The 144,179-nt window shown below is 38.1% G+C and overlaps 5 protein-coding genes across 7 annotated transcripts; 3 read left to right on the top strand and 2 right to left on the bottom strand.

Annotated features, from left to right (window-relative positions):
* The first annotated feature begins 9,899 nt into the window (after positions 1-9,899).
* Positions 9,900-53,338, top strand: LOC127619530 (endonuclease/exonuclease/phosphatase family domain-containing protein 1-like). Its single transcript, XM_052092373.1, has 7 exons — positions 9,900-11,015; positions 24,556-24,607; positions 43,839-43,949; positions 48,297-48,425; positions 48,667-48,805; positions 52,209-52,403; positions 52,862-53,338. The coding sequence occupies exons 1-7, from the start codon at positions 10,183-10,185 to the stop codon at positions 53,056-53,058; spliced, it is 1,656 nt and encodes a 551-aa protein (XP_051948333.1). The 5' UTR covers positions 9,900-10,182; the 3' UTR covers positions 53,059-53,338.
* Positions 53,339-63,387: 10,049 nt separating this feature from the next.
* LOC127620007 (putative tyrosine carboxypeptidase MATCAP2) lies at positions 63,388-77,740 on the bottom strand. Its single transcript, XM_052093059.1, has 7 exons — positions 77,716-77,740; positions 72,633-73,315; positions 71,209-71,352; positions 69,137-69,269; positions 67,669-67,974; positions 67,476-67,573; positions 63,388-63,801 (listed from the first exon to the last, which is right to left on the bottom strand). Exons 1-7 carry the CDS (start codon positions 77,738-77,740, stop codon positions 63,643-63,645), a joined length of 1,548 nt encoding a protein of 515 aa, XP_051949019.1. The 3' UTR covers positions 63,388-63,642.
* Positions 77,741-84,747: 7,007 nt separating this feature from the next.
* Positions 84,748-103,617, bottom strand: LOC127620008 (chromatin target of PRMT1 protein-like). 3 transcript variants are annotated; one of them, XM_052093062.1, is made up of 6 exons: positions 103,389-103,617; positions 102,054-102,145; positions 100,835-100,985; positions 98,975-99,152; positions 93,875-94,009; positions 84,748-86,967 (listed from the first exon to the last, which is right to left on the bottom strand). In XM_052093062.1, exons 2-6 carry the CDS (start codon positions 102,116-102,118, stop codon positions 86,768-86,770), a joined length of 729 nt encoding a protein of 242 aa, XP_051949022.1. In that variant the 5' UTR covers positions 102,119-102,145; positions 103,389-103,617; the 3' UTR covers positions 84,748-86,767. The 3 variants fall into 3 exon arrangements, with proteins under 3 accessions (XP_051949022.1, XP_051949023.1, XP_051949020.1); XM_052093063.1 differs by having other exon boundaries at positions 85,619-86,967; positions 93,869-94,009; positions 101,163-102,145; XM_052093060.1 differs by having other exon boundaries at positions 85,621-86,967; positions 93,869-94,009.
* Positions 103,618-105,449: 1,832 nt separating this feature from the next.
* Positions 105,450-111,487, top strand: LOC127620041 (SNARE-associated protein Snapin-like). The gene is made up of 4 exons (XM_052093115.1): positions 105,450-105,598; positions 105,882-105,928; positions 108,443-108,561; positions 108,653-111,487. Exons 1-4 carry the CDS (start codon positions 105,483-105,485, stop codon positions 108,758-108,760), a joined length of 390 nt encoding a protein of 129 aa, XP_051949075.1. The 5' UTR covers positions 105,450-105,482; the 3' UTR covers positions 108,761-111,487.
* A 4,556-nt stretch (positions 111,488-116,043) lies between these two features.
* LOC127619888 (mothers against decapentaplegic homolog 4-like) lies at positions 116,044-137,066 on the top strand. The gene is made up of 11 exons (XM_052092915.1): positions 116,044-116,344; positions 123,829-124,003; positions 124,166-124,189; positions 125,936-126,154; positions 126,330-126,533; positions 126,639-126,734; positions 126,844-126,897; positions 127,390-127,573; positions 130,897-131,065; positions 133,567-133,705; positions 136,796-137,066. Exons 1-11 carry the CDS (start codon positions 116,069-116,071, stop codon positions 137,005-137,007), a joined length of 1,752 nt encoding a protein of 583 aa, XP_051948875.1. The 5' UTR covers positions 116,044-116,068; the 3' UTR covers positions 137,008-137,066.
* Positions 137,067-144,179: the final 7,113 nt, after the last annotated feature.

Below are 144,179 nucleotides of genomic sequence, written 5' to 3'. Positions count from 1 at the left end.
CAGGTTGAGAGAACAGCTGTGTACGTTTTGATATTTTGTTTTTCAAAAAATGTCATGAGTAGAAAATAGACACATATTTGATTTGCACATGTGGGTGGGCATGAAACACCTTTCCACTAATTGGTCAACCTGTGTCATCATCAGTTCCTCAATGCCATGCAACAGAATAATTATCCACCGCTGCTCAACTTTTAATGTTTTTTAATGTCTCTCATTAAGCAACCGGACTAAGGAATGCCTGTGACACAAACTGTACTAATTAGGGACCATTGTAGTGAAGCACAGACCAGTGTGTTTACAAAAAGATTGCAGATATGTTGTCCAGGTTATTACATAACTCAGATGCTTGATTTTTATTTTTTGCCTCATTTCATTTATTTGTCCATGGCTGGGGTTCCTGAGGCACTAAGAGGAGCATTAGTATCACAAAATTAGTACTTAATCTCTATGGTGCATTTCCCAAAAATAGTATATCAGAAAATAAGGAATTTTTAATAACTTGTATTGATGGGCCTGGATAGCTCAGCAAGTAAAGACGCTGATTACAACCCTTGGAGTCGCAAGTTCGCAAGTTCCAGGATGTGCTGAGAGACTCCAGCCAGGAGTCCTAAGCAAACAAATTGGCCCAGTTGCTAGGGAGGGTAGAGTTAAATGGGGTGCTCGTGGTCATTATAATGTGGTTCACTCTTGGTGGGGCTCATGGTGAGTTGTGCGTGGATGCCATGGAGAATAGCACGAAGCCTCCACACACGCTATGTCTCCACGGTAACATGCTCAACAAGCCACGTGATAAGATGCGTGGGTTGACGTCTCAGACACAGAGGCAGCTGGGATTCGTCCTCCACCACCCGGATTGAGGCGAGTCACTACGCCACCACATGGACTTGGAGCGAATTGGCCATTGGACATTCCAAATTGGGGAGAAAAAGAGGAGAAAATCGAACAGAAAATAAAAATAATAATAACTTGTATTGATATCTTTGGATCATTGGACCAAAAAAACAGTGGCAACATTAGAGACCCTTATTATTATTCAAATTGTGTGCGTTCACAAACATGCATTTTTATCATTAATCTCTATAAAGTTGAACATCAATCTGAAACCCCATCTTACCAAAGTCATCATAATTTACCTAATTAAATGCGTCATTAACTTTTGACATCTAAGGTTACATATCATTTCCATGCTTGTCAGTTTTTCCACATAATTGTCATGTTGAGAAGACAAACTCCTGGACATTCTGGCCAAGCTTTCAGCGTTGGACCTGACAGCTCCCATAACAAATGTAATTAATTCATAATTAAAAAAAAATACATACATTAATTTATTCCCACTTATCCTATGTAAGGTCATGAAGGTACTGGAGCCTATCCCATGAACATGGTTTTTATTTATTTATTTATCTAACATTAGAAAAGCTGAAAACTGAGATTTGACTTTTACAAATGAAGATAGGCAGATACGTCTCTACTAGAAATGAATATACTACTAGCCTAGATAAGTTTGAATGTTTATTACATGTTTATGTCTGTTAATTATATTAACAAACAAATAATTACAAATGCAAATAAATAAATAAACAAGGCTCAGTATTCACCATGGTACAGGGTTAAATACAAAAATATATATGCATTGTATTATCAGTGCTTGCACTTAAAATATTTTGTCTGAGTGGGAGCGCTCATGGTGCACAGTGCGTACAGCCGTACACCTGCAGGCGCCACTTTTGATCATATTAAACAAAGGCATGCATGCTTTTCCGATAACTGTGGGTCTTAGCTCTAAAGAGGCAGACCTATTTCATGTGCACAATAGGGTGGTGGAAGCACTAACAAAGGGTAAATGTTCAAACATTAACTGATTAAGCAGAGATCTGCGCTTTGCACCCAAACTGATCATCAATGAATAACAATGTGCACGTGACAGTGCCCTTCGCTGTCAGAGAGGAATGTGGTAAGACACACCAAGATAGACAATTTCCAGTATATATTCAATACAGTATAACATTGACATGATTCCTTCTGATGTTAATACTATATCATGCGGCCACTTTGTACCAACTCATGCACACAAGTATGCCTATTGTTTATCATTTTTCTTAATTATTATTTTTTTGTAATATATTAATATATTTAATTTGATCAATTTCTTGTTTCTGCTCATATATTTTCAAATTGAAAAACAAACTATCAAAAAAGTCTAGCACCGAATAGCACCAGGTTGAGATTGTGCATCGGTACTCTGCTTCTTTTCCTGCAGTTTCTGGATGTGGAAGGTTGAATTTCCAACCCAATTTGAACCACTGAATTTGAGGAAGTGAATTTTGTTAAGGAAATTAATTGGCTGAATTTTAAATGAATGTTGAAATGTTTCCAAATGAAATATTCAATGCTTAAAAATATTTTAAATGCAAGCACTGATAATACAATGCATTTATTGTTTTGATTTGAACAATTCAACATGCTTTTACGCTCCAAAGACTTTAGTCATGAATTTAGCTCCATACAGTTGGCTGCTCTCAGAGGCCTTAATATATGAGAGGCTGTGAGAGCTCTCAGTATTATGTAGCCCTCTGGCTGTACACGTCCTGATCAGAGGCCACTGTTATGCAACTAACACAAAGCTCTTAATTTCATGCCAGGGGCCTCTGGCATCTCCTGCCAAATTATTGTGAAAAAAAACCCCACTTACCATGACCTCTTATTGAGGAGGAACAATGGCTTGTGGCAGCTGCTGTAGCCTGGCCAATCTCTCCATCCACTTTAATGGTGACCTCATTCCCATCAGGCTCTGCTCATGGAATGGGACAACATGACTCTGCATCTTGGCAGACAAATGTGCAGACTTATCAGACAATTAATGATATGTACTTATTTTCTACAGAACTCACAAACCTCCTGATCTGTCCGGATGCCAACAGTCTCTATGTACAGTAACTAATGAGGGTGGCAAGTAAACACACAGTTCTGCATAAGGTCATTATTTGCATATTAAACAGTTCATGCAAAAATTAACAGTCTGTCATCATTTACTCAACCTCATGGTGTTCTAAACCTGTAGGACTTTCTTCTGTGAAACACAAAAAGAGATGTTAGGCAGAATGACAGACTCAGTCACCATCCACTTTATTGGATCTCTTTCCATGCATTGAAAGTGAATGGTGACAAAAGATGTCCTTCTGTTAAATTAAAATATATGTTCATTGTCTTGACAGGATTGACAGAACAAAATTAGAGGAATATGTCTAAGCAGGTAAGGAAAAAGCATGCTATATCAAGGAATAAATAAGCATAATTAGTAAAAAATGAATCATGTAATATTTTTTAATTACGATAAATGTATCTTCCAATTCAAATTCCAATTGAACTTCCTGTGGGGCGTGGCCAATTCATGTCGAATTCTAATGCAACTTCCTGTGGACATGGCAAACTAAATTCTAATTCCAATATAACTTCCTGTGGGACATGTATAATTCAGTTCTAATTCCAATTCAACTTCCTGTGGGGTGGGGCCAATTCATTTCAAATTAGACTTTGTGTTGCACATGGCTAATTATATTCAAATTCCAATTTAACTTCCTGTGAGGTGTGGTTAATTCAGTTGAAATTCCATTTCAACTCTCTTTGGGACATGGCTGAATTAGTTCAAATTTGAATTAAACATCCTGTGGCGTATAGTTAATTCAAATTACTATGGGGCGTGGTTAATTCTAGGGCTGCACCCTGATAGTCGACCAATCGTTAGTCGTTGAGTCTTTGTCGACCAAGTTTTGATTGGTCGGTTGGTCACAGAGAAAACTCAGCAAGAAAATTACGAACCGGTATTACCGCTGGTTGGATTCTAGGTGGTACTATGGGGTAATTTTCATTAAGCAGGGTTAGGGTTAAGCCTACACAATAAAGCAAGACACCTTGATTGCAAACTTTGTACTTTATTTTGTATTTATTTTAACAAAAAATCCAACTAAAACTGGAAAACATTAAGTGCAATTAAAATGTGTTGTTCAACATTTTGAAAGATGGTTGACAGTTGTGAAGGGCAACATCTCTCTGGCAAAGAACCTTCTTCAACTGTGCATTCTCTACCCGTCGGGTATTTCGTTATCCAGGAAAATACATCATGTGTGTGAATACATTTGTTTTGTTCCCTCCTTCACGATATATATATATACACACACTCACCTAAAGGATTATTAGGAACACCATACATATACTGTGTTTGACCCCCTTTCGCCTTCAGAACTGCCTTAATTCTACGTGGCATTGATTCAACAAGGTGCTGAAAGCATTCTTTAGAAATGTTGGCCCATATTGATAGGATAGCATCTTGCAGTTGATGGAGATTTGTGGGATGCACATCCAGGGCACAAAGCTCCCGTTCCACCACATCCCAAAGATGCTCTATTGGGTTGAGATCTGGTGACTGTGGGGGCCATTTTAGTACAGTGAACTCATTGTCATGTTCAAGAAACCAATTTGAAATGATTCAAGCTTTGTGACATGGTGCATTATCCTGCTGGAAGTAGCCATCAGAGGATGGGTACATGGTGGCCATAAAGGGATGGACATGGTCAGAAACAATGCTCAGGTAGGCCGTGGCATTTAAACGATGCCCAATTGGCACTAAGGGGCCTAAAGTGTGCCAAGAAAACATCCCCCACACCATTACACCACCACCACCAGCCTGCACAGTGGTAACAAGGCATGATGGATCCATGTTCTCATTCTGTTTACACCAAATTCTGACTCTACCATCTGAATGTCTCAACAGAAATCGAGACTCATCAGACCAGGCAACATTTTTCCAGTCTTCAACTGTCCAATTTTGGTGAGCTCTTGCAAATTGTAGCCTCTTTTTCCTATTTGTAGTGGAGATGAGTGGTACCCGGTGGGGTCTTCTGCTGTTGTAGCCCATCCGCCTCAAGGTTGTGCGTGTTGTGGCTTCACAAATGCTTTGCTGCATACCTCGGTTGTAACGAGTGGTTATTTCAGGCAAAGTTGCTCTTCTATCAGCTTGAATCAGTCGGCCCATTCTCCTCTGACCTCTAGCATCAACAAGGCATTTTCACCCACAGGACTGCAGCATACTGGATGTTTTTCCTTTTCACACCATTCTTTGTAAACCCTAGAAATGGTTGTGCGTGAAAATCCCAGTAACTGAGCAGATTGTGAAATACTCAGACCGGCCCGTCTGGCACCAACAACTATGCCACGCTCAAAATTGCTTAAATCACCTTTCTTTCCCATTCTGACATTCAGTTTGGAGTTCAGGAGATTGTCTTGACCAGGACCACACCCCTAAATGCATTGAAGCAACTGCCATGTGATTGGTTGATTAGATAATTGCATTAATGAGAAATTGAACAGGTGTTCCTAATAATCCTTTAGGTGAGTGTATATAAAGCCTCGCAATATCCAATTACATCAGAAACCTCGGGGCTGAGTAATCTGTGAGTATTCTTGCTTTGGTGATTTTGCATTGAAAATGAAATGTATTTATTTAAAAATGAAAAACTTAAATCAAATAAATTTCTAAATGCAAATTGCACTCCAAATGAAACGAAAAAGCAAATAAAATAATGAAGTGATAAAAGAATAATATATGTACAGTATCTCACAAAAGTGAGTACACCCCTCTCATATTTGTAAATATTTGATTATATCTTTTCATGTGACAACACTGAAGAAATGACACTTTGCTACAATGTAAAGTAGTGAGTGTACAGCTTGTATAACAGTGTAAATTTGCTGTCCCCTCAAAATAACTCAACACACAGCCATTAATGTCTAAACCGCTGGCAACAAAAGTGAGTACACCCCTAAGTGAAAATGTCCAAATTGGGCCAAAAGTGTCAATATTTTGTGTGGCCACCATTATTTTCAAGCACTGCTTTAACCCTCTTGGGCATGGAGTTCACCAGAGCTTCACATGTGAGATACTGTATATATATATATATATATATATATATATATATATATATATATATATATACACGTAACCACCTTTCCATTTACCGTCAGGCAAGTATCCATCTAAACATGCAGGCAGAAAATTACTTATACAAATGAAGACATAAAACAATTATAAATGTAAAAATAATAATTATAATGATGATAATAATCACTGAAATATAAATGATGGTTCAAGGTGAACGTGCTTTCGTATTATTTTTTATAGTTTGTGTTATTTTACAGGCTGCAGAGTTGGTCACAATGAACTGATCTGTGGAAATAAAGTGAACTGAACTCAAAGCACCTCCTGAGCTGAGATGTCTGAGATAATTTGCAGCACTTGTATACAATACTGTTCTTGCAACAAAAAACAAAACAAAAATTCAGAAGACAGAAACAAAGAAAGAGTGAGAACCTTTTAGAAGCGTATGCTCCATGAGACTGCACACCTCTGTACAAACAGCGTGTCATACATGCGCATAGACGCTTTTCTGTCATCTGTTCTTAATAATATAATAAAAAGTGTTTCTTCAAGCACGTGTCTGTGTGTCTACGGAGGAAATTATTTGTAATATTAATTTAATAACCTAATAATAATAATAATTTAATACATGGGAAAACGAGCCAAAAATCGTCTTAACATCAAAGGCATTAGTTGTTGGCAATCACTCTGACCATCGTTCATCCCTGAGATCATCGTCTGTCGGCACGAACCCTAATGTGCATTTCTCTCTATAAATTAACTAAATGTTCAGACAGTGTCCTTGCTGGTTTTTCTGACACATTCAGAATCATTACCACTATTGCCGGTGTCACTGCTGCTCACTTCGTGCGTGCGCTTGTAAAATTTATATTTTAAAGGCTCATTATTGCGGTTTAGTATTTCTCTGTAACGTAGAACAGTGTTAGCAATGACATGGCTAATTAAATAAAAATTCCAAATAAACTTCCTGTGGAGCATGGTTAATTCAGTTGAAATTCCATTTCAACGTTCTATGGGACATTACTAAATACATTTGAATTCAACTTGGAGTATGGCTAATTCTATTCAAATTCCACATCAATTTACTGTGACATGGGGCCAGTTCAATTCAAATTCCATTTATATTCTCTATGGGACATGGCTACATTTTTTCTAATACATCTTCCTGTGGGCGTGGCCAATTCAATTCAAATTCCATTTCAACTTTCTATGGGGCATGGCTAAATTCATTCTCATTCCAATTCAACTTCCTGTGGGCAGTGCCAATTCAAATTCAACTTTCAATGGGGCGTGGACAATTCAAATTCCATGAATTGAAAGGGAGGCAATTTTTGAATTCTGCATTCTGCCCAGCCCTGGTGAGGTCATTCTTCTCTTTCTAAATCAAGCGGCACCACCTGTAGTCTCTTTCCATGTATACAGTCCTTTTGTTGTCATTATTACATCCCAGAGTTGCCTTACCTTTATTTCACTTTGTTAGAATTACACCATGTTTATACGATGAAACTAGAACGCTCCTATTGTAAACAATAAAACTGTCTACATTGCAAGCATTAGGAAACCAGAGTGTAATGGATTTTAAAGAAATATCCTGAACACAAATAAGATGTACAAACTTCAGATTTTGTTGCAACATGTGGTCTGCTCCCACACAGACTCAGAACTTCAAGTAGACTTGGCAGTCTGTAGACAAGGGGTTACTAGCAATCACTGGTTCGTGGGCACAAAGCCATGCAGTGGATTTGCCTATATTTATTTAGTTCCTGGTTGGCTAAATCACTATTGCATCTCTTGCATTCATCGCTATCTCTCCACCAGTGCCAATTAACCTTTATGACTTAATCTCCAAGATAAATATCAAATATAATGGAATCATGTTTTTAAGATTAAATTATATAAGAAAGAACTGATGTATTCTGAAATGTAGTAGACATTTTGTATTGATATGTGGATAAATTAAAATCTGTTTTGATGGCTGTTTTTATTGTTTTGGCAGTATTGAAATGAGATTAATATGTCAAGCCAATTGAGAAAAATGTTTCATTTACACACCCAGGCTTAAGCGTATGATCTGTTGTGGCTTTGATGATGACAGATTTCAGAGGATGGTTTGGCAAAACAAAAGACTGTTATTGTGCAAACCTAGATTGCCATGGTCTTTCTTTTGAAGCCTTGCTAGTTAAATGGATGTTCATCATTTACTCACCCTCATGTTATCCCAGATGTGTATGACTTTCATTCTTCTGCTGAACACTCTTGTAGGTTCATCAGATGCAAGTGAATGGTGACCAACATTTTGACACTCCAAACTGCACATAAAGGCAGCATAAATGTAATCCATATGACCCAAATGGTTAAATCCATGTCTTCAGAAGTTATATGATAGATGTGGGTGAGAAACAAATCAAGATTTAAGTACTTTATTTGACTAAATTGTCCTCCCTGGCCAGTAGGTGTGATTTGACACCTATCAAATCACTTCTGAAGACATGGATTTAACCATTTGAGTCTTATGGATTACTTTTATGCTGCCTTTATGTGGATGAACCAACACCAGAAACAGCAACCAAAACACAACATAATCTTTTCAACAGGGCTATTAACATCCATTTGGCCAACTTTACTTTAAAAGAACAGGTAAAAGCCTTACCAACCACCTCACTGTACTAATTATGAAGAACTATGGTGGGAGGAAGTGGTGCATGCTATGTTATCGTCACAGTCAATGGTATTTGGAGAGTGTCAGATGTGTCAACTCAGGACATTAATAAAAAAAAAATGTTTTTTTTTAAATATAAAACACACCTTGTTCCAGAAATACCTGACATGGGAACATTTCAAACACAATAACAAGCAAGTCTGTTTGTTGGAATGCATAGTAATATGTTTTATATTCATACTTAATGATTATGATGTTAATAGTTGCCTATAAAAGAACTACTCTCATAAACAATTGAGATTAGTTGGGTTATTGGTTACAACAATTTATTCTTGGTTTAATTAGAAAAGCCTCTATAAAAATTGCAGGCCTCTTTATCTGCAAGTTTTAAAGAGAAAGCTTGATGTAAACATTTAAAAAAGGTTTTCAATGTGACGCTTGACAATCTAAACAGTCACAAACAATTTTTTAATTCAACTTTAAAACGCAGTTCCGATTTGCTCGGATTTGCTGTAAACTACACCCCTATTACTGGACATCACAAAACATCTGAACAAAATGTTCACAAGGGAGGATTTGAATCAAATAATGAGAGTAGCTCTGTCTCTATCAGGTTTCAGTGGTGTTTATACACGAGAGACATAGAGATCAGTCCGACTAATGACACGCCCCCCTGGCAGAATGCCACTTTTCATTGATTCATTTGAGCGAATCGGTTCGTGTGGCCGAACAAGTCGTATAAATGAACCGATTCGTTTGAGTCACTTTTTTCTTTTCTTTTGCAACTGAATTACTATTTGACTTCACGAATGTCATCCTATTATGTATGTAGGCCTATTAGTTGTATTTAGCACCAACTTGTTTATATAGGCCCATAATTCGAATTGAGACCCTTTGAAAAATGTTGTCAGATACATTGTCTTACCTTTCTATCTAGCCTACTTGGAAAAAACAATCATGAAACGTGCAGAACAAATGTGTGTCTAAATGTATTCTTACGTGGCCCAACTAAAGCTATTTACGCAAGAATCATTTTACTAACGATTTCACACAAATGTGTTCCTCTCGTGATTCATGAATAAGGCTCTTTTTGTAAAATGTTTTGTTTTGATTGTTATATATCATATCACCTAATTCACAGTTTTACTCTAAAAAGAGTTATTCTCACTTGGAGGAGGCCATAATTCACGAACGCTTTGCGAATCGACTCTATCAAACCGACTCAAAAGAACGATTCGCTAGCGATTCGGATAACACAACATTGAACCCGCACTAAAGAATACTTCAGTCCGTCTTGAAGCGGCGATGAAACATAGTTACAACAAATCCTTAAAAACCGATAAAACGCTAAGTAGTCTGGAAGAACTGACAGAAAGAATAGAGGAACAGCGATATAAGCTGTGACATAATATCTAGCGGGAGGTCGTCGATGAATTTATTGACATAACTTCAACGTTGATAGATTAGTCTCGCGCCGGGCATCTGAGCCACGGGAACCTTAACGCCCAGGTATTGTGTAAACGCCCGAAACTAGCGGTCCGGACGGGTTTTAGAGTTAAGTAATTGTTCCGTGGACTGAATCAGACACATGGGTGGGAACCTCGGGTGCCACCGGTCCATTCCCAAGGACCCCACGGACCTTTGCCAGGGCAAGCGCAAGTTCAGCGCGGCGTGCAACTTCAGCCACATCCTGGTGAACCAGGAGCGGCTGAACATCAACACGGCCACCGAGGAAGAGCTCATGACCTTACCGGGCGTGAACCGCGGGGTGGCTCAAAACATCGTGGAGTACCGGGAATGCATCGGGGGATTCAAGAAAGTTGAAGACCTGGCTTTGGTTAGCGGGGTCGGTGCCACTAAATTAGAGGCTATTAAATTAGAAATTTGTGTTTCGAGCAAAAACGGCTCGTCTAATCACTCGCCATCGTCTTTGCGCAAAGAGCACGAGCACCTGCCGTGCACCGGCGTGAACATAAACACTGCCACGCCGGCGCAGCTCTTGAGCGTCCGCGGCATCACCCAGAAAATCGCCAAGAACATCGTGGAATTCCGTTCCGTCCACGGCCCCTTCAAGAGCATCGAAGATCTGGTCAAAGTGCCGAGCATCAATTCGTCCCTGTTGGGCAGGATCCGTTTTCAGGTGTTCGCGGAGAGCTCCAGAACAGCGTCAACGAACACGAACGGAGGATTCACGCATCCGAGCCCCACGTCATTCAGTGTCCGCAGTGATGAGCTGGATTTTCCTCCAGGAGGACCGGCGCTCATCACCTCTGTCCGGCCATGCGTGGAGCCTCCTGCGGGCACGCGTGACGGGAAGCCCGTGGTGCGAGTGGGCACCTGGAACCTGCAGCGCTGCTCCAGTGAGAAAGCCAACAACCCCGGGGTCAAAGAGGTCGTCTGTATGACCTTACTAGAAAACAAGTAAGTAAACTCTGTTACTACCAAAACCGCACCAAAGTACTGCTATGTTTGTCTGGAAATGGTAATATGGGAATGCCATGCTTTTTGAATTGTATCATGGTAGCACCATGTTATTCTTTGAAGGACCTTGTAAATAACATGGTACATGAAAATGTCCACCATTGATCATCTGATTTTTGTAAGGAAATGCTTTCCTCGATGTGTTTGTCCAGCAGTGCCGCTTTATAGGGTTAGTTCACCCAAGATTCTTTCTCATCATTTACTCACCCTCATGCCATCCCAGATGTGGATGATTTTCTTTCTTCTGCTGAACACAAATGAAGATTTTAGAAGAATATTTCACCTCTTTAGGTCAAAACAATACAAGTGAATGGTGACCAGACCTTTGAAGCTCCAAAATGAGATAAAGTCAGCATTAAAGTAATCCAATAGACTCCAGTGGTTTAATAAATGTCATCTGAAGTGATCCAGTTGGTTATGGTTGGGGTCAGACCAAAATGTAACTCATTTTTCACTGTACATCTTACCATTGCAGTCTCTTGGCACGATCGTGATTTCAAGATTGATTACACTTACTAGTGCTTGACGTCCGCCCTAGAAGGCACTATAAGAAGGGAATCCACAGAGAATTAAATATATATTTTTATTTTTTCAGAATTTGTTTATCCAGTAAGATCTTATTTTATTCCTAGAGGATTCCTGTTGATCCAATTTGATCCCTGAATTAGGGACATAATCCTAATTTAGGATTTTATTTTCCAAGGATATCATTGTAAGGGTGGTTGCCACACTTGAAGTTTTACAAATAACGTAGAGTTCCATCCTGAAGATCAGGGCATTTTAGAATTGTTATTTCCAGGCCTGGAAATTAACAAAATACTAAACATCATGGAAAGTACAGTGAAATGTACATGCCCCACCAAGAGCGAGAACCACACATTATAGTGACCATGAGGAGGTTATCCCATGTGACTGTACTCTCCCTTGCAACTGGGCCAATTTGGTTGCTTAGGAGACCTGGCTGGAGTCACTCAACACTCCAGGGGTGGTAGTCAGTGTCTTTACTTGCTGAGATACCCAGGCCCCCTGTGAATCCAATCTCTTGAAAATGATAATTTTTTGGAAATCCAATAGACTTGTGTTGAATTGATGGATCATAGTTTTGATGTGTGGTGAGCGGTTTTTATTGGAGGTTACATTTTATAGCCCATCCTACCCCCTGTTATTATCAGACTTCAGCAGAATCCCTGCTGTCGTTTCACTGAGTGTGTGGATTGATTGTAAAAGATAATAGAAGATAATTGTTTGCACTGGTGGTGGTTTTATGGTTCCAAGGGCACAGGCACACACACACACACACACACACACACACACACACACACACACACAGGTTTATATAACACACCTCCCTGAGTCGTGACCGGAATGAGGGCACATAGTTAAGCATACCCTCTCTATGTGTGTGTGTGTGTGTGTGTGTGTGTGTGTGTGTGTGTGTGCACACACGAAAGGGGGCTGAAACATAAGTAATATGGATCTTCTTATTGACATTGACTGTAACCACCATTGGCTGGGGGATGTATTCCCTCCAATATTCAGATCAGTGGTCAATTAATATGGGTTTTTCAATTACTGATTCTTCACATTTTACCTTTGGCCTGCCAATCTTGAATACCTGCTAACAGGTTTGGTAGATAATGTTGTGAATTGCTTGCATCAGAGTTGAAAGCTGCACACATGTATGTAACTGTCATGTACTGCATGTAACTGTCCCTATAAAACATCTGATCCTGCACAAGGTCATTTGCAAATATATAGCCACAAAATTTTCATTTTGGCAAACAAGCATATTGTTACATTTGAAAAAGCTGTTTGTCAGCTTACAAAAACAAAATCAAGGCCAGTTTTCCTCTGATGATTGGCTCAAGTGTTGTATAACTACATATCTTTGGAAACAATTAAGCATATATATAAATCTTGTCACAAATAATCATTGATTTGTTCTGAAAATATGCTATATTTTCTTGATGCAATATATATTTTGTCATTTGTTTTTTCTTTTGCTATAAATATGACCTGGACTGGTGCATGACAAGCCTCGAGAAACTCAAGAGAATCAAGACATCTCTTACGCTTTGTTCTTTTGACTAGATAACCATTAAAAAACCCTACTTTAGTGATCGATTGCATTCAAGGAAGGGTTTTCTATAGAGGCAAGTCAGATCTTAAGGTCTACAGGGATCTCAATGGTTTCCTCGTTCATGCAAATTAGTCTGACAAATATTATAATTTTCTACTATGTGATCTACAATTGTCAAATGTTCTTGACATTGATATGCTAATACATCAGCATTGCCGTAATTATAGAGTCCAAAGTAGTCCTTGTCATAACAAAGGTTATTTCGAACAGGACACTAAGAAAAAACATGTTTTTTTGGACATGTACCGTGGTTATATACCATGGCATTCTTTCAAGAACCTTGGAATACCATGTAAATTAGGGATGAGTATTTTGAATAATTTTGTACTCGAGTACTTAAACTCATAAAAAAAAAAAAAACGAGTAATCGATTCCATGACATTCGACTTTTAAACCTGCTTTTGTTATAAAAAAAATGTACCACTATGCTTAAACAACAAGATCAAGATTCAAAAATTAAAACAAACAAACATTTGCTCTTTCAAATAGAATGTCTTCTGAAGTGATACGATCACTTTTAATAATGGCAGAATTATAATTTTTTTTTTTGGCAGTTAATGGCAAGATTAAGGTGAGAGAAGCAGTTTCAATGTTGACCATGGCAGGCAAAGGCACACAGGAAAATCTAATTGAATTAAAAACAACTTGATCTGCAAAATTAAAAAAAAATTAAACAGCTTTCCGAATATGCCCCCTGTCTGCTGTTGATTGAACAAACAGATAGTCCCGCCCACTTGAGTCAGTGTTGTTGATTTGGGCAGGACGGGTCGCTCAAAACAAACACAGCAATTTCTATAGTTCCAAAGAGACACCGTGTTTACAGTTTTAACCTATGAATGGCTTACTCTGCTTATGTCTCTGCATATTAAAATGGGATAGGACAAAGTATTTTTACTCCAATAAAAGTTACACACTTAAGCTTTAACTGTTGGCATGGAACATCGTAACGTGGTACATTAATATAGAATTTGCTATTTTACAACAACTTTGAACGCTGGAGTCAGAAATATCTGTCTTATAAATAAAAGTACTATAGTAGTGCCTATTCACACTGTCTTATCTTCATATCTATACCATGTTATGACCATATTACTTTTCAGTAAGATTACTAGTAGAGTATAATCATGTATTCCAGCTCTCTGGCTTTCCTCCAGTCATGCTGTCTGGGAGTCACTCTAGGTCATTCAAACCCTGTAGTATCCCGTCATCACAATTGAGTCAGCTGCCAGCATGGTTACCGCTGCTGTGTAACACAACACAGCCATTTAGCTACTGATTTCAACTCAGTCTTGGGGATTTCCTCAAAGTAAGCAATATCTGGGTGACATCTGAACTGTTGTCAGTGTAAAGTACACATGATAATCCACAGTGCATGAGATGATTGGTGAAAGTGGAAGTGAGTCTCATTTTATAAAAGTGCAAAGTTGGAGGAAGTCGCCAAAAGGCCTGATCAGAAGTTACTGTAGTTCACTCGGGAGAAAAGCAGAAACGTACACACATATGACCTGTAGTTACCTCACTGAGCATGCACACACCAAGTCAAACAGTGGGAGTAATTTCTATATCTTTTAACTCCTGTGTACAACTGTTTGACTAGGATGACTCATGTCCAAAAAGACAAGTTTCAGATTGAAAGTTTTTTTTTTCAGAGTTTCAATTTTCAGTCTTTTTTGTTTTGTCTGTAATATCATTTCAGATTAAAGTGTATAATTCTTTGTTGTTAAAATACTCTTCTGACCCAGTTTAATATGCAGAAGTAAACCATTTGAAGGTGGATTTCCCTAAAGGTGTAAACAGTGGCTCTGTGCTATCAAACATTGCTGTATTTGTTTGAGCATCCCAACCAGCCCAACACAGCAACATTGACTCAACCAATGGTGTGAGTTAAAGGTGGGACTATCTGTTTGCCCGACCAATGCAAGACAGCGGGTGTGTACGGGAAACCTGTTTGGAAACAATAATTATTTTAGAAATTTTGTTTGGAGAGGCTAGATGGCCCAAACTTGCACAACTCTCCTTTAAAATTTCAAAAGAAAATATTAGTAGTGTTTGCCAATGCAAAAGTCACCACTAATGCTGAGTGTTGTGGGTGGGTAGTTGCCAAGCTGTTGCGATGCAATTGCAAAGGGGTTCTGAGTGTAATTTTAGCATGTTGTTACATGGTTGCCAGTGTGTTGTGTTGTATCCAAACACCCTAGGTGTTTTTAGGGGTGTTCTGGGTTGATACTGTGGTGTTTTGGGTTGTAGATAGAGACACTTGTATATAAAAATAAATAAATAAATAGTGATCAACTGTCTGATGCAATCAAAACAACCTGGAGTTGAACATGCTTAAAACAGTGGAGAGGATATTGGACTTTAGGAGGAACACCCCAACATTGACCCCGCTCACCATTCTGAACAGCACTGTGGCAGAAGTAGAGACTTTCAGGTTCCTGGGCACTACCATCTCACAGGACCTGAAGTGGGAGACCCACATTGACAAAGGCCCAGCAGAGGTTGTTCGTCCTCCACCAGTTGAGTAAGTTCAACTTGCCACAGGTGCTGCTGATACAATTGTACTCGGCAGTCTTTGAATCGTTCCTCTGCACTTAAATTGCTGTCTGATTTGGTTCAGCTACAAAATTAGATAAGAACAGTTTGGACTGCTGAGCGGATTATTGGATGCTTCCTGCCCTCCCTTCAAGAACTGTACACTTCCAGAGTGAGGAAAAAGGTTGGAAAAATAAATTTGGACCCCACTCACCCTGCCCACTACCTTTTTGAACTGTTTTCTTCTGGCCGGCAGTACTGAGCACCAGAACTGTCAGGCACAAGAATAGTTTGAGGGAAAAAACTGTCGATCTCATGAACAATTAAAACTGCCCCATTGAGCAAAAATGATGTGCAATGCACAGCTTAGTCTATTTATATTATACTTCTGCCATTACATTCCCTTGCACTCTCTGTAAATAACAGATTTATATTTGTACGTACCTACCTACATATATACATATATACATATATATATATACTCTGATGCTTCACTGTGTGTGTATCATTCCATTTGTGTTCATGCCATTCTAAACTAAAGTGTAAGAGCAGTGCATATGTGTTAAGCATCAGCTAGTGTTTACATAAAACAGCTCTTCGTGATCGCTTGTATAACTACTACTAAAGCTAGGAAATAGCTTTAAACAACTTCAGCATTACGGCTCATCACAGCTGAGAGACACAACAGACTGATTAATTACACAATGGGTGCTGTTTAAAATGGCGGAGGACACTTGCACACCAGCTACCACGAAATAGGGAGAAATAACCTCGCTTGGATGCTGTTTTTCCACTGAGAGGGCTAATCTTCAGAAACCTGACAGCATCTCTGCTTGAGTTCGGCAACAGGTTATTGCGCACACACTACATCTCTCTCTCTCTCTCTCACACACGCACACACTCAAACACACACACACACACACACACATACATACTTGTTTATCCAATAACTTGTTAGAAACAGCACAAGCCGTGATACTATTTCTGAAGAGACATTATTGAATTATGAGTGGAGGCTTGGACGCATCATTTGGTTTGAACAAGCAACGGCAGATTCTGATCCGTTGCAATAGAAAGTAGTTCCATGCACAAATGTGTTTATGACTGTACTCAGTTTTTCCACATTTTTTCAAATTTACTTCATTGAACTGTTGTATATAAGCAATATCAAATCAGCACTGCTGTGATTACCTACAGCACTCGGCCTATGGCCTCTTGTCTGCTGCCGAATCACAGTAGTGCTGATGTAGGGCCATATCGCACTCTTGCTCGTGTGGTATTGCTTATATATATTTGTCTTATTGTATATTTCTATTTATACTTATTTTTTCTATTTGCTTTTATTCTATTTTCTATTATCTCTGTCTTGTTGTTTGTAACAGATAAAGGATGGCAAGGAGTCAGCGGTTACTGGCTGAATAGACAACATAAACTTTAATGATATAAATTAACTTAAAATAAACAAACACAGACACACCTGCAATGCTGCTGCATGCGTCTCTCTCGAACAGGCATCTCTAGCTGCCCCTTATCTCACTCTCCTGCTGATCAGCTGATTCAGCTCTGGCTGTGCTCCCATCGCGGCCCAGCCATGCCCTCCTCCAAGTCACACTGTTGTATTGTTTGTGCACTGGAAGCTTCTGTAACCAGGACAAATTCCGTGTGTGTGTGTGTGTGTGTGTGTGTGTGTGTGTGTGTGTGTGTGTGTGTGTGTGTGTGTGTGTGTGTGTGTGTGTGTGTGTGTGTGTGTGTGTGTGTGTGTGTTTGTGTGTGTGTTTGTGTTTGTGTTTGTGTTTGTGTTTGTGTTTGTGTGTGTTTGTGTGTGTGTTTAAGCATACTTGGCAATAAAGCTCATTCTGATTCTGACTGTGAATTGGAATCGAAACTAATCAGGAAATCTGTATCAATACCCAGCCCTAGTTTCTAGGCCGTTACCTATGTGGTCACAAAGGTTTTCTAGGTGGTTACTAGGCTGTTGCTATCTGGTCACAAATGTTTTCTTGGTGGTTACCAGGGCTTTGATATGTGGTTGCTAAGGTTTTATAAGTGATTGCTAGGACATTGATTTGTGGTTGTATCGGTGTTCTATGTGGTTGCTAGGGTGGTCTATGTGATAACTTGAGCATTGCTTTGTAGTTGCAAAAGTGCTCTAGGTGGTTAATGGGGCATTCTGGGTGGATGCTTCTTCAACGCTTGGGGTTAGGGGGATGCTTGACTTTGCAAAGTCAAGCCAAAATTGAGGCTACAGTGAGACATTACAATAGAAGTGAGCGTTTAAACACAGAAAGGTGAAGCTTATAATTTTATAAAAGCACTTGCATTAATTTTGTGTATTACATTGGGCGGCTGTGGCTCAGTTGTGGCCACTAATCGCAGGGTTGGTGGTTCAAATCCCGGCCCACACGACTCCACATGCCGAAGTGTCCTTGGGCAAGACACTGAACCCCAAGTTGCTCCCAATGGCAGGCTAGCACCTTACATGGCAGCTCTGCCGCCATTGGTGTATGAATGTGTGTGTGTGTGTGTGTATGGGTGAATGAGACGCAGTGTAAAAGCACTTTGAATACCGTTAAGGCTTAAAAAGGCGCTACATAAGTGCAGACCATTTATCTGAGCTGCAAAGTTGTTTAAATCATAATTTGTACAGTCGTTTTAGGGTTACATCTTCATGGCAACAAAGTTGTAAAATTTGCTATAACTTTACACGGGAATGATTGTATCACTCTAAAATCATGTTAACACACACATTCCTTATGTCTCGCGGTTATGCTTTTGAAAAAGTGAGTATTTTAATGTAAAAGATTTGTAAAAGCATTGTAAGTGCCTCACAAAAGAAAAGGAGGAATGAGTCTAAATACATTTTTGTGGTAATTAACATTATGCTACAAATGCTGTCGATTGAGCTTAATTTGTATTGAACATGGAACATTCCTTTAAAGAAACAAGTACTGAAGGTGACAGAATGTGTGTTTGTTTGTGTCTGTATAGGAATTGCTTGACAGTTTTCCATTATGTTGTGGTGTAGAACTGCAGACTCACTGGTTACATTTTAACAGAGACAGATCACAGCTGTTGCAATTAGAATGAATCTTTTGCTTACTTCATACTGCACACCATATAGTGTATGCTGGCTACAATAATAATTATAATAATAATACATTTATTTAGCAATTTTAATCCAAAATATCTTTTGGTAGCCCAAGTAAACAATAAGCCAACAAAGGGATGTTAAAAATCATGTTTGATATTTCCAATTGATCCACTGCACTTGAAATTAAAAGACAACCGGGGTGCATAGAATTGTAGGATACAGTAAAACAAATTATGGATACAGAAAATGTGCATACTGTGCACAGTATTCATTCTGCACACCGCAGAAATAGATTGAATAGTATGGCAGTAGCCTATGATATTCCGAACACAGCTTGTTTGCCTTCTTCATGATTCTTGCTCTTATTGACTGAACTTTCAGCACAACTGTATCAGAACTGCGCTGTTTTTTGCTTGCTGTCTTTTTCAGCATTTGACCATATTTGCAAACGTTTGTATTTGAAAATTAGGTTTCAGCTCAAGACTTTTCATCTCAGCAACTCTTGACTTTCCATCTAGGTAGTTCGCAGAAATACAACACATAATGATGACAATGCCTTCTTGCAAGATTGCCTTTGAAAAAAGAAAAATATGCATAAGGACATAAATGTAAAACCCTCCAAATCTGAAAAATTCAGGCTTGAAGTCTTAAACATGCACACAAGTTTAGAGATGTAAGATGATTTTTGTTTGTGATTGGCTCTTGCATTCAAGGTCACTGTATGTTCTACAGAGTTTGCATATAAGTACATAAAGATATCATTGTCTATTTTAATTAGGACATGTTTGTTGACTGACAACACATGGTCATTTTTGGTGAACACTGCACAACTGTGGTTAACCTTTGACCCTGTCTGTGACACGGCAAACATTTGAGGAACATAGTTGTGGTTTAAAATGCTACTTTGATACAGCTATCTACATTACTGTTGCATATGCTCTACATATGTCTGTTCAAACCTATTTATTCCAAATAGCATAACAGAGTCTGAGAATAAGGAAGCAGAGTCTTTTCATTTTTATTTAAATGATTTAAAGATAAAATCAGTCATTCACATTTGAGTGGTTTTATTTTAAAGACACAATAAGCTAGATTGAAGGACAATGTGCTTGATTGCAAAGACACTTGAGATGATAATGCTAAATTGTAAGAATGATATTGAGTGAATTTATATTGAGAGTAATCTCTTCACATCACACTGTAATCTCGTTCACCTTAATGACATTTTTGTGAGTGAAGAGAATGCAACCAGGTATTGGAGTATATGGGGTTGCTAAGCATTTGACATATGGCAAACAAATAGTTGGCTCTGGCCCAAAGTCACACCATTGGTTGAGCCAATGTTGCTCTGTCAGGCTGGTCAAAAAACAGAACTACAGTGTTACACTTTCCAGAGAAATCAACCTACAAATAGCTTGCTTATAGTTTTCTGTGCTCATTCTTTGGGCATCAGTGTTGTAATGTGGTGGAAAAATCCACTGGCACAGCAGAACGGGGGCGGACAGAGACAGTGTGAGCGCATTACCCAGATGACCTCTCTTCAGCTACAAGACTATGTCATTTGACCTCTACAGCTAATGTTTTCTTTTTACCATGAAAAGTCGACTTTTCTTGTTTTTACTGTCTTAACATGGAAAGCCAAGAACTTATAACACCCCATTTACACCTTGCATTAACATGCATTTTTGCACTAGACCACATTAAATGCCTCCCAGAAGCAGTTGTGATCTTGATCGTTTAATGTTTATTTATAAATATACAGCTGTTCATTGTTAGTTCATGTTAACTAATGTTAACAAGTACAGCCTTATTGTGAAGTGTTACCAATGTGGCCTTACTCAATAAACGAATGCAGGTTAAGTTTCATCGCCCTCGGATTTGGGCAGAAATTAAAGTTGTTAATTTCTGAATAAACCAGTAAAACCAGTAACAAGCACTTGATTGATGTATAGCCTTGCTCAGCCAGTAGGAGTTTCTATTTTTGCCTGGTCACATGAGGTGTCACGGCCATCCAGTCCTTTTTTGGCTAGTTTTTTTCAGAGTAACCATATTTTGTACTGATGAGGTCAAATGTATTGATCTGAGATCAGTGTTCAGGTTGGCTGTTGAAATTGTATCGAAGAATTGGGCCTCACTTTAAAAAGGTTTGTATTGCATTGAACAGAGTCAACATATTGGTTATGGGCTATCCAGTATAGTCAAGTCTTCTGACTTGGGCCAGTAAGCAATCACTTAGCAATGCCCTAGTAACCACAAAACAACCCACTAAAATCACTCAGAATACCTTAACAACTGCATAGATATAAACCTAGTTTATAATACTGTTTACCTTGTAGATTGCACACATTTTCGGAGAGTCATGCACAATGTTATTATTTTTAGTTATTAATTTCCTGCATACATTGTGGACCATTGGTTGTGCAATCATTTTAGTGTGTGCTTAACATTTACTGTGTAATGTTTATCTTGATTTTTAATGCCTTGCGAGCAAGCTGGTTTCATTGTTAAAGTTTATTGATCCGTTGAGTTCTGATAACTGCTCAAGGTTTGAAAAGATCAGAGAGTTTCTGTCTCTGTTAATCACATATAAATACATCCAATAAAACACACACAAACAGTGTGTTCACCTGGAGGGAACAGGGTGTAGTCTTGGACTGTGTTGGTCTGACTGACTACCTGTTCGTTCTCAAAACAGGATTTGTATAATCAGCTACAGCACTGGATGGAAAAGTGAAGAGACAGAGGGATTCTTCTCATCCTGCACATTGCTTTGTCGTCCTTCATTTCTCTTGAAAGAAAAATCACTGTACTGTAGTGTACAAATGAGTTTATACCTGCATATTCATGAGCAGCGGGTAGAGCTGTTAGAGTGAAGATTGTTGGTCTCACTGCTGGGAATGGTAGCATAGCAAGTCCATCTTTCATCATTTTATTTCTCAGCTTTTCACCTTTTATTTATAGGACAGTATAGTGCAGACAGGAAAGTAGGGGTGAGCGAGAGTTAATGGGATCTGGACATTTCACAGGCTTTACATTTGTGCATGTGGTATGTACAACAGCCCTGACACCCCTGTGCTTTGAGCATTCAAACACCCAACTCTTGAAAGCCACTTTCTGATTCTGATTAGTGCAGAGAGAGTCTCTTTGTCCTGACCGCCAGAGTGAATGTAGATTTCCTTTGTTGATAGATTGGCTCCATTTTGGCTTCTCTCTGAACCTCGGTTTATTGTATTGATCTCCTCTGGACCTCCTAATAACGGTGGGGAAAAACAGGTGGAGGATGTTACATATGTATCAAATGTATGGTAGCCATGTGGTGTTGGCATCCTAAAATGAGCCCATAATCACCCATCAGCACCAGTGGGGAATGTTGGTCTTCCACTCCACCTCCCTTGGCCTCCACGTTCATTGCATGACCAGCCCAACTCACCATGTCCAACCTCTAAGGCCCGTTTCACACATACTCCGTTTGCAGTGCGTATTTTTTTCCGTACCCATGTTAACAGGTTAGAGCTTTTACACTGCACGCGGATGCAGTCCGTCGATCCGTTCCAGTTGCGGTGCGTATACAGCAGTGCAGCGATGGTTTACGGACTGAGTCTATTTTTGCTGTGCTGCACTGCACTGAATTAAAGTGGCAGCGCATTGTTCACATTAAAATAGACATAGATTGTCAAGAAACTGTAATAATTTCATCATATACGCATAATTACAGTTAATGTGTTCTACAGTTACTAAATTACAGGGTCAAGAAAAACAAAAATTATATTTATAGTCCCAAAAGTTGCAAAATTTTTAGTTCCAACCCTAACCAAACACACCTGCCTGTAATTTTTATTGGTATTCCTGAACAACCTGATGAGCTGTAGTGGTTGACTGATATATATTGCAAGGCTGATAAATTGGATGAAATTATCGGCATCAGCTGATACATTTTTCTGTTTGGCCGATCAGTCTCTCGCCGCAAAGGCACAGAGAATTGACTGCTTTCATGTAAAGCAGCCATGTAAGATGTAAATGTCCAATCAAGGTTAATTTTGCTGTTACATACTATAATGTTACAGCATTAATAGACCAGCATACAACAACGTTTCATTTAAACTGTTGTGCGCATCAGAGCGCGTCATGATGTTCAAAGTGCTCAAGTGTTTAATTCTCTTTCTCAACAGTTCCCTGTAACTGGTAACTTTCTTCTTGATAACTAAATTTCCTATCATACTATATACCGTCTGCAAATATGCAGATACCTCATTTAAACAAATCTTGCGCAAATTCAAGGTTTTGTTCCTGTGGAGCGTTCATATATCTTCCTCTGAAACATTTATTCTATCAGTCTGGATCAAAGTCTTCCTCTGACTCGCGAAAGTTGCATGACGGTCAGACCGTGACAGTCAAAGCTGGCAATCAGGGCCGTGTAAATGAAAAGCTGTCAGGAGATTGATGCTTGCTGGATCCGCGCTTGATCAGCTTGAGAGCAAAAGTATTTCACATGTGCTATAAGTTAATGTCATGTTCACCGTGCACTTTATGTACAATTAGTTTGATTCTGTCTTTTGTGAGAAAATTTAATTGCTAATGCACACATGCCATCTGTGGTTGCCGGACATTGTGTGCACCGCTGTTATTTGCTTCCTGATATGTTAACAAATTCTTTAGGTGCAAATGAATTGGATGACTAAACGGAAACCTAAAGAAACCGCTATCTACCATTTAAAACATAATTTGTATTAATTTTACAAAGGTTAATTTTTAAAGTGAATATTTTTTTTAGAAATGTAATATATATATATTACATATATATAAATATATATATATATTTCATATGCATTATATCAGCCACTATGCTCTCACTGGATATTGACATTGGCCATTAAAAAACCCACAATGGTCAATCACTAATATGCTGCTTCAAGTAGATCTCCAGGAGTTGGTTTGGTCACCCCTGATATAGAGAGAGAAAACCGTGCTAAAAAGACCAGCTAAGCCAGCATGCAATTCCCACGGTGGTCTATGCTTGTTATTGCTGGTTTAGCTTGTGGACTAAAGATAGCATGTGATGCTTGTTAACCAGCATGGTCTTTATAATGAATCTGGTTAAGCTAGCTGGTTAAGCTAGAGGCTGGTAAAGCCTGGTGGAGACACCAGCACACCAGCATCCCATGAAACACCCAAAACACAACATTAGCTGGTGACCAGCAATGCTGGTCTTTTCAGCAAGGGAAGAAAAAAAAAATGACAGTATTGACATAAAATAATATAATTTATATCAAGAGTAATTTCTTGAATTGTAAGGCTAATACTCACTAAAGTATCTGTAGTTTGCTTTATTATAATATGCAATACTAACTTGGAAAATTACTTTCCAAAACAAACAGCTAAGTGGTTATTATGGCATCGGCTTCCTCCTGTCACTGTTTGCTTGAAGTGTTGTCATTTCCATCATTGTCGTCACCTTTATGCTTTGTTTGCAAGTTATATAATTTATATTAAGGGCTCCATAGCACTGTAGGTTGTAAATAGCAGGCTGTTTTAAAGGCATCAGTAAGTGTTATTGATCTGTTTGTAGAGTACGCACCAAAACTATAATATCTTCCATATTTTCACAAAGTTATTTTTACTTATTTTATGTCTCCAAACAATAAGTATTGTGATCATGTGATGAATTAAAAGTAATATCACTTCTCTCTTTCTCTCTCTCTCTGTCTGTCTCTTTCCAGCATTAAGCTGCTAGCAGTTCAAGACTTGGCTGATCGGGACGCTCTAGACAAGGTAGGGTTTCGGTTATATAGATCACATCTTATGGCTATACATTGTCTCTTTCTATTTCTTCACAACATACTTAACCCTGGATTAACATCAGCTTTTTTTAACCATGAGTTTTGTGGCACTAACAACTCTCACTGTGTTTAGCTTTAGCTAATGATAGCCTGATATATCAACAAGGATGATAACCGTGTTCACTTGGCAGATTAACAGAAGTGTTAACTTTCCATTGTGTCAGTTCCAAATTGAATGCCCAATTCCCAATGTTCTCTAAGTCCTCGTGGTGGCGTAGTGACTCCCCTCAATCCGGGTGGAGGAGGACGAATATCAGCTCCCTCCACGTCTGAGACCATCAACTCCTGCATTTTATCACGTGGCTTGTTGAGCGTGTTACTGCGGAAACATAGCGCGTGTGGAGGCTTCACGTCATCCTCCGCGGCATCCACGCACAACTCTCCACGTGCCCCACCAAGAGCGAACCACATTATAGCGATCACAAGGAGGTTACCCCATATTACCCTTCCTAGCAACTGTGCCAATTGGTTGCTTAGGAGACCTGACTGAAGTCACTCCAGGGGTGGTAGACAGCGTCTTTACCACTGAGCTACCAGACCCCAAAACTTCATGTTTGTTTCACTTTAGAAATGTTGTTAAAAGTTTATCGTATTTATATCACCCATCTCCAATACTGCTCTAAAGATATCGGTATCGGCCATTGAAAAACCCATATTGGTCGACAGGTAAAATTGTTGATCTGTGATAGCCAACACTTTACCTGTAGGCTTGGAATCGATGCCGTTGTCACGTATCGTTAATCGGAAGAATTTCTAGATAATTATCGATATCAGGATTTTTCCCCCAGATATAAATAGGGCTACTTGTTACTCAATAGTCTTTGTCTTTCAACCATTTTCTCAACACAACTTTGGTAAAGTGCAGGGTTCCTGTGGATCCTTAAAGTCTTAAAGTATCTTAAATTCAGTTTGAAAAAATGTAAGGTCATAAAGTCTGAAATATCTTAAATGATACAATAAAAGTCTTAATTAGCATTTAAAGAGATCTTAAATTTGGGGGTGGAAAGACAGGAATCGTGACATGACCTAATGTGATTATAAAACTTCAAAAGAATACAATTTATTATATAAGTGCATGTGCTGCATACTTCAAAGTGAAAACGCAGCACTGGTGTATTTTTTTCAAGCATGCGGAGCTTGTGAGTATTTTCAGCTGACGCAGAGCAGTTCACAATCATTAGCCTATATCCGAAATTTAAGACAAGCGAGCAGCTTGAGGCTGTGAAGCACATACATTTCTAAATAAGAGTCCCCGTGTATTTCAGCCTTTAAAGTTACAAATTCTGGGCTGTGAATCAAATGTATTTTTTTCCTGGTTATTGGAATATATTATTTCAGTTTGGAATCTTGTAGTATCTCTGGTCCTCCCCATCACAGGAAGGAAAGACTAAAAACATTTAATATAGGCTACCAATTGTAAAAACTATTGGCAGGTTAGTTTCTTTTCTCATTACTACTCATTATCATATCAGTGAAGTCCAGTATCAGTTGACCTCTAATTTGTATTTATTTATATAATGGTACATAAACCAATTTTAATGTGATATATGTTGAAAACATGTCTTGAGTATTTTAATCTTGAATATATCCTACCCTGTTTTACTAATAAGTAATGTTAAGGCCATGTTGAATGTGTGCCACTGCCTGTTTAAGTAAGAGTCTGTGATACGTGATTTATTTTGAGATTGTGTGGGTTTGTTTTGGTATGTCAGATACGGAAAAAATGTATTTGTTCAGGTCTTGAAAAAGGTCTTAAAATGTCATTTTATAAAAAATAAAAAAAAACTCTGCAGCAACCCTGAAGTGTGAGCGGCAGTGGTAAATAAAGTGGGTCACGCACCAGATGCATCTGGGGGAACAATAGGCACATTCTAAAATTAAAAACCGTTATTTTCTATGAAGGTACGTACGCACACACTCGCTGTCTCCATAGGCTGTTAAAAATTCTGGTGCACCACGGAGCTTAACTAGTTTTCCATTAAATTCTACCAAAATCATTATCAAAAGATTATTTAATCTACACATTACTGGATGATATATTGTGTATAAGTATCGATAAAATCAATCAATAATCTATATATAGATATTTTATGACATTCCTAATTACCTGGAGTGATGACATTTCACATTCTGTATTTGTCCAATCATATTTGTGTAAGGGGGTCCCCCTTGGAAATTTTCACCATCCAGGAGAGAGGGTGATCCCCTTGAATGTTTTCATAGAGCCACCCCCCTTCTCCCGGCACTCCATGTTGTTACATCACTGATAAGAATATTATCCCAGGTTTATGATGGCACAGTGGGAAATCTCTAACACACAAGATAACACAGGACTAAAAATGTACGATTCTGTCATTCTAAAGCCTATATATGGATCGACCACTATTCTGAATATTGGGGAGGACGTTTCCCCCTCAATGTCTATGGTGGTTAAGGCATTGATTTCAAGTATGAAAAGTCCATATCTCTCTATCTCTCACTTTCTTTCAATTTTCCTCTACCTCTTTCCCCTTTTTCTGATCTAACCCCACCAAAGTGTGTGTCTCTGCTATTTTAGGATGTTAATTTTGTCTGCCGTTTGCTCCTCATGACCATGTACATGCAGTGTGGTGTTTCTGTGTGTGTTTGAGGTCTCCCTCTGTGCATTCTGATTCTTGGAATAGACAAGTAAAGTAGGTTAATGGAGCAGCAGTATGTCAGTGAGCAGAACCAACCCATATTTCTACCTTCTCTTCCACTCTTACTCTTGGGAAGCACCCAATAGGTTCTGAAAAAACATATTATTTACAAATAAAATAATAATAAATTATGTGAATGTATTGCTATGAATTTGATTTGTAATAGGCTATATTTAAATGGCTTCTCCAGTATCATCTGAGTTCATCATCATCAGAATGCTATACTGAGCAGTTTTGGCTGCACGAGAGGGACCTACACAATATTAGGCAGGTGGTTTTAATATTGTGGCTGATCGGTGTATGAGCAATGAACCTGATCACCATTGAGCCCTTGACCTCCATGGGAATTGTCCCTTTAATTAGTGTGCTTTAATTTGCTTTGGATAAAAATGTCTGCTTATTGATACTTTCAGTTCTCTATTTGCATTCTGTTGTGCATCCCTGTGCTCTTTCACTGTTTCTTCTTGACTCCATTACTGTGTAACTGGGAGTCATATGGGGCACGAAGGAGTGATTTTAACACTGCTGTCCACTCGCAATGTTCTGCTGCTGTGAACCCGTCATGCCGTTTTTTTCCTCTAGACTTCTTTCGCAAGGGCTGACTGGACAGACAGAGATGGAATGGCATGCTGCTTTGACTTTTGGCCCAGAATTAAAGAGCATGTCTCTCTGGACTCTTGCTAAAGTCTGTCAATGGGACAGTTTAGACATTTCAACCCAATCATTCTCCTTTCTCTTGCGTTTCATGGAAATATGGCACCAGTTGATGCTGTGAGATCAATTACAGGAAATAAACTAGTTGTAAATGATTTGAGTCAGTCCTTTAAGACATCTGAGCTGAAAGATGCAAGTTAAAACCATCAAAGGAATAGTTCACCATGTAATTATTTACTCACCCGTATGCTGTTATTTTGTTTGTGGAACATGACAGAATCTTTGAGGGATCTTCACACAACTCTTTTCCAAACAATGACAGTTCTTTGTGACCAAATGTGTCAAACTCCAAAAAAAGAAGCAAAAAACCCCATGAAAGCACCATAAACATAGTCCTTATGGCTTGTGTGCTATATTATAAATCTTCAAAGCATTGTTTTGGTGTCATATTGATGCCATCAGTAAGTGGAAAAATTTACATTTTAAATATGCTGATTGGGTTGATTTTGTCACCTTTTAGAAGTACATTAGCATACTGGCCTGCAAAGGCAAAACACAGTAACTACACATTTTTGCCAAAAGTGAGTTATGTAATTTGTCCTGTGACAGATGGGTTTGGATCAACTATGCTCATACAGAGAAAACAATGTGAGACTATTTTATTATCCTCAGTTGCCTGGACAATAAAAAAAAAACATTAAAGCTATTTATAATTTTTTTTTGGTCAGTTTCAGTGTTTGCATAGTTACTGGGTCAATGACGTTACATTTAGAATGTATAAATTTTTTTTACTAATATATATATATATATATATATATATATATATATACACTCACCTAAAGGATTATTAGGAACACCTGTTCAATTTCTCATTAATGCAATTATCTAATCAACCAATCACATGGCAGTTGCTTCAATGCATTTAGGGGTGTGGTCCTGGTCAAGACAATCTCCTGAACTCCAAACTGAATGTCAGAATGGGAAAGAAAGGTGATTTAAGCAATTTTGAGCGTGGCATGGTTGTTGGTGCCAGACGGGCCGGTCTGAGTATTTCACAATCTGCTCAGTTACTGGGATTTTCACGCACAACCATTTCTAGGGTTTACAAAGAATGGTGTGAAAAGGGAAAACATCCAGTATGCGGCAGTCCTGTGGGCTGAAAATGCCTTGTTGATGCTAGAGGTCAGAGGAGAATGGGCCGACTGATTCAAGCTGATAGAAGAGCAACTTTGCCTGAAATAACCACTCGTTACAACCGAGGTATGCAGCAAAGCATTTGTGAAGCCACAACACGCACAACCTTGAGGCGGATGGGCTACAACAGCAGAAGACCCCACCGGGTACCACTCATCTCCACTACAAATAGGAAAAAGAGGCTACAATTTGCAAGAGCTCACCAAAATTGTACAGTTGAAGACTGGAAAAATGTTGCCTGGTCTGATGAGTCTCGATTTCTGTTGAGACATTCAGATGGTGGAGTCAGAATTTGGCGTAAACAGAATGAGAACATGGATCCATCATGCCTTGTTACCACTGTGCAGGCTGGTGGTGGTGGTGTAATGGTGTGGGGGATGTTTTCTTGGCACACTTTAGGCCCCTTAGTGCCAATTGGGCATCGTTTAAATGCCACGGCCTACCTGAGCATTGTTTCTGACCATGTCCATCCCTTTACGGCCACCATGTACCCATCCTCTGATGGCTACTTCCAGCAGGATAATGCACCATGTCACAAAGCTCGAATCATTTCAAATTGGTTTCTTGAACATGACAATGAGTTCACTGTACTAAAATGGCCCCCACAGTCACCAGATCTCAACCCCATAGAGCATCTTTGGGATGTGGTGGAACGGGAGCTTCGTGCCCTGGATGTGCATCCCACAAATCTCCATCAACTGCAAGATGCTATCCTATCAATATGGGCCAACATTTCTAAAGAATGCTTTCAGCACCTTGTTGAATCATTGCCACGTAGAATTAAGGCAGTTCTGAAGGCGATTAGAACTGCAGGATTAGATATATAATAGATATTAGGTCTGTTGATTTAACACGTTGATTCAGTGTTATTAATTTTATTAAAAATAATGCGTTAAAAAAATTCACGCAATTAATCGCAATGCCCCCGGATTGTAATAAGGAAGATTCCTGAGAAATGCAAGCTTATAGTACCACCTGTTTACTCCAGTTCTAATTTTAATATTAAACTATATTTAACTTGACACAGTGACCTAAACATTTTATGTTTATGACGCGACACACCCGAGAAGCTACACAAGCATGTCTGACGCTTGTTGAAATTGACGGGTCCTTAAACAAGCCCTCATAATAAATCTCCAACTGATTGACAAATTCACTTGTGAAATGGATTGCTGTGAACTGTATGCCAATGATTGACTTATGATCAATAATATGGTAGTAAACAATACATTGTATTCTAAAGCCATATTGTTTTATCAATGATTAACTCTTCTGCTACAAGAATGTAATGCATTATAATTATCTGAAAAAAAAAAAAATATATATATATATATATATATATATATATATATATATATATATATATATATATATATATATATATATATATATATATATATATATATATATATATATATATATAATTTTATATTTTAAGATAACCATGTATAATTATTTCATCATTATATACTGAATTATTGTTTTATGAGGGACTTTCTCAGCATATATTTGTATATGCGATTAAATGCGATTTAATCACAATTAATTAATCGGGACATCATGTAATTAATTCGATTACAAATTAAAATCGAATTTTAATTGATTGAGAGCCCTAAAATAAAATATATATATATATATATATATATATATATATATATATATATATATGCACTGGCAGCCAAAAGTTTGGAATAATATACAGATTTTGCTGTTTCTGAAAGAAATTGGTACTTTAATTCACCAAAGTGGCATTCAACTGATCACAAGGTTATAGTCAGGACATTACTGATGTAAAAAAACAGCACCATCACTATTTAAAAAAAACAAACACCTTATCCTTGAGTAATCATGTTAATTTACTATAAAATCACTTGCCATTATATCAAACACAGTTTGTTAAATGAAGCTTAACATTGTTGTAAAGGATCTCCTCCAAGGGATGACACTTGAAGCACATGCTCGGAGGTGAGGTTCTTTATTTTCTCAACTTAGACGTGCACACAGCACTTTTACAAAGACAAGTATTATTCAAACCCACACAGTAGTTCTCTAGTCAATCTCTCTCTCGATGGAGGCCCTCTGGCTGCCTTTTATGCTGCTCTCCCCGTGCTCACTGAAATTAGAGACAGGTGTTAGACATAATTTAGCTCAGGTGTAAGCGCCCTTACCGCTTTTCTCTCCCGGACGGGCTCTTGACCACGCCCCCGCTGCCACAATTGTCTTTGTGTTTATTTTTTAGTTGCCACAGTATGCAATAGACTTGCATGTCTTAAGGTCAATATTAGGTCAAAAATGGAAAAAGAAACTCTAGAAACTCGTCAGTCCATCATTGTTTTGAGGAATGAAGGATATACAAGTCTTCAAATTGCCAGAAAACTGAAGATTTCAATCAAAGTTGTACATTACAGTCTTAAAAGACAAAGGACAACTGTCTCTAACAAGGACAGAAAGAGATGTGGAAGGCCAGATGTAGAACTAAACAAGAGGATAAGTACATCAGAGTCTCTAGTTTGAGAAATAGATGCCTCACATGTCCTCAGCTGACAGCTTCATTAAATTCTACCTGCTCAACACCAGTTTCATGTACAACAGTAAACAGAAGACTCAGGGGTGCAGGCATTATGGGAATAAATTGCAAAGGAAAAAGACACTTTTGAAACAAATACAAAAAGAAAAGGTTAGAGTGGGCAAAGAAACAGACATTGGTCAACAGATAATTGGAAAAGAGTGTTATGGATCTTAACTCCATTGAGCTTTTGTGGGATCAGTTAGACTGTAAGGTGTGTGAGAAGTGCCCGACAAGACATCTATGGCAAGTGCTACAAGAAGTGTGGGGTGAAATATCACCCGAGTATCTGGACAAATTAAGAGCTAGAATGCCAAAGATCTGCAAAGCTGTCATTCCTGCACGTGGAGGATTTTTAACGAGAGATTTTTTGATGACTTTGAAGTAGGGATGCATCGATCTGAAACCTGGATCGGTATCGGATACGATACTGAAGTTTTCAGACGGATCGGGTATCGGTCCGACGAGCCCGACCGAAATCAGATAATGTGTGTTAGTCATGTTTGTTACTGTCAAGCTCAAAAAATGGCAAAAGAACCAAAAAACACAATTAAAGTAGTTCATATGACTCGTGCATTTTATTCAAAGCCACTTGAAGAAGTGCGATAGCTCTGTGAATCACAAAAGATTGTGTTTAATAAGTAAATATATAAAATGCACACGCAGCTCCAGCACATCAGTGAATGGCGCTGCTCGGTATACACACACACAGCTATTTTTAGCCTTCTCGCGGTGCGCAATATTCGAGCCCTACTCACAAACAACATCTCTGATGTAGATGCTCAAAAGTTCAGTTCACTTATAATATGCATTTAGAATGACACTGTTTTTTTTTACCAGAATTTGAATAAGAATGGAATAAAACTACTGTGACTTGGCTACAAACAGACACATACAGGACTTCCTGGAGAGTTCAGAATGTCAAAATAAAAGTGTGAGGGTTTAAAAGTTAATGGTGTCACGGAGAGTCTCACGGAGGCAGAGATAAGAACACCGTAGCAGGGTTTATTGAATATATGATTGAAACAGTGATGTAAACATTGTGAGTAAATCCAGTTGAGCAGTGGCGAACTGCAAGTGAGTAAAATCCAGACAGGGTACAGACACGATGAACAGATAACTCACAACAGTCTTGTGATACTTGCAGGCAGTAGTGAAGACACAGGTATGTTTGACATAGTAGAACGGTGTGGAGTCTCAGAGATGCTATCGATGAGAACAGAGGGAGGGGTGTGTGTGTGTGTGAGAGAGGGAGGGGGGTTATATATGCATTCCTTGATTAGCCACTAATGATATGCAGCTGCGTGTAATCAGAACTTAGGGGAGAGTGAGCACTGATGGCAGTGAGGAAGAAAGAGAGAGAGAGAGACAGGTGGATCCATGTCAAAAGGTGCACGATTGAGGTATATTACTATATAATATATTATTACTATTATATATTTTTTTACAAATTATAATAATATTTAAGTTGAATGGGTTTCAAAAATAACTGAATGTAAAGTGAGCTGATAGCTTACAACTAAATTGAACAAAAAAGTAATTTGAAAACATGTTCATTATGGAAGAGGTTTATTCTAGTCACGTCATTGACCCTACTGCATTTTAAATTTGTAGAGCACAGACATGGAAAGAGCCGCTAAACTCTTGATTTCATGGGCTCTTTAATAATGCAGTCATTGATGGCTTGTTTTGTTTATAGTTTTTGTCTTGGTTTCCATGGACACCAGTTGTGGTGTAACTGTTGCTCTACTATAATGAATATTTCCGCTGCTCCTCATGACCAAAGCGACTTCCCTCAAACATTAGAGCTGTGCGTCATCTTAGAGTTTAATAGTGGGTAAAATGGTCCTCTCATCAAAAATGCTATGATGTTTCCTTTTGAAGGCATGAACAGATGTCTTTAAAAAGTAATTTTTTGTCCCCTGCCTGTCTTTTCCTCAAACTTTCTATTTATATCTCTCAGCTCTTCTACAAACTGTCCTTCACTCGGTTCTGTGTATTTGACGTGTTTAAGTTTAGCTGCATTTTTTGGATGCAAACTTTTCTCAGTATCTAAACCACAAAAACATAATTCTTGCAGGAAACACTTCCTTGGAACCATCATGTTGTTTTGGGTGAAAGGGTTTGATTTGCAAAACTCTTATGGGTGTTCTGGGTGGTTGCCAGGACATTGCACTGCTGTTATGGATGTGTATGGATGTAAACATTACTAATAAATGTAAATGAATTGCTGAAGAGCTGTATATCAGTGATGGTTAGGCCTGTCATGATTATTTAGTAATTGTTTTATAGCCATTATTTGATCTAACTGTGATTATTTAAGATAAATGCATTTTATATTGCACTTCAAATTCCAGTCACATTATACAATCCAAAAAATAGGAATTTTAAATTTATATAATGTCTTGAATGGGCATATGTCTTATTTTTTTTAAATGTTATTGCATTATGCGAGCACTTTTCAATGAACTCTGATCATGTCACTGACTACGTTTACATACACATAAGAAAACTGTTTATTCCAGGATTTTTGCAGAAAGCGGCATTCTGAAACTTCATGTAAACACACCCATGTTCCCCCCAGAGAATGCGGCTTATGTGGTCATGTAAACACACAAGCGCCATTACATCAAGATTTTTGAAGTGTGCATGAGCGGAATCAGACTGGATGACAAACATCATAGGATGGAGCTCAACACAGTGGAAAGAATTCAACATTTCAGGGAATAAAGTGGGAAACCATACCAATTTGTACACACCGATATAAAATATCGACTACTGTGCCTCTTGTTTGCATGTATGTTCTCATGCATTGGGGGAATCCAGAAGTTTTACGTAAGGGGGAATCCCCGCTACTGCAGTGCAATTCTGCTGCATATCGCGATGGAAAGTTAAGGAAACAAACACAGCAACAACTCTGGAATATCTGGAAATAAAGCAAAGCAACAGAGAATAAAATAATGAAGTCTTCCTCAGATGCCATGTTTGTTATTTACACAAGCATTGCTGTGGTAAAAGCTGCTTACTGACCGAGCCGCATGTATATGGGAGTAAAGAGTATGCGCTTATACAGTGTGTGCAAATGTGAACGTCACTTTCTCGCAATAAACCGCTTTCTTGCACTAAGCCTCTTTCTGGTGTCCATGTAAACATAGTCACTGTGCATGTTTACATGGTCCGTTATAATTGAACTACTGCAGGTTTTTGTGTTGTTGAGCTACTGTCTTCATCTCTTGTTCCAATAATACACGAGACCATGCATAATCAAATAGCTAAAGATAGGATGTCAGCTGAGGAAGAAATGTAGATGTTTTGGGTTGACATTTTGTCGAAGAAGTCAAGTCCGTTAACTACAAGTACTTCTCAACAGCGAGACACAAACATCAGCCAACATGGAAATCTTTAGATCAGATATACGTTATCCATTGTGTTGTTAGTGATGTCCGAAGACAGAAGATGACGCAATTTGCTCCTGGATTGTTCTAACTATACAAGCTCTGCTTTGATTCTCTTGACATTATTAAAAAAAACTCTGCATAAAACATAATAATAACGTTAAGACTGAGAAAATTTTTCATGAATAAATAGATGATTAAGAAAATATATGGTTTGTCTATATTTTCCTAGTGATCGCTGGTATTTTTATAGGTTTTTTTGTCTGTTTACTGTCATTTGCTTCAGGCTGCATATTCAATAAAAATCATGCTTTCTGCCTCATTCTATATATGGAATCCACATGAGATAAGTACAACAAGCTATTATAACCGCTCTATGATATTTGAAAGTAAGAAATATGCAGTAGATAATGTGTAATTTGTCATGTTTTCCATATTGATTTCATGATGCTAATGCTAGCATGCTAAACAGCTAATGCCATAGTATGCATAATATGTTACCCTCTTTTATTGTATTTTATGATGGAATTTGTGAAATTAGTCCACATAAGATCTTTTTTTTTTTTTTTTAAATACTTGTTTATTAAAGAAAGACATTTGATGCCACTGCAAGGAAGATCAGTGTTTGGTGATACACGGCATGCAGAACTATTAGGCAGTTAGTATTTCTCATTATTAATTTTTATGGTTAATCAGATACAGTGCTGTCAGTAATCACGAAAACTTTATTTTGTATTTAAAGCTGCACTATGTACATTTGTTTGGTTACAATTAACAAAAATGTATTATTGAGTGAGTATATAAAAATCCATGTTCAAAACTATGCCCTTGTCTTGCCCCTATTCACTACAGTAAGCCTACAATTCGTAATTCGTCGTTGTGTTTACATCAAATCCATAAACCGAGAAAGAAGCCGTGTGTCGAGAAGCGGGACGTGAGAGCGACAGCTGTTCGGTCAGTCCAGTCGTGGTTTCAGGGGTCGGGAGACTCAGGACAGCAGTGGCATGAAATCACTCTCCTAATGGATTGAACTTTTTTTACTGTTTGGCAAAGTTGTTAACCAGCACAGAACAATACTAGTTTATTAATATAACCGAACTGACACCCGCAAATCTTCAGGCCTCACAACTGCATTCTTGGCAAACCTGTGCTTTGTGAACGGAACCGTACCGGACAACTAGTTATGTAATGTGAAAGCCACGATGCACTGTACATGAGCGTGTCTCATGTTAATCATAAGAGGTTTCGTTAACTCACAGAGATGGATATATGAGCTGAATGTCATCGCAGATCCAGCATTATTTCACCGTCGCTGCGAGCCGTGCGACAATTGCTTCGCTCTTAAATCCGCTGTCGGTTAATTATAATCTGATGAATAAACTCGCACCTCATTTGGACTATTTTGATTTAATATCGCGCCGTCAATTGCGATAAGACATGCCGATGTTATGGACGTCGCCATCTTTGATATTTATGCTACTCACTGTCACTATGGTTACAGCTGTTAGAAAACAGGCTTGACAAAACATGATCGTTCATACAGACAATATTAAAGCCGCTATTGTAAGCTGCTGTATGAACAGGACATTTAAAGACTCACACCAGTAAGTTAATGTGGTTGTCAATCCTTAACACTGACTGTGTGAACGTAGCCAGAGTTTGCAATGCATAGACCTACTATTGTAGTATGACGGCTGTGGAATGTAATATAAAAATAGTGTCTCTTCAGTTGGACTCATATAAGCCATTTTTCACCTCTTAATATGAAATTTGTACAATACACACATTATGTATTCTGTAGTGGATAAAACACTTTAATAATCATATTAATATATAATTAAGAATGTTGCTTGTCTTCCTCAAAGTAAGCAATATATCGGTTATACAATTTTGATCAAATAACATAATATCAACATGTAAATAGCTCGCAGTGTCTCCACTCTGCAGGTGATCTCTGAGTCCTGAACCATGAGATTCATATGCCATAAGAGCAGTGGTGAATCGCAACAGACATGAAGTGTTCCTCCGCAAGTAACTTGCAGTTTATGCTTTAACCGCTAGAGAACCAAAAGTTACATAGTTCAGCTTTAATAAATAAATAAAGACGTAATAACTTTATTTTTGAGCCCACCACCTTTCAGCCTTCCAAAGCTCTCACAGTGGGTGGTAAAGTCTTCGAAGGGAATAGAGCATAGATATGATCTCTTCTGAATGAAATGCACACATGTGGTGATGTTGTTGTTGCTTCTCTTCTTCTCTGGTAATTAAATACACATCGTGCGGCACCTCTGTTTTTCAGAGCATGCACAACACAGAGGAATATTGTGGACTGATTGTCACGTTTACATACTGGATGGAACTGATCTAAAATCACATCATCTAGGGCTGTAAGCTCACTTTTGAAAAATCCAGACTGGTGCGATTTTCAGTCAGACTAACGTGTTTACATGACATTATATAAAGATTATTTACTGCTTTAGTCTGACTGAAATCAGACTTTTAAAGTGCATGTAAACATGCTTATTGATTTGCACCACAGACCGCACTCAGAACAGCTCCCGAAGAGCATGTGAAAATGAACTGCTTCTGACACGTGTCCTAACCAGATGCGACGTGACATGCAATAAAAGGTGTCTTGTCCAGGTTAATCAGAGTTTAGCCAAACCAAATATTTTTATATTGCATATTATATTATATTATATTTAGGGCTGTTGATTTAACGTGTTAATTCGGTGCAATTAATTATATAAAAAATGCAGGTATCTCCTGAACTCCTCACATGCGTTCTCATCCATTGCTGTTGTTTCCACCTTCGTCTCCTGTTGTTTAGCGGTGTTTACATCATCTTCCATCAGTTCTATCTGACAGCAACGGCTCAACAGTGAGTGTTGCCACCATGTGGACCCACTATTTAATGGAAATAATTCCAGGCTTGTGAAAACTGCATGTTCAGAGTATGTGTGGTTAAAAAATCGGGCCACACACATTAGGATGCAGACACCTAGCGCTCGCTTCTGACCGAAGTAAATATTGGGCTGGAGACAGAAACACAATGGGATGCCACAGAAATTACGATGCTTCACTCCAGTGGGACATGTTATTGCAGCTTATCACAATACCCATCTGGATTTGTTTTGTACAAAAGATTACAGTAAAGAGGTCATTTGATCATTGACATGGAATTGCTGTTGTGTGTGTTTGTGGCTTATAAGTAAAGTCCCCTAGTGTAATATCCCCTGACACATCGCAAAGATTCCGCCATAATCCAAACAGTGTTTAGAACTCACACAGATGAATAACATTTCAGAACCAATGTCATATTGGAAAATGCGTTAAAGAAGAATGTTACATGTTAAACATTTTAAATAATCGCATGCATTATTAATTTAACCAGCTCTAAATAATATATTATATGCCTTTTCTATTTTGTATTTATTTATTACAGTTAGTAAAAGTATGCAACACTCTCAGCATAGCTTTGTGTCCAGATCACCCATATAGGGTTTATTTTCACCCATATAGGGTCCACTGCCTTTATGTGTGTGGGAATCTATTATTGTCAGCTCTGGTTGTAAATTAGATTGTGTGTTTGTCAGTTGATTCTCTTCAACTGGCAAGTACAATGGCAAAACTCCCTTTGGCGTCATCACTTGTATTTAATTGCAGTAAAATACTCTGCCTGCGTCATGGAAACTACTGGCCGACTGTTCATTTTCAGATTTACTAGAAGAAAAGTTTCCAGAAGTATCCGGTAATAGTTCATCCGAAAATGCAAATCCTGTCATCATTTACTTACACTCTTATTGTTCCAAACCTGTATGACTTGCTCTTTTCTGTGGAGCAAACATTGAGACATTTTGAAGAATGTCCCGTTGCATCTTTTTAATACAATGACAGTGGATACTGACTCCACTTTCTGCTTCAAAAAGAATACAAAAATATCAAAAAAGTAGTCCATTCTACTCCAAATCTTCTCAAGGCTTTGGTAAGATTGTTCAGTTGTTCAGTGAAAATCTATACATCAGTTGCACGTTCATGAGCGCATGAGAGAATCTTGTTCACAGTGGCTCGCACTTATACCTCACGTTTACATGTACTTATAATTCTATATGACTAATTCTATATATGACTCTATATGACATTATATTTCATTGTGATTTTGATTTATGACAAAAAAAGTTGTGATGCACCAAGTACCGCTGGAATATTTACCATTATCTTTTATTGAAGTGGACAGATGCAAAATGCTGCATTTTGAGACTATATACAGTAGGTTATGATTTCATGTTTTAAAAAAAGGGAACACTTTAATGCTCCCTTGGTTAAGGGTTTATAAAGGGGTTAATTATTGACTAATAAGTAATTAAGAAACGTATAATAAATCATTTATATGCAGTTACAAACAAGCATAAAAATGGCAACTTCCATCCAATACTTGCCAAAGTATTAACTTACATGTTATAAATGCATTATAAATACACTTATTCATACTTATTTTAAGAATATGCATTTCAAAAATATTGATTTATGTCATGATGCAGGAAAATAGGCTATTATATACGTCATTTTGCTACAGTCTGCTTTGTGTTCATATTCATTACTGTAATGTCTGGACTCACTTGTGTTGTCACTTTCCTTGTCACATTGAAGTCAAAAGAATAGTTTTACCTAGTCCCTAAAGTCCTCTGCAAAAACACTTCACAGGTCATAATGCTCATTCACATCATGTATTATCTCCGTTGACAACTCATTAGGTTTTGGAGCAGAGCATTTAATAGTCTGTGTTGATCGCCGAAATGGAGCCCTGACCACATTCTTCAAGTGCTCTAAAGATCAGCTGATGATAGAGATCAGTGTGTTCCGTGTAGGGGTGGCTCCTGCCTCTTGTCTCCTGGTCTCCACTGCAGGAAACTCACCCCCTCTTGCTGTCGGTTAATTTTAGAAGCTAACTGGGAGGAGGGTGGGGGGTCTCGGCTCTGAGGTAATGGGAATGTCAGATGTAGTTATCAGATTTCCCAGCTCCTGTGAACCTGCTCACACTTAATGTGTTCCTGAAACATTCAAGGATCTATTTACAAACAGAATTCTGGTTTCTCTGATGATCTAGTTGTTGGTATTATATCATGTGTTTACAGATCACATAAAATAATTACCTACGACTCTATTTTGATTAATGATAAGGTTAGGGATTTGAACAACCCTTAGTATTTGTCCTATACCATTTGTGTTACGGACATGAATCAAACTGTGTGGCTTGTTGAGGAGAGGTGTGCTATAAGTGATCTGATTTAAAAAATCCTATAGACTTCCATTAAAGGAGGGAAACTAGACATATTTACGTATCAGAAAATCATAGCGACTAGGGGCTGGGCTTTTTTGGACTTGGGCAAGCAAACAACCACCTTCAGTTGAACACCCTAGCAACCACTTTGAAATACACTGGTGACCACTCAGCTCACCCTTGCTACATCATAGCTATGGGCTAACAACCACTCAGAAAATCTAAGCAACCACATTGCAGCACCCTGGCAACCATCCAAAACACCCAAGCATTGTGGTGGCAAGTTGTACACCACTCACATCTTTTTTTTTTTTTCAGAAAAAGTTCAAATATATTTCATGTATACAACCTGTGCATGACTACGTGAAATCAGGAGATAAACAAGTATATTTTAAAGCACAATATTGAACTCCGTGTCAGAGAGCTTTTTCTAGGTTGAAGGTCATGGCCTTTAAGCAGGCTTAAAAAAAAAAACACCACGAATGGTTGGAAACAAAACAATGGACTGTTCTAAAGTGGCCATCAATGAGTCTAGTTCTACCGTTTATCTGATTGAATATCCATAGTAGAATGGGCGAAATAGTACAAATTTACTTTTCAATCTGATACCAGGTACTTTCAAGGCCTATGTCACAATACCGATACCTCTATTAAATGTCATAAATGTCATAAATGTCATGATAAAATTGGTCATTTTAAATCTATATTTTTTAGGGGTTATTTTAGCTTCTGCTGTAGCCCATCCATCTCAGTGTTCGACGAGTTGTGTGTTCAGAAATTCTTTTCTGCATAGCACTGTTGTAATGTGTTTATTTGGGTTACTGTTACCTTCCTGTTAACTTAAACAGTCTGGCCATTTTTTACCGATTCTGATGGTTGATGTGAACATTAACTGAAGCTCCAGAACCATATCTGCATGATTTTAACATTACACTGCTGCCTATAATCTGCCTATAGGCTGATTAAATAATCACATGAATAAGTAGATGTATTGGTGTAGATGTAATAAAGTGGCCGTTGAGTGTATATGCACATTGTACAGTATGTTTCACAGCAGGGGCATTTGGCCGTTTTTTTTCTTTAGGGTGCCAAAAATTGCCTGCTTGCATGTGAAGCAATTGAGACTGAAACAACCAGTTACGGTTAGTTTTGTTGTTACATGCATCGTGTTCCTACAGTAATAGACCTGTGTGCAACACAGTCTCTTTTAAATGGTCCGCATATCAGAGCTTGTCTAATAATAAAAAGATAAAATGATAATGGCAAATATTAATAAAACATTTACCGTCTGCTGATATGCACATATCTCGTTTAAACAAATGTAATAAACAAACCTCACAAAACTTGGGCAGATCCAGCATCTTGTGGAGCACTCATTTATCTTTCTCTAAAGCATGTATTCTATCAGCTTCTCCTCAGCAGTTCCCTGTAACTTTTAACTGTCTTGTCTAATGATAAGAAGTCAAATATCAATAAAACTAATATCATATATACAGTTTGCAAATATGCAGAAATCTCATTCCGATTCACGAAAAACCAATGTTTTCTTACCGTCAAGCGCTCATCTAATATCTTCCTATGAAGTGCGTATTCCATCAGCCAGAATCATGATGGTCAGTGATAACAATCAAAGCAGGCGATCCAGGCTGTTTAAACTTTCAGGAGATTGCTGCTGCTCACTGGATCCGCATGAGCGTGTGAGTGCAACCGAAGTCTTTCTAGCAAGTCAGTTCACTGTCGGCCGTGTTTGGAACGCTCGCGGAAGGCTATTTCCAGTCACGACAGAGCAGCTCCTATCTACTTAAATAGGAAAGAACGAAATCTCCAAAAAGGTTGGTCAAGATTACGATCAAAGAACATATTTCAAATCAACAGTAAACTCTGACAACACTGGTATCATAAATGGTTCTTTTTTTACCTTTTAAATCCTAGCCTTTATAGCTAATGCACATGCACGTTTTCGAGATGATTGACAGGCGAGTTCTGTATCCTAAAGGTTATTGGCACGTTTACTTGTAAGGCGGGAATTCCTTTCTACATCCGTTGACTGCAGTTGGGTGTTCTAATTTCTCCCATTAATTTTAATAGAAGTGGCCCATCTCTGCTAAATAGACTCTGGTGCAACTTGAAGGTAAAAACGCATCACGTGTGCTATAAGTAAATGTCTTATTCAGTATGCACTGTATGTACAGTTGGTTTGATTCTGTATTTTTGGAGTAAATGCAATTACTAACCTGGACATGCCATACATGGTTGCTGGACTACTGTCAGGCACGGATTTCGAAAGCAGAGGCCCCTGGGCACAAAATCTTGGGTTTCGGTCTCAAGCGGAGTCGGAGACTGTGGTGGTGGGGGGCACTTGAACAGGTGTCTGTCACTCCAGCCGGGCTGTGGTTCTCTGTCTTGTCTTGCTGGTGCTGATGCTCAGGTTCATCTGAAATAGCAAGGCTGGATGTTGTGCTAAACTCCTCTTCGCTAGCATCACCACAGGCGCCGCCAGACTCTTTATTTGCTTCGAGCCAACTTTTGAAAAAATAGAGCTGGCTGGAATATTTCTCCTAATTAAATCCTCTCTGCTATCCTTCTCCCTTTTAGCGTTCCGTTTTGTCCACCGCTCCACCGTTTTTTATCCATGTTGTTTGTTTTTTCGATGTCCTCAATTCTCTTTTTTTCCCACACTATCTTCTACTGCCGGTCTTGCCGCTATCAACAGTTTCCGCGGTAACCTGACTCATTGTCATCATCAGACACAGCCGACACAGCCAAAAAACTGATCATGATACTTTTTTGAGTGCAAATAAATTATTGTTAACACACAAACACACACTCATTAATTAATTTTATTTTAATTTAATTTTCAATAATAATAAAAAAAAGGATGAGGCCACACAGTTAGTGGGGTCTTGGAGGCCCCCAGGCCCCCAATCGGCCCAGTGGTAAATCCGGCCTTGACTACTGTGTGTACTCTTATTTCCTTCTTTCTAATATATTAACAAATTCATGTGCAAATAAATTACTAAAATTTGATGACTAAACAGAAATCAGAAGAAACTGCTATCTGCCATTTAAAATACAATGTATTTTTTTGATTACTTTTTTACAAAGTAAAAGTTTTGTGTGAAATTGTGTAAATTTAGTGCTAAATAAGAGTTTATTATTATTTATTGTTTTCACACAATTTATTGTTTATTATTATCTGTTTGTAACATGATTCAGTATTTGGTCCACTGCAAATGAAATAAATACATAGGTGTATAGCAAAAGATGCTTTAATTTCAAAGAGTTCAGGAAAACATTTAGCATTATGTGCAAAATGGAAGAAATGTTGCATTATGTGAAAAAACAAAGGTGCCACGTATTCACTGCTGATCAGCTGTACTTTGTGTTTGTGTCAGTTCTGTGTAGAGCTGAATCAGCCCACCCTCTCCAGTGTACGCAAATGGAAGAGTGCCAGAGGCTTGTGGAAATGTGCTGTTTCAGAGAAACCAACCGGACTGTCCAGTAATGTGAGTTTGATTTATATTTTATATTTTAGCTCTAGTAACACACACACACACACACACACACACACACACACACACAGAGTAGTCATGCTCTTATGCATTCATAATTCTCTAAAATGTGCACTCTACTACATTACATTATGTAGGGTGAATGTGAACCAATCAAGTACACCGATGGGATGCATGGTGCCAGACATGCTGGTTTGAGTATTTCTGTAACTGCTGATCTCCTGGGATTTTCACACACAATAGTCTCTAGAATTTAATCAGAAACAAAAAACATCCAGTGAGTGGCAGTTCTGTAGACAGAAACGCCTTGTTGATGAGAGAGGTCAAGAATGGGCAGACTGGTTAGAATTGACAAAGTCTACGGGAACTCAGATAACCACTCTGTACAATTGTGGTGAGAAGAAAATCATCTCAGAATGCTATTCTGAGATGTGGGTTAGTGATGTTTTGGTGGCACAAGGGGGACCTCCACAATATTAGGCAGGTGGTTTTAATGTTGTGGCTGATTGGTGTTTATTCAATAACATGGGCAAGGGGATTTGTTGATCCCAAAATGCATTGCAGAGGACTAGATGCGGAGAGATTTTTATTTTTAAGTGTTATTTGATGCATTTTTAACAAGATGAAGGAAAGGGGAGACTTAAAAGTTTTTAATGTTGTTGATTCTGTTATGCTAGGTTATGATTGTGGTTAAGGTTGATGCTTTTGATTTGGTTGAGGACGGGTGCTGTATTGTTGCTTTACTTAAGGAACAATTACTACTTGGCATTAAGTATGCCATTTCTAGCTAAAAATTAGCTAACCAGCATAACCTTACAGCATAAATCAGTAATGTGACACAAAAATATTATGTAAAATGTATTAAATGAATCATGTTAGGGAAATATAAAATCACCTTTAAAAACAACTTTATTCCATTATTTTGAAATTATGTGAACAAAATATGTTAACTGACAAAGAATTAATGAGCTAAACCAAGAGGTAAAAATATGTTGATGTTAATTAATTGACCCCTTAAACTAGAAAAAGGTGCATTATTTTTGGCTGCCATTCACACATATTCTGATTGTTTTCAGAACACCCCAAATAAAAACAAAACAAATTATTCATACAAAACATTTTATATGTTTACAATCTTATGATGAACAGAAAAAAATTACAAAAATGTGTAATTCTGGTTCTTTTTCACATTATCTCCCTTTAAAATGTCTTATTTTATTCCACTAAACAGCAGCAAGCAGTAGAAAAAAATATGTTTCCTCTATCACATTCTGTCACAATATACAGATCTGAAATGTAGGTGGCACGTTAATGCAATTTAGCCCTCACAGATGTGCTCGTCCATAGACATTCAGTCTAATTTTCAGTTCACGCACCACTTACTTCCATTATTTCATTGAATATCTCGGCCTCTGAGTGGACTAGAAGCTCAATCTAGGTATAATTAGAAATCTGAGATTCTCTAATTTATGGTTGTATAAAACATTGTCAATAACATATTTTTCCAATGATTTGTTTAGCATGCTTTTTCTGCTGGACTGCATATTTTGTTTTGGACATCGAAGATATAAAATTGGATTATTCAGCCAAGCAAGCTCACAAGTAAAAAACTGCCTCATCTTGTAGAAAAATGCCTAAAGTAAGTGCCGATATAACGTTTTTTTGCTACTTTGTGCTTACAGCTGCATTGATCGGCGCATAAAAAAGACGTTTGTATATGATGTCTTACAGAAATCATATTTCACTTTGATTCTTTTGAAAATCTTTCAAATGCTATCAGTGTAACAAAATATAATATATAATAACATTCTTGAGAATGAGAGCTTTTATTTGATTTAATACTTGTCCATTTAGGTGCTATGTGAAAGACTTTTATATTCACATGAACCTCTAGGTGGTGCTAATTAGCGACATGAATGATTTCAGACCGTATTTTGTTATGTAATATAAATGCAAAATGAATTATATTCTATTAAAAGTTCAGATTCCTAAACCCATGTATCCGGTGACTTTAACGTCTTAAACATAAATTTATTTTGTGATATAGCGCCCCCCTGTGGACCCGCTGGTGCATCATTTAAGGGTTGTTTCATGTGGAACTGATGTCATGATTAATTATGATATTTTCCTGTAGTCAAGCTATGAATGAAAAAGTATGCATGTTTTTCCTGAGAATCTCACGAAACCCTGCCAAGAACACGGCCATGTCTCATTGCAAGCCGAAATAAATAAGAAATTGTATTTTGGATTAAGAAAATTCTATTGGTATTTTAAGATTTTTTGTGTTATTATTTTCAGGAAAATTAAGCAACATTTTCCCCCTCTAATTCTTACTACCATAATGTAAAAAAATATATTAATCATCCTTAATGTAACATACAACCTGAATAATATTATTTAATGTATTATGTATAAATATTTATTTAATGTATTCAGTATTTACACTTTTATGCATTAGTTGTATTTATTGTACTGTTGACTCTCAGAAAAACATTGTCATGAAAATAATGTTATGTCACAATGCAAAAATGCTCCACAAATATTCTATATTTCCTTTCTTCAGATTATAATTTCTTATTTTTTATCTTTTTTATTTTAGGGTGGAATGTGACCTGAACATTTCATCCATATGTGCCCATGTGCTTATGTTGTGTATCAATATGTGTTATTGTTTAGTATGTAGTATTGTGTGCATTTACTGTCAGCCTTACTCATCACTATATTTACTGTATTCATTTATTTAGGCTTGTACTGTAGACTGCATCCCCATTGACACCTCAGTAAACACATTCATCATATATTTGGAAAACAAATGCTATTTTAATCACACATGATGATGTCAATTTCAATAGATAAGGGATTTGAAACAGATTATCAGTGTGTACTTTCCCCTCTAGCCTCTCTTATCTGTGCTTTCATTGCACATCTAAATGGGGTATCTTCAGGCACAAAGGCTCTTCATGCAACATGTGAAACTCTCACTCACACTAAACATGAAAATCCAGTGGCCTTAAGCTAAACACGTAGTACACACAAACAGTCCACAGTTAATGCACTCTCTATCTATGCAAATATGGACTTAGTGCACCTTTGTGAAACACTTATCCTATGATATCTGGCTGCCACTTTTATGATGGGTATTATCAGCAGTCAATCCAAATAATTAAAAGGATAGGTCACCCAAAATGAAAACTGTCATTATTTACCAAAAAGTATTGTGTTCAAAACCTGTATGATTTTCATTATTCTGTACAACACAAAAGGAGATATTTAGCTAAATGTTCTGGTTGTGCTTTTCCATACAATGAATGTAACAGGGGACAGACACTCTCAAACTCCAAAAATGACTGAAAAGAACCATAAAAGTCAAATAAAGGTGGTCCATAACATTTCTGAAGCCATACAATACTTTATGTGAGAACAGACTGAAATGTAGGTAATTATTTGCTGAAAATTCACTCAAGGTTCAACAGTGCCCGGCCACTTTTTCAGCCATCTTGGTACTGGCAGTATTCTTCCCATTCTGTTTAATATAGCAATTTTATAAAATCCTTCATTAAATTTTTTTCAAGCCATGAACCAAAACAACCAGCTCAGAGGTGAAATACAATATTGCGAACCGATTTGAAGCTAGAAAATATTTGAAAATCTGACAAAACATGGAGGTACAAAAATGGTGTACTTGACGTCTTTCATGAGGGAATGATATAATGATGAAATTATCTAATTTAATTGAAAAATATCAAACGAATGACTTAGTTATTGATTATAAGTATATAATCGCCACAGAACTTATTCGCTGCACTTTGCTGCGATTCTCTGATTGGTGGTTCTCTTAGGATTATGGGTAGTGTAGATCTTCATCAGGAATTCTTCTATTAAACATTGATATAACAGACTGATGGCTTCAGCAGAAGCATATATCACCGATTAACAACCGGTAGGTGTGTCTTTAAATGTTTATAAGTTATTATTTAAAATCTATTTGCCTAAAGACAAACTGAATGGGATTTATACTTCTGGAACCGACTGTTGCACTCCATTCAGAGGATTGAAATGCATTTTTCAGTCACATGACACCAATGATGTTTGTCAAAGCTGGCACAATGTGTGTTGGCCTGGCAAGTTTGAATACACACAAGAACAAATGTAATTTCTGAGTTGCAAAGGAGGGTAACATTTTCAGTAAGTAATGATAGAACAAAAGTAATTATAATATAATAATGAATAACATAAAATGTCAGTCTGTTGGTGCATTTTGTGTAAACACAGAAGGTTTGATTTATTGGGTTAGGAATATGTTATTCTGGGCATTATTGTAATTTGACTATAATTCTGCAGGAGTACTCCGGCTTCATGTGGGACAGCTCTTCAGGAATTGATATGAAGGATGCCACCGTCTTGAAAAATTCTGTTACAAATGGTAACGGTAAACATCCCCATCCTCAGCCATACCTGGGCCGTTTTTATGTGAGTATGACTAGAATGAATAGCTAACAAGCTCAATTTACAGTATACATTTTAATGGTATGATAAACCTCCAATTCTTTTATTCAACCTGTCCAATGCAGTTTACACATACACTGTCATACTGTAAATATAATTAAGCCATCAAAACTGCTAATAAAACAGAAAATAGTGTATCTATGTTCATATTCAATATTTTGCATGGAAAGATGACTAAATCTCGCCCATGGGTTTTTATAACTAGATTGGATCATCAGAGCTCACACTGGTGAATTTGCACCTGACAGCAGCACCGTCACCTGGAGAACAAAAAGGGACAAACAGCTTGTCTAATGAGCTCAAAGCCCACAGACTGAGCACTGGTATCCAGGAGACTCTCAAAGGTCTGTTCCAACATCATACTTTGTGCATTATTGCAGAAGTTTATCTTACAGGTTACGGAGAAGCATCTTATCTGTTCAGTGTCAGTCTCGGCAAGTACCTTGGTGCTATCAGGGTGAAACGTTCTCTTTATGGTGATGTGTTTGTGCTGTACATTAGCTGATATTCTGAACACAAGTGCAGTAGGGCTGAAACGATTATTCAATGTTATCAACAACGTCAACAATAAAGAATTGTAGACAAACGTTTTCATTGTCAAATAGTCGTTTGGTCTAATTTAACATAACATGTGATCACATTAAACTGTAATGATGCAGTTTGCGCCTGACGCCGGGTTCAGATGCACTCAAAACTTTCCAAACCGCTTCAGGTGATGTAGATCGCAAAGTATGAGAGAATTATAATGCAAAAATACAAAATAAGAGTTATACAGGAGCACTCTTGTTGTGGAATAAGTGGAGCCTGAGCATCTTTAAAGGAAACATCTTTAATGCGTTATAGCTTTATTAAAGTTAAAATAATAAGGAAGCTGGTCATGTAAATAACTACAAACTCAAAAACTGCCAATTCTTTCTGCAGTCAGCGCCTCTTCTATGAGTTGCGCAAAGTGTCCCGATCTTTTGGAGAGATTTAAACTGTATTCGGCTGATGCACAGTCACGGGGACGCTCATCCCGCGAGTGCACTTGCTGCAGCTAGATTATAACATGATGACTCACGACTTAATGAATCATAATACATGTCACTGTGTGTTTCATATCGTGAAGAAAATTGGCAATATACAGCTTTATTAATAAGAGATTTTGTTTAGTGAGTTAAAGATGGACTGAAGTGAACAGAAAGGTGAGAGGAAATCTTCATTCCATTATACACTGCAACAAAATACGTTTATGTTTAAAACTGAAATGTCCAGATCACATTTCGGAAAATACAGATATATATATATATATATATATATATATATAATATAATACATATACATATATATATATATATATATATATATATATAATAAAAACATATTTTAAACATATATTTTCCCTGAGGAATACAAAGCCTATGCGACATTATTTCCATGACAATTAAATACATTTAGTATATTTTCCACCCAAACTATCTTTACCTTAATGCATCCAGACGTTTTATGTTTGCGATATTTCATTCTTATTATTTTCAACTGTGATTTTCATTTATTCATTGCTGCAATATACACATTTTTCAATGTTTTACAGTAAAAATGACTGTAAATTGATCATTTTTAGCTTCAATCTGTATTTTTACTGAAATGAATATTCACCCTAAAATGAAAATTCTCTCATCATTTACTCACTCTCATGCCATCCCAGATGTGAATGCTTTTCTGTCTTCTGTTGAACACAAATGAAGATTTTTAGAGGAATATTTCAGCTCTGCAGGTCCACACAATGCAAGTGAATTGTGCCAGAACTTTGAAGCTCCAAAAAGCATATAATGGCATTATATAAGTAATCCATTTGTGGTTTAATCCATGTCTTCAGAAGTGATGTGATAGGTGTGGGTGAGAAACAGATAAAAATGTAAGTCCTTTTTACTATTTTACTTGTGGTTGACAGAAATCCCTTGTTCCCCTGTGTATAGTGCTTTGATTGTAGTGTCAGAAAAGTGCTGGATAAATTAGGGGTGTAACGGTTCACTCTTCCCACGGATCAGTTCGTTTCACAATTCTTTAAACTATGCCTGAATCAAGAAAAGTTACGATTGAAAGATATATGCAAAACAGTTTGTTTCCTTAAAAATGTAGCTAAAAGTACTGTTCTTAAGTGTTAAATGATCCAATAGAGATGTACTGGGGCCATAAACAGCCCAGAACAGTGCAATGGTGAAACCAAATGGAAATATTAGCAAACTGAAAATATGGAATTATGTTCGATACATGTGCTTCTTACACACTGTCACTGATTACATGCATTTCAAATATTATAAATTGTATTTTTCTAAGATAATATCTAAATATTCTTTCAAAAAAGACTACTTAATGGAAGTGCATATTTATCCAGTTAAATAATAATCATTTACTGATGAAATCAAACTAGACATGACATTTGACAATATGATTATATTCCCCTATAGCATTATTATACATAATATTCAGCATTATATATAGAAGATTAATATGGCGCTGTCAAAGCAGATCCATCTTGCACTTCTATCCCTTGCGCTGAAAAGGTGCATCTCCCTCTCCCGCTCCTGGTTTCACTTTCAGCCGAACTCATCGTGCAACACCTGTGGCTTCTAGTATGCAATCGTATTTTAGAGCCCCTTGTGCTAATGAAGCGATTCTATTTGTATGCCCGAGTTACGTAGGCGTTGGACATTATATGTGTACTGGATAGAACAGCTGCTAAAAAATGAATAATTCTTTAAACTGTCCAATCTCCACAATGTGCATCATCAAATTTTTGAACTGGGATGCATCGTGCCACAATAAACCGTTACACTCCTAATATAAATGTATCATTCGTACATTCATCCATAAATCTACACTTTCACAAGCCCTTCCTACACACATCCACAAGAAGAAGGTCTTTCTTCTTGCATATTGCCACCTACTTGTGAGGGAGGAGAAAGAAAAGAAGGGAGGGATAAAGTAAAGGAAAAGAATAATAAATCATGTTTACACAACATTCCAGTGGGTGGCGATATGCACGAAGAATGTGAATCTGCAAAAAACAGAAGAACTCTCTTGAATGTGTCTCTTGAGGATGGGTTGAAAGTAGATTTATAGTTAAAAAGGATTTAAATATTGATCTGTTTTTCACTCACACCTATCATATCACTTCTGAAGACATGGATTAAACCACTGGAGTCTTATGGATTACTTTTATGCTGCCTTTATGTGCTTCTTGGAGCTTCAAAGTTTTGATCACCATTCACTTGCACTGTATGGACCTACAGAGCTGAAATATTCTTCAAACATCTTAGTTTGTGTTCAGCAGAAGAAAGACAGATAAACACATTTGAGATGGCATAAGGGTGAGTAAATGATGAGAGAATTTCCATTTTTGGGTGAACTATCCCTGGAAGTACTGCTGTAGAACATTTTTGCAAGGTAATTACAATTGGGAGGAAAATTTGCTTGTCATGAAAATGTCAAATTGCAAAAAAACAAACAAATATATTGGTCCTAAAATACTGTTTACTTTAAGCAAAATATAATTTCTTATTTCTTTCTTTTGATTTAAAATCGTTAAATGCCACCTGGACATGTTCTTGACAGGTTTCGTGAGATTCACCCTTCTGTTTCTCTTCTTGATTTTAGGGACATGTGTTGTCTCCTCAACTTTCATTTTGAGTGTGTGCAATCATCATTTTTTAGATGCATTTAATGAGATCAGCTCTTGGTTCTCTGTTGGTGGTGTTCATGTAGGTGAGAGAGAGTTGCTGGTGCTCGGGCACTTTGGCATGGCTCCTGACAGCCCTGAGATGGAGTGCCTCAAGAAAGAAAAACTGACTGCCCTCCTCTCACCATCTGTCTTTACAAACATCAGCACCCGAACCCCACAAGGTTCCCGCAGTCTGGACAACATCTGGGCCAGCCGCTCCCTCAAAAAGATCTACACGGGTGGGTTTGTGTGGGACTTAAGAGAATAGTTCACTCAAGAATTACAATTCTGTCATTATTTACTCACCCGCATGCTGTTCCAAACCTGTATGCTGTTAGAAAGGACAACAAAAACACCATAAATGTATAATTAAAGTAGAACTAATGACTCATGCACTATATTCCATGTCTTCTAAAGCCATACAATAGCTTTATGCGAGGAACAGTCTTAAATTTAAGTTGTTATTCACTAAAAATATTCCCTTCCTTTATAGCTCTCCAGCTTTGCCGTTAGCTATATCATGCCAGGTTTGACATTTGATCACAACATGTGTGAAAAACATACAAAAGTGTGAGTAAATAATGGCATGACTTTTCCTTTAATATACAGCTTTTTCGACATGACAGGTTAGTAGTTTAAATTGAACTTAGGTTAAAGCTTCTAAACACAGTATTTGTGTTCGTGCTGCCCCCGTCAGGTCATTGCTCAGTGGTGCGGGAGGGATTAACTAATCCCTGGATTCCTGATAACTGGTCGTGGGGTGGCGTGGCATCCGAGCACTGCCCTATAGTGGCAGAATTCTTCGTAGACATCATCCTGAAGAAGCGTCTGTACAATGGGAATGGAGTGGCGGTGGTGGAGAGAGAAGACATCATGCCCAAACATGAGCGGTGACCATTTGCATGGTCATTATAGAGCAGGTCAATATGAATGAATAATGGCTGGACTAATATAATGACTGACTGAACATATGGAAGTGCACCATGATTGCCTTTTGTATTTTATTTTGTTAAATGTACAGTCGAGTTTATAAAGCAACAAAAATTGGATTTTGATGTAGAGTGATGAAAAAGAGAGATATTTAATCAGATTTATTAAACATGAAAATAAAACAAAAAAGAAAGAAATGGTGTGCCAAAGCTCTTTAAGAGCATACAATAAATCTAAATTTACAACCTGAGTTTGTGTCATGCTGTTCTTTAAGCAAAGGACCATTAGTATGTGTGCATTTTATACAGCATACAAGTTTTCCATATGCATGGTATATACCTGGATGACCATGTATTTTTACTCTATTATGACATTATCAGTCACACCCTACCTGTCTTTAGACCGTATCTCAATACGCATCTCACTAGTTTTCAGCATCTCTAGTCATAAGCGCTGTGTTTTTGGTACATTGTGACTTCCCCCTACTGCTGCAGATTTTCAAAAACATTAAGGTTGTACATCTAGGCCAGGGGTAGGCAAATGGTAAAGGGTCCAGATCATTAGAGTTAGGGTGCATAGGGGCCCACTTTGTACTCCTTTTGAGATTCAATGTTCTGCATTGATTTGGTTCTCGTATCTTTTAAGGCCAGAAATAGTTGTATACTCAACTTTCTGAATAATATCGCACTAGAGACCATTTATTTGTTTGTTCAAAGGATTAAGCGAGAGCTAGAAAGAGTGCGCTCCTATGCATGGTTGCCAGATAGCACAAAATATGTATAATATTATGTGAAATATTTCCAATTTGCATCTCTTATCTGGCAACCCTGAACATGTTAAACGCCTGTGGAGGCACGTTACGTCCCAGTGCAAGATTAATGAAAAAATATGAAAAAAAAAACGAAAACATTTTTAGGATAAATGAGCCAAGGGCCAGATTAAACCATGTTGAGGGCCGGATCCGGCCCATGCGCCACAAAATGCACGTCTGATCTAGGCTAAATAAAGCACAACAGTGCCCAGCCACGCTTCCACCCGTCTGGATTCCGGAAGTATTTTTCCAATTCATTTTTTGCATAGAAGGATTTGGCTTCTTAGGGCGATCCAATCCCTGTACGTCCAAAGCGAGAGCTGTGTCCGGATCCTCGGCACGAAGTCGAGTTCATTCCATGTGGGGGTTGGTCTCCGCCAAGGCTGCGCTTTGTCACCAGTCCTGTTTGTGATATTCATGGACAGGATATCGAGGCGTAGTCGGGGTGGGGAAGGTGTGCGGTTCGGTGGGCTGGGGATCTCATCGCTGCTTTTTGCAGATGATGTTGTCTTCATGTCATCATCGGTCCGTGACCTTCAGCTCTCACTGGATCGCTTGGCAGTCGAGTGTGAAGCGGCTGGGATGAGGATTAGCACCTCTAAATGTGAGGCCATGGTTCTCAGCAGGAAACCGATGGAGTGCATACTCCAGGTAGGGAAGGAGGTATTGCCCCAAGTAAAGGAGTTCAAGTACCTCGGGGTCTTGTTTACGAATGAGGGGACAATGGAGCAGGAGGTTGGCCGGAGAATCGGGGCAGTGGGGGCGGTATTGCACTCGCTCTATCGCACCGTTGTCACGAAAAGAGGGCTGAGCCGGAAGGCAAAGTCAATTTTTGTTCCTACCCTCATCTATGGTCATGAAGGCTGGGTCATGACCGAAAGAACTAAGTCGCGAGTACAAGTGGCCGAAATGGGCTTCCTCAGAAGGGTGGCGGGCTTCTCCCTTAGAGATAGGGTGAGGAGCTCAGTCATCCGTGAGGAGCTCGGAGTAGAGCCGCTGCTCCTTTGCGTCGAAAGGAGTCAGTTGAAGTGGTTTGGGCATCTGGTAAGGATGCCCCCTGGCCGCCTCCCTAGGGAGGTGTTTCAGGCACGTCCAGCTGGGAGGAGGCCTCGGGGAAGACCCAGGATTAGGTGGAGAGATTACATCTCCACACTGGCCTGGGAACGCCTCGGGGTCCCCCAGTCAGAGCTGGTTAATGTGGCTCGGGATAGGGAAGTTTGGGGCCCCCTGCTGGAGCAGCTGCCCCCGCGACCCGACTTCGGATAAGCGGTTGAAGATGGATGGATAGATTTTTTTGCATAGGCTTTTTATAAAATCTTTCATAAAAAATGTCTCAGCCATGAATCAAACCAACCAGCTCTGAGGTAAATTACTACATTACAAACTTTGATTTGAGGTAAAAAAGTAAATAAAAATAAATTATATTGAAAATCAGACAAAAAGGCAAAGGTATAAGGCTGTGTACTTAGCGTCTTTAACAAGGGGAACAAACTGCAGTCCCATTATGCATTGCAAATTAAATAATTAAATAAAAAACAAATGGCAATATATAAAACTATTGATTTTAAGTTGTTCATTATGAGTATAGAGACGATATATTTAAAGATTTCTTAAATATAGAAAAGCGTAGTAGTTTAAACCGTCATTGGACAGTTGCTTCTGGGCTTGTTTCGTGGCGTTTTTGACCGCGGTTCTCTGATTGGTGGATCTTTCTCTGCTGGACCACGGGTAATGTAGTTGTTTATCATGAATTCCACTATGACAATTATGACTTTTAAGTGTTTGTATTTGAAACCAACATATATTTGAAACCTCCATTATTCCTGGCCTTTCATGAAAGTGATTACTTAATCACAGTGGCTTTTAGGGAAAAGCATTTCCTCTTACAGACAAATGAGAGTTGCAGACATCTTGTAATATCTGTCGATTTACCACGTTATAATTATATAAAATCGTTTATTCATTCTAGAGTCTTCTATAGAGATTTTGCCTGTTCTACCATGAATAGAAGCATGTCAGACCATGTACGCGCCAGGTGACCACCACCAGCAACATCGGTTACAAAGGCATGTGAGGATGTACCTGCAGCTCCTCTGTATCTGTGTAAAGGAAGAGTATGACAAGAGATCACTTAAAGTGTGTTTGAGAGTGTATTGTGAGGATGTACATTGATCAATGCTCACATGTAAGGTGTGTTCATTCTTTGTTTGAAGCCAGGGCAAATCAGAGCCTGTAATTAAAGATCTAGTGTCTCGTGGTTACATGTGAATGGTGTCACATTCTGAGAGATGATTCATAAGTAATGACTGAGTGAAAACAAAGTAGCAAGAAAACAATAAAGCCACTTCCTTGGAACAATGCCCAACACACTTTAGGAGATGTAGGCAAAGTACAAGAAAATTACAATATATATATATATATTTTTTTAAATATATTTAATTGAAGTTTCACATGCTTTCAATGGATATTCAAACAAGACACCTCTATAAATGGCAATAAAAAAAAATATACAAATTATATCACTTGCCATAAAAGTCATGTTAAAATGGGACATCAAGAATAGCTTATACATTTTATAAAGAGAGAGAGATAAAATCCTCTGTTGTAGTTACATGCTTACATTAGTAGAGTATTATGTAGGCAAAATTAGAGTTACAGGAATAAAGTCTCATTTTTGTGTTCCACAGGGGAAAAACTGTACATTATTTTAGCACACATATTTAAAAAAATATAAAAAATTAAAAAATTCAAGGAAAGAAAAAAAGCTTATTAAACAGCTTAAGGAACTTGCATTATGAACATTTGGCAATTAGTGATGATTAATTTGTCCCCTCTGTTTCATATCCCCTCAAACTTATATTTTATCTCCGGTTTAAGGCAAAGACAGTGATCAGAGACGCTTGTCCGATCATGGGGCCGGAGAAGGGACTTTGTAGTCATGAAAATGACATTAACCTACGTAGTTCAACTCATGTATAAAGGCAGTTCTGATGTGAAATGTCCCCTGTGTGGCGTTAAAAGTGAGTTACAATTTCTCCCAAAGGGATGATGTTTTTAAGGTGAATGCTTTATCGAGTTTAAAATCAACAAAACCTACTTTCCAACTCTTAACATTAAAACTGATAGTGTCATTAGAGCAAATGTGAGATGAAAAACGACTCGGTTACTAACGTAATCTCGGTTCCCTGAGAGGAGGGGACGAGTATTGCGTAAGTAGCTTACGCTATGGGAAAACTCTGTTTCTCGAGAAATATTGAAGTCTTTATGTAAAATGCATTGCAGCTGCACAGCAGACAGCAATGAGCGAGGCAGCTCGGTCATTGGCTGTGCTGCGGCAACTTGCTCGAACCAATGACGGGGCGACTCTGAACGCGCGACCAATGAGCGTGCTTCGCGCTCGCGCGCTCAGAGCCCGCCAAGATGGGCGTGGCTAAGGCTATATATTAGGCGCCCCGTCATGAGAGTTCTTTAGGTTCAATCGACTGAAGCGAACTGACCAAGCACAAGCACGGCAGCTTACGCAATACTTGTTCCCTCCTCTCAGGGAACCGAGGTTACGTTAGTAACCGAGTCGTTCCCTTTCGAGAGGTCTCTCCTATTGCATAAGTAGCTTACGCTATGGGAACACCATGCAAAACGCCGTGCGTGCTGACTTCGCTCTATAAAGTCAGAGGCAGATGCCTGAGCCTTAAAGCAAAGTGATTATTCAACGAGCCGGCCAACGGCGAGCTATATAATGGGATAATACAGAGCGCCTTTGCCCCAAGGTGGCCCATGGTGGGGCGCTCATTGTAAAAACACAAGCACATATCTTATGTACTGATTTCTCTATTTACTGATATGCGTAAAAGACCCTCTAAGTCAGTCAGAGACGGACCTTATAAGGGAGGAGATAATGCTCAGCATATACATACTCCAGTCCATACTACAGTCAGGCTGATAGAATGTTGGAATGCAATGAGGGGACCTGTAGGTTATAAAACCTGATAAATGTCGAAGGCGAGGTCCAGCCTGCCGCCGCACAAATATCTTCAATGGGTATCCCACTCGACCACGCCCACGAGGAGGCCATGCTCCTCGTAGAGTGAGCTCTGACGCCTAAGGGGCATTGAAGGCCCTTGGCTTCATAAGCTAGTGCTATAGCATCCACTATCCAGCGCGATATTCTTTGCTTTGAAACTGCGAGACCTTTAGTGCGGCCGCCAAAGCATACGAATAATTGTTCCGTCTGCATCAGTTCTGGAAACCACGTCTGGTTCTTACAGAGTGGGGCTACCAGGAGCACTGCACATTTCACCTCCCTGATCCGACTGATGACCTGAGGTAGCATCGCGATCGGGGGAAAAGCATACAAGGGGCGGCTCGGCCAGACTTGGGCGAGCGCGTCCGTGCTCTTTGAGAAGAAAAGAGGGCAGTGCGCATTTTCCCTGGAGGCAAAGAGGTCGACCTCTGCCTCGCCAAAGGTTTGCCATAACCACTGAACCAGTCAGGGGGTGGAGAGACCATTCTCCTGGGAGAACTTTGTCTCTGGACAGCATGTCCGCTCCCTGGTTCAGGACGCCTGGCACATGCGCTGCTCTCAGCGAGCGCAGGTTGTGCTGTGACCATAAGATGAGCTCCCTGGCCATAGAGTGCAGGGAGCTCGACCTGAGTCCACCCTTGCAATTTATATACGATACTACCGTCATGTTGTCCATTCGGACCAGGACGTGTTCGTTTTTCAGGTACGGAAGCAGGGCTCTGAGAGCCAAGGTGACCGCTTTCATTTCCAGACAGTTTATATGTAGGCGCTTTTCCGGGATTGACCAAAAGCCGGAGACAGGCCTGCCCTCGTAGAGGGCCCCCCATCCTATTTTGGAGGCATCTGTCATGATAATTTTTCTCCGTGTGTTCACGCCCAGACTCACGCCGGTTTGATACCAGTCGACGGCTTTTATACAGCCGTGATTCGCTCTGATTAAAAAGTGGCCCGAGCGCCACGCGTGAGTGGGGACACGGCTCTTGAGCCAGCGTTGGAGAGGACGCATGTGCAACAATCCTAGCTGGAGTACAGCTGATGCCGAGGCCATGAGACCGAGCATCCTTTGAAATCGTTTGACGCTCTGAATGATGTTGCAAGGCGGCGAATAGCGAGCGCGCGCTCTGATGAGAGACGCGCCGTCATCTGCACTGAGTCTAGCACTATTCCCAGAAAAGAGATATTCTGGCTGGGGGATAGCACGCTCTTTGCAAAATTGATTCTCAGACCCAGGCATTCTAGATGGCTGATCATTCAAGATCTGTGCGTCGTTAACTGACTCTCTGATTGTGCTAGGATTAGCCAATCGTCGAGGTAATTCAGTATTCGCACTCCCCGCTGTCTCAGGGGAAAGTGCTGCGTCCATACATTTCGTGAATGTACGGGGGCCAATGATAGGCCGAATGGTAGTACAGTGTACTGGTATGACTGTCCCTCGAAAGCGAATCTCAGAAATGGCCTGTGATGAGGCGCTATCGGAATGTGAAAGTAAGCGTCTTTCAAATCCACTGATAGAAACCAATCCCCGGGGCGAACTTGCGCGAGGATATGTTTGGTCGTTAACATTCTGAACGAGCGAATCATTAAAGCTGTGTTCAGAAGTCTGAGATCTAGGATGGGGCGGAGGCCACCGTCCTTTTTCGGAATGAGAAAATAGCGGCTGTAAAAACCCGCCTCGCTCATAGAGGGAGGAACAGTTTCTATAGCGCCCTTTTCTATCAGTTTGAGCACCTCGGTGCGTAGGACATGTGAAACATCTTTCCTCACTTTCGTCTCGACCACCGCTGAAAAGCAGGGTGGTCTGCGAGCGAATTGAAGCGAGTAACCGTGTTTTATTATGTTCAAAACCCATTTCGGCATGTCGGGGATTTTTTCCCAGGCTTTTGCTCGCACAGATATGGGCTGAATGCTGGCTGGGGGCGTGTCGCAGTGACGTATGGGCCCCGCCGGCGAATCGCCTTGTGCTAACACTAAGCTTATAGCTCTCAGAGGCGCGGGCGCGCGCTGAGCAGCTTTGTTGAGTGCCGAGTGCAGGGGTGCATGTGAGATTACAGGCACGCGCGCTATCTCCGTAATGCTCGCAGCATGAGCTGGAGAAATGTTTGAAACTGTATAGACAGTGTTTACGGGTGGGGGTGCATACATTGTAATAGGCACGCGCGCCACTTTCATAAAGCCTCCCGCTCGCGGCGGGGGGTTTTTGGCCATGCATACAGTGTTTGTGTGTAGGGGTGCATGCATGACAGCAGGCACGCAGCACTACCTTTATAGTATTTCCGCTTTTACTGGGGAAGTGTTTATAACTGTGGGAACAGTGCTTGTGTGTAGTGGTGCATACATGACAATAGGCACACGATCTACATTTATGGGGCGTCCAGCTTGAGCTGGGGAAGTATTCGGCACTGTTTGGACAGTATTGATATGTGGGAATGCGCACTTTAGTGTGGACACATGACCCCTTAGTGACACAGGCAGAAAATGACTCTTTTTGTGATTTCTGTGTGTTGCCGTTAAAACGGTGTTTGATTGCAGGTGAGCGAGTTCTGTGACTGGCCCATTGACTGCTGTACAGACATTTCCAGCCGCCTGTAAGGGGAATGGGTAATGTTTTACACGTTTTGGAGAGAGTGGTCCGGCTTTTGCGAGACACGCACTCTCTCTTTTTCTTCCTATGGCTAGGAAGACTTACGACGCTCCGGGTTCAGCACGATCTTGGCCGAGGTCCCCCGTCGCTCAGGCGGCTGCTTTCGGTTAGCGGAACGCGAGCGGAGTCGAGCGTCCGTTTCAGATTTGACGAGCTGGAGCACTTGGGCAGGAAGTGACACATAGCCTGCGAATCCTTCCGAGCTTCAGTGAAGTGTTCAGCGAACTCTCTTACCGCCGGTCCGAACAGGCCGCTTGGAGCGATAGGCGCGTCGAGGAATGGCGCCTTATCCGTGTCCTTCATTTCTGTTAGCGTCAACCACAGATGCCGCTCAAGGACAGTCAGGTTAGCCATGGCCCGGCCGATGGATTGGGCGGTGGCCTTTGTGGCTCGCAGGGCTACATCAGTGGCGCTGCGCAGGTCCTTGAAAGCCTCAGGTTCAGGTCCAGACTCGTCCATGGTGCGGAGAAGTTTGGCCTGATAGACTTGCAGAACAGCCATGGAATGAAGCGCTGACGCAGCTTGGCCGGCGGCGGCGTATGCGCGACCGGCGAGAGCTGAGGTAGATCGGCAGGGCTTCGAGGGATGAGAAGCTTTGGCTTTCCATCCAGCACTGGAGGGTGGGCACAGATGGTTGGCCACAGCCTCCTCGAGGGGCGGGGTTCCCTCGTAGCCTCTTTCTCTCGCGCCATCCACCGAGGAGAGCGAGGAAGAGAATGAAGGCTTCAGGCGAGCAGAGTGCGGGGCTTTCCACGACTTTGTGAGTTCGTCGTGAACTTCGGGGAAGAAAGGGGAGGGTCTCTGTCGAGCGGCCTGCCGGCGCCCCTGCAGGAACCACTCATCCAGCCGGCTGCGGGCGGGTTCTTCCGGAGAAGACCATTCGAGCCCAAGGTCTTCCACGGCTTTAGACAGGATGCGGACGATCTCTGAGTCCATGCTGGTGCCCGTGCTCGTGTCCGCTAATGTCGACGGCGCGGGGTCGAAGGCCGAGCCCGGCCAGTCGTCGGATGCAGCGTCAAAGGTCGAAGGCATTTGAAACAACGCCTCGAATTTGCTCTTTCACTAAAAGACAAAAGCGTCGCAGAGGCGAACACTTGCAAAGTAGCTTTCAGTAAAAGGATATCAAAGGTGATGCGCGCCGGATGGCATAGCAGAAGGCTTTGAAGGCGGCTGAAGGCGCCGGCGTCCTCGTAGCAGTCCTGCTGTAGGCTTGTCGACGGCGGGCGAAAAGACTCCAATAATCCAGAGGATCCAGCGAAGAGAAGGTCTTTGCTGAAGGAGATTAAATCTAAAGAACTCTCATGACGGGGCGCCTAATATATAGCCTTAGCCACGCCCATCTTGGCGGGCTCTGAGCGCATTGGTCGCGCGTTCAGAGTCGCTCCGTCATTGGTTCGAGCAAGTTGCCGCAGCACAGCCAATGACCGAGCTGCCTCGCTCATTGCTGTCTGCTGTGCAGCTGCAATGCGTTTTACATAAAGACTTCAATATTTCTCGAGAAACGGAGTTTTCCCATAGCGTAAGCGTAAGCTACCTCTCAAAAGGGAACACAATTGTTGAAGCAACCACGTCATTTTGTGGTGCTTCTATGACTTTCGGCTAACATGTCAACTTGCATGCTCTTCAAGACTCATTCCACAGCCCTTTGTATCGGCCCTAGTGCAGTGCTCCACCAGTTTGTAAATGTAGTTGGTTATAAAATGCAAATGCCTTACAAGTAATGCGTAATAGTAAAAGTGTTTAGATGTCATAGCATTGTAATTCCAATTATTCTCATCTTATTTAAATCAGTATTAAAGGGATAGTTCACCCCCAAAAATTTTCTCATCATTTACTCACCCTCATGTCATCCCAGATGTGTATGACTTTCTTCTGCAGAACACAAACAAAGATTTTTAGAAGAATATTTCTTCTCTGTAGGTCCATACAATGCAAGTGAATGTCACCAAAACTTTGAAGCTTCAAAATGCTCAAACACAGCTTAAAAGCAATCCAAAAGACTCCAGTGATTAAAGCCATGTCTTCAGACGTGATATAATAGGTTCAGGTGAGAAACAGATAAATATTAAAGTCCTTTTTAACTATAAATTCTCCTCCCTGCCCAGTAGGGGGCGATATACACAAAGAATGTGAATCGCCAATTACAAATGAAGAAGAATGTGAAAGTGGAGATTTATGGTTAAAAAGAACTTAAATATTGATCTTTTTCTTACCCACACCTATCATATTGCTTCTGAAGATATGGATTTAACCACTGGAGTCTTATGGATTACTTTTATGCTGCCTTTATGTGCTTTTCTGGTCATCATTCACTTGCATTGTAGGGACCTACAGAGCTGAAATATTCTTCTAAAAATCTCACTTTGTGTCAATGCAATTAAACTAACATGATGTCTAAATACATTGCAATGTAAATAACATATATATTATATAATGAAATAATAATATACACTTTTGTATTTTAGTAATGGGAATTTTGGGGAAGGGGGTTCTTAATTGTTATGGAAATAACATCACAATACAACAAAAACAGAAATAAATATGTGGTCCCAAAAATATGACCTGGAAATGGTAAATGGTCTGCACTTATATAGTGCCTTTTTTAACCTTAGAGGTTACCAAAGCGCTTTACACTGTGTCCCATTCACCCATTCACTCACACATCAATGACGGCAGAGCTGCTATGCAAGGCCCTAGCCTGCCATTGGGAGCAATTTGGGGTTCAGTGTCTTGCCCAAGGACACTTCGTCATGTGGGCCGGGAATCGAACCACCAACCCTGCGATTAGCGGCCGACCCGCTGTACCACAACAGCCACAGGTTATATCTAACGCAACATAAAATGCACATAAGGAACTGAAGGCTTTTGTTTTTGGGCAGGTAACTACTAGAAAGAAATACACTTAGGTTTTTACACTTTAACGTGCAATTTGGTTTAAAACATGGAAGTGCACATATATATGCTTGAGACTCAGTGGAGGGAAAGAATGAATGCAAGGTTATTGATGTGATATGGAGGGCTTTTGTCACAGTATGTTAGTGAGGTCAGTAACATCACTTAAAGTCGTGCTGGAGGTCAGACAAGCATGCACAGCTCCTCATCGGTTAGCTGGTTGACCTCCATGATTTTCTGCAGTTGCTCTGTGTAGTGTGCTCGGTCCTGCAGGAAGTGAGGTATGCGCACACGTTCCATCAGAGCCAGACCTTTCAGACGCTCCACATCCTCAAATGACACCTACACAAATCACACACAGTAAAGCATACATCACCATGAAAACCCCAATGCTGTGTTCAAAAGGTAACCTGTATATTTGTTTAGAGAATTTCATGTTGGTCATGAGACATGGCAAACTGAAAAAATGTAAGCAAACAATGTCATTTACATTTCTTAATTTAGCAGACACTTTTATCCAGAGTAACTTACAAATGAAAATTGTGTACACTATATTGGCTTTGTTCACACTGCAGGGAAAATATTTTTTTCTTAAATCTGGAATTCATCTTTTTTAGACTGACTGTTCAAACTGCAAGTTGAATTAGCCAGATCAAATTCATTTCTGTTCAGACTGCAATTGCTTTTGCTAGACGTCCACATTAGTTGTCATAGTAATGATGCAAACATTTGTAGGTTCACAATGCATTAAAGTATATCAGTGGATGTTTCGCCATTGATTATGTTTTTTATATTTGTCACAGACAACTGCATAAAAAAACGAGAAAGGAGGCATATGCAATTTCTGTTGCTGCTGTTATGGTACAGCAGTTAAGCAAGATACATTCACTACCTTATAGTGCCGTGATGGCTCGCAACCAGTTTGTTACCACACCTTGGCGCATCTTTTTAGGTGAGTAAAACCAATGTTTGTATTACTGTAAGAGGTTTGCACTGCTTAGGCTGCCTTGTGATATCTACCGTAATTTCCGGACTATAAGCCGCAACTTTTTTCCCACGCCTTGAACCTCGCGGCTTATACAATGACGCGGCTAATATATGGATTTTTCCCGCTTTCAAATTTTATTAAAAAAAAAAAAAAAACCCATTCTGTGACGTGCTCAGTTTTTTGGCGGCGTGAAGCTTTCATTAGACCAATGAAATTGCCGAAGGGTTAAGGTCAAAACAACTTTTTTTGTTTACAGTTTAGATTAAATCGAGCGCGCTCAAACTTCCCATCATTCTGATTAGGCCTACGGTAGTCATTTTGTCACCCTCACCATGGCAAAGACCTGGAGAAACGCATATGATGCTGCTTTCAAGTTGAAGGCGATTGATCTGGCTGTTGAAAAGGAAATAGAGCTGCTGCACGGGAGCTTGGTCTTAATGAGTCGATGATAAGACGTTGGAAACAGCAGCGTGAGGAATTGACTCAGTGCAAAAAGACAACTAAATCTGAGGCTATACTCCGACACCGAAGGAGATGACTTCAGTGGTTTCAGTGCACAGGACGAGGAAGATAGTGACCAATGACTTAATTGGTAGGCTACTGTTTACTGCAAATGTTTTATTACAAGCCGTGTGTGGCAGCGGGGGCGTGGTCAAGCGCCCGTCCGGGAGAGAAAAGCGGTAAGGGCGCTTACACCTGCGCTAAATTATGTCTAACACCGGTGTCTAATTTCAAGTGCCCTGCTTCACGTGTCCTTCTTGGGAAAACTGTCACACGGGCACCAGTGTGACAGTTTTCAGCAGGGCACTTGACGTTCCAGGTAAGGCTTTTAATGGCCACAGCAATGTTTAATCAATTTTATAAAGTTTCTCAATTCTTCTATGCGCCAACACTAGACTGACGTGTGTCACTCTCTCAGCTCTGTGGCTGCTGCCTTTTTATGCCGCTCTCCCCATGCTTACTGAAATTAGACACCGGTGTTAGACATAATTTAGCTCAGGTGTAAGCGCCTTTACCGCTTTTCTCTCCCGGACGGGCGCTTGACCACGCCCCCGCTGCCACACCGTGTTTCGTTAAAGCCTGAGTAAAGTTCATTTGTTTCAATGTACCGGTAGGCACCTGCGGCTTATAGACAGGTGCGGCTTATTTATGTTCAAAATAATATTTTATTTAAAAATCAGTGGGTGCGGCTTATATTCAGGTGCGCTCAATAGTCCGGAAATTACGGGTATTTGAAATACAGGTGCACTCCACTCAGAAGTGATCACTACACCCTATTCCTGTGAAAGACTTCACCTTCCACTGTGACAGTTTCAGAGGGCTGAAAAATAACAGTCCCAGAATAACAGTCATTATGAATTCACTTTTTAATCATTTTTATTAAACCTTTAAGCTCTGAGGGAGTTCTTAAAGATTTCCTGTTTCAGTGGCATACCCAAAATTAAAGGCTTATAACTCGACCCCCCCCAAAAAAAAAGATTATCAATTTTGTTTAATAATACAGATTATGACAAATTATGAGACTCAGCCCAGGAAAAAAAGTACTTTTTCAATGCAAATGCAGTTGGCTTACTTTAAAGCTAAAAAATGACTCAAAAGTACTTTTTGTCTGATTTGACATTATATATCTCAGGGTGTAAATAAGGTGGCTCCGAAAAACTGCTCTTGTCTTGTTCCCAATCATGTCAACTGTATCTGAGAAAAATGTTATGTTGATACTACAAAGTCAAAAATCAAATCAGTTACTGCATTACAAAAATGTATTTATCCTAGTGTCCAAAAACATCTCCAAACAAATAAAACATAATAATTGTACATAACTAATACACATGCAAACACAACAATGACTTAAGGTTTGCATAGCATGCAGACATGATTTTAATTATGAGATTTCACAGAATAAGTTTCATTCTGTGCCATTTGAGTCATCATTGTGTCCATGTCATGTACTCTGTGCCATCTCCTGGTAGCCATATGTAATTACAGTAATTGACCACATGACTCTCAGCCCAAATATGGATGACTTTCACCACTGGTTGGAGCAATCTGAACCCGGTTTAGCGTTCCATGATGCTACATCATTTCCGATGACTTCATCTGATCCAGAAAAGCTAATGTGTTTTCAGCCAAAAAAAATCTTATTTCATGTGTGTTTGTCCTGTTCAAACTACAAATGAATTTGAGACAGATAGGTCAAAAAATCTGGGTTTTTTTCTGCCTTTATGAACATAGCCATTGAAGAACAAATAAGGAATTGTTCACCCAAAAAATGTACATGCTGTCATCATTTACTCACCTCTACGTCGTTCCAAACCTGTATGCATGTCTTTATTCTGCAAAGCACAAAATTAGGCATTTTGAAGGATATTCCATTAGCTGATTTCAATGCAAATGCAGTTGGCTTACTTTAAAGCTAAAAAATTACTCAAAAGTGGTCATGTATTCCATGCAATTTGTGCATCATATTCCAAGTCTTCTGAAGGCATACGATTTTTTTACCCATTGATATTTAAGTTATTTTACATTGAAAATCTTGACTTCCTCCATACTGTAGCTCTTCTTTGTATGCTAATGAGTGCATGTTTGCAAAGGCTCGTGCTTAAATCTCATGAACGAGCTTCTCTTACACTGTCTCAAAGAGATGCGGTTGAAGTCAATAGTTTCTCAGAAAAATAACTTGCACTTATGGTTGTTCATATGCCTTCAGAAGACTTACAATATGATGCATAAGTCATATGGACAAGTGTTATGATCATTTTTTAAAGCTTTAAAGAGAGTCACTATCAACCGCCATTGTTTTGAAATTAGCGAATGAGACAAATTTATCTTTACAATTCCTCCGGTTGTGTTCTGTAGAAAAAATTAATTCATAAAGGTTTGGAACAAAGGTTAGGGTGAGTAAATGAAGATAATTAAACTTTGGGTAAACTATTCCTTTAAGCACAAAGTAATTGTGCAAGTAATTTCTAACTCTTAAATTAGACTATTTCAAAAAACTGTTTTGAAAAAAATATTTACACTAACTGACCTTTCCCAGAGCCATGAGTAGCTGGAAATCAATCTTGTCTCGGTGTCTGAGGATCTTTAGGATGCCATCAAGATACACCTGATCCTTACTGAAACAACCTGAATAACAAATATCAGTTATGATTCAGACTCATCAATACAATGCCAGTTCTGTGAGATACTATTAAGTTCCACATTTACACATGAAGTTGTACCTGCCTGTGTTGTGTCGGTCTGTCCACGTTTGGCTCTGACGCAGTAGTCCCATCGTGTGTTGGGGTCGTGGACAAATCGGCCCAGGTTGTGAAAAAGCTGTGAGAAGGACATGCGGCTGGCCTGGTAGACGGTGTAGTAGAGCAGGGCAGCACGCCACAGTGTTGGATCCTTGCGGAAGAGCACGCTGTGAATGCTGGCCAGCCCCTCTTCAGTGGGGTTCATGGGCCGCAGGCCGTGTTTCTTCCTTCCCCCACCGTTGCTCCAAGGCTGGTGACTGTTGTTGATGCTGCGGAAGTAGTGTGTACCTGAGAGAGGGATGCAGAGGGGTTGACACTTTACCAGTCATAGCACAATATCGGATCAACAGAAAAATGGTTCCACCTGGAGGAAGGATGTTAGCTTAATTCCCCAAAGAAGCAAAAAAGGCTGTACGTGATTTGATATGTTCAAATGCGATTCAGTCCTTCATTTGCATTGCATCTAGTAGGCATAACTAAATGGATTAAAGTTTGTTCAACAAGACTCAAACAAATCAGTTATTTATTTATTTGAAAAATCATAATTTTATTGCAATAACTGGTTTTTAAGGGCAAGTTACTCCAAGATGCTACAGGTGGATTGTCCAACATCAGGTGAAAGTCCCTCAACAAATCCTCAAAGCCCTCATATCTTGGCAACAAACAAAGTAAAATATCCTTCAAATTAAAGGAATATTCCAGGTTTAATACAAGTTAAGCTCAATCGACAGCATTTGTGGCATAATGTTGATTACAACACAAAAAGTAATTTCGACTCATCCCTCCTTTTCTTTAAAAAAAGAAAAAAGGCAAAAATCTGGGTTCCAGTGAAGCACTTACAATGGAAGTGAATGGGGCCAACCTGTAAATTTTAAATGTATATTCCGAGATCAATACAAGTTGAGCTCAATCGACAGCAAAAATTAATTTAAAAAAAAATAATTAAAAAAAATAAAAAAATCGAGGTTACAGTGAGACACTTACTGTACAATGGAAGTCAATGGGACCAATTTTTGGAGGGTTTAAAAGGCAGAAATATTGAACTTATAATTTGATTAAAACACTTTAATTAATTCTTCTGTTAAAACTCATGTATTATTTCAGCTGTAAAGTTATTTAAAATGTCATTTTATAGTCATTTTAGGGTTTGTTGACATTACATCATCATGGTAACAAAGTTGTAAAACTGGCAATATCTTTACACAGAAAAGTGACTAATTCATTTTTGTGGTAATCATTATTGTGCCACAAATGCTTCCGATTGAGCTTAACTTGCATATAACCCGAAATATTCCTTTAAATGACAGAAAGAGAGCGAGAAAGTGTGGGAGGAATATTGCAATGTTCCAGAGTACAGAACTCAATGCCTGGAGCTGTTGGACCCACAAGACTTCATGACCGAAGTCCTTATGGACAGATTCAACTCTACTATTAGGCGACAAACACATACCGATTTCATGCCTTAGCATCCCTGCCAGCCACTGTTCTCTAGCAGTAGAGATGTTAATGGTGAGTGTAGGTCTGCTGTTCACCACAGTCATTGAAGCTCTGGACAGGAGGTCATCAGTAAGGTGAACAACAATCTGTGGAGAAAGACTAATTTTACAGTACGCTGGCTATGTTGAGTGACAGCGTGGCAGAAACTTGTGATCGTGTGTTAACATGCAATAACTTAAACACTTTATTGATGTCTATTGATTATGTGGCTCCAAAAGGTATTTGAACACATGAAGCACACTTAAATGTATAATTGTCACTACACTAGATGACAAAATGTCAAACAAATTGGCATTTGCAAATAAAAAAAAATTTTCAGACCTAAATTTTCTGAGCAATTTCTGTAGTTACTTTTAACCAGCTGTGTCTATTTACACTGGCGGCCAAACGTTTGGAATAAAGTAATGCTGTAGCAAAACCATGGTTAATTTGATCAAAACCTTGGTTACTGCAAAAAAAACAACAACAAAAAAAACAACCACATGGTTACTACAGTCGTGGTTACTAGTAATGATTAATACAATATTAGTAGTTATCATAAGGGTATCATTTATTAACAAGGATTAAAGACCATTATCAATGTTGTAATTGGTCACACAAGCCCATTATAATACATGTAATTTCCAGGTTTATCATTACTTGGTGTGAATAACGTCATGGTTACTGTTGTAACCTCCGTTCCCTGATGGAGGGAATGAGACATTGTGTTGAATGAAGTGACACAAGGGGTGTTTCTTGAGAGCCTCATGTACCTCTGAACTTGAGAAAAGGCCAATGAGAAATTGGCAGACAGAATTTTCATGTCCTGCCCCCGGACATACGGGTATAAAGTGAAGCGGCCGTGTGTCTGTCAGTCAGGTTTTTGCACTGAGGAGCCGAGAATAAGGTACGGCCGTTTACAGTGTTAGGTCTAATGTTGTGGCAAGGGGGACACAATGTCTCGTTCCCTCCATCAGGGAACGGAGGTTACAACATTAACCATGACGTTCCCCTTCTGTCATTCACTCAACGTTATGTCGAAGTGTGTAGTGACACAAGGGGTCCCATTTAAAAGCATCATGCACTAAACCGTGTTATGTGAACTGCTGATACAAGTGCAAGCAAGCTACTGCATGCTAGCAGTAGTAATTGCAAAACTTCATTTTAAACAGTATATCCATTGTTTTATCATTTCACCAAACCTAACAAACTTTTTTTTGTGAAAATGTCTTGCTTGAAGTGTGTGCTTGTGCTATATTTCCTTAAAATAAATGCTTGCTGTCTAATGAAATAACTTTTTTAATTATAATTATGCCTGTTTATGTGGGTTTTTTCTTTTCTTTTCTTTTTTTTTGTGAAATAACACCTAGATCAAAAACTTTCAAAAGTCTCAAATATAAAAAATAAAAAACTCAACTGCAGTGTTTCCACTACCCTATAAGCCTGGGCTATCAACTGGTCAGCCTGGGCCAATAGCCTCAGATCTTGAGCCGTGAGACCAAAATCTATGTGCATTCCCTCCATTGGGCCAATAGCCCCCAGCATTGCCCTAAAATCCACCCTTAATTTGCTGCCCTGGTACCAAAGTCATACACCACCCATTTCACAAGCAAGAGGGAAGCTTAAGTTTAAGTATTAGACTCTGGAAACAAGCTAGCCCTCGTAATGAATATGTTGAAGACTGAAGCTGAGGTTTGTTTGCTTATTTTAGTCTTTGACATTGAGCCCACATCCATCCTTAGTTGGCCTTCTTTGGACCAAGGGTAATCGGCGGGCCAAAGGCGCTTGACAGTTAGCCACGAGGAAGACCAAAGGAGGCACGATGAAACCCCGGAAGTGAAAGTGGGAACGCAACTGGCCCTGGCACGCACTAGCACGCTCTCGATTGGCCCGATAATGGAAAAGCGACTAATGATTTTTATTCCTGTTAGGCAGTACCTCAAGTTTCTGAGATACTCAAAGGGTAGTTAGATAACAGGCTCTGGTACACACTGTGAATATGGAGGTACTTGTTTCTTTCTATCTGCACCTCTCTCCCGCTCTCACCTCTCCTGTGCATCCCTCCTTTTCCATGTACTTTTTGACGTGGTACCAGATGCGGCTCTTGGTGAGGAGGTTTCCTCCTGTAGCCTGTTCAAACTTCTCATAGGAGCCATATTTTTGCAGGGCCAACTCCATGATCCGCACAGCCTGAGACGAAAACAAACACACAAACATAAGCCTCAGTTGTTTTGATGCAACTTCTAGAATATTTTATAGTCAATATGAATTAACCCACCATCAATGTTTAAATGCTTCTATTTCTGTCCCAGAGGTCCTTTTATGAAACCTGTGCCTTTCCATTAGAAAAGCTGATTTTACAGCAAAGTTTGTATAACTTTTTACTGTTACATCAGACAATTAAATAATTAAAAACAAATATAGAAATCATGGCAAAAAACATAAAGTGATCAAAAAGAGGAGAGATTGAAATGTCATGGGTTTAATTTCTGAAAGGATGATCATGTCATTTTACTATCTGTCATTTACAGATTACTTGATTTATAGAATAGTGTGTTATTTTAATGCATTGAGTTAGTATTTGCATTAGGTGTAAATAGCACCTGGCACACAGCGTAGCTATTTGCACTCCAACAGTCTGGTAGAAACACAGAAATTGCAGCGTGTTGCTACAGTGGTGTTGGGCATAATGATGGTACTATTATTTTCCTACAAAATATTTACATTTACGCATTTGGCAGATGCTTTTATCCAAAGCGACTTACAGTGCACTTATTACAGGGACAATCCCCCCGGAGTAACCTGGAGTTAAGTGCCTTGCTCAAGGGCACAATGGCGGCGAACCAGCGACCTTCGGAACAGTTCTGATTAACAGTTATGTGCTTTAGCCCACTACGCCGCGTACATGGTTAATTTTTCTAAGGGAAGGTTAGGGTTTGGGGTTGGTGTAGGGTGTCTGTGGGACTCTAAATAAACATAATAATCACACTGCCACTATTAGCACTTAGTGCAAAGAAGATGCTTTTTGTTGCCATTTGCACATAGTAAAAACAGTATTTATCGCTATTTGCACATAGTGCTGTTTACACTACTTAGTGCTAATAGCATCTATGGCTAGTGCTAATAGCCTGCTATATTTTACTAAAGGGGGATTATGTTAGTAAAAGGTTTGATGCAAAATCTGGTGAAAAACTCAATGATACTCAGTTGTTATGTGATGAATGCATAGACGTCAGTGAGTAACTAGGACAGGTTCTTCACGCAGTCTTCATTCATGAGGCTTGATTTGTGATGCATCAGAAAAAGCCTTAAGGCAATCCACAGTGTGGCTAGTCTGCAATAATCAATTTATTGGTATGCAATCACTGTATTCTTCCTCTGCTTCAAAACACACAACCCTAACACAGCCAAAATCAGAGGTGGATCATAGAAGAGGGCCCTTTAAATTATGTGGGAGTATGTGCACATACCTGCGTGAGGAAGCGATTTGAAGCTTTGCTGTGCTTTGCCAGCACTTGTGGAGGGACAGGATTGCTGTACTCAAACTGAGGGTTGTAGTTAAAGTCTGATTTGAAAAATCTGTCCCTCTCCTTCTCCACATTAGACGGCTTTATGGCAGTGAGGATGCACACCTTTTTGATTGAGTTCTCACCATCACGACCAGCGAGACATGCTCTGGACATCTGGGGCAGTTTTGTGCCTGGGAAACCAGCAGGGAAGCTGTTTTTGGGTCTGGGGATGGGGCAAGGGGAAAGACGAATGCTGCCCAGCACACTGATGCTGTTCATTTGCCTGGAACTGCTGGTGGAGAAGCAGGAAAAGACTGACTGATTGTGCCTGGTGTCTCTGCAACTAACGGTCAGCTCACTCAACGCGAGAGGTGCAAGGGTTGGCTGGGGTCTGGTGCGATGTGTTGCTGTCGAGACTCTTTGTGCTCTTTTGGTGCATCTGTGAAGGGAGTACTTAGGGTTCTTCTGTTCATCTGCTTCTTTCTGAAGCAGCATGTTGTAGCTTCTGGTGCCTGTGTTAAACAGATCCTTCAGAATGCCAGAGGACACGTGCTCCAGCCGCACCTGACTGAGGCTCACAGGTTTCTCCATTGGGCTTAATACACACATCTTAGATGTTTCCAGCTCCGGCCAATAGAGCTGTTCTGAAAAAAATGACACATACGAAGAGATGCTACAATGGTCTACTCAGGTCTTCCGATGAATCTCTGGTATTTTACATTGCATAAAGGAAATGAAGCCTATTCTTAGGACTATTGATATTTTAAAGCATTGTTTTCAAGACAATGTGTTCAGATGTTTTACTTTTGAGTTTGATAACATTGAGACCGTCACCTTCTCATTGTTTCGAACACAACTGAAGCAAAATAGCTCTCAGCTGACAACTGCTATGAATCTGAAGATGACATTAAACCTGAATGACCTGCTTCAACTACTAAACTGAGAACATGCAAAATGATTGACAGGCAGAAAGTACATCAATGTCTTCAGATTCACTGATCAAAGAATGTGTCAGTGGCCCAACCACATTTTAGTTTGCTGTTTAGTCTAGTGCTGTCACAGAGACCAGTGAGATATCTCAGGCCACCTATTTCATTAACATCAATCAGGAATAAGAAACGTTTTCTGCACTATTTCATAAAAAAATACAATTAAAAATAAAAATAGCTTACAGCGCCTTTAATCTCAATCGTACAGAGGTCCTCAGAGAGTTTGAAGACAGGGTACCATAATTTTTTTCTGAAATAGTTTTGCTTTCCCTGACAATAAGTATAGTGTTCCTTCCAATACATTTACCATTTTATTACTACAGTAACCATATTTTAATCATGATATTCATAATGAAACCATAGTGATAATACAGGAATCAAAAAAAAAAAATAATTATGTTGTGGTTATTATGGTATTACTTTACAAATACCATAGTTTTAATAATATTGTAGACTTTAGTAGCCATAGTTTTTGGTGGAAATCATGATTTTACTACAGATTAAGCTGAATTAATCTGGTGGCTACTGTGGTTTTACTACATATTTGTAGTAAAACAATAATTATGTTTTTTTCTGTATTATTAATATAATTTCACTATAAATATCAATGTTAAAATACAGTTACTGTAGAAATTCCTGCCCTGTCCTCTGAGACACTCGAAAGCATTTGTGGTATAATGTTGATTACAGCAAAAAAAAAAAAAAAAAATGTAACTTATTTTTACTTTATAAAAATAAAAAAGCTAAAATCTTGGTTCCAGTGAGGCACTTACAATGGAAGAGAATGGGACCAAACCGTAACGTGTCAAATACTCACCATTTCAAAATTATAGATCCAATATATAAACATTATACTTTTTAACATGATTTTAGTGTGATAAAATTGCTTTCTAACCTTATGGTATGCAGCAAAGCATTTGTGAAGCCACAACACGCACAACCTTGAGGCGGATGGGCTACAACAGCAGAAGACCCCACCGGGTACCACTCATCTCCACTACAAATAGGAATAATAGGCTACAATTTACAAGAGCTCCCCAAAATTGGACAGTTGAAGACTGGAAAAATGTTGCCTGGTCTGATGAGTCTCAATTTCTGTTGAGACATTCAGATGATAGAGTCAGAATTTGGTGTAAACAGAATGAGAACATGGATCCATCATGCCTTGTTACCACTGTGCAGGCTGGTGGTGGTGGTGTAATGGTGTGGGGGATGTTTTCTTGGCACACTTTAGGCCCCTTAGTGCCAATTGGGCATCGTTTAAATGCCACGGCCTACCTGAGCATTGTTTCTGACCATGTCCATCCCTTTATGGCCACCATGTACCCATCCTCTGATGGCTACTTCCAGCAGGATAATGCACCATGTCACAAAGCTCGAATCATTTCAAACTGGTTTCTTGAACATGACAATGAGTTCACTGTACTAAAATGGCCTCCACAGTCACCAGATCTCAACCCAATAGAGCATCTTTGGGATGTGGTGGAACGGGAGCTTCGTGCCCTGGATGTGCATCCTACAAATCTCCATCAACTGCAAGATGCTATCCTATCAATATTGCCCAACATTTCTAAAGAATACTTTCAGCACCTTGTTGAATCAATGCCATGTAGAATTAAGGCAGTTCTGAAGGCGAAAGGGGGTCAAACACAGTATTAGTATGGTGTTCCTAATAATCCTTTAGGTGAGTGTAGCTCACATCTTGTGGCTATATTTTTGAAACAGTGAGTATTTTTGTGTTTACAGACTGGCCCCATTCACTTCCATTGTAAGTGCATCACTGGAACCCAGATTTTTGCTTTCAAATTATATAATAATAAACTATGGAAGAGTCCAAATTATTTTCTGTGGTAATCAACATAAGGACACAAATACTGTTGACTGAGCCTGAAACTTGCACTGAACCGGAAACTTTCTTTTAAATCAGCATAAATTAAAGGCAACAACAACTTACATACATCATTACTTTTTTGCATTACAGTAATGGGAATTGGGGGGAAATGTGCTTAATTTTAATGAAAATAATGTCACAATGGCAATATATATATATATATTGCCATTGTGACATTATTTAATGCTTAAGTGATTGTCTTTAATATAACTTTGTAAAGGGATTAAGATGGGCAAGGAAGAGGAGAGAACCGGCTTGACAATATAAATAATAGTTTAATGAAGAACTGAACCAAAAGACACAAACACACACAGATGTCGGGCAGCTGCCCGTAAATCTCTCTCTCTGTCGCACTGCCATCTCCAGTTGGCCCTTATCCCTCTCGGGCTAATCAGCCCAATTAGGGGCCGGGTGTGCAGAATCATGTCTTGGCCCCACCCTCCGACCTGCCACAAGCTTTCATTTTCTTAATTCTGTTTTTTTTTTATTTTTTATATATTTTTATTTAAAGATAAATATGGCATGTTTTTAAAGACTTCACAAGATTCCCATGAAGTGTTTTGTGCTGTTTGCCAATGAGGTACTATAGAACTATAGCAGGAATGGGTTAACATATGCCCAAATTGCTTGTGATGTAAAATAAAATTAGCTAAAACCACAAGCAGTGTCTGAAAGCTAAGTACAGTGTTTCCAACCCTTGACAAAACAGGCATTCCTCAAATTTAGAGAACAGATTATAATGATGCTTATCGCACCACTAATGGACTATATTATGGAAGGTATGGCAAATATCTTAAAAAATATATATTAGGATGGGTTATCATAGTGCAGGTACACCAGGTGGAATTTCAAGACAAGGAAATACAGCTTGTCTTAAACTTGAGACTCAGCCCTGATGTTGTCAGTTGTTGTGTCCTCATTTCCCAGGAAACAATATCTCCTTAGCCCATTTAACCCGGACTCCTACAAAAGACAAGTAATAGATCTGGACAGCAGTGAATTGAAGCTTGTTTTAAGCTTGTAGCTCTTGCACTGTCTAGAGAGCTGACTTCACAGGCCAGGACATTCCTATTAGAAAGCAAAACAAAACAACTCAGAACAAACCATGACAACTCAGACTCGTTGCTTGGACTTCGCATTCATCCTGCTGGCTATTGTAATCAATATTTATTTGTTCCTACATCATTTCAGGAGGATAGACCAAGGATGCATGTAAGTATTAATGTTAGGTCATGCAACTCTCAAGTTCTCCATCACGTGGCACACAACATATCAGTCCATGTGCCTCTGTGAAATGAGTCCATGCCTCATGGCAGAACAGCTCTGACAGGTGCAGTGAACTAGAAGGACCTCAGCATCAGAGAGCCCAACTATAGTCTAGAAGCACTTAAAACTGTCTGTGCATGTTTGGATCTTTAAGAGTGCACTGACAGTAATGCATTATAATGCACAGAGGGCTCAATATATTTGGAAGACTAAGCTGCACTCAAATTGTTTACATTTATATGCATTGCATTAGAAAACAAAATATCAAGCCGAGTGCCATCGGCAAACTAATGATGCATTTATGTATAACTAATAGTTGGATGTTCTAGCTGAGTAACAACTAATATTTGACAACCGCATAGTTTCCTTTTGTGTCTTAATTTTGAACAGTTCATATATTGTTTTAGTCTTTAATGTATACATTAAAACCTAACAAACATCTTCATGTGAAATATTTAGCTTGAAAAATGTGCTTGTGCTATCTTCCTTTAAAATAAATGGCACTCGAGTTGATTTTGCTATACTGTGCAAAAACATTAAGACATTTTTAAGTGTGACTTTAGTGTCTATATACTTTGTGAGGGACACTATATTGTTGTAAATCATTCACAAGCAGGCTTACACAAAAAGGTATTACCAAGATTTTTGGTATTCATGTGAATACCATAGTGGTGATCTTTTAGTACATGTCACCAAGACAAATTCCTTGTATGTGTAAGCATACTTGGCAATACATTGATTCTGATTCTGATGCCATCACATTACTGTTTGTAATAGTATTTATAATGACAGACCAATTTAACGAACTGTGCATTTTCTTATAGCTCCATAAAACGGGCTTGCGTTATTTTTCGCAATCCAAGATACAGATAACATCAGGTTGGGTTGACAGACTCACCTGTAACTTGAATAGATTGAAGCATCGTCTCCCTCGCGCTGTGGAGCCTCAACTTTTCACCCGAAAACAATAAAGCGAACAAACACAACACAGCAAATATCTAGTCTTGCAGTTATAATATCTGGCACTCAGGACGAGCAGTGCAAATCAATGCTGTTATTTGCAAATCGCCTCATGTGTGAATTTACCGCGCGCTGTTTCTGAACACGCCGCTGCTTCGGTCTGGACGCTGGAGCGCGCGCAGCGCGTTGCCATGGTGCAATGTCAACGTCGACGTCACCTTGAAAAATAGGTCAGTTCCGTTTCACCTACAAGCCGAACTTTTGGTATCAAAATCACACAATAATTAAATACAGAATGACAATAAAATATTTTTTATAATTGCAATAAAAACTAAAACAAAACAAAAAACAATATTAATACAAAATATTACAAGTAAATAAAATAAATTAACAACAAAACAACAGAATTAAGAACTATATACATATATACATTAAAATCAAAAACTTATCTCCAATTACAAAATAAATACAAAAATCCTTAAAAAGGATAATATTTCAAGGCTTTACAACAATCTATAGTATTTTTTTATTTAGTGTTCCTTAAACCATCCAATGCTTTAAGATACTGACAAAGCTCAAACTTAAATTGCATAGTGTACTTTTTGACCAACGACATTTCTGAATGTGATATTTCTCAAAAATAATAAACAAATTAAGAACAAAACTAATTTTCTTTTCTAAAGGCCTATTGTAAAAAAAGATATATATTTTTGTCCTCCAAAGTAATATCAGATCCAGAACTCTCCTTAAAAAAGACCTTACAATCACACCAGAACAATCTAGTGCAAATGCATTCAAAAAAAAGATGGCAAATACTCTCTTCATTCAAATTACAAAACACACATTTCAAATCAATATCTTTCTTAAATATTTGTATAACCTGATTTACTGGATAAATACAATGAATAATTTTAAATGAAATCTCTCTAATCTTATTGATGACACAGTATCTCCTGGAACAGAGCCGGTCCTAGGGTTTTGGGGGCCCTAAACAAAAATAGTGTATGGGGCCCTACTGGTTTCTGAACCAGCCAAAATAAGAGAAATTAGATAAATAAAAAAGCTCTCATTTCAGAGAGAGAATTTTACCAATAAGTTACCAGAACAGTTAGTAAAGGCCATTCGCTAGCAGTGTCATCGGTGGAGGTGGTTTGTGGTCCTGTCCCGAAATACTTTAATAGTGCTCCTGAGGAGAAGGAAATTATACTGTGGCAGGGCGGAGGGTGGGGCCAGGTCGTGATTCTACACACCCGGTCCCTTATCAGGCAAATTAAGCCTCCGAGAGGGATAAAGGCTGATGACAGATGGTGGTGCAACGAGAGAGAGATCGTTTATGGCCATGTCCGTCGTGTGTGTTTGTCTTTTAAGTTTATCATTAAAACTATTACTTATATTGTCAAGCCGGTTCTCGCCTCCTTTCCATTGATCCCTTTACATATACATACAAAACATGGATGGAATGAGCATTACAATTAACCCTCTGGGGTCTGAGGGTGTTTTGGGCCCTGGAGAAGTTTTGACATGCCTTGACATTTGTGCTTTTTTCAGTTGCTTAAAAACATATTAATGGCTGATGTCTGATAACACTGTAGGACTACAATAATATGTGAGCAACATGTGTGTACATGTTTGTATTTTTGAGAAAATAACGTTTATGCATGGTTTTTGAAAAAACAAAATTTTTAATCATTGAAATAAGGCCATATAACACATACTAAACATTTGTCCACAAGACTTTTGAGAACTGGATCTTGTAGCCTTGAGTTTTTGCTACAAATTGATGTGAAAACCATCCTGAGCACTCATTCATACAAAACAATATAGTAATTGAACTTTTGTAAGACACTTTTAGTGTCAGAAAGGTCATATGCGAGGAGGCGTGAACTATCATGAATATTGACGTAATTTACACCTGAGGAGACAAAGACCCTCCCCTGGGCCCATCAATGAGGAATGTGACAGAAAGAGAATGAATGCGAGGAGACTTAATGATCATATAAAGTTTAAGTTAAAACAAGTAATCTGACTATACATTTTCTTTACATAAAGACTTTACTTAAAAACGTTAGACCTACACTACTGTTTAAAATGTTTAGATTAGTAAGATTTTTTATGTTTTTAAAAGAAGTCTCTTCTGCTCACCAAGGCTGTTATTTGATCCAAAATACAGCAAAAACAGTGATAGTGTGAAATATTTTTACAATTTAAAAGAACAGTTTTCTATTTGAATATGTTGTAAAATGCAATTTTTGATCAAAGCTGAATTTTCAGCATCATATGCAGATTTTCTAATATGGGCATATTTACAATTTTACACATTTACACCCGAACACATATTTGCAAGCACAAGCTTTGTTGATGATAATGAGGCAGCATAAACGCTAGTTAAAATATAATCAAAAAATTCATATTATTTTTATATCATATTACATATTATATTTATATCAAACAGCATACAATTTAAATACCTGCTTTAGCTGAAACAACATTTTAAATGTAACTAAAACTTGCCTATTAGGAGTCATATTTCAAATTTCAATACTCTGAACTGGCTGGCAATTCTGGAAACAGTCCCACTAGTAAAATATGTACATGTTTATATAAAATAGCATGTCAACTAATATAGCTTTGTTTCATACAGATTACATTGCAGGATAATATTTTAAATTTACATATTTTACATTGTTTTAAATTTGAATTGTTTTATTTAAAAGTAGACATTTTAAACTTTCTTTAGACATATGTTTCATGTTTATGTGATAAGTATTTGCAGAGTTTCAGTTCCTTTTTTTGACGTGTTTCAGAAATATGCTTGCAGAGACAGAGCTGTATTTTCTTTATTTTACAAAGCACAAGGTTTTGTTGTTATTGTGAGTGTACACAAATAAAAGTAGACCCTTTATAGTCTCTAATGATGTCTTAAACGTCTCTGTATACCCAAAAATGATGGAGTATTTTAAGTTGTTTCCACTGTAATGATGAATAAATCCAGCACACAAAAAGTAGCAAACAATATTAAAAGAGGCCATGCTTCTGGCATGCACTATCGTCTGATTCGGGAAAACAGCATTTCTCTGATCAAGGTGGGAACGTTCACTTCATGATAGCTGGATGTCTGTTACCTAGCTACTGCTCCTGGCAGTTGACAAACGGAAACAGCAGAGTGCTGTGTGCATTATCCTCTCGGCACCCACATCATTTAAAATCCTCCATCCTAGTTCCAAAATTAGGTTTAAGAAATTTAGAAAAATATACGAAATGAAACATACTACGTTTCATTGATACGGTTGTGTGTTTTGTTGATTAGAGTAATTGATGGGCAGAAAATACAATAATTGGGGGTGTTGGGGGGCCCTGAAGCAATCACGGGGCCCTAAACAAATGTTTAGTTTGTTTATTGGGTCGGGCCGGCCCTGTCCTGGAAACCATAAAAGCCTGCTCCCACTCAATGTCCTGGAAGCGTGAATTCCAGAAACTTTTGGCTGGGGGTACCCTAAAAGACCGACAGATCTGTCTAAGGAAGTTATTGTTGCATTTTTTTTATCAACAATACTTATACCATCCAATTTTAAGTTAAAGTGAATAGTTACATTCAGATCAACAACACCAGCAACACGCAACAATTGAAGGAGTTCAGAAGGTATGGCATCAAAAACAATTGCGTAATCCTTTGCAGATATTGGAAGTTTAAATCTATCTAGAAATTCTCCATATGAAATTAAGTGACCATCATGGCGAAGCAAATGTGTCACCAATAAAATATCATTTCTAAACCAATATTTAAAAAATGTGTTTTATTCTTATATTTAATATCTTTATTATTCCAAATCAAACATTTTTGGGGAGAGAAATTGTGTTTGTACACCAGGATAACCAAGATAACAGAGCTTGTCTATGAAAGTTAGATAGTTTAATGGAGATTTTATTAATATCAATATTGCAACTGAGGAGAAACGTAATACCGCCAATTTTGTTAAAAACTAAATTTGGGATATAATATCACATTTTATTCGATACAATTCTGAATCCATTCAATTTTAAAAATAGTATTAGAAACTTCAAAGTCAATTGCATTTAAACCACCTTGATGAAATAGATTACCTAATACACCTCTATTTAAGTAATGTGGCCTATTCTTCCAAATAAAATTATACATTTTCTTATTAACTTGCTTAATAATAAAATTTGGAGCATCTAAAACCATTGCTATATAAGCTAATCTTGACAACCCTTCAGCTTTTGATAGCAATATTCTAACAGTCAAAGATAAATCTCTTATTAGCCAAGCATTACATTTCTTTTGTACTTTATCAATTAATGGAAGATCATTTAAATAAATCCTTTCCATTTGATTTTTACATATTTTGATCCCCAAATAAGAAACTTGGTTTTTAACTGGTATGCCACACAATTCCATGACATCATTAGGCATGTCTTTCAAAGGGAACAATTCACATTTATTAATATTACTGACACTGATGAAAATATATCTAAATACCTAAGTGCTGCATCTCTGTCACTTCTCAAAAATATGGTTGTGTCATCTGCAAGCTGTGAACATTTTATTTCTTTGTCAGATAAACAAATACTCTGAAATGGATATTTTTTAATATGAAGACACAACACTTGCATAATTAATAGAAATAAGAAAGGAGCTGCAGGATCTCCTTGTTTTACACCTCTAGATATATTAAATCTGGGAGTTGTTCCAAAAGGTAATTTAATAGAAGTATTGCAATCGCTATACATTGTACGAATCGCTCTGATAAAATTATTACCAAAGCCAAAAAAAACAAGAGTCTCCATCAAGAATGCATGATCCACAGAGTCAAAGGCTTTAAAATAATCAACAAATAATATATAACTTCCATCCTGAATTAAGAAATTATAATCAATTAGGTCCAAAACTAGACAACTATTATTTCCAATATATCTGCCACACATAAAACCTGACTGGCAATCATCAATAATTTTATCCACACAAAATTTCAACCTCTCTGCAAATATAGACGATAACAATTTTGCATCATTATTAATTAAAGATATGGGCCACCAGTTTTCAATATTAAGTGGGTCTTTACCTGATTTTGGAATAAGAGTTATTAAACTTTGAATCATTGTAGGCAACATTTTCTCAGCTTCCAATATTTCCTGAAAAACATGTAAAAGGAACACAGAAAGATTTTCCTGAAAGGTTTTATAAAATTCAGCAGTTAAACCGTCATTACCCGGTGATTTATTATTCTTCAGTTTGGCAATATTTTTATGAATTTCATCCAATGTTATTTCCCTATCACAAATTTTATTTGTCTTCGTCTATTATAGTAGAATTTATTTTAATATTATCCAAGAAAGATTTTGCATCTCCAATGCCTTCATCTTTTGTGTATAATTTTATATAAAAGCTTGTTACAAATTGAGAGATCTCATTTAAATCTGTTGAAACTTTAGCATCAATAAGTCACTTTAAAGAGGACAATTCAGTATTTCTCTTTTCCAAATTGAAAAAATATTTTGAGTTCTTTTCTCCTTCTTCCAACCATTTACGCCTTGACCTCACAAATGCTCCTTTAGCTTTATTCTCAAATGTTTGATCCAATTCTAATTGTAATTTAATTAAGATGTCTTTATCTATCTGAGACAAATTATGTTTTCCATATATAAAAATAATACGTTTAATGATGGAATCCTCCTCTACCCTTCTGGCTTTGGCAATTTCTTTTCCAAACCTAATAGCAAACTACTTTTTTCCTCCTGGAGAACGATGCGGCGTCGTTTTACAATGAGTGCTTTGAGGGTGACGTCACGGAAGGCTGTCAACTCTCTGAAGGATGTGACATCTTGTTAGCTGTCTTTGCTGTGATATGTTTATAATAGGGAGTTTCCACGTTTTTCGGGCTTCAAAGTTATACATTTTTAACGATAGTAACCTAAGTACCTATTCCGTAGCTGGCGTGATTGTAAATAAAAAAACGTCACGTCCAAACCACACCCACGATTAGTTTTAACCAATAGCAGGCGTGATTGTAGCAGGCGTGATTGTAAATAAAAAAACGTCACGTCCAAACCACACCCACGATTAGTTTTAACCAATCATCATCGTTCTTCGCCCAGCCGAGTTCTCATCGGTTCAGAATTTCAGAGATGTGCGCGAGCCACTGATCTATATAATCAGTGGCGCGAGCAGGAGAAATGTCACCGAACGAACACCTTAGCAGAACAAAAACATCAATTTAGGGGAACTAAAAATAAATTAGCCTTTACTTGTCTTATTTTATAAAATGTAAATAACCTTTTCATTGATATACACCTTTTGTATTTATTTTAGAATTATATTCGATATATTTAATATATTATAAATAGTATTATTGTTATTTCTTGTAACTATACAACAAAATTGTAAATGTATAAGAACACATTTCTATTTTTTTCTTTATTAAAATTCTTCTCTTATTTTGATATTAGGCCTTTTTAAGAACGTGAACAGCCTTTTAAACTAGCAATAATGCAAATAATAATACATTTTAAAGGCATTATGGCCTATTTATCTTCTGACCAATAATTATTTTATTTTTTTCTGTAACTTTAAATGTTCGTAATTCCTAATTTTGTAGTAGTTGATGTCATATGTTATTATAAGGTATATCCACCTGTGTATTTTGTCTCTCTCTTTACTTTTATTAAAGGTGCATTCAATAATTTTTTCCTCTTTAAAAAAGTTTGACTGCTACAGGCATGAATTGTAATTTTGCAATATATGTAGGAAATCATAGACTCATTTTAGTAACCTTATAATAGTTGTTTTATTCTACATGGAGAGGGTCCATGCATGTGGGCTGCCATGTTTGAATCACATGACCAGCTGAATACTCACTTAATCCCAGTAACTGTCCTGTTACTTGACACTTTAATTAAAGTAAACATGACTGTCTGTGAATACTTCTACAATGACATCTGAAACCGAAAACTATTGTTTTTAAATGATGATACCAAGCCGCTATATATCAGTGTAAATCCAAGATGACACAAAGACAAAAGTTACTGACTGCACCTTTAAAATTAACCAAATAAACTACACTGATTATATAAATAGCATATCTTCCACAATAGAAGATTACTGCTGAGAAACAGGAATATGCTAATAGACCATATGCTCATCATCAAATCTGTTAAATAGCACATATTCAAACATACCTCACACCACAATAATTATTCCAGCTCAAACACACTATATACTCCCATGAAGAACACAATTACCACTATGCTCTGATTTCCAATAAAACCTCACAAAGGTCTCTTACCCCTCTGGTGGAGTATTGGACAGAGCATTTAAAGATAGTCCACCCAAAAAAAAAAATTCTCTCCTAATTTACTCATCCAATCCCAGATGTTTGTGACTTTCTTTCTTCTGCAGAACACAAACGAAGAGTTTTAATCCATACGACTCCAGCGGTTTAATCTATGTCCCCAGAAGTGATCAAATAGAAACAGTAAGTCCTTTTCTTACTATAAATCTTCAATTTTACACGCCACACCTATTTTATCCAAGTGTTACTTAAATCTTATGGATTATTTTTATACTGCCTTTGTTCTTTTTGAAGATTCAAAGGCCTGGTCACCACACTTGCACTGGACCTACAGAGCTGAATATTCTTCTAAAAGTCTCCATTTGCATTCTGCAGAAGAAAATAAGTCGTACACATCGGTGACAGCATGAGGGTGTGTAAATGATACCAGAATTAAAAAAATTTAAACATCCCTTCAAAGCAAGACACCAATGAAGGGTTGAATTATGTTCACCTTTAGCTGCAAACAATTCTTTTGCATGTGAAGTGTCTTGTAATGTTAACATTTGAGATGATTCATTTACATTTATTCACTTGGCAGATGCTTTAATCCAAAGTGACATACTGTGCATTAGAGGTAGATATTTTGTGTGTTTTCCCCAAGAATATGCTAAATGCATTGCATATCCAAGGCGTAAAGTCATTATCAAATATTATTAATCTCTTTGTTAGAATGCAGACTGTAGACAGAACTCTGTTGATACAGGTATGTGAACCTTGAGTGATGAGCAGAAACACTGACTTTAACAAGTTAAGCATACATTCACACCATACGACCAGAGATAGCATCGAAATGACATTTATCTGTTAGGGATGTTTGTGCAAAAAAAAAAAAAAAATAGCAGCAAATTAATGGAACTAGACAGGAGTGTAAACATGATTTTGGAAGGTCATGTATATGGTGTTGTTCTTTTCCAAATTCAAATACTACTTCTTGTAGTGCAAACATGTGGTCTTATGGCCAAAATTGTATTTTAATACTAATAAAAAAAGATGTGATTACAATCTTTTTTCAAATATTATATTAAGACATTCATGTGACCCTCCCCCCCAAACACCAATTACATGGTGTGAACACCTTATTTGCTCAATAAAAGTTCTAAAACATAATACAAATAAAATTAAAGGTCATGACATTTATAGAACATTGAAGTCAAGAACAAGTTGTCAACATAAAACATTTTAACACCATCTGATCAATTGTCCTTGGGTTACAGTTCACGGTTCTTTGAGTTCAGATAGATGTTGGAACAATTTCAGTCTCTTTTTTTTCTCCCAAAGATTAACAGCAAATATTGGGTTTGTAGTTACAAATATGAGCCAAAAAACTGTATATAATGTACAAATCTCTTCATCAGAACATTAACACATTATGATAGTTTACAATGGTCTATTCACTTCCACTGATCTAAATCTGGCTATTTTTGTCATAAATTCAAGCAAGGCTTTATTTTGGTATGATATCAAGGTTTTTCAGATGCAAACATACATGTGATGGATATATGAATTTGAAGTGTAAAAGCCTTGAGGGGTTGTCTGAATGTTCAAGAGAAAACCGGGTACACTGTACTGGCTGTGTAACTTGTCAATCAATCTATGATCTGCAGATCTTTAGGGATCCTGTTCTCCTAATTAGCTCAGCTGTTATTCCATACTCTCAGGGTCTGCCTGGGCCATATATGCATCCAGCTCAGCGTCCAGATGGCCTTTTGTCTTGGACATGTAAGCATCAAGCTGGTTGTCCAACTGCTCACGTGTGACAACTGGACGACCTGCTCCTCTGCCTCTACCGCGTCCCCGACCCCTTCCAGCAAACCCTCCACGACCTCTCAGACCTCCACGACCTAGGAGAGAGAGAAATATATTTTCAGTCATTTTAGAGATGAACAAAGCACAAAGGAAGAACATTTTGTATTCAAATTTGAATATTTAAATGTAAACGCAGACCAGCACTAGAAAGTTGTAGGGCTGGGTGATTAATCAAATGTTATTTTTAAATTATGATTTTGGCCTACAACGAATATGAAACAAGATAATCGAGATGTCTTGATAATCTTGAGCATCCTTTATTAAAGTTCAAATAATATGGAAAAAGATGCGAGTTAAAGATGGATAGAAGTGAACAAAGGACAGAGAGTAGTTTTAGCCCATTATTCACTGAAATAAATACATCTTTGAGGAGTCTTTTTTGGCATGTTTTCTAAAATAATATCTAAAACTCCTTTAAAAACAACATACATTTACTTTAGGAGCTATACTGCAGAAGAAAAAATTATTACCAGAGAATGTTGAATACAATATTTCATTAGGGCTCGACATTAACACTTGTGGATTTTAGACGGGGAAACTGAAAGAGAATTTTACTTGTCTGACCAAACAAGCAGACTGATTAAAACGTCAATAACGAAAAAATAACCAGCTATTTTTATGATAGCCTAGGCCTGTGTCACTCACTAGAAAGTTCATATTCTTATTCTGTTGTTTAAAGTAACCCAGAACACATAATTTAATAATTCACTAGTGATCTTGTAACAGCTGTGACCCGTTTGATTGACAGGAGGCGTATATGTGTGTGTGCGCTGAACATGCACGTGTGTTCAGAAAATCCTCACATTAATGTGCGCCTGAAAGGTCAATTTGAAATGTAATTCCGCCAAAATGCCAGTCTTGGTGAGGCATTCATGTAAACACAGCGAGTGATGTCTAAAGTAAATGTAAACAGCAGCGAAAAAAGCGGATTTGTATTAAAATGTCAAACCTGCAAGTATAAATGTAAGCTAATAGACAGGCTGCTGTCTAGTGCGTCATTATAATCAAACAACAATAACAAGAAAACACTCACTGCTCTTGACTGGGTAACTTTATTAGCTTTAAAAAGTATTAATGTATTATATTCATACAGTGAAGACCAGTAGTAGTTTTATGTTGCATTTCTTTCTGAAAGTTTACTTTAATACTTGAAACTGCCGTTTAAAACTTTTAAAGCTGTTAAAAAAGCAATTCATTTTCTTAATTAGTTTTTGTTCTATTATTTTGAATCTATTTCTATTCATTGCCTTTTTTTATTATTTTATTACTGACCATTTATTAGAATAATTACTTAAAGGTGCATTCAGTAGTGGTGGTGGCGTAGTGGGCTAAAGCACTGAACGTGTAATCAGAAGGTTGCTGGTTCAATCCCCACAGCCACCACCATTGTGTCCTTGAGCAAAGCACTTAACTCCAGGTTGCTCCGGGGGGATTGTCCCTGTAATAAGTGCACTGTAAGTCGCTTTGGATAAAAGCATCTGCCAAATGCATAAATGTAAATGTAGTTTGGAGCCAATATAAAAGTTTTACACATTAACAAATTAATTGTGTTTTGTGAAGAGTGGTCTGAATGGTGTACACACATGAGATGAAGACTGTACTCAAAATAGTTTTCTATTAAAAGTGTTTTAATTACACATGGTACGGGACACCCCCTTCAATGCATTTCACCATGTGGAAATCACATGAACTGCGATGGTTCACTAAACATCGAAGAAGAGAATCCTCACGCTCAATGGCTGCCACCTGTGTAGATATGCATGGTTATGCTTCGAACATTGATGTTTGGCGACGCGAAGAGCGAAAAGAATCAGAATGAGCTTTATTGCCAAGTATGCTCACACACACAAGAAATTTGTCATGGTGACAGAACACAATGGAACATATTTATCATGCTTAAACAGCGGAGACAAGGGGAGATCCAGTAGCTGTGCTGCCAAAGAAGCACAAAAAGGTCTGAAGCAACTGTCAAGAAGACAGAAAGACCGGCAAAGGCAAAAAACGGTAAGGCATCTACGTTTCCATTAGTTTAGTGCAAAGTAGCTTGGCACAGCAACTGTTGAGGATTTTGTGTAAAACATGACATTGGTTGCTTGGAAATAAAACCATTTCTAAAACAATTCTAATCTTTCCTTTACCATAACAGTCTGTATTGCTAATTGAGGTTTATTTGATGCCAAGCAGTTCTCTAATAAAAGGTAATAACTGCATTTAGAAATACCATAATATAACTATATGACAACAGCCTCTGTCGTGGAATATCACGATGAATCTCTCTAAGTTGTAAGAAAACTCTCGGAGTCTTGAGTTCCAGATGCCAAAATTGTAGTTTATTGAACACCAACAAACATGAGACCGGCCAGCTGTCCGTTCAGCTGACCAGTGAGTGAGAGCAAGGCAGGGAGATATCAGAGAAGCCGGTGCCATTTTGCGTCTTTATACTTTTTCAACAATTGTTTTATTCAATTCACTGTTTCAATTCAATTTCCACTTTTGCTCTCATTTAGCATTTCCTTTGTGCACCTGATTCTCTGTATTATTCTGCCTCTGCACACAATACATCAACACTGCAATCATGCATTTGAATAAACACAAAAACAGCGCATTTAGTACCGTAAGCACACATGCACCAACAACATAGTTAGTCATGCACATTATTCATTATCTCAAACATGCACATAGTTCAACATTTTCCCGTTTTCTACACAGTCCGGGTTCCGTCAAACACTTCAATAAATAACTAAATCTAACACCTGGAGGAATTTTACGCGAATTTCACTTCTCCACCCGTGTTAGGATTTTCACCTGTACAGGATTTTCAGCCACTCTTCTGGCAAAACCTTGAATAAATGCACCTAACCGGAATTTTCACGCTGCCGCTCGACTCACCCCCAGGCTTTTTCTACCTTCTTCAAATAAACTTTCTTAAACTCTCTTTAAACAATCCCACCCCCCTATTTTTGAAATCTGGAACTCGCCTCTATTTTAGCCAATTAGTTCAAATTATTCTATGTCCGGACTGGCAAAAGTCTTAGGGAAGCCACTTACCGGGACTCGCTACCACAGATCACACAAAAACACCTTAAGCAAAGATGCTTACCTCAGTTTCTGGCGCCAGTGTTTCTGTGCGATTCGTGCAAGCCGTCCCACCAGCGACCTCTGCCCCCTTGACCTCAATGCCAGCCCCACGTTGGGTGCCAAAGATATTTAACTCATCAAGGTAAAACACCATGCCAGAAACATATCATATAAGAGATATCTAACTTATTAAAAGTGTTTTCGTAAGAAGTGCATCCTGTATTTTAATGAGACACACCATATATTTTAGAGATACGTGTCAGCATAAAGGAAATACACCAAAGATATATGTCAGAATACTACTAATTAACAGAAACAGCAAAACACCAGCTGCAAAAATACAAGACACCATTCATATAATAACTGATTAAAGAAGTACATCCTGTATTTCAAGGTTGTATACCATTCTTTGTGTTCTCTGCAGCATCAACACTTTTAGTAACCTCATATGCTCTCTCCTGGCTCACACAAAGGCCTAGAAACTCATATAAGTATTTTGATATCTAAGAATGATTATTATACCATCTAAAAAATGATTATTCTACAATACCTCCTCCCCTACCCAGTGCAGTTTATATTTCAAGGAATTCCACTGTTAAAAAGACACTTTTCTTTTTTTTTAAACGTTCAATAAATACATGATGTTTCCAAAGTCAATAAGTAAATAATCGTGATCTCAATATTGACCAAAATAAATCACGATTATGATTTTTGCCATAATGGAGCAGCCCTAGTAAATTCAGCTTTTAATCTCTTCAACTCTGGGGCATTTTTTTTTCACACTCATATGCAGAGGTGTGGACTCGAGTCGCGTGACTTGGACTTGATTCGGACTCGAGTCACTAATTTGATGACTCGTGACTCGACTCGATAGAATTAAAAAAGACTTGCGACTCGACTTAGACTTTGACAGCAATGACTTGCAACTTGACTTGGACTTCAGCCGTCTGACTTGGAAATACTTATACTTTTTAAAACCAAAGATAAGAGTTGTATAATTAAAAACGTGCAGTAAATCAACAATTAATTTCCCAAATAAACGATTAATTTGATTTACAAATCTGCATGTCAACACTCCTTATTCAACCAATCAGACAACCAACCAATCAGCTTCCACGAAAGCTGGACCAAGTTTGAAGACCGCGGCGTGCATTTAAGGACAAGGACACAGCAAAAATGATTCCAAAGGTGATATAATTGGGATATATTGAATACAGAGTTAAAGGCAACAAAAGGATTGCAACATGTAGAACCTGTGGTTCCAAAATTAGACACCTTGTCGACAACGTCCAATTTTGTGAGGCATCTGAAAATCCACAGACAGAGGCAAGTTGTTAACTAATTTACGTCAGCTATGGTTCAATAACATACATGTCTATGGCAGCACATGGCAGATTTACAGGCTAACAAAGTCTGCATATTGAGTCGCAAACAATTTTTTACTGCGGTCAGTAGCGTTTAACGTGTTATAGCAATTGGTGTAATGGACAAAATCTACCCGGTGTTTTATTATGCTGTTGTATGACCTCGATAAAGGAACGCCATTTATTGTGACCACACACGCATGTTGATGCTTTTTGAGCATAACTGGTTAGAACGTGCATGTAAACACACTCATTCTTTTGCGGACACGCTGGTCCTCTGTCATGCGTTTAGCTATATTTATTTAATTATATTGGTTATAGTTCTAAAAATCACAAAACCGATCATCTACTCTGTTCGCAGCCCTTTACAGTATATAACTCATATATGCAACTTAAATGTCTGCAATTAGCCACTGCCTGGTAATATTTCAGATTTCATTCACCAGTTCAGCACGTTCAGCGTCCTTTCACTGCGTGTTTAGAGTAAAAGTTTGGTGTGTCCAAAGATAAGATCCATGTATCATCTTTATTACCCTCTTTGGTCTTTACAGGTAGATATCGATAAATAAAAAAAAGATAAAATTTGATTATAAATTAGAAACTTCTAGATAAAATTTGTATAAATTTACCATAGTAATTAATACTCTGATACTAATTTGCGCAAAGCGCACTAATGACTTGTTTAAGACTTGAAGCTAAAAGTTGAGGACTTGTAAATTGACTTGGACTTGCCTGCCTTGACTTGGGACTTGACTCGAGATTTTAATGCAATGACTTGACTTACTTGTGACTTGGCAAACAATGACTTGGTCCCACCTCTGCTCATATGTAAAAGATCACCATTTACACATACTGTGGACTATCAAAAATTGGTACATTTATTTTTAGAACCCCGTAAAAGTACTCATAATATATAGTTAAAAAAAAAAAAAAAGCATGGAATTCTGGTTCAGTTCACTCCATCTCCCTCCAAAAAGTCTTATTTTACTCCACTAGGTGGCATCAAGTACTAGAATTTTTTTTTCCCCTGTATCATCATCCATCACAATTTACAGATCTAAAATGTAAGTTGCAGTGGATAGATCCACCTCTTTTTGATGATGTATCAATCAATAGTTGTTAACATATACTTACAATGATTTGTTTAGAATGCTTTTCCTGCTGGCCTGCATATTTTGTTCTGGACATCTAAGATATAACATTGGATTACACAAGCAAGTTCACAAAATTTTAAGAAAACTTTCCCTTAAATAGTTTCAGAATATATAATAATAATACATAAACCATACAGCACCTTTATATTATTGCAAAGAACATTCCTGACTGTTAAAAAACAGCCTTCATTTTCAACTATTGAGCATAAAATAAATAGGTTTTAGTCGGTACATATTTTCAAATGTTAAGTCAAAAGTAAAATGAGTGGGTAAGGCGCTTCAATAGACAGTTCACATGGTGTTACACTTGCACTGATTCCTACTACTCCAGACTCGAACTTCATAATAACAGCAAATACCACATTGTTTTTTATTCAGTACAGTTGAATGTAGGGTAGTAATATTCAAGACAGTAGTGGTATTCAGCTGAACTCGGTGGTGAAGTGGCTCAGACTATGAGCCCAGACAGGGGCTGTTCAAATGATAAAAAAAAAAAATAAAATTCTCATTGCTTTTCCTGAGAAACACTTGTAAAAGAGCAAAACGCGAATGGCCAAAGATCTCCACCAATTGTAAGGGGCTGTTCACACCAAACACTTTTGCAACAATCCACTTGTTTTTCAATGTAAACGCATTAGACGAACGTGTTAGTTCCGCTTAGTTTTCGTTTATTCAGCATCTCTTGCAGGAGTGGTTTTTTATATGTGGTGTCTAATAAAAATAACTTTAAAAACCATCTTGAGACATCTGCTTTCTGTTAAACCGTATTTGTTGTGCTGTGTCAAGCCTTTTTCAGCGCAAGAATGCAATTGATCTGAAGTCAGCGCTAGGCAGACAACCAAAATTCAAACTGCACAGTTGTAGCATTCGAATCTGCAATTGTTTTCTTAAGTTTAATCATTAAACAAATATTAAACATTTTTAGTTGACAGCCCTACCACAGCTGTCAACACATTTCTACAGCAGACACCTGAAAATAAATTTAATTTGTTTTACAATAGACAGTGCCATATGTACTGCTTGAGTCACTTGGCCAACAATGTCAATACAACATATCAAAATGAAACCAGTCTAACTGCACAAATAATGTGCATGGGTATTATACAACAAAGACCATTATTTTAAACACACTGTTAGCAAGTAAATTTGGCAGCAGTTAGACCGTGATATTCTAAGTCCAGGAAAACTGTTGAACTAACAAGATTTTTAAAGTTTGAATATTTCCTCTGCAAATAAAATATTTTGGCCCATTTGCAGAAGTGTTTCCTATGTGAAGGTCAGTATTTACTCCAAATGAAATTTTGGTGCCAATCTTATTTTTATAAAGTGAATTTTTTTACCTCTACCTCTTCCTCCAAGTGCTGCGCGTGCTGCTCCCCGGCCAATCATAGCTCCTCGTCCTGGGCCTCCTCCAGGCTGACGCATACCTCGACGGAGTCCTACACGCCCAGGACCACCCCTACCCCGCATCTGACCAGCACCTAACAAACAAATAAATACTTGTTTTCACAAACATCTGATGAATGATGTAGTTTAGTGCGGTCCAGTGTTTCCCCATATGCATTTTGCAGCGCCGCTGCACCACTGCTGAATTATGAGCGCAGCTGTTGGGATTTTACATGGATAATTTAATATTCTTAATGCAACATAACCCTTGCCAGCCCTAGTCAGCTGTGCGCTTTGTACAATGCGAAAGACTCAACCACACACAAATGCACGCACATACTAACAGCGATGTCACCGCATAACACGTGTTAAACTCGCTTCATTTCAAGTGGATGAAAGCTCATTTCTGAAACGTAGGATGGCAGGGAATCGCAACGTTTCATGGAACAATCAGTTTGCGCTTTCCTCATGAATATAAATGAGCCTTCTCCTGTCATCTGTATATTTTGGAGCACATTTTGCTCTCTTCAAAAGCAGAATGAAACAGCGCTACATGGGTCAATTATCAACACCGCTTATTCATAGCATAGCAGCACGAAAGCAGAGCAGGTGTGGGAATTCACGGACTGGTATTAACCAAACAGAGTATTTTAAATGCACATGTGAACCAGTGAGATTTGCAGCAACATTTGAATGTGGTACAGAATTGTATGCTGCAAAACTCTTGTCTCGGTGATGTAACTAGTTTAAAACAAACAGCCCCCACATTCTAAATGGCACTAAATAAATAAGAAGAATTTTCTATTCTCAAATCACGGCACCGACAAAGAAAACAGGAGAAAACAAATTAGAAGGCTGTTCAATTCACAACACTTACAAAAATGTACCATGGATTTACTGTAGTTAAACTTACTGTACTACCTATGATAGTTGAGGCAGAAAAACTTTATAAATGTACTTAGATGGCTGTTTTATCATTACAAAAATGCCATAGTTCTTTATATAGAAGCCATAGTTACAATTCATGGTAGTGAAGAGTAGGGTCGCAAACGGGTGGAAAAGTTCCAGTACATTTCCGGAAACTTTACATGGGAAGTTAAGCTGGGGAATTACGGAAATATTGGAAAAAACCTTATATGCTGCTGCATCTTTGTGGCATTATTAACATAGATCTTTGCACATTATTTGCAAATGTACACAGACTTTCCTTCTATATTGGCTGAGGTGAAATTTATCCACACATCAAATGGAGCATGTGTCATTGTTCTGTAGAATAAGATTAGAACAAAGCTTGTAAAAAACACTAATGCAATGCCAAGCACAGATATATAAATAGTTAGCTAAACAATTGGAATATTCTGGAATGGTAAAAATATTTTACTATTGATGCTGGATGAATGAATAGAAATAGGCTAGATGAATAGATGAACACTCCTCAATAAGCATGCTAAATCAAACTATAACCTACGTTCTTGTAAGACAACAGAACACTAGCAAGCAGAAGAAACAGCTTCACAGTTGAGTTAGCTGTCACCATGATAGCTAGCCTCTTAAATTGTCAATGAAATTATGTTGGCTAGCTTACATTTAGCATATCTGATTTACTGGCTAGCTTGCTACTGTACCCTAGTAATATCATTAAAACTTACTTGACTGGATGTAGACCTTGTGTTCAAATGCAGTAGTGTGGTTTCAATAGTCCTGCTGTAGTAATTAGCGTGCTGCATGCATGTGATTGAGGAATGTGCAGGGTAGAAATTCAACTGAATTAGCATTAAATCTGGTTGTTTTCACAAAGATTATGCAGCAAGATGTTTTTAAGTTCCTTGATATAGGCTAACCTGCAATTTTGCAAATTTCCAGTCTATTCCAATTAATTCCTGTTAATTCCCATGAAAAGTTTCCAACTTTGTAAATTCCCAGAATTTTGCAACCCTACTGAGGAGCCATGCATGGTTTTACCAATGGTTACAATATAGTCCATTTTCATAAAAATGGACCAAGCTATCAGTTTTCCAACTGTGTAAAATCTGTTCTCTTGTAATGCTCTCTGACTGTAGGAAAATGTAAGTTGTTTTATTTGCCTTCATAAATTCCAAGAGATGACAAGTTTAATTAGTAGGAGCCTGATGAATGGAATCAGTCAAGAAGACCCAACTTAGTCACATAAGCCTTAAAAAATTAGGTGTTAATATTTTCCACAGATGTCACTGTTATTAATTGAATAATTTATATCTGCATACCAACCTCAAAATCAATGCTATACTGTCATTTCAATGTACATTACATGTTATATTATTTGCATGGGTGCTACCAAAGCAGGTGCTGGTGCCACATTTTCAAAGGGCCCTTTGAGGGAACAAATAAACCCTGATGTGGCCCAGGCATGAGTAGATTTAAACTATTCTTTGACTAACACACGTTAATACGGGTCCAGGTGTGCGGCCTTGTGGATGCGCACATAACAGCACCGCTGATGAAAAAAATCCTAGGGGAAACACTGCGGTCTACTTCCTATTGAAATAAAATGCCAGGTTCAAACCAAGTTAAGCTCGATCAAAAACCTCTGTAGCATGCCATCAATCAGAACAGAACATTGACTCATACCAGACTAAAAGAATAAAAAATTATATAAACAAGAATGCACTTACAATGGAATTAGTTCGCAATAGCGCATAGGGCAGCAGTAGGGTTTTCTGATGGGGGACAAAAGAAAATCCCTGACCAGTTTGATTAAATTATTTGCAATGTTTTACAGGGAGGAGTATCTCTTTCAATAATACAGTTTTACATCTTAGTCTCTCCTTTTGATTCTCAAATGTGTTTTTGTGTCAAATCAAACACTTTGATTCATCTCAGAGCAGGTTGGTTGTGTTCAATGCTTCAAATGTAACAAAAGAAAAGGGGGCAGTCAGAGAGTGATAACTATTAAGGTAGGGGAGCACCAATTGAAATTGGACGATATTAGTCTTAAATTCATGATCGGTTGATCGTGCCTAGATTTAGGGCCAATCTTTTTTGCAGCACACAGGAATCACACATACAATGCTACTCTAATGAATGAGCACATGCTCAACTTAACAGAGTGGCCTTTGGAGGGTGAATTGTAGGCAATTCGAAGGTATTCACAAATGTAACATTTCAGACATGCTGTAATTCACATGAATATGCCGTTTTGTTTTTATAAATGTGTAAGAATTATGTAACTTTTACATTTGCTTAATAACTATTGATTTGTTTTACAGCAAAACGCCAAAGACAGTAAACAAATTGTAGATATGTATGATTTCTCACTGAAGCAAATTTAGGATATGGATACATTTTTCTTATTTTTTTGGTTTTTGGTTACCAGTATGTAACAACGACCTTTTGATATTGACAACAGAACTATACATAACTCTTTTCAATACAAATAAATGTTAGCAATTCACAAATAATGTAATTTTGGGAACAATTAAAAGGTTTTATTAGTTAATGCATTAGGTATCATGAACAATTTTATTACAGCATTTATTACTCATAATGATAGTTCATAAAATACAATTGTTCATTGTTAGTTCATTATGCTTTAACTAATACAACTTTTGAGAACAGCAAGATCTTTAGTTCATGTTAACAGTAATTTTGTTAAATAATGTTAACAAATGGAACCTTTTTGTTAAGTGTTACCATCATTTTACTGTGTAAACAAAAGTGTAGTAAAGGGCACAAATGAAAAAAATCAGTATCGGCCGACCTTAGATCGGAATCAGCCTCAAATTTTCTGATCAGTGCACCTATTAAGATTAATAATAATTTCACAACTTAAAATGTACAGCATAAAAGTGAATAATAAAAGATTTAAACCTTCATCTTATATAGTGTTTATCATTAAGTTTTTAATAGATCTGTCAGAATTAACGTGTTAACGCATTCGATTAATTAAAGTTTAACGTGTTAATGCTAAATGTGTTAATTGCGATTAAGAAAAATTATAACAGCATAAATGCTGGTGTGAAGGGTGGAGCCTCTGTAATGCGTCCACCCGGATTAAAAAAAAAAAAACAAGTACATGCTTCAATGCTCAATATAACTTCAGCTCTAAAAATATCATCCCCTATTCATTTCAGCCCTTTTGGGGAAACAGTGAGAGCTCAGCTGTCGTTTTCCTTTGCCACCCAGAGGCTAAAAAACAGGTGCAGCAATTGAAAGTCTGGTAGCACACCACATGGCTACCAAATGTCTCACTCTAATGCCATACACTGCTGATTTTGTAAAATGTTAGAAGGTGCTAAACTGAAGGAGAATAACACTGTAAAGCATCAGTTGTACTGTAATGATTGACAACTCCACCTGAAGCTGAGATTCCTTTAAACACATGCTAATGAATTTTAAAGCATAGTTCACAAAAAATAATTAAAAAAAAGCATCCTAATTTACTCACTCTCATATTGTTACAAACCTGTCTATAGGTTTGGAATAATGTGAAAGTTAAGGCCCAGATATAGGCATGACGTAATTTAGAACAAAATATGGCCAAAAAGAAAGGTGTTTTTGCATTCATTTCGGTGGTTTGTAACAGCTCGTCTGGGCAAACTTTTAGGAAAACTTCTAACCGGCTGCTAAACACTTTCTTACTGCCATTGGTCCACATCATCATTAGGTGTGACCTGAAGCTCCACCTACTACTTTGTTTTTCAGACAGTATACAAGATGCACACCTGCGTGCAGAATATTAGCTAGCTTGTGCAAATTTACCTACATCTGAATAATCATTCACAGAGACATTTTCCAAAACCACGTCATGCAATTTTCTTGTTTGTTTTCATTTTCACACTGCATCTGTTTCAGGTGACTACTTTGATGCAAGTCATTGGGAATTAATTTTTTTGCCCAATGCATGTTTTGGGGTATATTTATGTCCTTGGCACAAACAGTGTGGGACAAGTTACAAACCAAAGTCTAAACTTAGGGGATGGTTCAGAATACAAGTAATAGTATAAGCTATAGTAATACTGATGCTTGAAGACCCATTAACAAGCAACAAAAGCAGTAGTGTTGTAAAAAGAATATTAAGTCACCTCTAAGAGAAAGTCCTCCTCTCATAGCTCCGCCTCTTGCCCTTCCCCGGAATCCGCGTCCAGCTCCACGCATTCCTCCGACAAAACCCCGCCCTCCGGCACCACCACGCATCAACGAGCCAATGGGCCGACCCAATCTGGCCTGGATGTTGCTTTTCCCAAGTCGCTGCTTCAGGCTCTAGAGATGGATGATATATTTATCAGCTTACAGGCACAATCCTTTATTAAAGATATATCAAGTGTAGCCAATTAAATATTAGCTGAAAATGTTTCGTTTCAGTAAACTGCAGAGCTGAACAGTGCACACAAAATGAAACAATGTCAATTTGCACTTCTAAATATTCAAAATTTGTGACACGATCAGTCGCAAAAACAAATGGTGTCTGGCGTCACCAATGTCAACCCTTGCGTGTCTAAATGGAATGCTGTAATTTACATTTTTCATGATTATATCATTTTAATCTAAATTATTTTTTTAATTAATATCCACAAAAAAAAAACTCAACCTGCAACTGTCATTTCAACTCGTGTCTACATTTTCACATTAGCCCATCTGGGGGTGAAAACCGCAAACCTGGCAACACTGTATGTGGTTTGTGTACAGCGCTCTATGCATGCCTCAAGCACGAGAAAGTATGTGAGCGAGCTTGTCTCTTGAATGCACAAATGAGAATGCAGATGTGAAGATTTATACAGAATAAGAACCAATATCAATTTAGGAGCCAGTGATTCTCAACCAGGTGGTCTGGACCCACTAGTGGGCCTCAGTACACTTCTATGGGGGCCTCAAGATCTCTTATTATTTAAAATTATAAATTATAATAATTTCTATACAATAATTATATTTGAACTTCCTGAAAATGCTAAAAACTTAACTCCCTTCAACAACTTGTTTTTTATGAAGAATATACAGTTCTAGGCATTTCTGGGATCACAAGTTTTAAAGAAATATCTTATTGGATGGATACATCTTATAATATAAATATCTAATATAATAGCCTACTTGTGGGGCCTTTGAATATTTTCTACATGGGGGGCCTTGGAGTCAAAAAGGTTGAGAACCACTGGGTTAAACCACTAGTCATATAGATTACCTTTATTCTGCCTTCAAGGAGCTTGAAAGGTTTTTACCCCATTGATTTACATTGAATGGACAAAATCCACTTAAAAAAACATCCTTCAAAAAATCTTTGTGTTTCGCAGAAGAAAGTCATACGAGTTTCGAGACGGCATTACACGTCACCACAAGTGGTTCACTTCCACGATTTGGTATGATTGCATTCATATTAGCAGCAAATCATTCTAGAATTCACATTACCGTACCCCAGACCACCTTTTCAAGTGGACTCGGGTGTGGTTTGCGGGTGCACACCAGAGTTCAGAAAACATCACATCATCTAAACTAACCGAATTTGATGCCATTCGAACACGGGTGCCCACCAAAAGTGCTAGTGTTATTAGTGGACCCCCTTCCTGACAGTGCCCAATACAACGTTCCTTTCTCACTTGGTTCCAGGGAAGCACAAAGCAGGTAAACACATTGTCATAGTTACAATATCCAATATTACATTACCAAACACTTTAAGGACCAGATTCTTGAGTCATATCAAACTCCCAACTGGCACAAATGTTTAAATCTACGGTCCAAAACCCATCATTGCATATTTTATAATATAGGCTATACACCCATTTACTTGCTGTTTGGATATTCTGCAAATTATACATTACATTTTTCATTTTGGGTTGAAATACCGCACATCTCATTATCTATTGTGATGTAGACCACAGTTGTTGTGCTATTTAACCATATACCTCACCTGAATGAGGTATCACCTCTGTGCACTTCCTTCTCTATCTTACCTGTTTGTGTTGCAGGGCAGCCTGCACAGAGGGCCTGTTCTCCATCTGTTGAGCGAGGCGGCGGTTCCGTGCGCTGGCCATGTGCTGCTGCTGCATGCTAGCCCGGATGCTAGTCACAGTCGGCTGCTTGTTCTTCAGCATATTTGTGAAGCTTTTGGGACAGAACAGGAGGAGGAGAGAAGAAAGAAAGAGAGAGCGAGAGAGAGGGAGACAGAAGGAAAGGGGATACGAGGAAAGGAGGGTTCCAAATCAAATCATTTCACACAGCATGGACGCAGCTACAGCAGAACCTGTAGCAATTCAGTGAAAGCCCTTTTTTAGAACTCACATTCTTTTATATACTCTCTCTCTGTCTGGAGACACCCCAGAACATCAGCAGTTTTGTTTTAACTGAATCGAGGCCTTTAATGTGGGTTCAAGAATAGAGTGAGGAGAAAGACAGAGTGAAGAATTCAGAAGAAAGAATATGACCAAGACTGAAGGGATTGGAAGACTTCTTTCAGAGTGATTGCCACTTACAGGCCACCATCAACCAGATGTGATGTCATCAGCCTGAGACAACACATGGTGAGTTGGCCATGGACTTGAGGGTGTCCGGCTACCCAGCCACTTACAACCAAGACCGTGACCTGGTGTGTTGCTTCTGACAAGGGAAGGGGGTAAGGGGACAGGTCACGTCTAGGTTCAGACTGGGCACCTTATTCCATAGACAGTCAGAGAGCAATTCAGAAATGCAGAAGAGGAACAGGAAAAAGGTCTTCTAAGAGAGAGAGTGTTTGTGTGAGAGAGGGCAAGAAATATGGATGGCATTGTTGGTATACACACACCATCCTGTATGGCAACTCATTCCCATGACTGAGGAGGCTCTTCTGCAGCAAATTCAAGTGCAGTCAGCTTACCTCACCATCATTACCCTCTCACCATTTGGGTGTGCACTGCTTACACAAGATGTCTGCCACAACTTGCCAAAACTTGGCATACACGGTTCTTATACTAGTTGATCTTTCATGTAGACTCAGCATAAGATCAAGTAACCGCCGCCATGTTGGGTAAGCGAAGCACACCACGTGGGCATTCTAGCGTCCATGTCATGCCTGGTGTCTCCCCCTCATTGACCTTCATAGAACACGTGTCTTGAGGCTTGCCGCCTTAGTTATCTCTGAATGATTTCTCCCCCCATGGCCTTGAGATAATGCTGTCAGGATGCGTAGCGCCTCACCGCTCATTCAGGGACACCTTGGTGGTGCTTTTTAGCACGACTTTTTGAGAAGAAGGGGCACTCATGTTTCTTCAGACTTGTCGGGATCTCTCCTGTCAAGATAATAAAAAAGGAGAAAATGGAAACGGACAATAGATAGAGCATGGGCTTATGCCATTATGGATGCCTCAGAAGATATGACATCACTAAAATTCAAACACCACAATGACTGTGTTTCAAAAGCTAGCAAGCTAGACAGCTTTTTTGGGTAGGATCTCACTAGGTGTTGAAACACAACCATGTTGACACCTACATCAGGGTCAGACATGTGCTTTTTTTTTATTATAGGGCATTTATCTCCCCCAGGATCAGGTTTTTGGGGCTTTTTTTTAAGCATTATTTTTTTTGTTAAAAAAAAAAAAAAAACGGTCTTCTGTTAATTTAAAAACTATAAATTTGGGGGGCCTGGGTAGCTCAGCAAGTAAACCACACCTGGAGTAGCAAGCTTGAATCCAGGGCATGCTGAGTGACTCCAGCCAGGTCTCCCAAGCAACCAAATTGGCCTGGTTGCTAGGGAAGGTAGTCACATGGGGTAACCTCCTGGTGGTCGCTATAATGTGTTGTTCTCGCTCTTGGTGGGGTGCGTGGTGAGTTGTGCGTGGATATGGCGGAGAATAGCGTGAAGCCTCCACACGCACTATGTCTCCGCAGTAACGCGCTCAAAAAGCCACTAGATAAGATATGCGGATTGATTGTCTCAGACACGGAGGCAACTGAGAATCTTCCTCTACCATGAGGACTGGAGTTCATTGGGAATTGGGCATTCCAAATTGGGGAGATATATATCAATTTATTCAAGTTATCAAAATACATATCTAATAAATTGAGTTAGGCTGTCACCCATGAATTTAAATAAGCACCAACTGTTTTCTTTCTATTTTGTGATATGTTTTAGACCTAGAATAAAGTACTAGTAAATATATAAAAGTAAAAATGGTAATTCATTACAGGGGTTTTTTTTGTTTTGTTTTTGCCCCTACATTTTGAATTTCAGTGGCATTTTTGTCCCAAGCCCCCATTCATTTCTGAACCTGGCTGACACTGTATTTGCTATAAAAAGCATGTTTGTCAGGTTTTAATTTAACAAATATGTTTAAGCAACAAGAAACCCGACATTAAACGACGACAAGGCGTATAACTCTTCACCACTTTTAATAAGTCGGAAAGCTTTTATTTCACAGCAATTTACAAGAAAATATATACTTCCAGTTTACATATGACTTTTTTCCAAAGCCACTATTTAACAACTGTAGCATCACATTAATGTAAAAATCATCAAATATGAGTAATTCTTACCTGTATTTTCTCTGAATGACTGAGTCAGGGCAGATCTTTTTTCTGTGAAGCTATTACCAACTCAAAACTTTTCTATCTGACGCTCTGAAAATGTTACAACTATCCCCCCTCTTCTATATATTTTCTGAAGTACTAAAACAAAACAAAATCCCCTCCGAATGATCCCAAATCTACTTAAATCCACGGCTCTCCACCACTATCGTCCCATCCATCACAAAATGGTGCTAAGAGTTGCGCGAGCTGGGAAAATGGAGCGCTGAAGTCCTGACGTCAAGTATCGCGAGATTTACGCGTGAATGCCTGTGTATCGTACTCCCATTCTACTTGTACTTCTACTTGTAATTCGGTATGTATATATGGCCTTGTATATATATATACAACATTTCCATAGGACTTTAATTCAATACTGCCAGGCCATTAACCAAACCAACCAGCTTCTAGGTCAATAACAATCTTTAAAATCATTAGTTTCATCACCTTTCATGTGTTTATGTTATGTGATTAATCTGTACGCAGAGTGTGTACTCTTTCAAAGTACTTTTTTACACTCTCGCTCTCATGCTTTCCAGCCCTGTCACTCAGTTCTGTTTCTGACCCTTTTGGGGCCTGAGGCTTCTCGTTGGAGTTTATATCTCACCTTGAATAATAACAAGTTTGCCAGTTTCCTTATTTACACAGAATGAGCTTACAACTTATCTGTTCAAAAATATATATTTTTCTAAACAAGAAAAATGTTACACAAGCTTTGTAGCAAAATAATATCCAGGTTTCTCCAATGTTTTACAGAATTGGTGCAGTCACATTTGCAGAGCACGGTCAATGTGCTGAAATTTTCACCATGCAAGAAAGTGGCAACGTTATTACGTTTTATCAATTAAAAAATAATAAATTAAAAATACAAACTCACCTCACCACCTTTGTGTTACTCATCAGAAATTCAGCTACTCGGCTCACTGAAAAGGCGACAACTTCTCTGTATTTTACGCTCAGTATTTCATGTAATTCTCATATTGATTAATTATTAATTACTGCTGAAAAACAACTCAATAGTCAAATCTACGCAACTAAATATATTTTTTCAACCAAACAACATCAAAACAACTATACAACACAACTTCACAACATCTGTACTTGTATGCAATGTTTCTTTTTATTGCATAAATTGCTGAATGTTAATGTGTGATTATGCTGCTATAGCTGGTTCATTATCAGATCAGTAGAGGGTGGCAGAGTAAAATATGGACTTATCTTCCCTCAACCCTAATTCAGATGCATGTATGCTTGAAATGTTCATCTGGCCACACCTCTCTTTAGGCACTTTTTCCTTTGATATAGTTTATTTGTTATGTTTATTATATCTGTTTTGCCAGTTCTGTGTGTGAGTGTGCATGAGACTGTACGTGTATTTGTGTGCATGTCTGTAAACAAGATTCAGTCCTGAGTGTATGGGAAAGAGACTAAATGTAAGTCATGTTTTTTTAGGAAAAATCTAGTTCATAAATGTGTAAAAATATCTACATAATATCACGTGTAAGCCACAATTACTTTTTTAATACATTATTATAAAAATGGTTATATCTCTTAAATAATTTCTTCTAAAAATCTGAATTTTTTTCATGTTAATTTTGTTAGTCTTGACAAAGTCACAAAGTTTGGTTCCTGTACAAATAACAAAGTGGTATTTCAAATTATGATTTACCTTTAACTATAAGTTACCTATTAATTATGATTTAACACAATAGGAAGGTTAACATTATTGATCAACATTGGTGAATTGCTCCTACACTTGAAATATGATTAATTTTGATAATACCTGATAAAACTTCACATAAGTGACCAGAATATACTGCTGTGTTTAGTGGAAGAAATATATTTGACATTTAGCATAGGCTATCTTATTTATTTTTTAATTGCTATATACAACATTGTTGTATGTATATAAATCTTAAAAAATACAAATAAAAAAAAGGGTAGGTGCGGTCTTGTACAGGTTCGCTCCTCCTGTCCGTCACATACATTTTATATGTCAGAGAATCTGTAATGTGCGCAATGAGTGAGTTGCGTTAGTCAAAGAAAAGCTCAAACTAATCAAAGATGGCAGCGTTGACAGTTGTGGAAACCCCATCAGGAAAAGATGCTCTCGCCGAGGGTATGCTGGACCTCTTGAGACCAGCTGTGCAGCAGATTGATTTACATGTGCATTCAGTCAGGTAGCATATTTTGGGAATAGTATCTGTGTGTATAACCCGCAAATGTTTAATCGTAAATAAGCGGTTTTGTGTGTTTGCTAGCATGCTACTGAATGTCAACATGACAGCAAGTCTCGTGACTCCGCAATGCTTTGACTTACTAACAAATACAATGACAGTTGTCGCAATTCGTTTATTTGTGTACTTTTGCAGTTTGCGATTTATATTTTTGAGATATGAATCATTGTCTTGGCTTTAAAGACAGCAACATCGTCTATTGTATAATGTTATAATTTTTTCACAGAGAAAGCCAAGTGGAACTGAGAGAACACATAGACAATTTAGCATCTGGTAAGTTGGCAATGAATGTAGGCTATTGTTTATGTGGTAATGCCATAGTGTCATTTGTATTTACCATAACAGACAAAGAGATAACGTTTTTAAAAATACTTTATAAAGATCATCTGTTTATTATAATGTGTATAGCATTGATTCAATGCTGTACTGCTCTAATGTCTGGCATTGTTGTCTATCCATATCCTCTTTGCAACTTTAATGAAAAATAATTAAATATATGTTAATGAAAAATATAATCTAAAAACAACCACTAGAGAACGTTCCTGTAAGTTAGGGTGTCACATTAAAACCTCCCTGCAGTGTTCTGGAACGTTAGTTAATGGTATGTAAAATAAACCATAAAAATAACCATTAAAGAACGTTCTGTGTAAGTTTATATTAGTTTGCTGTCACATTAAAACCTCACTGCAATGTTCTGAAAATGTTAGTTCCCTTACTACCCAGTACACTCGACATTGCATAGTTGTAATGCATATGGGGAGTGCCTTCATACACAACCAATTTGAAACCTCTCTACCATAATGCCAATATTCTAAAATTGGCTATGGTGTTTGAGCCCCGCCTGTTTGGCGTGAAACTGTCCACTATAAAAACAGGTGCACAACACCATTTCCTCATAATTTCTTCCTTCAAGACAGCGATCATCTCTTGTCAAGAAGCCCTCTACCCTTTGCCGTTGATATACACGAGTCAGCGGACGGAATCTTCACGGGAAGACTTTCCACTCCCCCGCAGTTCTCCAACGAACATCACACCGCCTAGCCGATTGACGCTTTGCTGGTGAACGGGCATCAGCATCCTGATTACCCACAGTGCTTCGGCAGGGTTTGTGTTTACAAAGCAATTGTATATTGTGTGAATATATATATATATATATATTAATTTATATATCTACAAGAGTCACTTACGTGTTCGTGTCTTTTTAAAGATGTCGTTCCATAAGTGTTCCTTATGCGAGAGGCACATCCCTCCATCAGATCAGCATGAGAGCTGCATTTACTCTCTGGGCCACAACCACGCAGAGACAGCTTACTGCTTCAGCCATTCTACAGTGTCTGTCATCTGTCATTCTACATATGTCCCAGGCCACCTGAATTATGGCGCGGACCTACTGTCACGTCAAGGGGTGATGCCGGGCGAATGGAGACTTCATCCTCAAACTGTATTGAGGATTTGGTAAATATTCGGCATTGCGGAAATTGATCTGTTTGTCTCAGTGGAGAATACCCACTGTCCCCTCTGAAACTCGAAGTCCCAAGCCCCGCTGGGAACAGATGCAATGGCACACAAATGGCTGGCAAAACGCAAATATTAGTTTCTCCCAGTATGCCTGATTCACTCTGTTATATGCAAAGTCCGAGATGACAAGGAAACTGTTCTATTAGTTGCACCGAAATGGCCCAACCAGCCATGGTTTCCGGAAATAATGGAGTTGCTGTACAGCTCGCATGGGAAATACAGCTGAGGAGGGATCACCCCTCTCAGGCGCTAGGCACAATCTGGCATCCTCAACCCCAGATGTGGAACTTGCACGCACCAGTACTGACACATTCAGACATGAACACCATTTTATTTCAGACTCTGACCTCAGTAAAACAGTGTGGAGTTTGTCTGGAGTCTGGCCCCGTTCTTTCAAGAGCCACTGTCAAACCCAGGAAAGGCTATGTACCCAAGATCCTAACCACGCCCTTCAAAGCGCTGTTGGTTCACCTTCAGGCCTTCTTCCCTCCATTTAATTCGGATGAGGAACAATCATTGCATTTTCTTATGACCTGTGCAGGCACTACATGCATACTTTGAGCATACTTGCCAGTTTGGACTCTCTGCTCAGCTCTTTATATCCTATGGAGGACACACAAAAGGGATGTCCATCTTCAAGCAAAGGCTCTCTCACTGGATTGTCGATGCAATTGACCTGGCTTATGAGTCAGACTTGCCAAAAAGCACACTCAACTAGAGGCATGGCCTCCTCATGGTCATGGATGAATGGTGTGTCCTCACAAGACATGTTTTGCAGCAGGATGGTCTTCTCAAAACACATTCGCAAGGTTTTTCAACCTAGGAACGAGACATTGCGAACACTAGCCAGACCACAAGACTCAGAGTTTGTGAGGCATGAGCGATGCGCTCCTTGTTCGCAGTCAGAAATTCTGAGGAAATGGTGTTTGTGCGCCTGTTTTTATAGTGGACAATTTTGCGGCAAAACAGGTGGGGCTCAAACACCATAGCCAATATTAGAATATTGGCATTATTGTAGAGAGCTTTCAACTAGGTTGTGTAAGATGGCACTCCCCATATGCGTTACTATGCAATATCTCGTTTCCTTCATCTCAGGGAACCGAGGTTACGTACATAACCGATATGTTTATGGTTATAAAAAATAAACCATAGAAATAAAAATGAAAGAATATTCTCTATAAGATCATATTAGTTTGTCATACAAAAACTCCCTGCAATGTTTGGGAACATTCGTTTATGGTTATAAAAAATAAACCATTTCTTTTTCAGAGTTGTGTAGGATTAATGAGCACCAGAAGATGGCACTAGATTTAGACCCATATGTTAAAAAACTTCTTAATGCAAGGCGAAGAGTGGTGCTTGTCAACAACATACTCCAGAATGCACAGGTAAAGAATCTCCGTTGCACATAAACCAATGCTTGGTTAAAATTTTTTTGCTCACTGTCCTTTTTCCTATTTGTGACGTCTTTGCCTTCAGGAACGTTTGCGAAGGTTACACCATAATGTTGCTAAGGAGACGGCACGCAGGAAGACCATGCTTGAGGCATCTGGAGCATTTCCCCCGCGATCTCCCAGCAAACCATGATGTTCTGAATCTCAGATACTGCGAATGCTCAATGCTATGGACCAATGCTGTAAATTAGCAGACTCTTCCAGCATTATTATAGGGGCACTGGGCTATGCAAAGCACTGGCTACAGCAGCACACTGCAACAATGTTAACCTGTTCATTTAAGAGTATTCGGGGGACAACAGTGTAAATATGCACTCATTTATTTGTGGCATACAGACATTTTATAAAGAAAGGATTGACCTAAGCAGTACAGTTTATTATTTTACTTTACATATCTATCTGTACCATCTTCTAATTAATTTCTGTCAAAAATGTGCATTGTTATTCAGTATTGTTTTCCAATACATGGAATATTAATAAAGCTAACAAGTTGTTTTTTTTTTAACTTGTATTATATGTTTTTAAACGGTGCCCCAAAGAATGCATACTATTAATAGTTTGATTTTTCATTTAATTCATAAATACAAGTTTCATTTATTCATAGATTATGGTTGCAAGTGATAGATCAGGCCAATTGAAGTATGTAAATCTATCATTTTTGGGGGAAATGAACTTCCCCAGGCATCCACAGCATTGCACTGGATTATAATCAAATCAGCAGCAAAATCTTAGGTATGCTTATCTCTTATGTGAATAGGGAATGCCTTGTAACAGGAGAGGATAAGGGCAGCTGAAAGTGAAAAGATTTTAGGACAGGTCAAGGGAATATATCAAGGAGGAAGTTGGAATCATGTGAGGGGCCTCCTAAAAGTCACTCTGTTGATGAAAGATTAAAAACCGATTGCTGAAAATCAAACTGAAATTTACTTGACAGAAGATTAATGAAAGCTTTGGCTTTGGCTTTGTTTATGTTCGTTGTTGACCACATGTGACGTGTGGATGGTACAATTGTGCTGATAGTAAACTTTTTTTTTTAAATATCCCATTTGAAATACAGAAAAGATCATAAGCCTCTTTTGATTATAAATATGCATGCTATATGGTTTCTCTATTAGTCACCATGATGTGATTTCTTGCGTTGAAAGTATTACTTTTGAAAATCGGATGTATTTAATTTTGAATAGGTAACTGGTTTATTAAAAACACATTATTACCGTATACAGTCGCAAGCACAGAGATTGATTTTTTCTTTCTTTGTTCCTTGAACATGATTTTGGGAAGCCATTGATTATATACATCTTGATTGTAAGAATATTTAGTTTTGGGTTGAATTTTGTATGACTTCAGAAAACAATGGTAATGTATGGGAAAAACTAGTTTTTTAAGCACATTTTTGTTTGAGGTGACTATTGTGTGACTTGCAAGATGTGACATTCAATTTGCAATTTATTTCCCACCTTAACTGTTGTGATACAGAGAGAGTCAGCTACTGTTCCTACTGTTATGTCTAATTCTTCACCATTTTAATTTTTTTATTTTCTATTGTTTATTTGCTGATGTTAATATTTTGCTATGCTGGGTCTCTGAGGGTTAAAGCCATTTGCAACCATTCAGGGTGTGATGTTACATTTAAACCACAATGATTATGTTTGAACCTTACTCATAATGCCACATGACCGTTATCATTATATGTCTTTTTTTATTATTATTATTATCTTTGACAACATACATTCAACATGGCTGACAAAAGAGGTCATGCACAAGTAATGGGATATTTACCATCTGTTGAAGTGGATAGGTGTGTAACTCTTAAAATACCTCTATATTTTAAAATTAACATTAAGATATTTTCATTTGTGATTTAATAATTCATGCATCAGGGTTAAATGAAACAAAGCAGAGAAAGAAATATGCCTTTTCTTTTCAGCCACAATTTCCAATTGGTAAAACACTTTACAGTAAGGTTCCATTCATTAACATCAGTTAATGCATCATGCAATATGAGCAAACAATTAACAATATATTGTTTACAGCATTAATTTATCTTTGTTCATGTTAGTTAATAAAAAAAACAGTTGTTCATTGTTAGTTCATAGTGCATTAACTTATGTTAACATACAACTTTTACTGTACTTTACTATGTTGAAATTAACTAAGATCAAGGCTGTAAAAATATTGTTCAATGTTACTTCATGCACTCAGAAATAGTACTTTGGCTGAACTTGATTCAGTTGTGGACAGTGGTTCCATGTGATTGAAATGGGTTTTCCTTACTTAAATTTACTATAATCTCAACACAAACACTTTGTGTAGAAAGAACCTAGTTGAAACCCAACAAATTTACATGTGTCAATGTAACTCAAATAAATCTTTTTGGTTTCATTATGTATTGAAAGTGAATGTTAGCATGCTTAATACATGCTGGTTGGATGCACTAAGAATGTAGTTTAGTAATTATGTTATAGTTAGCACAGAAATTGCGCAACTAAGCAACTCATTTATTCCATAAGCAACATTTACCTGTCTTCATCATAATGGAAACTCCAACCTAACAGAAACTCTTCTAAATCTCAACATAACAAAACACAACACTTATCCTCCGTTATATTCATCCTGCACAAAAACACATAAAATTACACTTAATTTTAACATTTACTCTCTCTATCCAGTCCCATGCAAAACATACTGTGAAATAGAAATCCCCTGCCCTGTTTCATCAATGCTCCATTAACACCACAAAAACTATTCTTGTACTCCCAACTCGAATGAATTAAGTAAACTTCCATTTTATCAATTTAAATGGATAGAAAACAATGAAATCAAGTTGTGGCCAAATGTTCTAGGATTGTGTTGCTTTAGTTCATTGTAATTAAGTACCTTGAACAAGCAGCAAAAATCCCCTCCCCTTTTTTTTTGTGTGTGTTAACTAATGTTGTTAATGACTGTCAACAAATGGAACTTTATTGTAAAGTGTTAGCATAAATATTTAGTTTCCCACCAGGGCTGTAGCTAGTGGGGTGAAAGATGGAAATTGTTCTAGGGGCCCACAGGCCAATGAGGGCCACACAACAACTTCTAAACTGTATTTTTTAATAGGAAAGGGGTCCAGAGCAGTATACAGTCAGGGGGCCCCAGAATACCTAGTTAGAGCCCAGTTTCCCACTAAGAATAAAGCGCATACTTTTTTTCACATGGTCTCATTGTTTTATTGGACTATCCAATGGTATGGGTTTAGACGGGTGATAAATTCTCAAATGCTTGATGAGAAAAATATTAAATACTTTAGAAAATATTTTTTCTAAAGCCCAAGGCATGCGGCACTAGAGTATTAGTCTAAAAGCAGACGTAACTGGCTGTTGTAAATTTCAATCATTGCTCAAATCTGAGCAGAAATGAACAGGGCGGGGTAAGCGAGTCGAGTGGGCTGATTTGGGGCGGAGTCATCTTGGCGGCGCCACCTTAAAAAAACAGTCGCGCCGATATGTCAATCCAGACGCGACCCAGACAGACCTCGGCCCGGGGGCCCAGCCGTGAGAGCTGCATCCTCATTGGCTGAGCGCCGCAGTTCTTTTGAGTCTCGTGCCCTGATTGGTTGGATACGGACGAGACGCTCACGCGCACAATGTCTACCCGCTTTTGTTATTGTACCGAGCGCGAGGAGAGAGGCTTCGAGGAGCAGGCAGGATGCGCGGACGGAGACAGCGAGCCTGATAGTCCCGTATCGACTCCGATAGGCTCATATTAGATGCTGGAGGGGGAAGGGGACACGGATTTCTACCTCTCCGTCCTTGTCCAGAAGCCCGTCTTTTGATATTGTCTAATAATCCGACAGATGTGTGAGTATTCTAAATTGTAATTACCATTTTAACGCACAAGACACTGAGCAGGATTCAGCTTCAGGTCTGGTGGATATGGATTATTATCTCGCAAATTAAGTCAAAAGGTGTGTCTGTGAGTGTCGTAATAATACTCATATTTGCCCTTGTCTGAGCTTATTTCGTAAATGTCTAGCATGTGAATACTGTCTCGAGACACTGACATGCTGCAGCCCCCAACACACCAAGTTTAATATGTTATTCATTGAACCGTTTACCTTGATATTGTTGAACGCATACATGTTTTGCATCTCATCTCAACTATGCTCAAATTATCCAGCTGGAGCTCGTGCAACGTTTAGACGGCGGAGACGATGACGTCATGTGACCAAATATGGCATCGTCGCCGTTGCGTTTGTTTCCCCGCAGAGCTCTAACTTTGTATGACAGTATAACATTTTATATATATAGACAGGAGTATATGTGATATGTATTAGATAGGCTTCAGTTTAGGCCTCTGTTTCTTTATTTAGGCCTAGTCCTGTTGAATCGGCCCTGTACTTCAATTCATTGTTATTACATGAAACATGTATTCAGCGATGGTTCAAACAAATAAGCAATAGTCATGGCCGGCCAGGCCTAAGGGGGGGTGGGGCATTGGGCCCCTAAATTTTCCTTGTGCCCCCCTGTTGGAGTGCAAGATGACTAAAGGGAGACAATACTAAATGATGTAATAAGAGAGTAATACACCCTGTCTGCTTCTGTATCTTAGCAGGGAAATAAAAATGCTAAATGCAAAAAATAACAAGCAACAAATGGTATAACCATGTATAGTTAGGATAGGCATGCAGACTTTTAAAATGGAGGATAAAACATTTCCCATGTCGTGTGTTGTCTATATTTGCCCATATCTTTATTATAGGCCATTTGTCCAAGTTTGTCCGCAAATTCATCTGTCACTTGACAGAAGCTAGTCAAATTAGGCTGATATGGACAGATTGTGTGACCCAGCCTCAACCTGGAAAACTGTTATATTAATAGACTCTAGTGTTTGATATTTTTCTTTACTTTTATGCAATAAGCAATTCTGGTGTCACCACATAATGTCCAGTATAAAATCTGGGAAACAAAACCAGTCGAGAATCATCAAAACCATGGTTTCAGATGTAAGCCTATACATTTATTTTATTTACAATATTACAGTATAGAAAAATCAACATTAAGGATTGCTGGCTCCATTGGGATAACATGGACTCACCACAAAAAAATAAAATAAAAAATGTATATATTTATATACTGTATATATAGCCTATTTTTGTAGGCATGTATATGTGTCAGGAATAATATATATTTTTTCATTAAACGTTACATTTTCTTTACAATATAATTTCCCGTAAAACGATGGCATACGAGGTAAAACATTACTGATTGATTGATTTTAAATTTTCAACCCAATCTTACTGATGCCTCCAGGACTATCACTAATCATTCTTACAATTTTGACAAAACCTAATCTGTGTTAGCCAGCTTGATATTGTTACCTTGGTCATAATTCAGCAGAATGTGCAACAACAATGTTCAATACATCAAAGAAATCCAAATGTTTAATTAAAGGGATAGTTCACCCCTAAAAATGTAAATTCTCTCATCATTTACAACATTTACATGCCATCCCAGATGTGTATGATTTTCTTCTGCAGAAAACAAATGATGATTTTTAGAAAAATATCTCAGCTTTTTTGGTTCATAGTGCAAGTGAATGGTGACCAGAACTTTCAAGCTCCAAAAAAGCACAGAAAAGCTCCTTAAAAGTTATCCATACAACTCCAGTGGTTTAATATATGTCTTTTAAATCAATGCAATCACTTTGGGTGAGAAATAGATCAATATTGAAGTCCTTTTTTACAAGAAATCTCCACTTTCACGTAATAAAAGGATTTAAATATGAATTTGTTTCTCAATCACATCCCTTCTGGAGATATAGATTTAACCACTGGAGTTGTATGGATTACTTTTATGCTTCCTATATGTGATTTTTGGCACTTGAAAGTTTTGGTCACCATTCACTTGCATTCTATGAACCAAAAGAGCTGAAATATTTGTCTAAAAACTTTCATTTGTGTTCTGCAGAAGAAAGAAAGTCATACACATCTGTAATGGGATGATGGTGAGCAAATGATGAGAATTTTCATTTTTGAGTGAACTAGCCCTTTATATTTGCAAGGCATAACAAAACATTTACAAGATCAACAAATGTAACATTTAGCGACAACACGGCTCTGACCTTACAGGGCAAGTGGCAGTTCGGTCTACTGGCCTGAAACTCTTGGGGAAAATGTTGAGCCCTGATTGGTCCTGGCCTGCAATGTTTTTTTTTTTACTTAATACTAATAGCATTGTATTTTTCATCATCTTAATGTAAAGTTGTTCCTTTGGTGCTCTGCGTACTGAAGGTGGATGAAAGGGAGAGGGACACATGTGCAGACATGGAGAGCATCTCTGAGTCTAATAAGAAGGCTCTGAAAGAGGCTCGCCAATATTAGAGCTGATGATGCGCAGAGATCTGAAGTGTCAGGGTCCGTCAGCGCTCCACCAGATCTCAATTGCTGCTGCACTCCAGAAATCTTCCACTTTTGCTTGTGCAACATCTCATACTCTCACTGCAAATCGAACATGTATGTAGCAGCTATGCGTTTTATTCTGTTAAATATGTTATCCTATCTGAATTTAATGTGCAGCAGAGACAAATATACATAATCCATTCTGAGGTGGATTTCCCCGAAAAGTGTAAACACTACGGATCTGTGGAACTATCAACATTGTTAAGTTTGTTAATAACACAAAATCTTTTTTTGACAATCCCTTGTTTAAAAAAGAAAAGAAAAGTAAAAAACATTTGAGGCACTTTCAATGGTAGATTGGGCAAATTCATAAATATTAAAAGAATACACTCTGTCAAAAGTATAACTACAAGACATAAACAATATACATGTTAACATGATTTTAGTGTGATTAAATCAGGGATTTACCTGCGTTATGGCAGTTACCAGCATTACATCGTCATGACAACAAAATTGTAATATTGGACATAACTTTTACACAGATAGGGTTAGTGAGTGATTTTTTCACCAAAAAATCATGTTAACACATTTAGGGCCCTATTTTAAGAGTGCTATGCCTTAAGTGCAGTTCAATGCATATATGCAAAGTCAGTAGCTTGGCAATGAGGTTTTGATATTTTCGTACATGCATGCGCTAATTCTAGGTGCAATTGGGTTGGCAAAATCATGTGCGCAAAGAGAACTGGCCCTTCCATTGCAAGGGACTCACTGTAACCAGATATAGTTTTTTTTTATTAAACGAGGGATGAAATGAAATAATGTTTTTGTGGTTATCAGCATTATTCCACAAATGCTCTAAATTGAACATAACTTTATTAAACTGGGAACATTCCTCTAAGGTTCACTAGATGGGAAGCTGAGCTTAATTAAAAGATTTTATCATCGTTCAACTATGATTTAGAAAGGCATTCTGCCACAAATGTACATGAAGCATTAGTATAGTACCATACTGTGTGTTAGCATACAAGATACAGTGTGAAAGCAGCGTGACTAAGATGTGTGTTGATGCTGCTTTTGTGTTTTCCCATCTGTCAGAGCAGCAGGATGTCGGTGAATCCTCCCAACAGTAATGACGCCTGCCTCAGTATCGTGCACAGTCTCATGTGCCACAGGCAGGGTGGCGAGAACGAGGGCTTCGCAAAGCGCGCCATTGAGAGCCTGGTGAAGAAACTCAAGGAGAAGAAGGACGAGCTGGACTCTCTCATCACTGCCATAACCACCAATGGGGTGCACCCTAGCAAGTGCGTGACCATCCAGAGGACACTGGACGGACGCCTACAGGTAAATCAAGTAGTGATTGAAACTGAGGGGTTAAAGGAATAGTTCACCCATTATATATTCACCCTCATGCTGTTTCAAATACGTATGCTGTTATTGTTTTTATTTCTTCACTGCTCTATTACATACAGTGACAGACAATGTGTGCCAATTAGGGCTGGGCGATAAAATGTTATCGATATTTATCAAGAAAAAACATTCCTCGATATCGATGATAAACTTTTGAGTAATTTTCTAAATATAGCCTTTATTCTACATCAAAGATGGGACGATATGTTTATCTCATGATTTGGTTCAATATACACTCACCTAAAGGATTATTAGGAACACCATATTAATACTGTGTTTGACCCCCTTTCGCCTTCAGAACTGCCTTAATTCTACATGGCATTGATTCAACAAGGTGCTGAAAGCATTCTTTAGAAATGTTGGCCCATATTGATAGGATAGCTTCTTGCAGTTGATGGAGATTTGTGGGATGCACATCCAGGGCACGAAGCTCCCGTTCCACCACATCCCAAAGATGCTCTATTGGGTTGAGATCTGGTGACTGTGGGGGCCATTTTAGTACAGTGAACTCATTGTCATGTTCAAGAAACCAATTTGAAATGATTCGAGCTTTGTGACATGGTGCATTATCCTGCTGGAAGTAGCCATCAGAGGATGGGTACATGGTGGTCATAAAGGGATGGACATGGTCAGAAACAATGCTCAGGTAGGCCGTGGCATTTAAACGATGCCCAATTGGCACTAAGGGGCCTAAAGTGTGCCAAGAAAACATCCCCCACACCATTACACCACCACCACCAGCCTGCACAGTGGTAACAAGGCATGAAGGATCCATGTTCTCATTCTGTTTACGCCAAATTCTGACTCTACCATCTGAATGTCTCAACAGAAATCGAGACTCATCAGACCAGGCAACATTTTTCCAGTCTTCAACTGTACAATTTTGGTGAGCTCTTGCAAATTGTAGCCTCTTTTTCCTATTTGTAGTGGAGATGAGTGGTACCCGGTGGGGTCTTCTGCTGTTGTAGCCCATCCGCCTCAAGGTTGTGCGTGTTGTGGCTTCACAAATGCTTTGCTGCATACCTCGGTTGTAACGAGTGGTTATTTCAGGCAAAGTTGCTCTTCTATCAGCTTGAATCAGTCGGCCCATTCTCCTCTGACCTCTAGCATCAACAAGGCATTTTCAGCCCACAGGACTGCCGCATACTGGATGTTTTTCCCTTTTCACACCATTCTTTGTAAACCCTAGAAATGGTTGTGCGTGAAAATCCCAGTAACTGAGCAGAATGTGAAATACTCAGACCGGCCCGTCTGGCACCAACAACCATGCCACGCTCAAAATTGCTTAAATCACCTTTCTTTCCCATTCTGACATTCAGTTTGGAGTTCAGGAGATTGTCTTGACCAGGACCACACCCCTAAATGCATTGAAGCAACTGCCATATGATTGGTTGATTAGATAATTGCATTAATGAGAAATTGAACAGGTGTTCCTAATAATCCTTTAGGTGAGTGTATGATATGAGGGTCAGGATTCAATATAATCTCGATTCGATATAATAACACTTAAATGATAAAATATTACAGATAATTGTTTATTTTCTGAAAATGTTTTTGAGCAAAAAGCACATTATGTCACATTAAGGGTTCATCATGCGGCTCACAGTGTTTCCGGTTCAGCGATTATCAAAGAGAATCTCTTTGTTTCTTTAGTGCATCTATGCTGCGTGAGATTATAATGTATATTTCTTTTTACTTTTTTTATCTGACTGAAGGAACAGAAAGGATATTAAGACATATTATTCAATAAAAGTGGAGTGCGCCTCATCTTTGATGGGCACACATTACACGGAGGAAATTATCCGTTTTAATCTCAAGCACTTTTCATCAAAACAAGGTGATCTTCCAGGTACTCCAGTTCTTAAAGTTCTAAAAGCTAAATTAGAGCATTTTAAGGACTTCATGGACATTGTGTGAACCCTGTACACAATGTAGAAAAAAGCACAGTAGGAGTAAAATCAAGCGATATAGAAATTGGGAAGTTTGACGGGTTATTTAATTTATGATCACACTGACAGAAAACACGCAAGCAGTTTGTCAGCTAACTGAATCACAGTCATTAAATCAGCCGGTTAAGAAGTATACCCTTACTGGCAAATTTGCTGCAAATTCGACACTCATTCTTTTCATATGCAAATGAGCTTTGCGGCAAACTCTTCATTGTTGCCAAAAGTTTGCTGCAGGTTCACCACTACTGATTAAGAGCTGCACATTTCTGGCAAACAATTGCGGAAATTCGCAAGCTCATTTGCCTGAGAAAAACGAGTGGAAAACTTGCATTAAGTTTGTCAAAACTCTATCTTTTTTAAAAGGGTTAGCAGACTAACGGCTACATAGCCCTGCTGTCAAATAAACCAGTAATTAGGCTACATAGCCGGTAACTACTTATGCTATTTTTACTGAGCTATTGAGCTATTTTTATTCAGCATACAATTGTCTCCACTGAAAGACTTGAAAGTCTTTCAGTGGAGACAATCGTATGCTGAAGATGATGAAATTAGCAACACCTTATTTAGGATTAAATCCTAAACTGAGTATTCAAGAACTTTAAATTAAAAGGTAGCTTACCCTGTGGAGTTTACTTGTAAACAATCAACTCGTATGTTTGCATTTATTCGCAAGGTCTAACAAACACGTGGAATGCATTTCCTTCCCCATTAATGGTCGATATATCGATATAGAACGGTATGAAAATAGATATTTTGATAATATTTTTGGCCACAGAACCCAGCCTCAAGCATCAATACAATATCATAACAAGTTGTCCATATGACTCGTACACAATATTCCAAGTCTTCTGAAGCTATTCTATAGCTTTGTGTGAGGAAGAAATTGAAATGTATGTGATCATTGATAACAGAATTTTCATTTTTGGATGAACTATTACTTTAAAATTTGTTTTTATGTTTAAAGCAGTGAATTGTAAAAGAAAATGGTGAGTACACACTCATCCTTCCAAATGTTAGTGCTGAATGGATGACACATTTCTTAGATTAAATCTAGACTTATTTAGACTAAATCTTAAATAGTTTGTTTTTGTAAACAGGGACTGAACAGCTAGAGCAAGTATTTTAAGATCTCAGGTTTGATTGGATATGACACAGTGGTGGGTAGATCTGAAGGTAAATTTAATAAAAGTAGATTTGAAGGTAGTGGGTTGACGCCTGATGTTCACAAGAAACCTATACCCAGTGCTTGATGTGAGCCTGTACGCACTGGTACACCAAACTGGCAATGCTGCAAGAATTACAGTATGTCACCATACTATTTCCCCATATTTTGTGATAACATGCCACACTGTTGTTTCAATCTGTGTTCAATAAACCATATGAACTGTATCTTTTTATCCTGGGCACTAATGCTAAAATGTTCAATATCTTTTTTTGTAACCAAAAGTTAAGGGTATGTGGCTATACATAAACTGACTACCCTAATAAATATTCACAGGAGTAAAAAAGTGTGACAAATAGCCCCGGTGTCCCCTATATATATTTATCTGTTTTATATTGGCCATAGGCCACCCTGCTGTTTAGCAGTATTAGCAATGGGCTTTTAAAAACCCATATAGATGTAGATCAACACCTAAAAAAAACCTTTTCCCCTCCATGTCAAACGTCCTTTAGAAAGTGTATTTTCCTACATTGTTCACACAATTGTCTTCCCTAAATCTATTTTTAAATTCTGCGATAAATCAAGTCGGGCAATGTAAATAAATCCAGGCATTGTCCATTGAATAGCAGCATAAACTGAACATTGGGTGGATGTTGCTAATCATATCAACACTGCACACATCTGAACATACAGATTGTATGTGGCAGAACGGGATGCAGTTGCAGCTTCAGCCCATTTAAATAACTTCCTGCCCTTAGCATTGGTTCCCATGGAGACTAGATGATTGACAGCCGCTACAAAGAGATACATTCATAACAAGGCTCAATAACCTCAAAGTCATGGTTTATATGGAGTAGGTGGGCATCTGCACCATTTCTCCACAGGCAGATTGTGAGGGAGGGAGAGGCTGTGAAGTTTGTTTTGTCTAAAACACAGGAAAGGGGCCGGGTTAACATAAGGCTCTCTGTTTTTTCCTCTATGTGTGTTGAATGGTTGATAGATTGTACACTCTATTCTTTACACAAGATCTAATGATATTCAGGCTCAAATGAAAGAAAAGCTATATGTTGGCAGAAATAGAGACTGTGTAAGAATAGAACTAAACTGTTGTGTGAATACATGCCGTCTCACCTTTTTTACCTTATCAAAGACAGCGAGAGCATGTAAAGAAACAAATTTTCTAGATTTTTACATTTTCTCTAGAATATGTGTATGCAAGTGGTGCTTGCATTTACACTCTTATGCTAGGGTAATGTGTGAGGGTGGTTGCTGAGGCATTGCTATGTTGTTGCTAAGGTGGTCGCTAGGTAGTTGTTAGGGTGTTCTGGGTGGTTCTTAGGTGATTGCTTACTGGCCCAATAAGTCAAAAGAGACCACACCCAAGTCTCTATGATATTCTGGCCTCTAGATATGGCTCTTGTCCATCCTTCAATGTAAGTCTATATATGACTTATTATTATTGTGTATTATCACTTTTCTCTTAAAATTTTTACAAAACCTTTCAATGGATTGTCTCTTTGAAATATTGTAACTAAAACTGGTAGTTATGACTGGATGAGCCACATCCAAAGTCGTTGTAAAATAGCCAATATGCTCACCTGTAACTGCACATCTGCATATTAATGTATAAATTCTATATATCTACAATCAAAGCCTCTTTCAAGGCAAGTCGGACATCTTGGGAACACTTCCAGGCAGCTATTTTCTATAAATATAAGCTGCATGAAAGTACAGCTTCCGTCTACATGAATGGATAAAGACTGAAATCTCCAAATTGGTTGGTCAAGATTGTGATCAAAGAACATATTTCAAATCTGATAGCAGTTACATCTGATACCAATTATATGATAAATTGAGAAAAAAATGCTATTTTCTCAGCTGGTCCAGTTAATGCGCATGCACATCCTCAAATTCACTAACTAGGTAGTATGCCATACACAACCGGTGGCTCTGAGTTACCGAGAGATACGGTGCTGCCAGTAAGGCACTGAGTACGTATCTCAGTGCCATTTGGCCAACGGGCTGGCGCGTATGTTCGTGCTGAGGTATAATGACATATAGAGCCCTGGTTGCAAGTAATTCATGAAGGAATGATGTCTGGATGGGAAGGCAAGGATGAGAGGCGTTGGAGTGCTTCCGGTGTCGTGCTGGTGAAACTGGTTAATGGGGTGAAACACTAAAGAAAGGTGGCTCCCGGTTGATGACCCCACAGCTGGGCTGAAGGGACTGGTGGAGGTGCGGCAGGCAATAATAGTATAAATGAAGCATTTATCACTTTGATTATTGACTTTGTCAACAAATATAAATACACAGCACAGCCTCAAGTGGCTTATTGCTTTATTAGATGTTTGGTAATATTTATTTGCCAAAAACACATTTGTCTGTCATAATCATAACCCTTAATTTTGGTTTGTCAAATAAGTTTCAACAGGTAGGTTGGTAAATATCTAAGTAAAGTACATACATTTCAAGTTGTTTTTAAGATGTCTTTTCTTTACTTACCAAATGAAAAGCTGAAGAATGAAATTTTAATAATCTTAGTGTATTTTTTAAATGCTTAAAATGCCTCACAGAGGTCTATCAGAGCATTGACCAGGACATTTTTATGTTGTTAGGGTTGTCAATATTTAAAAAATCATTCATATTATAATTCATATTATAATTCATATAATTCAAATATATTACCCCAAATAAATTTATTGTGACAACAGACATGCATTTAAACTAGAGGTCGACCGATAGTGGATTTTGCAGATACTTGAAATTAAGGTGGTGGGAAAGGCTGAAAACCAATTTATTGGCCGATAGTTTTAAAATCAGTTAATAGAATTTCAAAAAAAATCTTATTCTTTTTTTACTATTGTGGGCAATGACAAAGAGTCTAAAATGAATGAAATCCCAGATGCAGTTTATTGTTCAACCAAAGTCCTGATAACAACCAGACAAAATAAAGATTTGGTGTATAACATGGGACTTTTAAGTATAAACAAGCTTAAAACACACATTGGGGACTCACACATTGATGAAAACTCTATCTGCAACTATCTTCATAGAATTTGGCTGAAAAAGTTTATCAGCAACGATTGATCGGTAAAACCAATATATCAGTTTACCTCTAATTTAAACAATACAAAAAGTGTCTTTAAAAGCTTTATTTCTGTATCATTGAACATAATCCTATTATTGGCTTACTTCCCTCACTAATTTAATCATAAGTGCTGTTTTTAGGACAACATAGTTTAGAACTTTGAAAAACACGTCTTGAGATTCCTGCTTTCTGTTTTGTCTTAAAACACAAAATGTGTCTGTGGTGGTTGTGCTGCCTGCTCTCATTGGTTTGACAAGGCACGTTGCCTATACAGCTGGAGTTGCGCTGTCTGCCCCCTACATAAAAACAGGTGGTACATCAAGCTTGAATTGCTCCGATGGTAGGAACTAAACATTTGGCGTACATGGTCAGGGGCATGGTTAATTGTTTATTAATTTTAAATAATTTTAAAATATATTATTTAAAAATGTATAATTATTTGCCCTTAATTAACACATTAAGTCGACAGCTCTACTTTTTATAGTATGACTACAGGTACAGTCCAACTGGTGTAACTTGGGTTCAGTGTCTTGTTCAAGGGCACAATAATGGCAACTCCATTTAAACCTTTGTTTCAGTCTTGCTGTTGAAATGGCAAAGACAGCTGGATTTATCCTTCTCCTCAGCTGTAGTATCATCCTGCAGTGCTCAACTGTAGTGTCACGCCTCATAGTGTTAATCTATAAAGGATTATCATACCACACACACGTCCTGCTCTCCTACTACGCTCAGCAAGCATGCGCAGCTGTGGTGTGGACCTCTTGTTCTGTGTGCTCAGGGTCATGGGATGCTCTCTTGTTATGCTACTGCATTCCTGTCACATTGCGGGCCAGAAATAACATTAGTAACTGCTTATGCTGAGGAGAATAAATTGTGAAAGCAAAGATTCATTCTATTAGGTGACACTGCAATTTCATAATTCAAATCTATACAATCAATAGTATTTTCATACAGTTTGAATATGTTAGTTCACCTGAAAATGAAAATGCTGTCTTTATTTACTCACCATCATGCTGTTATAATGCATGACTTTTTCCATGGAACGCAGTAAAAATAAATAGTGAAGATTGAAGAACATACTAGTCAATTGTTTCATTCAGTTTCAGTTTCAATTTTTTTTTCTCATGATTGGTTAACTTTTTTGCCTTCACATTACAAAACGTTCTTATTCATTTGTCTCTTCTCCTCTGTTCTTTTCCCGTCTCTTCTCTTTCTGTAGGTTGCGGGCCGTAAAGGTTTTCCTCATGTAATCTATGCCCGGTTGTGGCGCTGGCCAGATCTTCACAAGAATGAGCTAAAACATGTGAAATTCTGCCAGTATGCATTTGACCTCAAATATGATAACGTTTGTGTCAACCCATACCATTACGAGAGAGTGGTGTCACAGGGCATCGGTGAGTCTGCTGATATTACTGATCATTTATTCCTCTTTGAACACAAACCAGTATCATGGCTTGGCTTACTTAACCTTCTTAACTTAAATCAGATGAGGGAAGCATTTTCTTTTTTTTAAAATTTGTAATATGTTTTTCTCTCCATTGTTCTCACCCCTCTAGTTGGTCTCAGTCTTCAAAACACAGGTGAGTTCTGCATGCAGCATAATCTTTGCATAAAAGTGGACACTATTTTGAAAATGTACTTCTACTTATAATTTTAAATAGTGAAACTACAGTCAATATACCCTTTTAAAAGGTAGTTAGCTACACTACACACTACTAAGTTGGTAGTTGCATTGAAGCTATTTAGAGGGGTGGTTTTTAACCTAATATTTAGCATTTTTTATCAGAGTGTTTTATCAGAAGCGGTCGTACAGCTGTAAAGCTCTGTTGTACAAACAGTGTGATTTCTAATGGTATGAAATTAAAATAATATTTGAAAATATAGGGTTAACAGTTGATATATCTGGTCGATTCATTAATGTAATTGGTTTTTAAAAAAACTTGTTTTTTAAAAAGTTTTTACAAATAAAATTATATATTATTGTGCATTGTAGTCCTACTGTTAAACTGCATATGGGAGTGCATTTGAATGGAAGAGGAAAAACTCCAAAAGAAACACTGTCATTTTAAAACGTATGTATAAAATTATGAGCACTCACATGAGATGAAGACTCCTGTCATATCAGTAACCTTATAAAAGCTGTTTTATTCTACATGGAGAGGGTCCGCACATGGGGGCTGCCATGTTTGAATCACATGACCAGCCTACCTTAATCTCAGTAACCGTCCTGTTGTTGGACAATTTCACTCATGACTGTGATAAGTGAATTTCTAAAAGTACATCTGAAACTGAAAACTATTGATGTATCCACTCCTCTAGGTGTCACTCTAAGTCCAAGATGACACAAACAAAAGAGTCAATGACTGCATCTTTAAAGGGGTCATGACATATGAATCACATTTTCCTTGAACTTTTGATGTATAAGAGGTTATTGTACTATAAAAACACAACTTCAGAACACAACTTCCTCCTAACTGCAAAAAGAGCATTAGTTAAAACCAAGCTGCAAAAACGACTCGTTCTCTACTTCCTCCACACTGTGATGTCACACTGTGGTAGACATTTGCATCTGACATCTGGCCTCCACAACAACACATCAATGCATAGTAGTGGTGAGCAGTTAGATGGCAAGTAGAGAGAGCAGTTTATTTAAGAGGAGGAGCCAATCATAACTGTGGGTGTGTACTGTCAAGTCTTAAAGGAGAAGCAGCACCAAAACTGAGCGTTTCTGACTGAGGATGATCATATTTTACAAATAAATGACTTTTTTTGTGTGCTCCTGGACAGCAATTCCAAGTAAACTTCCCATTGCCTTTGAAGGAATGCAATGTGATGGTTGGACAAAGTAACATTTATCTTTAACAATGCTATCAAAGTGAATAGCAGACACAATAATGCCGCTACAACACAGGCCACCATCTTGATTATTTTGGGTTGAATGGATCACATGACAACCAATAGGTCATCGTTTTTGAAATTCTCAGTTTTCCCAGTCCACACTACAACGCAAAGACAACATTTTCAAATTGATCTACTTGGAAGAGCATTCTCGAAATCGTCTCGGTATCTAAATTAATGAATTTTTTTTTATACATAAATATATTAGAGTAACATGGCCTAAATTAGCTACAATTTTTGTTTCTGTAGTTACTCCCCAACACTGAAGGTGATTCATTATTAGTGCTTATCATATTCATGGCTTGCTCTTAATGGGGATCGATAAAGCAACCTTCCGATTCCCCATCCTGAGCTTTAGCCTCCATGCCACTTCAGAGATGTAAAAAATGTTTTTGCATTCATAGATTTGTCCTGTGGCTGGTGTCTAGGTCCCTCTGGCAGGCTGATAAAGGAAGAATACAGCCATGACTGCATTCAGATGGATGTTCCGCCAGTCCTGCCTCCCCAGCAGGATCATCAGGGGGTGATGAAGCTCCCTCCACCAGACCACTACGGCCAACCACTGCCACCAATACAACTGCCTTCAGAACCCACCCGCGCACCCCCACCAGTCACCCTTTACTCCAATATGCCAATATCCCCCACTGGTAAGCACTGACCTGTGACCACAAAGGATATTCTGGGATGTTGGAATAGTTCACCTAGATTTTAAAATTTGGTCATTTTTCTCGCCCTCATGTTGTCCCAAATACAAATAATTTTCTAAGACCTATTCTAAGTTTGGTTAAAGGCTTGCTAGACATTTAAGTCATCTTCTTTCAGCTTCAGGCTCTATGATGCCAATGCAGGGAGGTCATGTTGAAGGCCTTCTACAGATTGCGTCTCCTCAGGTTCAGGTCATAACCCCTACCCCTCCCCCCTCCACCCCCACACATGGACCACCACAGACCCCCGTCCCACCCCAGCCTCCACCCAACCAGAATGGCTACAATAGCTCTAAACACTTGCAGACCTCCTCCTTTCACAGTGAGTGTTATATCATAGATGTTGCTATTTTTTTTAAAGAGCAGAATCTATATATTTTATTACTGTTTATTACTGAATATCTATCTCAAATCTGTATTGTTGCAGCAACGTGGACAGGCAGCAGTACAGCCTCCTACACTCCTGTAGGACCTCAGCAGAATGGCCGTGGCCACCAGCCTCCTCTTCATCACCCCCACTATTGTATGTTACTTAAAGATTTTGAAACTTTAAACATTGGTATGTGACTTATTAATAGAAGTATGGCAAAATCTGTATAACTTAAGTGAGAATTATGTTCTTCTTCAATCAGGGTCTCAGCATCACAATTCGGCATCTTTCCCCCCTCCAGTCTCCAATCATCCAGGTTTCTGCTTAACATAAACTCTATTTCAAAACCTATTGAGCTGTCTCTACATAGACAGTTACCTTCTAAGGAAGCACAAATTCTGACTCATTCTAATGTTGCTTCAAACCCATATGACTTCCTTTCTTCTTTGGAACACAAAAGAAGAAAAAAAATCTTTACACACCTTTTCACCATATAATGGAAGTGAATAATGATTCTGGGCTGTCAAGTTTCAAAAAGGACAACAACAAAAAAAAACCACTGTAAAAGTAATCAATTCGACAAGGTATCTTATAAGGAACCCTAATTTTGTTGCCTACTTTTTGGAACAGTCTTTGCACTGGGAGCACGCCTACGATGCCTTAAAATGCTGTCAAGGTAGGCAGCTCGGCAGGTTTTGGAACTGAGTTATTATGTCCAATTAATGTAACTAAATATGAATGTATCTAACTTTCATTTATATTAATGCTGTTGGACTCACAGGTCAATATTCATGTGCTTTATCCACAGGTCCTGAATTCTGGTGTTCCATCTCATACTTTGAGATGGATGTGCAGGTGGGAGAGATGTTTAAAGTGCTGTCCAGCTGTCCGGTTGTGACGATTGACGGGTATGTGGACCCCTCAGGAGGTGACCGCTTCTGCCTGGGTCAGCTTAGTAATGTGCACCGCACAGACGCTAGTGAGCGGGCCAGGTATGTGAACCACAGTCCAGTAACTATTCCAGCCAGAGCTTTACAGTATGAATATGTACTGTATGTATGTGTGGTTGATAGGGTTTGTGGATTTTTCACATATTTATAATATATTCAAAATTATTATGTTGGTAAATTAAATAACATTGTGAATATCGGGATGATTTTAATCATTGTTTTATTTGGCTTTGACGTGTCCTAAAATCCATGCCAGTAGGCTAGTTTGCAGTTTAAGAATGGTAGGACATAAATGTTGAAATAGCATCTCTAGTTCAAAGTCAACATGAAATCAAATGGACCCTATTTACTTTTATAGTACATTTTCCTGGTCTTATTCTGTAGTCATTTTAATCATTCTTCAAAATGTAATACCTTGCTCCACCTCTAAAATGTCCTATTTATCAAGCCCTCCAACCACTTCATACAGAGAATTTTCTTTAGCGGTGCAATGTGGCAGGCCAATATATAACTGAAAATGAAAATATTGTTATCGATGGTTGAATTATTGTAAAGATTGTACATTTTAAACAACACTTATTGTGTTTCAAAATGCTAATAGTAAAAATATAGCTGCAAGCAGCAATGAGGATTCCTTCTCAAAATGGCAAATCATTTAAAAATTGATCAGTAGAGGGTTGAGGTTAAACCCTCCCGATGGAGGAATCCTAAAAACATGTCTTTCTGTCTGAATCCTAAATGAAAAATGATGGCTGTGGCCTGGATTTGAACCTCTGACCCTTCACTTACCAGTGCAACATCTTAGCCAAGTTAGCTATTCACATTGCTGAGTATTTCTGCTTTCAGTTTCTGTATAAAAAAGAACCAGTGGCTAGCATTGTAAGATTTGGCCCAAGTTCAAACAGCTGTAATTAAGTCATCTTTTGACATATCAAGGTGAAATTTTGTACAGTACTTCAGAGTGATGTCATCTTGAAGCATGTTAAAATCAGTCAAAATTACATTTGATTTATTGACACATATATATTGAGGCAGTGTGGACATTCACATAAATACACCCCTTTCAGCCATTTGTTATTGTATTCATTTTTGCTAAGTAACAAATTGAAAGACTTCAACTCTACACATGGGTACCAAATTTCAAGTCAATTGGATCTACGGTTCAAGAGAAGAGGATTTTTGTAGGTTTTCCCAAATTTTCACTCTACAGGAAAATCCATCATGGCGGAAAGTATGGGAAAACACTTGTTTTGCCTTTTCAGATCATCACATACATTAATATTGTAAAAAGGCTGAAAGCAAATGAGATTTTAGAGATTAAGAAACTTTAGTTTTAGATTTCTTTAGTTAATAGCTACATTGGTCAGTCCTAGTGGTTGCATATGTGTATGTGAGTTCTTGTTGGCGTGTACATTTTCATAGGTTTTATGTTTGCCATAAAACACGTTACAAAAATTGCAACACTGTGCCAACATGACACTATGGAATATAATAATAAGCAAACACTATGCAATGTTTATGCACAGTGATATCTAGGAGATATAACTGGATTCTACTAGGGTTTCAGATTTTAAGAAATTAATTAATGTATGAAAATCGATGAATCAACAATAAAAATAATAATCTGTAATTGGTAAACAGCTTTAAACAAAAAACAAAAAAAATACAAGATGTATATTTTCTTCAATCACAGCTTTTATTTATACAAAGTTAGATTTTTACTGACCAACTTTTCTAATGCAAACTAACGTCAACATTCGTCAACAAAATATCCTGACTGAAGAAGGAAACATGAAACAGTCTCCAAAGTAAGTTCGTAAAAAACAGCTTCAAGAGAAACAGGAAGAGTCAACAGTCACACATATTGGACAGTTTTAGCATTCATACAATCCCTAACATAGACTTCTAAGACATAAGAGGCATTGTAAGCCTTTCAACATTAGCCAGAAAGGCTGCCATACTTTCAGGAACTTATCAGTAGATCCAGACAATATATACTCGATCGATAAACGTAATCAATTAAGTTATTAACAACGAATAATCGGTCATCGATTATTCATTAGCATCCCTAGTCTCTACCACTTTGTTTACTCACAACCTGATGTAATGTAATGCAACCATGTCAACAACAGCACATCTGATTTCAGTTGTGACATTCAGTGGCAATGTTTATTTGTGTTATTGTCACGAAATGCTGAGGCAGGACTCAAAAGCAGAGTTAAAAAGGAGAGTTACTTATCAAAAAACAAAAACTAACATAAAGCTCCCACAAGGGGGACAACATACATAAACTACCCCATAGAGGAAAAAGGTAATCCAGGGCTGGGGCAGAATGCAGTGGGGAACAGGACTGACTGGACTCGGTAGGGATGAACAGGAACGAACATACAAAATATCGGACCAACCAACTTGACCAACTGGGTAACAAGCACACAAGACTGGAATCAAAACGAACATGCACTCAACAGCAAACATGAGAAGACTAAAATAGGGTGATAAATCAGACTGTTTAACAAGACAGAGCAGGTGTGACTAATAAACAAATAATGCGCAAACAAGGAGCAGGGTATGATGTAAGAAAGAGAGACACGCGGTGATACAGAAACAAAACAAAGCCACGTGCTTTTACAAGACAACAAATCACACGAATGGCAAGATCGCACATCGCCAAGACAATAAGGCAATATACGCCCATGCCAACCGACAAACAAGACGAGAATGCGTAGCAACGGCAAATAAAGCAATGCCACACATTCTCACACTAAACGAAACCTGAGAGTACATCGCGAGGCAAACACCACACGATGCATGGAACAGTCGACAAAAACAAGACAGGACACCTGTGCGAGAGTTCGGCCACACACACCGGACACCTTAGACCAAAGTGAACAAACCCCAACTCAATGCAACGCGAGAGGGACACGAGTGCGCATGCTGCCAAGATGACATAAATGCGATGCACCCACGTCAATAACAGACAGACATGGAGCGCGAGACTCCGGATCCCGACACAGACCGAAACCGAACCAGACAGGAAATCAGGATCCAGACACCATGGGCTGATGAGCACACGGCAGGGAATCAGGAAATCAGGATCCAGACACCATGGGCTGATGAGCACACGGCAGGGAATACAACCGAAACCATGCGCTCACACGAAGACGGACAACTAAACACAAGATGTGTTGAGATGATGATGCCACAGTCCTGTTTAACCAAAACCCAGACTGACAGAGTGACAGGACCGTGACAGTTACATAACTATCTGATAAAACCAAAACTATAGGGCAGTGCTGTAACCATGTAAATTCAGTAATATGATGTGCTGTCCTGAAATTGACGCTAGCTTCTGTCCCGTTCTGCAGGTTGCACATAGGTAAAGGCGTGCAGCTAGAGTGTCGTGGAGAAGGAGACGTCTGGATGCGCTGCATGAGCGATCATGCCGTCTTTGTGCAGAGTTACTACCTGGACAGAGAGGCGGGCCGAGCGCCAGGAGACGCCGTACACAAAATCTACCCAGGAGCCTACATTAAGGTCAGAGATGTCACATCTGTGGTGGATTTAGGCGTGGGTGACATTGGCAGCTGCCCAGGGCAGCATGTTACATCTTCACTATATAATTATAATACATTAATCATTTTTAAAGGTATTAAATGTTGTACAACCAAGTCAGAGCAGTAAGTGTTTTTTTTGTTTTTTTCATATTCTTGTTATTGTTGTTTGATTAATATTAACAACATACTAGACAAAAACAGGTCTGTTAGGCTGCATTTAAACCTCAAATATGCTATTTTTATGTTTTTTTTTACCCAGCCCTAGTTCACGCTGCTCTTTTCCATACAGTGAAAGCATGAAGTGACCAATATTCTGCAATATTCCAAGGTTTCTAAAGCCATACGACAGTTTGTGGAATGAAGAAACCAAAATTTAAGTCATTACTGTATATCTTCTCCTCAGCAGACGTTTTCAGTTAGCCCTTGTTTACATTCAGATTAAAAAATGAAAAGTCATTGACTTGCATGTGTAGTAAGTCTGAAAGTGGAATGACGCTTGGCATGTTATCAGTGAATGACGTCTAAATTTTGATTTCATAAGACTTGGAATACAGCGCTTTTAATTGTTTGTCCTTAAGATTAACAGATGTAGTCATTAGCCTAGATTCCATCAACATTTTTGTGCTGTTTAGTGAAAAAGCAGAATAATTTTTTTTTTGGGCGAAATTTCCCGTCTTCTGCCTGTTTCCATTCAAATGACCTTTTATCAATAAAAATTGTGTGCATGATGTTGTCATGCTTAAAAAAACACTTTGTCGAATAAGTTTTGGTTTATCGCAACAGAAATCTGCCCATAAGCCGTTTCCATACAGAAATGTGCATTTATCTCTAATTCGCCTCCCAGATGTCCCTATTTGTTTCCTCTGAAGTTTTGGTATGGGGAGATTATTGAGAATACATTGAAATTAGCCAGCTTACTGTCATTTTAATTTCACAAATAAAAGCAATCAGAAGAGGAGGAATTGCAATCAAAAGGGAGCAGTTGCCCTTCTGATAGGACTGTAATATTGGTGCTGATGTTCCGCCTATCGCTGATTGCAACGGATGCCGACCCCAAAAAGTGAATCGTCATGGCCCTGTTCAAGCTGGCAACCTGCACCAGGTAGTGGGGGAAACTTTTGGTATTAGTTTAAGGACCATCCATCGATGTGTGTATGCTGTGTGCACAGCTATTAAAGACAAACTGATGCGGTGTAATATCAGGGTTTACATATGATCAACTTTTAATGACCAACTGAATTTGATTGTCATCCAAAATTAATATTAGCATCATAATGAAATTGACATTTTCTGAAGAAGCTCAGCAAATGTGATCGGAGGTAAAGAGGGTGAGATTTAAAATATTTAAAAAATGTTAAATGTTTAAAAGCTCGTTTTCGTAAGTGAACTCCGCATTGGACAAATAGTTCTAATGGTTTATAGTCTTGAAAAAAGTGTAGAAAATTCGGAGAATTACGTTTTTCATCTACAGAACAGGGTAAGGCTAATTTATTTTTGTGTAAAGAAAAGGCAAGTATAGGTTTAACAATGTTATTTATTCGATTGGTAATTTATTTAATTTCATACAGGGATTTTGCCGGCATGTTTTCAAAAGTAAGCTGAACAATAATTTATTAGAATTGGTCTATATTAGTGTTCCAAAAAAGCACACTGATGCTTTTCTCTTGTGTATTTATTTTTTATTTAAAACTTTAATTTTGCACAGAAATGATATTTTTTTTTATTTTGGGCTAATTTCATGACTATTATTTTGAATGGTGTGGAAACTTTAATAAATAAACGGATGGCTAACGTGATTAAATTAATCGCAAAGAGTTGCCATTCATGTCTTCTCCATGCACTTGCCAATGACCAGTGCATGATACGAGATATTTGTGTTGGCACTCCTGTTAGTGCCATGACGCAGATGTGTTTGCAGCATCGGATCTGGCATGCCGTTAAGATCAATCTATAATCACGCACAATAAATTGGCTTTCAAGGATGTATACTTTGTCGCCATGATTATCTCAGGCTAACGATTGTTGTAAATTCTTTCATGTGACACTACATTTTTGCGTTAATGCCATTTTTATCAACAAAAATGTTTTGTTGCAAACCAGTTATTTGCAACATTTGAAATGAAAAATTATTATGTCAACACTTTTAGTGAAAACATCAGTTATATCGGTAAACTTTTTGATGTGCTACACCTTTTAAAACATCTTTGTGCACAGATATGATTTTGGATGGAAACCCTTGGATGGAAACGTAGTTATATTAAACTTTGAATGAAAAGAGAAGTATAAATATTCTTTAAAATTTAGCTTTTTGTGTTCCACAAATTACATAACAGCACATGGGTTTGGAGCGAATAATGTAAATAATAATGACAGAATTATTTTTCTTTCTTTCAACAATTGTTTCAGGACATGGCACAGAGGATTGTTTGATTAATTTGCTCTGGAAGCCGTTAGAGTGAGTGTGTAGTTTTGTGTCTGCAGGTGTTTGACCTCAGGCAGTGTCACAGGCAGATGCAACAGCAGGCAGCCACAGCGCAGGCAGCAGCAGCAGCGCAGGCGGCCGCAGTGGCAGGAAATATTCCAGGACCGGGAAGTGTTGGTGGAATCGCCCCTGCAGTCAGTGAGTATCTGAATTAACACAATAAAAATCTTATATCATACATTATTTTAATTTTCCCTTGATATCCTCTTACTCTACAGTGGCAAGAAAAAGTATGTGAACCCATTGAAATTAGCTGTTTTTTGTTGTTGTTTTTTATTTTTTGCATTTAACTGGTACTAAAAATGTTATCTCATCTTCATCAAAGTCACATGTATAGACAAACACAATGTTCTTAAGCTAACGATACACATACATTTATAATCTTTCATGTCTTTATTAAACACATCCCACTAATCATTCACTGTGCTGTGGGTGAGTGAACCCTTGGATATATTAACTCTTCAACCAGGCGTTTCCGGTAGTTGCGGATTAGACCTGCATGTTCAGAAAGAATTTTAGATCTTCCTTATAGAACTGCTTCAGCTCAGCCATATTCTTGGGATGTCTGGTGTGAACGGCTCTCTTGAGGTCATTCCACAACATCTCTATTGGGTTTGGTCTGGACTCTGACTGGTCCACTCCAAAAGGTGAATTTTCTTTTTTTTAAGCCATTTTGTTGTTGATTTACTTCAATGTTTAGGGCCATTGACCTGTGGCATCACCCAACTTCTGCTGAGCTTCAGCGCTCACACAGTCTCCCTGACATTATCCTGTAGGATATCTTGATAAACTTTGGAATGTATTTTTCCCTCGATGATGTCAAGCGTTCCAGCCCTTGAAGTGTTAAAGCAGCTCCAAATCAAGATGCTCCCTCCATCAATCTTCACCGGTGTGATGACGTTTTCATGTTGGAATGTGGTGTCCTTTTTACGCCATACGTAGTGCTGCATGTTCTTCCCAAACAATTCAACCTTAGTTTCATTGGTCCACAAAAAATTTTCCCAGTAGCGTTGTGTTCAGGCATGAGCAATGTTTTTGTTGGAAAGCAGTGGCTTCCTACATGGTGTCCTGCCATGGACACCATGCCTGTTTAACGTTTTCTCTATTGTTGACTCTTGAACAGAGATGTTATCCAGTTCCAATGATTCCTTCAAGTCTTTAGCTGTCACTCTAGAGTTCTTATTTACCTCATTGAGAATTCTGAGGTGTGCCCTTTGAGTCATCGTGGCTGGATTGCCACTTCTAGGGAGAGTAGCCACAGTAATAAATCATCTCCATTTATAGACAATTTGTATAACTGTGGACAGATGAATATCTAAGCTCTTCGAGACAACTTTGTTACCCATTCCAGCTTTATGCAAAGCAACAATTCTGATGATCATAGGTCCTCTGAGATCTGTTTTTTGTTAGGTATGGTCCACGTAAGCAGATGCATCTTGTGAATGACACATTTAAAATGTTTGAGTGCTCTTTTATAAGTCAAAGTATGTCTAACCCACAACTCCAATCTCGTTTCATTAATTGGATGTCAGATTTGCCAACTCCTCTAATTAGATTTTGTTGGCGTCATTAGCCATGGGTTTCACATACTTTTTCCAACTGACACTGTGAATGTTTGAACGATGTATTCAATATGTACAAGAGCAATACAATAATGTATGTGTTATTAGTTAAAACCGATTGTAACTGAGATGAAGTTGAAAAATGTATCAGAGCTGTTGGAAAAAATCTTTCAGCGATGCATCGCGAGTCATACCCAAATGATTCTGAATCGATTCTCAAAAGAATCAGAATCGATTCTGAGTTCAGTTTAAATCACAGCAGAGCAGTGGTGTAAAAGAAAGACAGATGTAGAAACAAAGACATGAGTTAAGTGCATACACTAAAGTCAAGTGCAGAAACACGACTGTCTGCAGACCAGCTGTATCAAACACATGACCATTTGTGCCCGAATTAAACTACAATCCCATGTTGGTGATGTTTTCATTTCATTATGAAAACATCCATCCCCCCCCCCCCCCCCTCCCCTGATGCCTTTCTCTCCTCTTGCGTGCTCTCCATTTCATTGGCTTTTGTCATTGCTGGTCAATCTTTTGTCAGGACAGTGTGCAAACCTGATGATAAAGGTTATATCTTCTAATCGCAGAGCAAACAGATAGAACAGTGCATACGAGATGCTTGATAAATTTCTGAAGCAACAACTGCGCTATTTAAAGCACCTTACTATCACCTGTTCAGGTGAAGATATGACTCTCATAGAAGCAGATATATCTCTCATCCTGGACCAGCAACTTTCACTTGTGCTTCAAAATGAAAATGAATTGCATGGCAAAGATTCATTTTAAATAATAATGAAATACTCTTAAATGATTTACAATGCTTAAACAAAAATACAAATAATAATATAATCAGTTGGAGTAATAGTATTCAGTGTATTTTGATGAAGAGCCAATATTTGTTTGTGCTTTATGAGATTTTTTTATGAGGTTGTAAAGAAAGAAACTGAAAAACTGAGATACTCTTTTAAACTACAGAAGCATTTATTTAATCTTGTGGATGATTTGTTCACAGCTCATACTGAATGTTTATTTAATGTGACTCGTTCTGATATTGAAAACAGCTGTTAAATAAAAAGCTGAAATGGAAAAAATAGAGAGTAAAAAATACATTTTGAAGGAACTGAAAAAAGAAATGAATTGCATCGTGATGCATCTAGAATCGTTTAATAATCGAATCGTTACTCTTTGAATCATAATTGAATCGTGAGGACAGTGAAAATTCACTCCTCTAAATTGTATCCACAAATGCAGGTAATTCCAATGGGTTCACATACTTTTTCTTTGTAATGTATTTGCTCTAAAAATGGTCGAAAGTTTGTTTTTAATGACCATTTTACACCCTCTCTCTGACCCTTAGACTAAACAGGCTGTTTTTTTAAACCATTGAAGTCAAAATAAACTGCGTTCACAACCCGTTTTAATTCCATAATGTGATGTAATTCTGAGTAAAACAGGATATTAAAAAATGTCATTTAAAATTAATTGGATTGAAAAGCATATTCTGCTTGGTTAGAGCCGAAAAGGAAAGTAGTTTAAGAGGCAGATATGCCTGGGACATGCATCGCTTTTTTATTACGTGCGACGCATGTCCCAGGCATAATAAACGTGAATGAAAAACGTAAACAATCTTTTCTGCATTTGAGTGAATTTCCAAATGTTTATTTCCCAGGTCTCTCAGCGGCAGCCGGTATTGGTGTGGATGACCTTAGGAGACTGTGTATTCTGCGTCTGAGCTTTGTAAAGGGCTGGGGGCCTGACTACCCTCGCCAGAGTATCAAACACACGCCCTGCTGGGTGGAGGTCCATTTGCACCGTGCGCTGCAGCTGCTGGATGAGGTGCTGCACACTATGCCTCTAGCAGACCCTGGACCTGCTAACTGAACAATACACACTCAGTAAACACACACTGTACTCACTACAGTAAGCGTGCAAACCGCATTATGTGCTAAAATTGCCATATTTGGGTTTGCACTTTTATCAGTCATTAGAATCCCAGTGAAAACACCACATAAAATTAATTATTTTAAAAGAAATTTCCTAGCATATTATTGTTATATAGTGATATGATGAATTTCTAGATTTCAGGTGAATCTCACAAAAATATGTCTGGGTCATACATCACCCTGAAATCAAAATAAATAGATTTTGCATTAAAATAATGTGACCCACATTTTATTACTTCTATGTACTTAAGCATTTGATACGATGTACTTATTTTGTACATACATGTTGTTGCATTTTAATTACATTTAAAGTACCTGCATTTAATTACATCTGTAGTAACACTATTAACCTTACCCATAACCCCTAATCTATACCCTAATCCTAAACTTAGCCATATACCCATACCTCAACCTCAGTAGCAGCAAATGTGAATATTGTGAGAACATGTATTTACACAATAAGTACATTGTATTGTATGTATTTTAATGTTAGTACATAGTAGTTAAAGACACCGAATATAAAGTGGGACTGAAAAATGGAACCAATTTTTAGAACCATGAAGATTTAGATCATATTTTCTTGACGATTATGCACATATGTTCTGCAAAATTGTCATTACTGTAATGAATCTAGATGTTTTACTTTTGAGTGTTTGTAATTCTCATTATTCTCAATGGTGCTTTTCATTGCAAAGATACAGTAACTTTAGTTTTTTATGGTAAAAGATTACTGAAATAAAATTTATTTATTTAAATCAGCATTAATTGTAAGTACAAAAAAGTTTATTGTAATGTATAAATACCATGCAATTAAAATAATATATATTGTAATTTTTCACATAACAGTAATGAGAATTGGGAGGAAAATGTGCTTAATTGTCATCCTAAAAGTCGGCTTCATTTTCTTCATGCAAAATACAAATTTTCATTTGATTTCTTATGATCAAAGGGGGGAATGTGATCCGAACATTGTTTTGTGAGATTTGCGCATTCTGATTAGATGTATATACCTTATAGTACCTTAGTGCTACAGGTCAACAAATGAATGCAAGTTTACACAGGGTGGCAGATTAAGTTCAGGGAAATAGCTTTATTGTTCATATGCCTTTCTAGCTTTGCACATCATGCAGTTATGCTAAGAGTATTAGAGCTTAATAGTTTGCAATATTAGTAGAAAATGCATACAATTTGCCCTGTAAAACAATTTCTTTATGGGATCAATTTCTGATCATATAATAAAGCGCAACAATGACCTCCCACTTTTTTGGCGGTCTTGGTTCCGGTAGTATATTTCCCATTCATTTTTTCCATAGGGATATCGTCAAATCCTTTATAAAAGAGTCCTAAGTCATGACACAAACCAACCAGCTCCAAGGTAAATCACAAGAGAACCTTACTTCAATCCGGGTGGCAGAGGACAAGTCTCAGTCGCCTCCACTTTATCATGACACTGTGCATGACACTGCGAAAACTCACAGCATGTGGAGACTTATGCTACTCTCTGCAATCCACGCACATCTTACCACAAGCCCCATTGAGAGCGAGAACCAATAATCATGACCACAAGGAGGTTACCCCATGTGATTCTACCCTCCCTAGCAACTGGGCCAATTTGGTTGCTTAGGAGACCTGGCTGGAGTCTCTCAGCATGCCCTGGATTCGAACTTGTGACTCCAGTGGTGGTAATTTACACTATTTTAAAAAGTTTAATTAAACGGGCTCTGACTTGTGGCAGAATACTTTAAAAAGATTTCAGAGAACAACATCAGAGTTCGTAGTAAGTCTGTCTTGAATGGTTCTCTATGGAGAAAAAGAATGGCATTTTTACTTCTGGAACCAACTGTTGCGCTCTATTACTCTCTGGAATCACATAAACAAACAAACACACACACAACATGGTCAAAGAGCACTCATGTTCAGTTGAGGAAGAGACTGTTCAACCTCCACCAAGTTATAAACGCAGAAATGTACTCAAAGTCTACGGGTTTGGTAGCACTAAATGCCTCAGAGCAAACATGTGGCTATGTTGTCGCTGGTCACATCAGGAAATATTCGAAAGGACCAGTTGATGTCGACGTTGTTGAAAATTTGCTTCTGATGGACAAAGCTGTACCGGACCTCTCCTTAAGCTGGTCAGATGGATAACAAAACAAACTTTTCAAACAAAATCCTGATCCCTGTGTTTGTGCTGTGCTCTTCTAAATGTGTACCTGAACTCAGCTATCGTAAATGCGGCTTACTATCAAGGCATCTTATTAGTTGCAATAGCCTTCCTGCTCCTTTATTTTCATACCAAAAAAGAAAGAAAAGAAAACAAGCCTGAATTGTACAGCTTTAAAATGGTGGTATTAGTATTTTGTGATGATGCAATTCGGTGTTTGCAACCAAATCATTTGCCATGTGGTGTAACTTCACCAAAGCCAGAATACCTCATGATAACAAGCATGAACCCAGTGGATTTTTCTTTATGCCAAAATGTGTCTGGAATCTTCTGTTTTCTGGACCCCATGTTCACCTCATACTTTAACCAAATCAAAAGGGGGCTTGTCTTGAAGATGACTGAATGTAGATGCACCAACTTGGCCGATTTCAAACAACGGGTTTTTTGCCAACACCAGTTACTCAGCTTTACTGTTTAGTGTTATCTTGCCCATAACTCATTTTCTGATAGTTTGGACACATTTTTCGAGCTTTTACGAATCCGTGTCTGGATTGTGACCAAAATTCAGTCATCCAGCCCCATACTTATAAAAACGTTTGCAAACGGGTAAAACATTTAAACATTGTTTTGCTACTTTCCCAAGTTACAGGACATTATGCATTTACTGAAAGACCCTTGATATTAGTTTGTCAAATGTACAATACAAAAGCATATATATATATATATATATATATATATATATATATATATATATATATATATACAATAGTAACAGTGGAACCTCATTATAGTATGTTCAGCCTGGTCTCATAAAAGTTGCGTGACTGTTAACATGTTTGCAAAATGAAATTGCGTGCTTCATTACACGTTTTGCTGCAGTTTCCTAGTAAAATTGTCCAGCGGGGGGCATCAAAAGTGAGTTAAATGGTGTTGTAATCAGAAGAGGTTTTTAAGGTGAATATTAATCAAGGGTTATATTGAGTAAATCGTACCTCCCTAACCTAGAACTTTAACCGAAACCTAACCAATCGTGTCCTTGAAGCAAATGAGAGGTAAACAAAACGGACATCCTTACCTTAAACCAACACCTGCAACATACATTACTACACACCTAATGTATGTTGCAGGTGTTGGTTTAAGGTAAGGATGTCCATTTTGTTTACCTCTCATTTGCTTGTACCTCTCATTAATGCTTTATCTACCTGTTTTATCATTCTAGTTCGGCCACAGCTAATTATGGGAAATGTAGTTTTGTTGCAAATGCTTGTTGCTACATTAACCAGCTGAGTCTCACAATAAGTTTTATCGTTATTCTTCATTAAGAGTACAAAAAATGCATACAAACTAAACTGCAGAGTCAAAATCCTCAAGTAAAACTGAACTATTTTCAAAAACAATGTTTCCGTCATTATTCTTAAATTGACACAAAGACTCAAAGAAAATCCAGAGTTTCCCACTTGTAATTACAACTTTGTGGTGGCGTTCATGTGCGCTTCACTTGTAAATACAATCATTCTGACATGACTTGAACTCACCATATGTCATATGTCACCATAATCACCTTGCATGCTTTACTGGTCTTGAGCTCTGGGCTTCTGAGTCCAAAGTCCAACACTCATGAATCCGCATTTCCACTATTGGGCCAAATGAGGGCATGCTAGAATGTGCCAAGGATAGTTGTGTTCGCACTGTCACTTCCAGGACTTCATCATGCCGCCTCAGGCTTTCTCGAGGCCAATGGCGTCTGGCCCACCGATTACCCTTGGGCCAAACAAGGCCAACAGGGGAGTGAGGTGGGGTCAATGTCAAAGGTGGAGTTTCGCCAAACTTATCAGTTTGTGTATCCACCGCACAATGGAAGAGGTTCTGGAACAATGTAAAAATTGCAGATACAGTACAAATCTGTTAAACCATACAATGGACAAAGCGGTGCCCAAAGAACTTTCCATGGTTCGAGATCATGGACCACCGTGCTGGGTCATCGTTCCACTGTTAGTGAAGAGACCACTCGGGACACCATGGCAGTTACAGTCAGTGAGTTGTCAATGCTAACTTATCTTGCAAGCTAATGTTTACAAACGATATGAACTTGATATTCTAGATAACTAGATAACATGATACCTCAGCTTGAGCTTCCCACTTGCTTGTGAAATGGGTGGGATGTGTGACGTTGGCACAAGGGCTGTGGGTTTTAGGGTGATGTTGGGAATGCAGATAGATTTTGGTCACGCAGCTCGATGTTTGAGACTATTGGCCCCGTCTGACCAGTTTGTAGCCCTAGCTCGCACAGGGCCGATAGTAAAAAACAAAAGTGGCAAATCAGTCGTGAAAGCTAATCACATTTAAATACTGTGTGTATATGTTGATGGGTCTGTAATACAAGCGTTAAAATGTATCTGTAAAGGGGTTAAGATGGGCAAGGAGGAGGCGAGAACCGCCTTGACAATATAAATAATAGTTTATTGATAAACTTAAACAGAAACACACAAACATAAACGCATACAGGGCAGCTGCCCATAGTTCTCTCTCTTTCTCTCTCAAACTGCCATCTCCAGTCGCTTTTATCCCTTGCTCGCCTCATCAGGCTGATTGGGGTCCGGGTGTGCGTTTTTCAGGCCCGGCCCCGCCCTCCATCGTTTTTCAAATAATGCATTAGAGTAAAAGTGTTTCGATATGATAACATTGCAGTGTGTGAGTGATTGAGCAAGAAACTAAAATGTGTTTATAAAGTCATAATCAGCCATTGTACTTGTGATTTGTATGACAGAAAATAAAACGCTTGTAGCGCCTCTAGTGTTAATTTCACCGGGAAACTGCGGCAAAACGTAGAAAGTGTCACGTAAAAGTCAGTTTGCAAAAAAGTCTTTTTTTGTATGTTAATGTCAACATGAAATCAAAATTGACCCTATTTACTTTCTAAATTGATTTTATTATTGTGTGCTATTGATCAGTGCAAACTAGTGCTGCACAATGAATCGAATAATAATCACAGACTGTTGCTCGCTTCTGTGTTATGTATTCCAAATGTGAAAAACAGCTTTGTATTTATGCTTCAAAGAGAACCCATGTAAAGTCTTGATTCATTGATGTTCAAAACAGCACTTAAGTGGATGTGCAGCTGACATTTTAAAAAAATAGCATGTAGTTGATTCACCCAAAATAAGTATTTTATTGTAATGTACATTATATTATTCAAAAATAATTGCAATTACAATATAAAGGGAAATAATCAACACTATTTTGTTTTTGTCATAATCGTGCAGCCCTAGAGCAAATTACTTCAAAAACATTATTTTCGTAAACTTTCATTAAAAATCTAATTACTTGCTTTGCTTCTCTAACAACTTTCCTTTTTGAAAGTTCCTAAAGCTTCATGTATGGGTGGGAAAAATAATGTTAACAATAGCCAAAGAGATATTTAGGCTTGCCAGTAGAAATTGAATGGCAGTTAACATGAATAACATTAAAGAGTAATAATAGCAAATAACGATACATTTATGGACATCATTGATGCCAGTGGATAAAATCAAGTCCTGGCCTACATGTTTTTCTTGTTTAATATCTTGTTTCACTTAGAAATGTAATCAAATTTTGAAAGTAAAATGGGTTGCAATTGTTGTTTCATGTTGACTTCAATTACACATCCTCACTAATTTCAGTGTTGGCGAACATTAGCTGTGATAATTCACAACTTTAATAGAAGGTTGTATTATGTTCTGTGTTTCCAGTATTGTTGCCACAGTAATAATTGTGCCTTTCCCTTTGTGCTCATTTGTTTATAGCTACATTTCTTAATTATAAAATGCCTTCTCAATTATTTTCTCATTTTAATTATAAACATTACATACCATCTATAGGTTTGAAAGGATTAACTACAGTTTTAAGCAATGCAGCATGTCAGGGAAGTTTAGGTCTTCATCCAGTCATGGAGTGTTTTCAGGTTTCATTTTGACTATATGACCATTTGTGAATTGGGCGATTAAAAGTATGCAAACTTCTGCAGGGTAGTTCACGTTGGCTCAGGTCACGTTAAAGTTTATGACCCCTTAGGTAAATTTATTATAAAGCATAATGCCTTGTTTTTTTGTGTACCAGTAAAAACACTTTGAATTTCGATGTCAGGCACAGCATACTCATTGTTTTGATGAGTGCCTTTGTGCTGTATTTCATTAGAAATGTGATTCATACGGTTGACAACCTGCAGTTTAATTGCAAATTGCAATACAGAGCTGATTTAAAAAAAAAAAAACAGATTGCAAGAACACTGCAATATAAGCTTAAATGTGTCAGTGTTGAGTATCTGTAAACAAGTATACATTCTTGAGGTCATTTTTGGTGAAATTCATTGACCAAGCTCTGGTGTTACACATCTAATACACACCTTGGTGGTGTAAAAACATGTGTTTGTTGTAATAAAATCTGGAAAACATTTATTATAAAATAATAAAAAGCAACTTCAAAGCATTGCTTGCTTAGCATTACAGGTATGTTTCTTAACATTTTGTTGGTTTAAACCATATGCCAGTCATATAACATGATCCTCAGTCATTGTAAAGTTTATTTTGCCTTAAATGCTGAAAACTTATGATCGACTATTGTCATTGTCACAAGTACATTCACTTTTACCATTGTAAAGTACTTTAACTTTACTTACCTCTCAACCTTCTCTGTAATTTAGTTTTTCTTTCACTGTATCTAAGTTTTATATATATATATATATATATATATATATATATATATATATGACCGGACCCCTTGCAACGTATAGAACTTGTGTGTTTTCACTGATGGACATACTGTATTGTGTACTGTACAATGAAAGCCAACATTTCTGTCAGTAACACAATCACCCAACTGGAAGTCAGATCAACAGCATTCCATATACTAAGCCTATTTCTTACAAGTATTTATCAGTATGTTATCCAGTGTGAATATATTTGAATTGACTA

This window comes from Xyrauchen texanus, chromosome 26 (assembly GCF_025860055.1).
Source record: "Xyrauchen texanus isolate HMW12.3.18 chromosome 26, RBS_HiC_50CHRs, whole genome shotgun sequence".
In the NCBI taxonomy this organism is placed as follows: domain Eukaryota; kingdom Metazoa; phylum Chordata; class Actinopteri; order Cypriniformes; family Catostomidae; genus Xyrauchen; species Xyrauchen texanus.
The sequence above is the reverse complement of the archived record's forward strand: the minus strand, read 5'-3'. Positions and strand labels throughout refer to the sequence as shown.

Excerpts from the sequence above, each read along its gene's own strand:
- LOC127619530 (XM_052092373.1), top strand. The coding sequence starts at position 10,183 with ATGGGTGGGAACCTCGGGTGCCACCGGTCCATTCCCAAGGACCCCACG. Across the intron at positions 48,806-52,208 it reads TATCCAGGAGACTCTCAAAG|GTGAGAGAGAGTTGCTGGTG; the intron begins GTCTGTTCCAAC and ends GTGTTCATGTAG. Across the intron at positions 52,404-52,861 it reads CCTCAAAAAGATCTACACGG|GTCATTGCTCAGTGGTGCGG; the intron begins GTGGGTTTGTGT and ends TGCCCCCGTCAG.
- LOC127620007 (XM_052093059.1), bottom strand. The coding sequence starts at position 77,740 with ATGCTTCAATCTATTCAAGTTACAG. Across the intron at positions 73,316-77,715 it reads TCAATCTATTCAAGTTACAG|AACAGCTCTATTGGCCGGAG; the intron begins GTGAGTCTGTCA and ends CATTTTTTTCAG. Across the intron at positions 67,574-67,668 it reads GACCGACACAACACAGGCAG|GTTGTTTCAGTAAGGATCAG; the intron begins GTACAACTTCAT and ends TTTGTTATTCAG.
- LOC127620008 (XM_052093060.1), bottom strand. The coding sequence starts at position 102,118 with ATGAGTGCCCCTTCTTCTCAAAAAGTCGTGCTAAAAAGCACCACCAAG. Across the intron at positions 94,010-98,974 it reads AGGAGGACTTTCTCTTAGAG|GTGCTGGTCAGATGCGGGGT; the intron begins GTGACTTAATAT and ends TTTGTTTGTTAG. Across the intron at positions 86,968-93,868 it reads ACTTGGAGGAAGAGGTAGAG|GTCGTGGAGGTCTGAGAGGT; the intron begins GTAAAAAAATTC and ends TCTCTCTCCTAG.
- LOC127620041 (XM_052093115.1), top strand. The coding sequence starts at position 105,483 with ATGGCAGCGTTGACAGTTGTGGAAACCCCATCAGGAAAAGATGCTCTC. Across the intron at positions 105,599-105,881 it reads TTACATGTGCATTCAGTCAG|AGAAAGCCAAGTGGAACTGA; the intron begins GTAGCATATTTT and ends ATTTTTTCACAG. Across the intron at positions 105,929-108,442 it reads CATAGACAATTTAGCATCTG|AGTTGTGTAGGATTAATGAG; the intron begins GTAAGTTGGCAA and ends TTTCTTTTTCAG.
- LOC127619888 (XM_052092915.1), top strand. The coding sequence starts at position 116,069 with ATGCTGCTTTTGTGTTTTCCCATCTGTCAGAGCAGCAGGATGTCGGTG. Across the intron at positions 126,534-126,638 it reads GCAGACCTCCTCCTTTCACA|CAACGTGGACAGGCAGCAGT; the intron begins GTGAGTGTTATA and ends GTATTGTTGCAG. Across the intron at positions 127,574-130,896 it reads GACGCTAGTGAGCGGGCCAG|GTTGCACATAGGTAAAGGCG; the intron begins GTATGTGAACCA and ends CCCGTTCTGCAG.